Source organism: Scomber scombrus, chromosome 20, assembly GCF_963691925.1.
Source record: "Scomber scombrus chromosome 20, fScoSco1.1, whole genome shotgun sequence".
Classification (NCBI taxonomy): domain Eukaryota; kingdom Metazoa; phylum Chordata; class Actinopteri; order Scombriformes; family Scombridae; genus Scomber; species Scomber scombrus.
Genome location: NC_084989.1, coordinates 9,368,724 through 9,501,223, shown reverse-complemented (window position 1 = coordinate 9,501,223; position 132,500 = coordinate 9,368,724). Strand labels below are relative to the sequence as shown.

The 132,500-nt window shown below is 40.5% G+C and overlaps 1 protein-coding gene and 1 long non-coding RNA gene across 2 annotated transcripts; one reads left to right on the top strand and one right to left on the bottom strand.

Annotated features, from left to right (window-relative positions):
* Positions 1–36,727: 36,727 nt before the first annotated feature.
* On the bottom strand, positions 36,728–80,706 carry LOC134002223 (uncharacterized). Its single transcript, XR_009927581.1, has 3 exons — positions 80,624–80,706; positions 70,003–70,106; positions 36,728–36,759 (listed from the first exon to the last, which is right to left on the bottom strand). It is a non-coding gene; the product is annotated as an uncharacterized LOC134002223 (long non-coding RNA).
* A 171-nt stretch (positions 80,707–80,877) lies between these two features.
* On the top strand, positions 80,878–88,796 carry slc35b3 (solute carrier family 35 member B3). Its single transcript, XM_062441703.1, has 10 exons — positions 80,878–81,083; positions 82,101–82,337; positions 82,525–82,646; positions 82,883–83,037; positions 84,889–84,996; positions 85,480–85,577; positions 85,691–85,783; positions 86,207–86,318; positions 86,597–86,666; positions 87,745–88,796. Exons 2-10 carry the CDS (start codon positions 82,122–82,124, stop codon positions 87,893–87,895), a joined length of 1,125 nt encoding a protein of 374 aa, XP_062297687.1. The 5' UTR covers positions 80,878–81,083; positions 82,101–82,121; the 3' UTR covers positions 87,896–88,796.
* The last annotated feature ends 43,704 nt before the right edge of the window (positions 88,797–132,500 follow it).

Below are 132,500 nucleotides of genomic sequence, written 5' to 3'. Positions count from 1 at the left end.
AATGATTTTGAGATATGTTTGGCAAGGAAAGAAAGCAAGGACCAGATTAAGGGGTAAATTAAGGGAGGGTTAGCTCTACGTTGTTTAAAGAGCTATTATCAAGCTGCACAAATAAAAACACTGTTGAATCTGTGCTATCCCTCCTACTCAGCAAGATAGAAAGAAATCAAAGGTAGTACAACAGATGGCGTTCCTACAGTATACAGGCTATAATAGGTGATAATTAAATAACAAAAGACCTTAGAGAGGAGATGAATCTATGGTTGGGCATATATCTTAAGATCTGGTTCAAAATCATCACAAAGAATAGCTTGGAAGCTCACAGAATATTATGATGGATTATATTTCAGAGTTTATACAAAATAGTAAAGATAAGAGGTTTAAAGCTTGAGAAAGGGGAACCTTTGATGTAGCAGAAGCTCTTAAAGAATGAACGCTATGGCATGAATTTTGTAGATACTTTCAACTGAGACCTTATTTAGAACAAACAAGAAGGGAGAACCTGGATTTCGAGATTATTAAAATGTTTACCTCAGGATATGAATCAGATTTTGGTAGGAAGTTAATCTTGAAATTATATATAGGAGAGGAAAATACAAAAGGAATTATACATTATATATAACAGAAGTGAGAGATAGAGGCTGATATTTTGCTATTAGTGGACAAATGGGAAGAGATTAATGGGCAACAGTAAAAAAACAAAAACAACTTCCTCCTTATCTTGGAGAGAATATGGATGGGTGGAGTACGGGTGGACAAATATTACAAGATCTTTTATGACAATGGCAGAGAAAAAATATCAAGATACAAGATCCATGTCTTCTGGGATTGCCCCTCTATTAGCCTTCATTGGCAGAAGCTAAATAAAAAGTGCTGGGTTGATTTAATGCATAATACATATATGATAGAGATGTTGATGTTCTCTTTCAGATTGGAACTGGACAAATTTAATAGAATTTGGAAAATTTGGATTGAATATATATATATATATTGCCAATTAGGTCAGACTTCATATGAGAAAGTGTGCAAATTGGAGAGCCCGTTCACTCATCACTAAAGATTTTGAAAGGTTGGAGATATCGTAATGTTTAGTGGATATGTGAATATATAAGTAAATAAAAAGAGAGTTTTAAAAACATGTAGGTTTTTTCCTACAATTCAGGTTTAAGGCAGAATTAAGGCAATGAAGACTTATTAGAACTTGAAAGAACCTGGAATTAATTAGTTATACGTTTTACGTTTCACTGTAATACAAATGAATCCAGTTGCTTCAGTGAACTGTGACATATGCTTATTACACACTAATGTTTGTAGCTTCTAAATATTATTAATTGTTTTTGTTATTTAGGGTATTAATTTATAGATCACACACAAGATTGGCTACAAGATTGTCTTCAGTTTTTATAGAGGCTTTACGATGGTCTGACTGATACAGTTTTGAAGCCTTTGCATAGAATACAACAAATACATTACTAGTTCGTCTGGCTGGGTGGATAGAGCTGAGACAGATGCTCAATGTTCAATGCTTTGCCTGACTGCACACACACACACACACACACACACACACACACACACACACACACACACACACACACACACGTACACAACAACTTTACTGGTCCCACACTTAGATGTGCGTGAGCTCATATGTGTGCTCTATCTCTCATTCCACTTTACACATACACATACACACTTACACACACCAGTGAAAGCATTTTCCAGTGTGACTGACAGCAGTGATGGAGGTGAAGATAAGCCTGATTAATTGGGAGGATGGGTGGGAGTGGGAGTCTACACAGAGGCTACGCTGCAGTGCTTCGGCAATGCCTTTGTGGCATCGCATGCCACTACTCAAACAATTTGTCAACACCGCTGAACGACATTTATTTGACTGCACTCATGGTCTCCATTTTACAAAGTGGTATTTTGTCATAGCTGAAAAATGGCCTTCCCGAATCAACTTTGACACTCAGCTCTGACGTTTTTTTTTTTTTTTCCTTTTCTTTTTGTTATCCCCAGTGTAATGGTTGGAGATGAGTATGGTGGTTAAAATCCTCAGAGAGCCAAAGGTCTACTCAACAGACTGTCCTTCTAATGAAAAACATATGTGCCTTTTGCTCATAATACATGGAAACAATTTCTCTTTCTACAGGAACCGGTGATAGCCCTTGACATTAATGCCACAACCCATCGGGACCTCACACAACCTGGTGAATCTCAATAAGACCAGTTATGCTTGAGTAAGGCACTGAGGATACAATGAATTTCAGTTTTTTTTTAAAATGTATAAAAAATGCTCTGGATTATTTGTAAAATCTTAGCATTTGTGGTCACATTTTCTCAAAAAGCAAAAATATAGAGTTCTAAACTATAGTATACTTCTATATTATACGTATAGCTAAATCTGTGCATTACGGTGTATTTATTACCTTTAGTAATCCATTTGATACTGGATTTTATTCTGCAGCTGTAGTCCTACAATTGGAAATCAGAATTACAATATATATAATTAATGAAGTCCATTACAAATTATGCAGATAATGTATATTCTTAATTTATTCCACTTCTTAAAACCCCAAAACTCATCACAGTTTATTTCATGTGAATAGTTTTGTTTCATGTGGAATAAGGGGACCAATTACACAAATTCCAAAAAAGTCAGAATATTAAGTCTATGCAAGTCGGGATGACTACAAAGACATATGTTGATTGACAAACACAACCAAGAAGATGCCATGGCAACCTCAACACATCTCCATAATAATCAGAAAGAAGCAAAGGATTTTGCAGTATAACTTGTAACTTGATATGATTACCTCAAACTGTGATTTCTGAAACTGATTTCTCCTTTGATATGATTGCTGTCTCTTCGCCATCAATCCTGTCAATTTAGGATTTTGTAAATACAATCAGCATCGTAGAAAACTTATCCCCCCAAACATATGTTCAAAAAACACAATCCAGTTCTGTGGTTGCACTTGGGATTCGAGAATCCCTGAGAGCACTCACTCAAAACTACAAGAGCGAAAGACTGATATGGCAGAGCAGTGAGGATCCATTCAAATATGATTATAACTGAATTAATAGACATTGACGTTTGTGTTTGTTCCAATGTGGTGAACAGCCCAGCCTTTCCTGCCAATGGGCCCATGGATGACACTAATACCTCGTAATCAAAGGAAATGTGTATAGCTCCATAACCATTACATTCAGATTTTGTCTCTCTCGTTTTCTTACTTCACTCTTGTTTGTTTCGGTGTAATGCAGATCAGTTCTGGGTTTATTTTCTACCCTCAAAGCTGAATCTTTTATTTGATTTGCGGTAAAAAAAAAAAAATCTTCCTGGTGAAATTACATCCACATGGCAGAGACTCTGAGCTCGTAATGTAACTAGGTTGGCATTGACAACAGCCATGCCATGCCATGATGACAAGACAAGGTTAGGAACAACTGAGGAGTTATTTTTCCAAAACACTTCTATTTTAGGTAATAAATTAATAAATGAGGGGCATTACTCATTATGTTTAAAATATAGAAACATCAAGAACAGGAGTGTTTGATTCACTAATTCAGACATTTCTTAACTCCAACCGTTTTGTTCACGCTTGTTTGAGAAGCAGTTAGGATTGTAATAGCGTAACTGACTGTTGCAAAAAGAAAAATCTTAGAAAGTAATAAAATTAATTCACCCTTTGTAAAGCTTTGCATGCATACCCTCTAAATTGCTTTTTGGCTAACTAAATATTTACTCATTTTTATAGAGAAGATAGCACTGCCATTAAAAAGTTGCAAGGCACTCCCACTTAATCATTCATTGTGTCCTCTTCACCTCAGGATGTGGTTGACATAGCATGAAGGGATCTAGATGCGCTCTCATATCTATCACTGAGTGACTTTTCTTCCTTTTTCTTCTCTAATGCCTGTGAAGACAGTTCACCCTCAGGAAAGAGGCGGCTACGTTTTCACCTCTTCCGAAAACGGAGGGGGGAATTAACCAGTTGAAAGGTTATGTGGTAAGTCAATATTTGCTTTTCAGCTTACCTCAATGATTGAGCCCTGTAATTATACAACACGGTTCTGAACCCTTATTGGTGGAATCCTTGTCTTTCCTTATTCTTTAACTTCGACAAAATACACCTCTGAAGCTTTTAATAAATACATGACACTTTTGTTTGAGTTTGTAACTGTGCATTTTTTATGGGGTCCATTAAATAATATAAAAATGAATTTGTATTTAGGGGTGTGCTGGTATAGACTGGGGCTACACTGTGGCTTTTTGACTTAAGCTTTTGTATTCCCTATTACTGTCACTGTTTAGTATTTAATCACATAGAAATACCCTTAGGGTAATCTTTCAAAACATATATATAAATGTATATGGGATGACAGGTAAGCCATAGTAAAAGCTTAAACTTATAATGTTAATGGGGCCATCTCTGAGGTAAAGCCCCAATAATATACATTTTAGTGGATTTACCTTATGACAATGCAGCGTAACTATACAGCCTGTAGAGAGCTCTTAATCCTTGAGGAAACAATCTCGGTACAAACTGAGTCTGTACTATTGCTAATATTCACTATTTACCTTACAACAGGGACATGATGTCCCCCACTAACACTAATCCACAATAAATTAAGGTCTTTACTGTTAATATTTACAAAGTCACGAAATGAGTAGGTTGGTATCCATCTGGATTTCATTGAGACTGAATTTCCTTGCTAAGGACACACAGTAGGATGACAGAAACCAGCCCTGCACAACATACCATAAAAAAAAAAGAGTTTGCTACACGATTTCACATGATGAAGGGACATGGGATATTCTTTCAGCTCAGTGTTTACAGAAAAGTCAGAGATGGTATGCTCTCTGTTTGTGTTTTTGTGTTTAGTTTTTAGCATTTTGACTCTGAAATGCCCAAACAAGTGGGTATGTACTACTTTCTTGTTTATATCTGTTTATCCAGATGAACCTATGTTGCCTTGACATCCTCTAGTCAATGATAAGCTTTTTTTCTGTAGTGGAAATCAAGATTCACTCACAATCCAAGTGGGAACCTTTCCCAGCATGCAATGAGTGAGAGGCAGGGTACACTCTGTACAAGTTGCTAATGTATTACTCGTTCCAGTATAATGATTTTACGCAGAACACTGTCAAATAGAACGCACAGCTTTATCTTGTATGTTATTGTAATATTAATATAAATATAATAATACATGTGTCAATACAAACTTCAGCAAACTTTTGTGAGTGTTTATTTTCATATATTCTTGTGTTAAGGCTCACTCCAGTCCAGATTTGCCACAGCAGACACTACACAGTCAATCAGCTACCACATCATTGTCTATTAAACACTTCTGCTTGTACTCTATTACCTTCTTGCTGTTGAACATAGCTCATTAAATCTCACTTTTCCATACCACTTGTCCCAGTAAATAAAGTTGTTGTTGTTGGCGCATGCTGCTTTCACAGTCATGCTCTCTCTCTCTTTCTCTCTCCCTCTCTCTCTCACCGCGCGGTGTTCGGAGGTAATTGAAAATGTGATCCATGAAGTCACAAGTGCAATTTAACTCAAAGCCTACCCATGTTAGCGCTTCCACTCGTAACAGGTCAGAGAATGAAATTAATTTTTAAAAAGGCGACCCATGAAATTGCACTCATGATAGATGGGGGGTAAAAGCAATATTTTAATATATTTATGGCTATATATTTTCCAGCCCCCTTGACGTGGAAATAGTGCTTCTCTGTGTTAAAAGATACAGTGTTATTTGAGTTCAGAATGAATGAAAACTTTAAGTAAATTAATGCGTTCTTGTGAAAAAAGAAACTCTTCAGGAGCATTTTAACTCTGTCAGTCTTCACTTATTCAAGTTCATTATAATACAAAATGTGCACTTTAAATTGGCAATGTAAAGTGCAAATTTATATTGCAGCCTTGGACATAGTTTAAAATGAAATAATGAAATAATTTAGTACCCATACAATACAAGTCTTGATACTATTTTCACAGGTTTTCAAGTTTGGTACCTGTCATCATATTCTTCATCTTATTCCAAATGTTTACTGACTAGCTGGATGTTATTCTATGCTTACATTTTTGCTAAATTCAAAACATGTGCACAACCCTCTGCATGGGAGTAAGTCAAATGTCAGACAGTCCAGGGCAGAGGGAAAAGCAGCAATTGGTCAGTCACGTCTGTTGGGAATAAAAAGGCCCAAGTACGTCAATAAGTAAGCATGACATATGAATCTTAGAATAGTCGTCCACGTCTGAGACCATTTCAGCCTCTGAAGTTTGTTTGACCTGCCCAAAGAGAGCGCTCCGAAGCAGTGCTCCTATTCTTAGAAACATTTTTACATGCAGGACCTGGCTAGAGCCAATCTGCAAGCCTCTCAAAGGTCCCTCACCAACTGTCACCTCCACACTCCACAGAGGCAACAGGGGCGATGTGGACGATTCTGGAGGAAGACCGAAGTGCTGAAGGGGCAGCTGCTTTCGCTTCGGTCTGAGTCCTCTGACCCACTTTCCCACCTCTTCCACCTCACACGAAATCCCTTTCGCCATCTCCTCTCCCGCTCTCTTGCTCAAGATTAATGGTGTGAACCCAAACCTGCTGGCAAACTGGATGTAAGGAAGATGTCTGAGGTGAGGCCTGACAGGAGTTTGGAGTGCAGGATAAGGGTACCGTGTGGTTGTGTATGACCACTTTGTGCCCAAATAAATATGGCAGGTCCATGGGGACGGTCCTTATGCTGAAGACATCTTGTAGCAGGAGCGAACGAGGAGCTGTAGCTCATATTTCACTCTCTCTGAGCTGCCCGAGTTCACCGTCTTTCACTCTTTCTGTCTCTCTGCCTCGGTGCCTTGAGGGTGAAAAGGCAAATTCTCAAGGCCTGAAAGTATGTGAGAAGACTTGGTTGGACAGAAGTTCAAGATGTCATAGGAGAGAAGTTGTGTTTCGACACGAAGCCTTGTTTGTGCTCATCAGCAAACCTGTCAGGAGGGCCGTTTGATGTTGTATTTGGGTGATGTCCTCGGGCGCTGTGTTTGTGTTAGCTTCCATATGGATTAGCTTCATATAACTCGGCCTTGCCTGAGATTAACCATCAATAGAAGACACAGTGATGCCCGTGTCAAACTCATCCACACTCTCTTATATTCAATCTTATTTTCAAATATAGTCCCTTCCACAGGAAAAAGGTGCCCTCACTGGGATTTGAATTAATGACAAGGTCCAAGAGGAATTCTTCAATATAATTACTCCAGGGGGGAAAAGTTTTCTGCAGAGCTGAAATTTTCTCAAATCACCTCCATACCTCCACCTGCATAATTGATAGAGTCCTCATGATTAAGCTAATGAGGCTCAGAGCTTAAGCCCTATCCAACGGCCCCTAATTACAAATATGTAATATCCCCCCTCTGCTTCAATTAGCATTAGAACAGAAGGTTAAGAATCATTCAATATTCATGCGGACGGTGAACTTCAAGGTTAAGGAGACTGGTCATTTAACCTCAGCTTTAAAATAAAAGTCATTTTCTTTAATTGTCTTTGATGAGAGTCACTAACTATATAGCTGTGGGAGATGCTTCATCAAGTTTTACCAAGGTGCAAGCGAAATGTTATTGTGTTAACTCTGTCTACTTTCTGGATGCTTTTGATACATTTTGGTGTTTTAGATGTTTAAACAACTAACAGATCTGATGCTGTTCCTCGCATTTCTTTGTTCTCAATCAGTTCGCATATTTTCTTTTAGAGTACCTGAGCCAAACAGGTGTGTGACGTAAGGTAGCCGAGCTGTCAAACCTGTGGGGAGATGGTTTCTGATTGACACCCCTGGAGGCGATAGGCCTAATCATGGGAAAGCTCTCTTCAGACTTGTAAGGACCTCTCTCTTATGTGATGAAGGCTCAATGAAAAAGGGATCAAATAGCAAGGTGTGCATGTGTAAGGATTCCTGCTTTTTGCAAAATATATTGTACTTCCTTTTACACAGCAGGCACACTTTGTCCTACGTGTGCTTTGTCTGTTACTTTTCAAGGGTCAGTGCACATTAAAATAGGTAAAAAGAGTATAACATGTCAGTATACGGTCGTGTGAATTTCCTCTCTCTCTCTCTCTCTCTCTCTCTCTCTCTCTCTCTCTCACATGCACACACACACACACATATTATTGCACTATAGTGAGGAGAGACATGAGGTACATGGTACAAGAGTTTTAACTTTGGTCTTGCTTGAGTCCACCTCCTCCAGAATGTGTCTGACCATTGACTGGGAGTTAGACAGGGGACTGCTTTGGCGTTGTGTCAGCAGTGGAGACCACAGAACAGGGCCTGGGACTCAGAGACTGGGCTTGGAGCCTTTAGCCTGGAGGCTGTAGGCCCAGCACTGCACACACTGGCCTAGGCCAACCCAGCCCAGCACAGCCTAGACAGGCCCAGCCTATCCCAGCTCTGCTCAGCCCCCCCCCTCCCTGTGGCCTCCCTGCACCTTCACCAGCTGCGCTTTTCTGGCTCCAGCTGCTAGGTGTATATGTGTGTACGCTGTCCGCCCCCTCTACACCCCCCCACCCTTTCCCCTCCATCTTTTGTTTTTCCCTTTTTCTGGTTTTCCCTCGTTCTCTCGTTCTCTTATTTTCTCATTTCTGATTTGTCCTCTCACTGTGTGCCTGCCTCATCGTCTCTTTTTTTATCCTCTCTGCCTCGCATCCTACCCTCCCTTGCCAGACACAGGGGTTGTAATAGTGCCCAGCAATTACTGAGTTGGCATGTGCTGCATTGTTTACTCACAGTCCTATTCCTACTGGACTTTATTAAAACACCATCTGCCGTCAGCTCTGGAATGGTAGAAGAGGTAGTGGAGGAGGAGATGGAACAGGAAGGCAACGGGAGAAAAGCAATAGATTTGGCTGCAGAGTGGAAGGAGAATGGCTGGACTCACGTGGAGAGCACGGGCTGCCACAGTGGTCTCTTGTCAGAGGGACATCGATGGAACATGAGATAGAGGAAGCTAAATGAGATTTTTGGTGCAAGTGAAAGGGTCTGGTAATGGGAACAAATTAAGTGAGGGTTAGTTCCAGGAAACATTGATCCAAGTTTTTGGACATATTATCAGTACTTCAAAATTCTATATAAATATGTGATATCTAGTATGAAAAAAGTCATCTTAATAAAGTCTTGATTAGCGCTTTTTACAGATTTGACCGAAATAACATGAAGGCAGAGATGATAGAGATCCTTCATCTGGTCTGTTGGTCACACAGAGCGACTCAGGTGCTAAATAGCATGAGGGGTAATAACAGCATGGTCACGGCTGTTTATCAACACTCACATAACCTCTTATTCTCTTACACACACACATACACACACACACACACACGCTATAGAGCCATGCTGGGTAATAATGCTGTGGCCCGCCCATGTAATGACATTCTGATGGTTATTTCATTAGCTGTAATTTGTTACGGGACGTGTCATTTCGGACGAGAGTCTGGATTGATTGGAGAAGTCATTGAGAGGAAGCTGGACTCACTACAAGCTGGATCAATTAGTCAATTATTGCAGAGGCTTGGCTTTAACATGTCTGGCATATCGTGTGTGTGTGTGTGTGTGTGTGCGCATTATGGGGTGTTTCTGTTCTACATTATCTACATACTAAACATGAGAACATTTTCCCACTTCATTCCTCTGGCTTAGCCACAAATTAAGTTTTCCAACTGCAATTTAATGTTTGTTTGTTTTTTTTCTTTCTAGACTATTAACAAAATCAGTGCAAAGTATATGAGTTCATGGGCTTGAAGTGATCAATTTAGAACAAAAAAAAAAAAAAACGATATTACAGTACTGTTTATAAGAAAGCAGTAATATTACTACAATCAATAAATTGTATATTCTAATTGCATAATAATAAATAATTTGCAAGATGTAGTCCTTAGGAATGTTTTCATGTTGTAATGCCAGACAATTTTTTGCACATGTTGACAACAAACATGAATTTATAAAATAATTTCTCTCTGATAATCTCCCTGTGAAATGTCTGGCATCAACTTCCAATGGCTACATCTGTAGCTTTTACTAAATGAGGCCCATCATAATACAAAGTAATGTCTCGTTATGTTGTGTAATTTATACCAGGCACTGGAGCAATCGTTGTCAGGCTATTAAAATAATAACATGCTGATCGTTTAACAGCCAAGGCTTATCCTTCATGCTGTCCAGACTGGGCCGAGTCTAGTGGCTTACAGTGGTTGTTTATTTGTACTCCGGAAATGTCTGTGAGGATCAATGAGGTGGAAGACACAAGCACACTCACACAGATACATGTGCAAACACAACGCACAATTATAAGTTCTTTCTGGATGCTCTGTGGTCAGTCTGTTCCACTTAATGCTGTCATCATAATTGGATGCATATTCTGTAGGAGGTAAGTAAAGGCTGGCTGGGGGAAGATACAGTGACGTAAAAGAAGGACACTTGTTTATGAAGCTTTAACCCAGCTGGGTTGGACAGTGAACACGGAGGCCTCATTTGAACATTGTCTACCTAAATCAACCTTTGCTGATGTTTGCAACAGAGAGAATTCTCCGGCATGATGAGAAACACTGAGGAATAATGAGAATAAAGAGGTGCATCCCGGTCACTGTAGGTTCAATCAAACCAGTGCTGATTCCATACAGATACATGGTGAGGTTGTATTGACGCAAGTTACAGTTAGCTGGCTCATATGACTTAATGCCTGTCAGACATGTTGCTGAAAATGTCCCACATGCATTTCCTTTATTTCTACTTTGCTATATGTCGGTATATTAAGACAGTATCTGATTTCTGTGAGAAATAAAATATAAAAAATGATCATTAATGTTAATTTGTAACTTATTATTCAAATAAGTAAAGACAACATTGCTAAATTAATGCCTGCCAATGTTCTCTTCTATGTGTAAACAATGTATACATTAATGCAATTTTAATACATTGACCATATAGTGCTGAAACTATCAGTAAACAACAATGTACAAATATCTTCTTGAGCTAAATATATCTATCAGGATTTGATAGTGTTTAGTATTTTTCATGTGGTTATATTAGAACATGTTCAGTACTGTACAGATTGTACACATTTGCCATTTTATACAGTAGAGGGGATTATCATATTCTGTTTTGATTGGTATGGATATATTCAGTTGCAAATGAGGTAAAATAGATTGAAAAGAGACATAATATGGAAACAAAAATCTCATTTGAGGCATAGACGGCCAACATCACACTTGCAGTCATGAGTTATTCATGCATTAGATATATTGTAGATTGACAGCACAATTATGTCAGATGGTATTATGCATCAGCAACCGTGTCATGCCCCCTAGATGGGCACATACACCACACTACAGATTGCAAATAGAGGGCGTCTGAGGGGAATTCTCTCTAGCTAGAAATAACTGCAGTGAACTGAACACTCAAATCAGCTAACAGATAAAACCAAGAGTTTAAGAATAGGAGAGGGAAACTTGGATGTGTTTATGTGTGTGTGTGTGTGTGTGTGTGTGTGTGTGTGTGTGTGTGTGTGTGTGTGTGTGTGTGTGTGTGTGTGTGTGTGTGTGTGTGTGTGTGTGTGTGTGTGTGTGTGAGCATGTGTGTGTGTGTGTGCGCGTCATGCCACACAAGCAGATCCTCTGTGGCAGCCCTCAGCTGCTGATGTTGTCGGGGGTCGAAGTCCAAAGGTCAGACCCTGGTTCATTAAGGCCTGCCATTTTTCAGCAGACACCCCACTGTCAGCAGCACTGACACAAAAAGATCAAATGAAGGATTATTGTCATTCAGAAACAATACATGAAGACTTATATGATGAATGAGAAAAAAATATGGATTTTTTAAATTATAATATGTGTTTTGTGGGATCTTTTACATATTTAATATTCCTTTGTTTCAATATTATAACAATGTCATCATTGTTTCATTTTGACCATACTGTGCAATTAAAGCTTAGTTTAAAGCACTTTTAAGGTAACATGAAATCATTCTGCAAAGTTCTAATAAATTCAATGAATGAGATCCACCTGTTCTTCAAATACATACGTTTATTTATTTTTTATTTTTTTTGAATGAGCACACACATGCCAGGAGAGGATACAGTAACTGCGCTATTAAAAGCAGAGGTGTCGTGCACTTGTGTACAGTAGAGTGTACTTATCTTTAACGAGAGTGAAATCACTGTCTCTTAAAACAACGCACACTGTTTTATAGGTCACATCAGAGCTGCGTTCAAAGCAAGCATCCTTCGCCACAACAGGATGGACCGCTCGCCACTTCCTCCTCCGCTTTATTTCACTTCCTCTATTAATGCCTTTATTCACTATTAGGTCGTCATGGATATTGTGTATGACACTAGAAAATAAACAAAGACATCTGTGCCAACACTGTGACACTTTAATATGTGGCGTCAACACAAACATGGACAATTTTCAAGTGTTGGAAAAAGTCAGGAAAAACCTTATGTATTTATTTTGTTATTATTTTTGACTGTATATGTGTTATCAATAATAAAAAATTTTAATTCTTCATTTTTGAATTCCAAATACAATTTAAATACTGCACCCACAGTGGTTATTGTAAAAAAACAACGCCTGAAAATAAACCTTATAATAAACATGGATTCTTAATTGCATGACACAGTAGACTACCAGTGATTAGCAACACACAAGCAACAGTAATCAATAATAAAAAAAGACTAATAAATCAGCATCATCACATGCATACTACCAGTCTGCGTCTTCTTCTCTTATCAATCCATCAAACTATTTGCTGTGAATGTAGAATTTTATCACCGTTCAAGTCCATCCAGGGCTTCCGAGCACCAAGTCAGCGTTTCTCCGACCTTAAGGAAATGGAGACGGGCCAGCTGAGGCTCTTTTTGTTACATTTTTATTTAACATTGTAAAAGTGTTAGATGCAATTTTAGGTGAGAAACTCTGCTTTAAGCCCTGGCATTAAAAACAAATACAAGAATTCAATTATCACTCAGCACTGTTCATCAACCGGTGCGACAGGGAGTTATAAGTAACAAGGCTGGGGTGTCTAGCGCCGTGTCAGCATGTCTCTATCACCTCAGTGATGGAGAGGCCAGCTGAGGATGGACTCTAGTGGCCTGCGACATGTTCCTCCACCCCGTAGCTCCCTCCCCTCCTCCTCCGTCCGTCCCACATGCCCTGCCTCCTACAAGCACCTTTTGTGTGGGCTAAATGGAGCTGGATGCACCCCTTTAACTTTGATTTCCATTTTCCATTGTCCGCCCATTGACGGGGAGGGTGACTCCATCTGTGCCTGCCTTGCGTGGTGCCACCCTTTCAATAGGCATATGCTCCACATGTAAGAGCCCTAAACTTGCAAAAGAATGGGTGGAAGGAATAATGATATACAAGACGGGCCCCTCACTTTCATAGAGGGAGAGAGAGATTGAGGGATTGAGGAAGAGAGAGAGAGAGAGAGAGAGAGAGAGAGAGAGAAAATACTCCATTCATCAATTTATTGTATGGCCCTTAAAACTCCACAGCCTTTTTATGTATATTCAAGAGCGCAGAAGAGATTACACAAAAGCCCCTGCTGAACTGATGGCGTTTTAAATTGCGGTCAAGCTGCTCCGCTCGCCTCCTGAACTGTGCTCAAAATGTGCACGTGTGTTTTACATGGAGGGAGACGCAGCTTGCCCGCCACTGGCCACAATGGTAGCCCCACGGAACAATTGATAACTGTTAACTGAGGTGGCGCGCCGGGTCAGTTTTGACTTGGAAATGTGCAATATGCTGTGAAAACAGCCCCTTGTGTTCGCTCTCCCCCTTCAGATCTTATCTCCACATGTGATAACACCACTTAAGATCTCATACAGTAACACACATTAAGTCATTTCCCTCTCCAAACAAACTGAAGAGGAAAGTCGGTGAAAAAAATAAAAAAAAGTGAAATTTGGTACTAGATCATTATTAGCCAGTGTTTTTTCTTTCAGATTCTTATCTGCAAGCCCAATTTTGATTTCAACTTTTTTTTTTTCTCATGTTAGGATTATTTTTGTCTTGAAACCCAATTTAGCCGAAGAAAGAACCTCATACAGGGTGGGAAGAGGAGAGGCTCATGGCTTAATTTGCCTTCCATTCCACTTCATTCATTTACTTATTCATTCATTGCCTCTTTCTCCCTGTCCATCAACCTTATCCTAATCTCTCTCTTTATCCCTCTCCTCCTACTCTTTCCTTGACACCCATGAAGCCCAGTGCCCCCACACTCACCCCAACGCCGTCTAGCCCCAACCCTCTCCGTTCCTCCTGTTCTGTCTAAGGCTCTATCGATTACAAGCCTGTCGTACAAAACGACCTAATGGAGGGTCAGCTTTAATGTGAGAGGTGGTGGGGGGGGCTGTCTTAGGTAGGAGCTTGGGCCTGGCTTTAAAAACCCCTTCTCCTTCCTTCTCCTCCTCCTGTGTCCCCTGCTCCATCCCGCTGGGCTCCACCTTGTCCCTCTTAGCCCCTTTCCATTGGAGAGTGGGGGCCATGAAAAATCAACAGCGGAGCCATCAATCCCGCCCCCCTCCCTCCTCTCCCTTTACAAGGCCTACTGCCGGCTGCAGCGGCTGCCCATGTGCGAGGGTATTTAGTGGGGGCCTGAAAGCTGAAAGGAGAAGCGCCTGGATCAAATGTGTGGGGGTGGGGGGGTTGAGGGAACAGAAGGAGCCCCCTCAGGAGGGGTGCTGAGGCCCCGGCTCGTTTTATAGACTCCCCTGAAAGAACGTGATTACAGATCATTATCCAATTGAAGCAGATTGATGGGCCGGGGTCAAAGTAATATAGCTCATAGTAGCTCAGCGAAAGGGGAGGGGTGATAGGAAAGGACGGAGGGCAGCGCAGAAGTGTGGGGTGAGGTAGGGGGGTTTGCAGACAGGGTGAAGATGGTATAATGACCGGATTGTCACCACAGAATGGAGTATGGGAAGGGGGAGAGGGGCAGAGGAGGAGAGGGAGGAGGAGGAAGACTCAAACTTGTCTAATGAAAGACTGGGGCTTTTCTTTTTCAGGAATGGGTTGAAGTAGCACAACAAGTCCTGATGGAGAGGAGAGATGCTGGATTGGCCTTGTCACTCCAGAGGGCAGATAAAGAGATCTTTATGTGGAGGGGAGGCAGGAGAATTTGTCCAGAGTGACTTGGCTGTGTGTCTCCTTGTAAATAATGTGGTTCATTCTCTTCTTTTTTTCTTCTTTTTTTGCTGAAAGAATCATGATTGAATCAAGAGTTGTTACAAAATTAGACAGCTGTTGGATTTAAAAATGGTATTTTTCTTTTTTTTTTAATTTTAAGAAAAGGCTCTTTACTCAGAACGTATGTTATTTTGTCTGAATGCAATGAATATTTTTTAACCCTTAACCCTTTTTTAGTTTTCAAAAGTTATTTAAACATAGGCAAAGACAGTGGCAACATAATATGTTTTTTTGCATTCATTAAGTCAATCGCTGCAATAACCTAATGCCCTGACCTCTTTTTTATGATCTTTCTATAGCTTATTAGCCTGTGTATCCTTTGCCTCAAACTGTTGTTACATAATACTATGCAATACAATGCATAATGTTCCTGACCTTTCCAATCCACTGCAAAGGTAGATCTCTGATGAAAATCACTTTTAAACTGCCAAGAGCACAGATCCGGTTCTCCTGCTGTATGAATGTATCAGTGATGGGAAGATCAACTGACTCACATATAAACGTTCACAGTGTAATTGCCCTGATTATGAAAGTGTGCGCAGGAGGCAATTTGGGAAGAACTTGCAGTGCATCGTTTCTAACATCTAACATCTTCTTGCATTGGTAAAATTTGATGTAATAATGATTGGTAGAGGCACTACGCCTTTATGATTTAGAAATGTGATCAATCATTTGTGACCAATAATTTGATATTCAGATTGACTCCTCCTCTCTAAACTGTTTCTCAAGAGTGCTACATGCTACAGCTAAGTGGTGCACTTCCAAATTGTTCAAGGCGGAACTCTCACTCTAGAATTATTGTTCCAGACGTCAGAGTAAATGGATTACTGAATTATTTTGACAGTAATTGTTTGGGTCACAGTGCATGTGCACATAAACTGGAGGCATATTACACTACACTACAAGAAACTGTGAAAAGGCCTGTTTGTGAAAGGTCCATGTGTGTTTTTAGAGGTCAAAAAGAAACATTTAAATGAGGTGCAGTATGAGAGAATCAAATATGTAAAGTATTTTTTAGTTAATTTATGATTTGCTGCATGCTTAAGAAATAAAATCAAACTTTCTGTTCCATGCTGATTTGTGTAGCATCATTCTTTTGCATTGCATCAAATCACATTGTGTTGAATCAAATTGTGTCAAATCACATTGCATCGGAATAGGGGTGAAAGAGGTGTATTATACTGCATTGGTAGTTGCTTTAAATGCTTTTTTAATGTATCTGATCGTTAGCAATGCATTGAGACGCGTATTGCATCGGCCTCAGCAATGGAGGTGCACATCCCTAGAATGTACATGATAATAGCGAGCCTGCATGGCTGTTCATAAAAAAATTACCAGACCTTATGTGTAATCTTAAAAGAATGATTTGTAAACAATAACAATGGCAATAATAGAATATGTTGAATATGTTTTGCACTTTTTGGATGCCACAGTGTTAGTCACAGGTCAGACATTTACACTTATATTGCTGAAGGCAGATGCATTTTGATAGTCAGTATGACTGAATCTGGGATCATATCAATTGTTTGGTCAATCCACAACAAGGCTTCTGCACAACAACAATTCAAATCACTTCCTGTACTCAAACACAACTCATACACACATTCGTGCACATGAGAATCACGCCAACATGCCATGAGTTGGTATGTCATGGCGTTTTATGTACTTCTATGAATCTGATGCATTCATTAATGGTTTGTTTGCAGGATGGTGGTTCTGTGTGACAGGGAGTGTCTTCTTCTACAATAGAGTGCTTATGGGTAATGGCTATGGCACTGAATAGCCTTTTGATATTGGCTGAGACGAAGTGTCTCTAAATGTTCCTTGCTTCCAAGATTTACAGATGTAAAAAAGAAAAGGACAGCGTGAGCATGTTTTAGCTCAAGCTTGACATTTCATCTTTTCGCATGGGATATTTTAAACAAAATATATTCTAAATGATGCAGAGCTTTGGGACTTTAATCAGACTTGACAGATGCACATGCTGTCCATGTTCGCTCAGCATGCAGGAACAGGCACACAGCAATTACGGTGAGTGAGCGAAAGCATTAAAAAAAAACATTTTAGAGGTTCACAACTTTGCTCTGTGCAGCCTTTGTGTAATTATAAGATTAATGAAGAATACATTAATCATCATTGACTGTGATGCATAAAAATGGGGACATACTGTACATTTAGGAAGTGCTTCATGGATCTCTTGCTCATTTTCCGAGGAAGGGAATTTGTGAGCTGACACATGAGTTCAGGAATAGCACACATACCAGCTTCATTACACACATATTGCTCATATTTGCACATGCTTAGACAGCATACAAATAGAATTCACATTGTACTATTGTTCCATCTGTATTCAGGTAAGGGCTATCATGCTATGTGAAAAAGTCATTAACTTTAATCCATAGATTTATGTACATGGACACAAATTTTTTTTAAATGTTGTGTCGCTCAGCACAACTTTTAAACTAATGTATTTCAACACTTTATTACATGATGTGGCCCAATACTAATTGAGGAAGCAAATGTTTTAAGAAAAATGGCTTCATATTAAATATACTCTGCTACATATTCTTGGAAATATAATATTAAATGAGAAGCTTCCTATTTTACAGTCATGGCTATGAAAGACCTTTTTTTAACAGAAATAATGATGCATGGATTTGGGTTGCCGCCGACCAGTGGCAATTTAAAATGGAACAAAACCGACAGCAGATAACCAAAGAGAGTAGTCGAACCCGTCAAGTCCTCTTAGCCTACCACTATCAAAAACTGACAAAAACAACTTTATTTCTCAGAATCCAAGGAGAAATAATTAAAACATATGGCATTAACATTAAATTATTTTATTGTTGAGTTATCAAGGACAACGATATCATTAAAATAAAATCTTTTAATGATGTGTGTGGGTGAAGAAAATACTTCTGAGAGGATCCTCCAGTCTGCCCACCGGACTGATGTGGGCTATTGACTGTAGGCTACTCATAAATTAAAATAAAGAAATAAAAGCAAGGGTAATAACCCTTGATTCAATGTTGAGAAATGTAGCGGTTACAGCTAAAAAAGAATAACAAATGAGAAAAAACAGTACAGCTTCTGTGCTCCTCACGACTGAATCATGAAAATGGAAAAGCCATGTCCATGTACATTAATGTATAGAGTAAATTTCATGATTATTTGGCGAACTGCCATGAGACTGGGTTGGTTTCTCCACAGTTGTAAGCTGTGATTTGCGAGAAATTGCAACAAATGAGAACATGAGTCAGACAGACAGGCTTCTAAAAGCTATGGTTCCTCTGTTTTCTAGTCTGGTGACTGACCCTGAGCAGACTGACGCATGTGATCACATCCTCAGAGAGGGCTTGGTGTGCGTTTGCACGTGCAGATCTACTGTGTGTGTGTGTGTGTGTGTGCGTGTGTGTGTGTGTGTGTGTGTGTGTGTGTGTGTGTGTGTGTGTGTGTGTGTGTGTGTGTGTGTGTGTGTGTGTGTGTGTGTGTGTGATTAAGACCAGTTTTGGGGAATTGACGCACCAGGTAGGCAGTTTTCTCTGGAACTTGACTTGTAAATGTCAAAGATGTTTTGATACATGAACATTACATAACTAATTGTCAATGAAAAAATTTACCTCATATTGATTACTCAATACTAAACGTTCCTTGTGTTATTCTTCAGTGAGCAAACCTTTCTAGGAAATGAAGAACTTCAAAAATCTGCAATAGTTTTCTTGGAAGTATTCGTAATTCTCTTCAGTTGGTGCCTATCTCACTCCGGCATGAGACAATTGATATGTGTTTGTGCTGGACATTCATACAGGCAGGGGAGAAAAACAGATCAAGCAGCAGGCATCGCTATAGGTCAGACTGTAATTGCAAATTCTTGTGGATTAAAGCAGTTGATCTTTGATTAAACCACACTGTTACATCTCACAAAAGTCTTTGATAATGACCTCTTTTTCCAACATTCAAACAGAATCACCAAACACCCAATAGTCTTGTTAATTACAAGCTTTGCAGCTGCTGTTGCTGTTCATTTACCTAAAACAAAGTGAGGAATATGATCTTGGAGGCCAGGGATTTTCAAATACACTTAGCTTTCTAGAGCTGTTTCTGTTTGAGACATAAAGGCCTGAAGCATCATCAAACAGCATACTGCATTCTGAAGTGCCAGAAACTGGATCAGAGCAGCAACTATGCTCTATATACTCTATTAAAAATAAAAATTTGATCTTCATTCTTTAATCGCACCTCATTCATGACAGGTTAGATAAAGTTACGATTTAAAAAAATGTCAGAATGCAAAGTAAATCAGTCTGGTAAGTCAATTAAACCATTGCATAAACAAGTTGTCTTTGAAGACACCACACACTGTAGCTACAGCTCTGCGACCTGCATGCTAAACCCAGTTACAGGCAAGAGAAGAAGCTCTGACTCCCTCTGCGTTACACTTAGTCAGATAATTGGAAATGCGAGGGCATTAACTCCAACGGGATTAAGAAGGGGAATTAAATATGTTAATCCCCAAAATAGGTAAATAGCCTCAGTGATACAATAACCAATTTCTAGGGTTTTCCTCCCCCGAGGACACGTCTGCCTTTGAACGCAACACGCTCACACACATTCTCACACACACACACACACACACACACACACACACACACACACACACACACACACACACACACACACACACACACACACACACACACACACACACTCAGGAGCAGACACACAAGCTTCACTTGCACCCCCTCGCACATAAACACAAACACACGTTGCACATGGAGAATCGCAGAGAGACAGAATCGTGAGTGTTCCAGAAAGTTCTCCAAGGTCATGCCTGTGGTGTCGCGTGTGGCCCTGTGGCTGACTCTTGAACCTGTTCTCCCAGGTCTGCCTCTTTGTTCCAGAGATCATTACCTCTGCCGCTCCGCTCTGCTCCGCTCCCCTCCCGAGACCGCTTTGTCGCCATGTGTTCATCTGCCTTGTAATTATAGCACGGTCCTGGATGTCACGGTTTAGGGACTCTGCCTGGATGTGAGTGAATGTGTGTGTGTGTCAGGGGACTGAGCAAGCGCGTAAGATGTGCAGCATTATATTGCGCTTTTTTATGCGTGAGTGTGCAGGAAGTATGTGTACGGGCCTGCGATGGTGAGAATGGACACTGGTGTTTGAGAGAGTGGCGTCGGCGTTCGTGTATGCATATATAATTCCAATCACCAAAGACAGGGGCATTGTGGCTGGATATAGTGCACTTTCTCTTTAAACTATTCAAGCTGAGGCATCGCCTTTGGAGATGGTAACGGAGCTGGATTTTGATGAGCTACTGTACTTGTGTGTCGGGGACATGAAACAACTGAATAAAAAGTGTATATTCAAAACACTGACACATAAATCATGAACCCAGAGTGCCACGGCATCAGTTGTGGGCACAAATCAAGTTAAAGTTCCCCGCTGAGTTCAAAGTACATTTTTATACACAATTAGTGGAGTACAATTTCTGTTGGAACTGAAGCATAGCGAAAAAACCCCAAGGTCAATTGCTGATCGCCTCTGAGAAACATTATTTTTATGTCTCTGTGTGTCCAAAGATGAATGTCTCAGAGGGGAAGAGAAAATAAGAAGGAGAAAAGAAAACATTAAAAAAGAGAAGTCAATCATTCAAGAATGCAAGACCGTAATGCACCACAGTCAAATTCAATAAAGTCATTATTCCTGGCTTAGCCATAGCAATAGTATTTTTCCTGGATATTCCTTTCTCTCTGTCTCCCTTTCTCTTTCTCTCACCATTCCTCTTTTCTCAGTTTTGGCTACAGGGCATGTAGGATGGCATCAATACTCTCATTTTGCAACATGAAACCCTCTATTTACTCCAAAGATTCATCTGCGATGGATGTCATTCTGCAAAGGCTACCTTTACAAAAGGAAGAAAGCAGCTTCATCACGCCAAACCTTTGCATATTACCCCTAACATATTCTATTAGGCCGATTACACATAATGATGCCAAATAAACAGCGAATGAAGAGCCGGGGAGTTATCGTTGCCCCACAACGGGAAAGGGAACGGGGAAAAAAAAAAAAAAAAGCCTCAGCAAAGTTTCTTATCTCAATCCAGCTGAAGGAGGAACCACACACACACAGTCCAAGCTGCACTTATCAGTCATTAGGCATTTAAATGCTTGCCCAGAGAGAAATTAGATTTCTGAAGAGTTAAGAAGATAACCAGTGGCACACTCTTTAAAAGGATGTAGCACTCTCAACACATTTGAGTGGATTCTGAGACAAGGCAGTTAGAGAGTTGCTATTAATCTGTGCATGTAATATTACTGAATCACGCGGTGCAGTTAACACAAATTGAATTGATCACTACACAAGATACACATGAAAATGGCATGTGATCACCACGCTGTAGAGGAAGTAAGGGGGCGCTAACAAATCATACTTACTCAAGTCCCTTTATTACCCCAAGGAGGTTGGTCCAATGTGTAACTTTGTGTATCGTGTTGATTAGCAGGATGTCTGAAAAATTACTTAACAGATTTTAATGAAATTTGGTGGATCAACAGGCCGTCGGCCAAGAAACAAGTAATTCAATTCTGTTGCAGATCAAAATCCAGGATTTTTATACATTTCAAAACACTGTACAACACTTCTTTGTGTCATTATCACTATTTCTCATATATGACTGATCTTAAAAAAAGAACAAATAATTACCTACCAATATATGTAATTTGATTAAGATCAGGACCCAGACACAGAATAAAATGTTCTAAACATGTTCTTTTATTAAAAATAACACACTGAAATGATTGTAGTCTTTGCAGAGGTACGCACGTCTATAACTGTGATTTTAGAGCTTTTCAAAGTGGAGTACAGGGACATCGAGGGGGCTATGAGGGAGATCTGGAGATCACCAGAGAGCACAATTTCACTATAACCTCATTCTCTAGAATTATTTGAAGTATAAAAGTACAACAATATGAACTGCAATCTTTTGCCCTCACCACTAAATATACATCAACCAAGAACAGAAATAATCTATAATGTCATCTGAGACAGATATATCATCAAGAGAGTTTGTTGTCTGATGTGTCTCACTGGGGGTCATTGCTGTAATAATAAAAAACACTAAGTTTATGAAAGTTTTTTTTTTTTTTTAACACTGTTGAAGGGGTTTTTAGGGAGTTTTAGGGGTCTAAAGACAGAGGATGTTGTATTGCTTTACAGACTGTAAAGCTGCCTGAGGCAAATGTGTGATTTATGATATTGGGCTATTTAAATGAATTGACTTCATTTTTAAGTTTTCACTAAGTCCACGTAGCATGCTGCTGCAGAGTTGGTATTTTGGGAACTTGACCAATCCATGAAGTGTGTCAGTAATCTTGGAACAAGCGTGTATTTCTTGTACATCTTCCCTGCTGATGACTACCACGCTTAAAAACAAGGCCCTGCTACAGTAACACCACCTCGCCCAACACTCCAGGCTTTGTTGTTGCCAGTGGAACAAATTGCAGAGCATTTACCAAACTTTTATTAGGTTCACAAAACAAGATCCCATGCCATAGATGTGGGTGAGGGGTATTCATTTAGGGAAATGAGCACAGGGTAAATAAAGGCTGTCTGGTTGTCGTCCTAACAGGAAATACTATGCAGGGGACCGGTGAAGGAGCTGGGAGGGTGAAGATGGGGGTTGGAGGGAGGGAGGAAACAATTATGACCTCATTTAATAGTCTCTCTCTCTCTCTTTCTCTCTCTCTCTCTGCTCTCAGGCAGCGATCAGAAAGGAATGCCCAGTTTCAAAACCGCAAGTCACCTCCGAACATGGGAGCATTTGGCCTAAGTGTTTCCTGTTGCAATAAAAATGTATGTCAAGTATGTGAACCGAGGTTCCTCTGTGCTTAAAGCCTGTTGAGCACACACACATTCACACATACACTGAGACCACAGTATTTTGATTTGGAATCCTATGCAGCAAAAATTAGTCCATTATGAACTCCACTGCCAGTGCCCGAGCATAACAGTGTGATTAAACCAAGCATGTAGTGTATGGGTAAATGTGTGTGTATGTGTGTGTTTTGGAGTGGTATTGTGAAATGGGCGGAGGTTACTGTGTGATACAAAGCCCATGCCGGGCTTATGATAAGAGTTTGGGAAGTCGTCGCATGGTGATAGCCACAGGCACAAATGTGCAAGGGGGCTCCAAGTGCTAATTTTATTCATTTACCTCCCTCTCTGGATAATTGTTTCTGTCAACCAGCGACGGCTTGATAAAGGATTTCACGCCGCTGAAAACAGTTACACGGCTACTTTGGAAGGTGATCGCCAGAGACGATTATATTTATCACCTGCTTTAATATCCATAGTGTGGTGTAAATTGATTCATTCTCTGAGGATCGCTGTCACGGGGAGCAAGGTGTGAAGAGTTCTGCACCCAAATGAGACATCTGACATCTGACACATACTACTGCAAAAATCAGCACTGGCAAAGATTAAACTTACAAAAATGTTGGATTGTCACCGATACTATTATATTCTCTTGAAATTACTGTAAAAATGCTTATGAAACAATTTTGCCCAAATTTTATCTAACAAGTGTTTGAATCGATTAATTTCAGTGTGTTAATGTTTGTATTGGCACATTAACAAAAACACTCTAACATGCATCTTTTCATACTTTATCATAATTGTCCCACACAATACAATGAGTAATCAAAATAATTATAAGAAAAGACAATTTGTTGAAATAAAAGCCGAGTAATATTTCAACCATGTGACACTAACAATCTCTTAAGAATTGAAAATAAATTTATCTTTATGCCGCCTTTTAAGAATTAACACTCTGAATAAAAGGTCAAGCTGTCAGATTTTACTGGATATCCGTCAACAGCAGCTGATAAGAGTCTTAACGTTCTCAACAGCTTTAACTTGTAAAAAAAGAAAAAAGCAGGGAAAAAAAGTTTACGGTTGTTAGAAGTGGCCCCCAAAATGTCAATCACAAAGCTTTAAATTCCATAGCACACCTTTACCTCAGTAACTGACAGATTCCCACCCATTCAAAAGAGTGGCCTGGGAGCCTTCTTCGCCTGCAGTTCAAAAACACGTCGCTCTGCCTCCATGCAGGGAAGCCTGCTTTTATTGGACTCTTTGTGTAACATCTTTTCTTCCCCCTCATCAAAAGAAGGAAAATAAGTCAAGGCATAGTCACATTTCCCCCCTCTCTTTTATTATTATTCTAATAATACTCTATATTTGTTCATGCCTTCATCTTTTCAGTGCGCTCATTGAATGTGTGTGAGAGAGAGAGAGAGGCAGCGCCACTTTACCCACTGCATCTGTACTCTAAGCTTCAATGGGCAAATGCACTGGATGGATAGAGGGGACTCAGCCTTCTCATTCTTTTCCATACCTTTGCTTATACAGCGTGTCTGCGTGACTTCAACTGCACTTACAAATAAGGTCACAAAAAAGGAAAGAATACAGTCAAATTGTTCATTTAAAATATAGAAAATCTGTAAAAATCTAAAGAAAAATCTGTCAATGAGCTTTAAAAGTGAATACAAGAGAAAAGGGCATTAAAGATGTGAGTACAATTGCTGTGGGTGCACATGTGTGCATGAAGTGTGTGTGCATGCAGTAACGTCCTGTTAAAACCGCTCTATACTGAAGCAGCTCAGGCCCCTTTGCTCCACAGAGGCCTGTAGAGGAGGTGGTGGTGGTGGTGGTGGCTGTGGAGGAAAAGGAGGAGGGGAGGTGGAGCATTGGAGGGCAGCTCCCTTCGCTGACTGGAATGAATGGTATGGAGCACTAGTGACCATTCATGCATGCTCCTTTACCTCTGTCTCCCCCCTCACCCTTTCTCTCTCTCTCTCTCTCTCTCTCTCTCTCTCTCTCTCTCTCTCTCTCTCTCTCTCTCTCTCTCTTACTAGCTGCTACCCATTTGAGATTTTAAGGTGCAACAACACAGAGAGAGAGAAATGAGAACGACGGAGAAAGGGAAAGAGATAGAAGGTTAAGAGATAGAAATGGGAGATAAAAGGAAGAAAGAGGGAGAAAGCGAAGTATGGAAAATAAAAGAGAATGAAAGACCAAGGAGGAGAGAGAAAGAGAGAGAGCAAGAGAGAGAGAGAGAGAGAGAAGCAGGACTCTAGTCACTGAGCCACTGGAGTTGGAGAGCAGCGCAGCGTGAAATAAGGGAGAGGAGCAGCTGAACCAGAAAGAACCCAGGCTGCTCATTACAAAGGCCTAGGCCTGACTTCTACCCTCCATATACTGTAGTACACACACACACACACACACACACACACACACACACACACACACACACACACACACACACACACACACACACACACACACACGTGAGGATACAGAGATACGCACAGGACACAAGGAAACAAAAAGAGGAACTCACGTACATCATAACATATGCACTTTCATGTGGGCGTGCAAAAAATGTCACTCATTTGCAAAGTGGCACACACACATTCACACACAAACACAGAGGAGCCAGAGACACACAAAACAAAATAAAATTGTCTTTTAGGATCGTGTGTGTGTGTGTACTGTAAATTTATTCCATCAATAGTGAAACAAAATACTGAGAATTTATGCAAAGATGTAAAGAATGAATTGCAAGGGCAGTCAATACTAGCTAAACTAGCCAGGAGCTGATTATCTGGATCCTTTTTTTTCTCCTTTTCTTTTTTTTTTTTTCCCCAGATATCGACTCTGTGAAAATGTTACACTTGCCAAAACTTTGGCAGGCTTTCCAAAACGGCGCGGGGAGACGGAGAGGAGGAAGTCTCTCTTCTCATTGTGTGACCCTCCCTTCGCATCGTGACAGCTGATGAAACACTTGGTGCAACTTGTTTATTTAGATTTGATTTCCTTCCCCTAACATTTGAGCAGCTGCCTCGCATACATGGTTCACAAACATCTCATTCAAGGGCACAAATAAGTGTGTTGCCAGATATTGACTTATAAGCAGACACCGTAAATCCTATATATCAACTTGGATCACTGTAAACGGGATGATGCTTCACATCAAGAAAAATGCCTTTTTTAAATGAACATTTACATTTGAACACAAACTAAATTATGAAAGGATATCATTCTGTATTGTAAAAAATATATTTTAAAAATATAGTAGAATCTCTTTTTAAATAAACTGCATGTTGTCTTTTGTTCCCAAATAAAATATTTAAACTAAATGGTCGATCACACTCTGATTAAAGCAAGACTGACATTTATCCTTGTAGCAATCTGACAGTAAACTCAGCACACAGGATGACTCCATCCGTTTTAACAAATAAACTGACTCAGATACAGTATATTACTTCATCAACATTTACAACTCACTCTTTTATCTTTTAAACACACACTGGAACTGAGGGCCAGTAGCGGTATTCAATCCAGCTGGGAGATGTAAATATTAAAAAGAGACATATAGAGATGTAACAAGGAACGGGATGACAATATTCTCCTTAGATATTCCTTTACAAGTTCTCATAAGACCTTTTTTTCAATTCAAACAGAAGAAGCTGTAAACCAGTGCTGCAGCGGCTGCTGATAATCCCCCACCTCCCTGCTCGCTGACACATATTCTGTGAAATACTGCCATCTCTTGGTACTTCAAATGAGGACTGTTGCAGTTGAGGAGATTTGGTGGCTCAGACAAAAGTGACTTCTATCATATGTCAAAGAGCAGTGGAGGTTAGGTCAGAGCAGATATTTAAAAAAAAAAAAAAAAAAAAGGATCCAAAATGCTGATCATGAGAGTCATGCATGAGGATCAGAGTGTCATAGTGGGCTATTGTCACATACCTACTTTTTGTTGTTGTTATTGTTGTTATAGACACTTGATGATCTTTCCCAATCCTTTCCCAACTCAAAAAAATATGATTTTATACAGAAATGTGGTGGTAAATAATAAAGAAACTTAAATCATTTATCATAATGTAGCACAAAAAGTCATCAATACTTTTTAAACATATAACCTATGCCCATATGAATTGCATTAGCTATGAACCATGAAGCATTCATTTTTATGAGCCACAAACAGGACATTTTTTACATTTTAGGGTCTCTAAAGTATAATCCAATTTTGAGAAATGTTCACATTTTTGTCAAAGAATTGCACAGCTTATAATGAAGAAATTTGTTAGAAAGAATCCTACGATTTAGTTGACCCTTTCAAACTGCACCAAACTAAAAAACGAAGCTGTCATTCTTAGGTCCTGAAAAGCAGACATGTTTAAATGTTTCCACCCTGAAATACTGCTTTCATTTTATGCGGCTAAAAAATTGAACGTGGCACTTGTTGTCCTCTGAGCGTCACCAGCAATAACTGCCTAAATCTCACGACTCAAGTGAAATGGCTTTTAAGAAAACAGAGGATGTGCATCTCGTTAATATGGTAGCGCAAATCATCTCTTAAGTGCCGGCTGTCGAAAGTGGCGAACAGTTGCTGCACACACAGCAAACTGTGGTAACCGTGCAGTCATGATGTGGGGGTGCGGTTCAGCAAGTTGCACGACTGATTCAGCAGGTTTCTGAGCTGTTTCTTTGAGAGATAAAAAAAGGCTCGATTTGTGTCTGTGTGTCGAGGTTGAGACATGCAGATGAAAGTGACATCTTTTTTGAAAAAGGGGGAGTGAAAGTGTTTCTCTGCTGCTTCAACAGTGTAGTAGTGTTGTAATTCAATACTCCCCAGTCAGTGCTTTGCAGGGTTTCTACAGAGGACTGTTGTGTTTCACAGAATGTATTTCCAGCATGGAACAGGTTGTTCATCACAAGGTCTGTTGATCTTAAACACACACACACACTGAGCTGGGAACTTTGAAGTGTGAAAATAAACATTTTCACCTAACCACTAATCTTCTCTCTCTCTCTCCTCTCTTGTAGCTCTCTCTCTCTCTCTGCCTCCCTCTCCCTCTCCCTCGCTCTGATCTGAGGCGTTTTAACGTGAGCTTCATTTACAACTTTCATTTCAATTTGTCCCGTTAGTCCATTTGTTATTGTAGCGGAACCAGCGCCAGGGCCTCTGGTTAGTGAAAATGTCAGATTCTTTGATTTGATTTTATAGGATTTCAGCAGGGACTGAGGGCTGTGTGGTTCTGGGCCCTCTCCTGTGAGTGGACTGACTACTGTTTGCATTTAAACATCCATTTGAGCCAGATTCCCTAGAGGATTCATTTGTTTCACGGAGGGTCAATTACCTCTCACCCACTCCCCCCACACCGAAACACCCCCCATGCAAAAAAGAAAAAAAAAAAGATCTACTCTTTTTTCCCAGCTGCAATTAAACAGATTTTTCCTGTTTAGTTAAGGTGTAGGAAGAGGGTGCCTGGCCGAGGTCACCCTTTTAATTAGGCACTATTTAAGACCAATAACAAACTGATTATTTGCCAAATGGCTCTTGAGAACTGAGAGGCTTGATGGCTGGCATGTTGAGTGCCCTCAACTGCTTTGCAAATAGTGTCAAAGACTAGAAGTTGAGGTCACAAATCCACTTTGATTTAGGTTTCTATGGATACAGTACAGTACAGTATGGATAAATACATCCCTGCTGCCTTTTTTTCTTTCTCTTAACCCCTCTCCATCTCTCTCTATCTCTCTCTCTACCCCGTGCAGTGTCATCGCCGTGCGCTAAGTAAATACATGCTCTTTATGTTCTTCGTTGCCTTTCAATATTTGGCAGCGTGGCAGCGGGAGATCAAAATGTGTGTGTCTGCTAAATGTCAGTGGGTAAAAGGGGGTTGAGTTTAGAGCGGCACACACCGTGAAGCACCTGCTGCAGAGGCAAGCAGCGGGGGGAAGTTTCATCTCGGTTTGATCCGAAATTGAAAAGGCTATGAGCACCACGTCGACATCTACATCAGCCCCCACGTCGAACCCTACTTCCTCCAGTCTATTTTCAGTTTAGCCGCATTCAACAGATGGTGGTAGAATACCTCACCTTGGCATTTTAATCAGACTTCAATACCATTTTAGAGTTATTATGGAGCTCGTATGCCATAATCTAATGCTGCAATTGATTATCGGTTTCCTAAATATTGTTGTTTATCCTGACATTAAGGTGGCTATTTGAAGCAAAAGCGATGAGTCACAATTATTATTATTTCTTACCTACCTTAACCTATCTCTAATGAGATTAAATTTTATGGCAGGCCGCCCATGGAGACATCTGTGTCTTTTTAAAAGAATATCATGGCTTTATGTATTAAAAATGCAGTAATTGATAACAAATGCTGAAATATGAAATTAGAACTTTTCATGACTGCAGAATGGGGGGTTCACTATGTAATCTAGATCACTTCGGGGAAGTGAGTCTGGTTGGTTTGGGGTTGCGTATGACATCAAATAAGCTTTGGATTCTATGTGAAATGGTCTGGATGAGCGTGACCAGCCATGGGAAGTATCTTTGGCCTCTAGGGACTGAAAAAAAAGACAGGAAGCCCTGAAGAGCCACTGCAGGCCATCTCCTCCTCCTTCACCCTCTCCTCCTCCTCCTCCTCCTCCACGCCACTTGGCCTTTGTCTTTGCGTGGCATGTGTTTGCGCGTGCATGTGTCTGTGTGTCTCTGTGCGTACGTCCCTTTGAGTCAGTACGAGTGTGTGTTTGTGCGAGTGTGTTTGTGTGTACATCTGCATCCTGTCCTTGTTGCTTGTCCCTGGCTGCACCATTGGAGGCAGCTGATGCTATCTCATGGCAGTATTGTGGCAGCCCCTGCTGCGAATAATCAAAGGCAGCTGTTTGGAAAATACCAGAGATGCCTAATAGGAAGCACTGATGGCCTGGATTCACTCTTTACCCAACAAGCCCCCCATGCCTCTAAAAACAAAAGCACCAGATCAATTATTATTAGCAGCATGCAGACTATATGCCTCCACTTCATGATTGTTGTATTGTCCTTGAGTGATTTATAATACTGTGACTTAATTTATAGAGTAAAACCTGAACATTTATTTTTACTTTAATGTTATTCTGATTCACTGTTTATTTTCTGATATGTATTTAATATAATTACTGCAAATAATTCGCTCAGTATGAGCCATATTTTGGGGTCTTTGTGCGGTAAAATGAGGAGGAAAAGACCTATTATTTCTATTATTTGGACTGCACACCAAGGCGGCTTTTGGGGTTTGATTGTGTTTTGTTTGAACAAGTCAGTTAATGAACACCAATCGCGGGACGCTGGTAGTTCTCGATGCATATCTGCTGATCTGAGAGTCCCAGCAGATCTTGGCCAAACACTGGGCAAGGCAAAAACAAATCTGTCTGTCAGTACGGGGTTAGGAGTCCTAATTAGGGGTCTTGACTCTCTGTCCGCGGCTCCAAGTCAAGCGTCAGCTTTCCCTGATTGGTACAAATCTCGTTTTTCTAAGCCTCAAAGGTTCGCGGAGAGGGTCAGCAGCTCGCCCTGATGGTGATTTGCTTGTACCTTTAAAAGGCCATTGATTACGTAATTAGAAAGGGAAAATGTTGGACCACTTTGGACTAGAAGGAGTGGTTGGGTTCTTTGATAAGTGGTGGGAACTTTTTTGGAGTGAATGTAGAAACACAATGAGGAGGGTGCCAAGAAGTAAGAAAGTTAGCAAGAACTCAGCAAGCACCTACAGAATATAGTTTACAGCAAATCTCACATGACACACCTTCCCTCAGAAGTCCTGTTAATGTTGCTTCACTTTTAATTTATATTACAGACTTTTGCAAGAAAACAAACTTCATCTCCTGTATGGCTAGCATAAAGAAATTAAACCACAGACTTTTCTACTGAAATGCAGGTTCACACTCTGTTTTTGGTGTAGCCGAGTGCGTGTTGAGATCAGTTTCTTCAGGTCAACCCAAACAACAACACCATTCTGGGCAGTTGTTCACACAAGCTTCTCATCTCACAGATCATCTCTCCTTGCCAACTGACTCACAATGGAAAGAGATGATCATGGCAAGGTACTTCTGGGAAAGGCAGCCTGGTCATATTTACATGATAACATCATCACCTTTACTGTAACAAAGATAAACAGAGTGTTGAAAAGCTTTATGGGAAGTCAGATTGTGGTCAAGTGCAGCAGCGGAAACAAAAACACGAACATCTTGTTTGGTAAAAGTTAAGTGTATTGTGTCATTACATAAGGGCAATCTGAAGAGAGTGAACTGTGGCGTGCCCTCCTTCAACTCGTGTTTTTTTTTTTAAGGAGAAAGGTAGAACCAGAATAGACACAATTGCCCTTAAATCAAATGCATCACTTTTGTTTGCTGTTAAAAATCTACAATGCTTTCAGAAAAGCCAGCTGCTCTGTGTGTCTCTCCCCCTCTGCCCGTCTGCCTGTCTGTCTGTCTGTGCAGGTTATGGATGGTCTGGTCCACGAACGCTCGCTGAGAGCAGAGGCCACATGCACAAAAGCAAAATAAACTGCAGGGGAAGGAAGTGGTTAACATTAACAAGGATCCAATAAGAAGATTAAATGTAAAACGCTGGCCCTGGTAATTGATGTGTTCCTAACTCTGTATGTACGTGTATGAAAAAGCATGTTCGCGTCTGTATAGGTGTGTGTGAGTGTATGTGTGTGTTGTAAATATGTGCTCTGTGTGTGGACATAATTGCTCCCAGATCTGCAGCATAACTCTATGGGTTGATTAGCAAACGTCTCTACTGTAAATAGTTACCACTAATCATGCAACACCATGGCAATTAGCATAAATGGGGAGGGCAGAAATGAGCACAAGAAAGAAAGAATGTTTTTTTTTCTCTGCTGTTTACATTGACAGTGATATAGTTGTAGTTTTCAAAACATGTAATATGTCTTCTATGCTTATCAGTTTTAACCTGGAAATAGCGAGGCTATCAGAAAACAGTCTGGTCTCCATGTTTTTATTTTTATTTTGGACTTGACATGATGGAAAGGAAAGATTATCACACTTCTTGATGGTTCATTTCCTTATCCACCCACTGCAACTGAAAACAGGGGTTTTCTCCTGCTGCTATTCTGTATCTTATAATGAATTTAATCATTCAAATAATAGGGTGATCTAAATTTAATATAGATTTATCTGAATTATTATTGATACAGAGCGGTCTGTTTTTATGTTGCCGGTGTTTAAACTTGGCCGCAAGTAGAATAAAACAGCTGCAGCAGTACTTTAACTTTTGATTGAGTATGTACACTTTGCTCTGTATGAGACAACAATTTCCCACTAAGATTAATGGAGATTACAGTATTTACCAAAATTGTAGGTAAGTGTTTCTCATTCTTGGTTAAGTGAAGAAGTAGTTATACTTCTACTGCACTGCTGTTACAACCATTAACATAAATTCCTTAGAAAATCACTGGAAGACCACTGCAGCATAAGCTTAAGTCACATTCTCATTATTTTATTAATGTTTTATTTTGTTTTAGTGATTGAAAAATGTAATTGAATTCAATGTGCATTCTTGATTTTTTTTTCTCTATTTTTGACAAGTTTAATCAAAAATACAAATGTCATTTTAAACAAGTTGAAATTATGAACAATTATGTTTTGTTATAGCCGAGAGTGAAACAGACATTTGTGATGGCCAACAAATGTTAGATATAGTGTAATATTTTAACAAAACAATGTATCATATACAGTACCAGTCAAAAGTTTGGACACACTTTCTCATTGATGTGAATGGGAAAGTGTGTCCATACTTTTGACTGGTACTGTATCTCAAGCCTAATCTTTTGTGAAAGGTGGTGGTAGGTGTGGATGTGAAGAGATAGGAACTGCGTTTAGTTGTATGTCGCATGATTCCTCTCCACTGCATCCTTGGAAATCCATGAAATCCTTAAGTGTTGAGTGAACTACGTGCAGACTGCAGCTTTTCATTTCAGTCTGTGATACCAGCTGCTTTTCTTAATGTTCATTGCAGAAATACTTGCATTCAAACTACTGCTGTCAACCACTTCCATTAGGGTTTATCAGTTTGTCTCGAAAAACGCCTACATTCACAAGACTGTAAGCTTTAATGCTTCTATCTCTGCGAATTACAAATAAATTGTCTCTCCTCCAATGTAAACAAAATGCTTTTCAGTTCTCATAAACAACCACATAGCATGCTATTCCGTTGCTTTTAACATGCTGCCACTTTCAATGCTGTGTTAGGGTGACAGAAGCCCAAGGCAAAGTTAGAAAGCACTAAATATATGCCATTATGGTTAATAGATTGAACGAAATCCAAGACACTCAGAGATTATCTATTGAGACGCTGTCAAACAGGGACAATGCATGCCATCGTCGTTCCCATACACTCTGCATTACTGTAAACCCATACACCTTGGTGTGAAGAAAAAAGAAACATAAGGAATCAGGGAAAATGTGGATAAAAATAAATATAGGATAAAGATAACCTAAGGGCAAGGCGAGTGGATTTAAGCAAGTGTTTATTCTGTTCAGCATACGTTCCCTGTATACTGTATCCTAAATCCCATGTCCAAAGTACGATGCAGACTGTGTGTAAGGGTATGGATAGTGTCGGAATGTTAATGGTTTTCCGATAATTACCGCTATCTGTATGCTGTAATCCATCATTCAGAGCAGTTATAAACAAAAAATGTACATCTGTTTATTTTCCCGCTGACAGGCGCAGCAGGCTCTGTGCAAAGGTTGATACTGTACAAAGGTTTACCCACTTTTTGAAAAGAAAACTGTGGTAATCTCCGCTTTGAACCGTGACTGGCGTCGCATGATACCGCATCAGTGGGTGGAGAATGGCGGAGACAACGAATTGGAAGGGGAATACCATTTGAAAAAGACCACGTATCGGAAATAGTGGTGAAATTGCGGAAACGCGAATAAACATGACCACCGCCCAGCCAACAGAGGGCTGACTTTTCATTTGAGAAATAGCAAAGTTGCATCGTAGTGCTTTGAAATATTCGATTAAACTGAAACGTATAATGTTAAAAACATGTATGAGTACGGTTAAAACATTTTTAATTAATGACACACAAAAAAGCGATCGTCGCCCTTCTTTCGTTTGGCTCATAGTGCATTTAATTAATTACAGCGATGCAACATTACATCAATGTAATTTATACAGTTCACAACTGTATACGCAGCGCTTAAATAGATTATACTACTTCTATTGATTTTCGTTATTTCGACTCAGTGAAGCCAGTGAGCCTTGGTCTTTACACCACATTTTTAGCTGTATGTAATAATCTCCCACTGATAGAAAGGGAAAAACTGGACATGACATATTCATTTTTAACCTGTCTCAAACAATGGCTTGTCTGCTGCTAGTTGCCAAACTTAACATGTTTAACCTTTTGCACAGGATTGGCCATTTTTGCTTTCAACGCAGCAACACAATGTCAGCCTAGTAGTAATGAAGACAGGGAAATCAATCGATTGATGAATGAAAGATTAGTTTATAGACAGAAAGCTAATTAGAGCCGTTAGGCCACAATGAAGAGTGAGCCCAGGTGCATGGATCCAAGCTCCATAATCAGGATATACTTCATTTGACACCTCGAGGAGCATAATTGAAATAATGATTTTATTGATGTTTTTGGATGTGTGTTGTGAGAAGATGTGTGGCGATGTTGGTCTGTGTGTGATGTATCTGTGCATCATGCATTCACAAACTGCCTTTTTATTTTTTTGTAATTAACACAACTTTTCAAAGTGTTTGGATTGCTTTATCGACACTACTGTCCTTTGATGCTCATGCCAACAGAGACATTCAAATTCAAAGCCTCTTATGCTAATGTGAACATTCCCAACTGCAGCACACAGTCGGGGGCTACATACTGTAAACAGCGTGTGCTGGGGAGGATGATGTAGACTACATGCATTTGTCTCCTTCATTTATTGTGTGATATCCAAGAGGAGCGACGTGTAATGTACATAATGCAATTACATGGACGCGATCAACAAAAACCTGTATGTTCTGCAGAGCACGTATGTACTGTATGCATTGTACCATGCGCATTAACACCTCCCCTCACATGCATGCTGTAAACACTTAATACATTAGACTTGATTATCACTCCCACACACTGAATGACTGACTTCATGCATCCTATTGAAAGTGTACGATTAACTATATTACGGCTGATCTGCAAAACAGGCCTCTTTACCATGAGTAATTGATTTGTGAGAATTACGGTTGTACACTGTCTTTTGCCTATTCATTAATCATACAAGCGTTGTTTGAGTAAAACAATGTAGTGAGTAATGATATTGATGAAGTCTCGCCTGCACACAGTTGTCTGGGGAAATGGAAACATTAAGCTAAACATAGCAGATGTCTCATAATACCGGAATTAAGTGATTAAAATAATCGCCTTTGTGCAAATAATCTCAAACGGCAACATCCGCTCCGCCACAGCTGATTGTACGCTCTTGTGATGCTGAGAAAAGGCAGGAGTGTGCCTGTTCTGTTGCTGCTTCAGCTAATTTCCCATAATCCACTCTGATAAGGCCCCATGGTCCTCATCTACCTATGCTGCATAGCGATGTGATGCACATTAGTCAATTAATAGTGTGTTAAATGACAGAGGTTCCAGTCAATTGAGTATCTCTTGGGAACAGGGTTGCCATTGTCCTACAATTCAAGACAGGAAGAAACAAAGACAAAGACACTGAAGCTACATATGATGAATGTTACGTCAAAGATAATTTGTGTTTCCTTCTTTTAACTGATGTTGTATTATTCTGATTTATGATACTCTTCCCTCTTTTGTTATAATTAAACTCTATATTGCAACTTTGGCCAACATTATTAATACCAATCTATTCAATTCCATGTAAGTAATCTTTAAGTTAGCAGTTATGACTATGAACTATAACTATGAATAACACTTCTTATATTCATCTTATATTCCCATCCCCCAGCCTCATCCACCCCTACTGCCTCAGTCAAGAGGGTTGTGGCCCACATATCAAAAGGAGATCTTTAGAGCCAAGCATTCCCACTAGAGAAAGAGGGGAAAATGGCCCCCTATTATGCGACCCTCAGTCGAGGCCTTACCTCCTGACAAGGGTATTAAAATGAAATAAATCAGCCATTAAGAAGCGGGCGCTGGCAATTGAAACCCTATTAATGCGGCAGGCAGAGAGAGGTAGCCCCGGCGTGATGTGACAATGGAGCACCACAGTGCCCCTTTAATTGCATTTCGGCCAGGTTTTTATTCCCCAGACTGGGTGAGGATGACAGGTGTACGCCAGAGATGAGTGTGGGTGAACACAGTCATACGCTTGCTCCTCGATGCACACGTGGACACACACATGAACACACTAATTATTACAGTGTTTTTAATGCGATAAACCAACAAAATGTGTACCTGCTTTTTCTTTCTGACATTTCATAACCGCAAACAGCCTTTCCTAGCAGTGGTCACTCCTTCAGTCAGCCATCAATACCATTGTCCATGCGTTTGTGGCAGCCAGGCCCCATCAATGTTGCATAGGTTCCTTTCTCATTACCTTCGCTGTTAGACTAGACACTGGGTGATGGATCATAGGCCCGACTGGACCTCATTTGGGTGATGTATCGCTAGTGTTCCCCTGTGAAGTGTGTAGGTGATTATACACAGACACAAAGACAAACACAAACACAAGGCGAAAGACGACAAATTGGTCCCCAGCAATTTGAGTTTCCCACTTATGGTGTCCTTGTTATGAGAAAATGTTGAAGCGAACTATTCTGTCTGAGACACACAAGTTCATTGGCATCACACTGTATATTGTGTATAGTATCCAAGAAGAGTTATGAGTGTGTTCAGATATGAAGAGGTAAGACACAGCTAACATTAAATAGACAAACAGGCCCAGCGAACACTGATGACAGGCGGGGAGAATAAAATGTATGGTCCCCACTTTTTTTTGTAAGCGTGAAATTGAGAAATTCAAATCAAAGTTATTCCTTAAACATAAATGTTGAAAATTAAAACGTTTTCATTGAAATTGTTATAGATTCAAAGCTGTTAATTGTTTTATTTCCTCACTCGCCTTGGCAGAATGTGCCGTAGCAAAAACAAATGAAGGCAACCAGGAGAGGTGTTAGTGCTTATTTGAAATTTCGTCAGGAGCACTCCTTCACCTGTCACTGGTTATTGATATATTCATTAGAGAGCCCTATTCTCTTTCTCTGGTATCAGTTTCTCTTGACAGTAGCACTGTTGACAACATCAGTCAATGAATCACTTTACAATTATGATTGTTGATGGCCCATGACACAAACTTGGAGGGGATGTCATTATATGAACATTAAAGTGATACACAGGGATGCTGGGATGGAGGACCAGGATGCTGAAACCCTCCCCCCACTCCTCCTCTGACGCCTTCATTTAAAGCAAGGCCCGCTCTTGTATGGCTTTATCCCTCAAAATAATGTTATTACTTCAGCACTTTATCAGATAGAGGTTCATACACAGTGGTTTGGGTAATTGCAGATTTGTGTCACGATAAAGATAATAAACCGTGCACGACCATCTGCATGATCGTCTGCATGTTTGTCACTTACTTATTTAGCATGAATGATCTCTCTGTATTAATACCATATTTATGTAGTGTGGAATATTCACACAGCTGTCCAGCAACAGCCTCCACAACATTTTACCTCTCTAGTTAGTTGTTACAGTCTTTCTGTTCCAGTCGTCATTGTCTAGGTTTACATGCATTGAGTAATCCACTTAGGTCCCTTTTAAAGGTTAGATGAAGCTTTGCTTTAAAGACAAAATACATAACTATACAAAGTTCTACTTTAAAATTTGTTTACCAGAAGATCTGGTTTTCCAATAATGCAGCTCATAAAAAGTTAAACATAAATAAAAATGTTAAAAATGTTACACCAAAAAGCTAAAGAGATACCTCAACCTGTGTTATTGAAATCAATTACATTTGCCATAATGCAAAACCTGTCTTGACTTGTTGCATCACTATGTGTAAGTCCAGAGAGTAAGACAGAGTAAGAAGATTGTTTCCACTGGTGTTGTCGTGCTCCTCATGAAAAACACAGGACGGTTTGTACATTCTGCTGCATGTTAAAGCTACTAGAAGTAAGGAAATTGGTTTCTATTCCTCTTCTGTGATCTTCCCAACCACAAAAACGATGAGTGAGTCCAGAAAGAAGTTTTTTTTATTTTTTTTTATTTTGAAGGACCAACATTTGCGTCAACATTTAGCCAGTCGTCACCACAAATGGTTTCTGGTTTCCAGTTTCCCATAATAAGGGAATGAGCGCACCAACCAAGTGTTAATATTTCCAATGTGTTCACTTAAAACCAGGATGAAAAAAGGGGAAGTTTCTATGTGTGTAAACATGATCTGTGTTGTTGAAATATTCACAGGATGAAATTTTTTTGTGGTTTACACTTGATCTCTACATGGGGTCTGTATATTTAGGCCCTGCTATTACTGCTAGTAAAGTTTACCTCTTTGAGAGATAGACTCTCTCTCTCATTGTTCTCCTTCTCCCAATACTCTGCAGCAGTGCACCAACACACAAACAAACGCGCACGCACACACACACACACACACACAGAGAAACACATGTGGCTGGCCTTGTTGCCATAGCAGGCTAACGGGTTGCGGTAGCGGCAGATTTGATTGCCTGCCTGGCGCTGAAGTGAAGAAGAGGAGACAGGACTAAATGAAACTCCATCCATCTTAATGAAACACAATTATTTTCCACTTATTAATCATTGAAAAATCAATATGTCTCTTCTCGGCCCAGTGTCGGCTGGATTTGTCATTTGAGGCTGAGCTGTTATGTATCATCCTCTGACGCCAGGACAGTCATGGGTTCAGTCACCTGTGTCCTTTAGGAGGGAAGGGGGGAGAGGAGAGTTAGAGAAAAAGAGAGAGAGAGGAGCGTAGCAGGAGATAGTGAGACGTGGTCAGATACAGTGATGGGTATTGAATGAGATGCGGAGGACGAAAAGAATCTGAGAAAGGAAAAGTAAGCAGGGGAGAAAGGGAGCGGAAAGAAGAAAGTAATGAATGAAACAGAGAGAAGAGAGAGGGATGAAGGGCTGCTCACTCTGTCTCTTCCCCGCTCTGAAACAAATGGGAACTCATTAGTGGCTGTTGGTGATTGCGTGTTTCTTCACAGATCAATTTACTAAACACATTGTTTAATGGCTCATTATTAAAGTCTAAGGCCTCGTATTGACTGGGAGAAAGAATGCAAGGGTGAAAAATGAAAGGTTTTTTTTATTAAATATGATATTTTTTAATTAAAATGCAATTGATTTCAAAGAAAATATATTTTTTTGTATTTATTACCAACCTGTTGTTTGTTGTGTTTATTTAACAGGACATTGCATGACTTCATCACTTTTTTCAATCATATATTAAATAAATGTACTTCAACCCTGTCTCCTAGATATTACATTTATGTGTGTTGGAGGAAACATAATGCTGACCGGTTTCTGTTTTTATTGATTTAATGAGGAAATAGAATTATTTATATTATATTAAAGAAACATCTATCGAGTCAGATACGTTGATACTGAACATCTCAGTAAAGTGATCAACAATAGCGCATTTTAATTTATTTTTCCTACAATATTTGCTCTTACAATGCAATTTCCACTCATAGTGACTAACAAACGATTTAGCTTTTTTATGGTTATACTAGTAACCAGTATTTTTTAAAGGACTTTTAAGGTTATGGATAGGGAAATATCATGGTCTTTATCGAGTACTAAATAAGTGGACAGTGGCTGGAAGCAAAACGCACTATACCTTTATGGAAACGATAATGTCTGTATTTACTTTATTATTTAATTCATAACCAACTAGCAAACAGCAGAGAAGCAGCAGTTAACTGTGATCCAGACAAAAAAAAACCTGTTTCAAATCGCATGAGTCGCAACATTTGTAAAAGATGAAATGTGTGTGAAAATGCCATTTTATGTAATAATAAATATTGTTGTGCTGCAGTGATGTGCAGTGCTACACATCATATTCTACAGACTTATTAAAACATCTTTGTTTGGTACACATCGCCACAAAGATCACAACGTTATCATTTTGATATGTATTTCAATGAGAATGAGAATAATTATGTAAATTGTATTATTCGCTCTAATATCGTAAATCATATCGCAATTGCAACATCAGTCAAAATAATTGCAATTACATATTTTTCCAAAACTATGAAGCTCCAGTAAAAAGTGTCCCAATCTTATCAATACATTGCAACCGATCAGCTTGGTTATTTTTAAAATAAAGTTAAAATAAAGATATAGAGACCATTCTTCCTACTACACACTGGATAATGTATTATGTTTATAATATTTGTTTTGTGTAGTTTGTCAGTCATTTTCTTAGGATTTTGCTCAATCGCTCAACAGCATGAGAGGAATTATTTATAAATTACAAAATCACAACAACTCACCACTTACTCCAGGTGTTTTTCACTGTTGACAACACTATCCTGCATTTCTGAGATCTCTACACATATAAAGATGGATGTAAATATTTAGACTTCAGAGATGATTTCCAAAATATACAACTTACCTAAGCGCCTATACCTGATATTTAGCCCAATGTCTCAATAGCACAACCTCTACTATTACTAAAACAACTCCTGTGATCATTTGTGTATAGACGTGTGCAAGCAAGCACTGTCGTCAGTCATAAGTAACTTTCTCAAACTCTCGAAACATAAAAAAACCTTGTGTGCATCTCTCTCGTTTTTCTCCTCTGCGGAGGAATGAAATCCATCAATCTGCCATTCATCAATTTTATCGCCAGTTCTCTCCTCCTTGGCCACCCCAAAACCCCAAAAGGAAAGCTTTTGGTGCTGTTTTGAAAAATCGTCCCGAGAAAAAATGATTCCGACCGGCTCAACCCTTTGTTTTCCCTCTCAATAAAGCAAGCGACAAGGCCGGGGCTTGATGTACGAGCGTCGTGGGCGCCTGGGCGTGCAGCAGAGTGCATAAGCAAAGCCATGTTTCACAGCAAACAGAGTGTTCTTTACAGTCACCACGCCACCCAGATGAGAATATAATGTTCTACAGCACATAACTGCTTCAGGTCAATACTTGATTTGCTCCAGCATGTTGTAGAGTCTCTGCTCTGGTCGGGGTCTGGGGATGCATTAGGAGCCCAGAAACAGCACACGGAGCAGTGGGTTTGGGGAGGGACATGAGGTTGGAGGGGGGTTGGAGGGGTGCCTTTTAGTGTTCGGAACTGGGGTGTCGGCTGGGCCACGTTCCCCTGAGTCCTTGAAATCATTTCCAGGTATGTGATTCTGCATGTGTGTGAGATGCATGGCTGTTCTCCATGTTGTATATGAGGACATCATTTCAAACCGATGATGATTAGATTGAAGAAAAAGGAAAAAATGTTCCCCTGTGGTGATCCTCGTGCAGGAAAAAATATTATCTGATCATTATACAAGCCAGGTAGCGGGACAATTAACTCAACTGACTGAGCAACATGCATTTTATATCACTTGGTTCATATGTAGCCTCATACGCATGCATCCCAAACTATGTGCTTACATGTGCAGGTTCCCACCAGGCCAAATGCTCATCAAACAAGGAATCATCACTGACTCCTGTGGGAATGGATACAATCCTGTGGGTTACCCTTGAGCATCTTTGCTATTTCACCAGTATGGGGTAAGATTTGGATGCTGCCTGTGTGTCATCCAGGGACAACAATCTGTGAGTGTCAGAAAGCACCCAAATAATGGATGAGGGTGAGGCCAGTTGCTGAGGTTCCTTAAATATTAATGTTGTTGAACTGCAGTCCATCTCAACCCTGACACAGCGGTGAAAGAAAATCACTTGCCCTTTCAATGAGATAAAACGCTGTAGACATATCTGTGTTCATATGACTCTATATATAGATAGATGAATGACATCATCTATTGTGATGATACTAGTGCTGACCGACACCTTGACTCTGAAGATTTACTGCGAAGTTAAAAAAAAAAAAAAAAAGAAAAAGAAAAGGCCTAGGGGAAGTAGTGGCTCTGCAGGACAGGGTACATGCCATGGGCTTGCAATGTTTTGAATCTAACTCATGAGTTCTGTTTCTTGTCATCCCTTTCGTCTTCCATCTTTATCTGTCTTAGACTATCTGATAAAGCAGGGGCGCCATAGAAATAATGAAAACTGTACATGATGAATTATTACAATAACTCTTGACTTTAGTTTTGCGTTAAAATTTAGCCTCAGGAATATATTTTTTTACATACAAATATCCTGAATAACCACTAATCAATAGAAAAACATGTTTTGCCTAATGTATAACACAGTGTAACATTTCTTACAGTATAGTCACAGAAAAATACATGGAATCATGAAAAAAGCACTAAAATAACAACATAATATCAGATGGTTCCTGCCATTTTAATGCTAAATTAATGAGCCTACTCTGGAACAAGTTTGCCTTCTGGAGGAAACTATTAATTTGTGGTGTTGGCCTGTAAAGCTTTTTTTTTTCCTTTGGCTTTTTTTAACACAGCTTGTCACAGTGGCAGGCTTGAAGCTCGCTAAAACCAAGTGCGGGAGCCTGTTTTTATCGTGGCGCTAATCCAGAGCCCCTGGGTCCCCTTGCCACATTGACCAGATGAAAGGCCTTGCCCAGATGTTTACAGCCTGTGAAAGTGGCAGGGAGCTGGTGTCGGATGCTGGCACAGCGCGCCGACAGACAGAAAACAAGCCAGTAAAGCCCCACGCTGTTTATGTAGAGTTTAGGAAACAGGAGGAAAGAAACCGTGTCAAAGGGAAATGATGGAGTCGTAAGATTTGAAGAGCAGGCAGGTATGTGTTCTGTGTAGGTGCACATACAATACTGGAGGGCGTATTTGTGTGTAGCCGACTTGATACAAAGCAATCTGAAAAATATTAATCCAAATGACTACAAACACAATATAACAAAATGAGTTCTGCTAAATCTACAAAACCCTGAAGAAGGATTGTATTCTGTTTGATCTACACAAAAGTGCACAACGGTTCAGTGAAGGAGCTCAGTTAGTACAGGTCAAAGCTCCCGGAGGTGTAACCTTGACCCCAGTTTGCCAGATGGCACTCACAGTGGCATTGCCATACTTAGCACATTGACCTCTGTGACACTGATGAGAATGGGTTTGTGTGTGTGTGTATATGCCTGCTTGAATGGGTGTGTGTTTGTGTACATGTCTATGTGAATGTGACACCGAGAAGTCTATGCAGCCATGCCAGTCTGTCTAAAGCCATCTGGTGCCCTCTGTCAGAGTGATTTTTATTTAGCTTTCCTATATAAAAACCCAAAAAATACTGTATATGATAGGCCAAAGTATCACTGCCAAGGTCATTTCACAGCAGTGCAGATTCCAGCATGAGGTGATACTTTATTTAAATGTGCTATGTAGCATTTAAGCATCAATAAATTACGTATCATTGCTGTTTGTATAAAAACCAACAAGAATGGCCAACTACATACCACTTTAATACTCTACAGGAAATCTGTTGTAAAACTGTAACTCAAAAGATTATTTTATGGCACAAAACAGGAAGTTGGCCACAGTTGGGCAACAAGAACTTTAACTTTCTGGCTGATGACGTCAAACATAATTAAAGCTACTTATTGATTTACCAATAAATGCCCTAATTTGTCTTTTCATTATAACCAAAAATATGAGCCCTTGTGTACAGCAAAAAAGAAAACAAGTACACAAAGAAACAAATACATAGTAAAATAAGTAAGCAGAGACCAATTATTTTACCTTTTTTTTTTGCTATAGAGAGCAACTGGGTTTATGTATCAGATCAGGTGTCCTTAAAATCTTTCTTTATTTAGAAAAGTATATTGTGAAGTGGTAGAGTCATTGTAGAAATCACATTAACTGCTATCCATTGTGTATTCATGTTCCAAACAACTGTCAGCGCAACAGTGCAATATATTATACAGTTCATGAAGCCAAAATCTCTTGACCTACAGATCAGGGGTTTCAATTAAGTTTTAATATTCTGTTTCTAGCCAAATATTCCAAACAAGATGAGGAGTCTAAAACCTTATTAACCTCAAAGCTATTGACCTGATCTTGTGTTTGAATATTTGTGCAAAGTTTGGCCTTGGGGCACTTTTCTTAAGCAGGGAATTATGTAGATGTTGCCTCATTATTGCAATAATGTCTTGTGTACACCAGGATGCTAATAAACAAATGAATAAGTGGTCTTCTATGACTCGAAACAAAGCAACATTCGCACCTCTTGCCTCCCTTCCACCAACCCCAATTAGAAAGCCTTTCTAAATGAATGTGTTGTGTGGTGCTCGAGCCACGTTGTCTCGTGACTTAATCTGGATTGAGCAGAGCACGCTTTTATTAGGTTACGCACGGCCGCAATGTGTCTTGTCACTTTGCAGAGACAGCGGCCGATAAAATCCGTTGAACGGAATTAGATTGTCATTGATGTGTCAGTGAGATCGTGAGAACAACAGATCGATGACCGAATCACTGCGCGATATGTGGAGATGCAGACAATAGATAAATGAACAAAAGGAATTCAGCAGGGAAAGTTTGAGAAGTTGCGCGCCGCATCAGTATGCGTCTCTCGCACACACACATACATGCACACACACAAACAGCTCTTCTCACACTTTAGCTTGAAGCAATCTCACAACGCTGAACAACAGAGAGCCAGTGAGAAAGGGGGAGAGAAAGAAGCCAAACCAATTCCAATACAGCACTAATGGGCCACATCATGCCAATACAATAAATAATGGCCCTTTCAGCTCAGTCAATAGTGAGTAAATGAAAATTTAACCTTTCATTAAATGTGGTCGTATTATTTCCACCACTTGCTTCCCAGCTCTATTTCCTTCTGACACTTTTTTTTTCACAGTGTACAAGAACCATGTGCAAATGTTATGATGTAGGCTGCACGCTGGTGTTAAGTGGTGTATTGTAACGTAACACACTAGTTTACTGCTGTCAAAAGTTACAGTGTGTATAGTGAGGTCTGTGGATCGTAGAGGTGGGTATCTTTCTTACTATTAAATTACAGACAGTGGAAATGTGCTGGTTATCCATAAAAATCAATCAACAAGCCACAGTGGAGAGAGGTATTATGGCGGGCACACAAGGGATTAAAAAAGCAGTCTTATTACAAAAGCTTTAGCTAATTCCCCTTACAGTAGACTTTTCATATGAAGCAGACCTGTTACTAAATCTCCACTGACTTCTGCAGGCTGTGCTAAGGTATTATTGGGAGAGGAGGCGATAAGTCTCTAGGCATCCTGTCTGGTAGTAGATGAAAAGGCTCTGGGCCCGCTCTCCACTGTGGCCAACCTGCCCTCTTAATTAATTAGCGCTAGCAGGAAGTGCTGGCCCATAGGGGAGATGAGGGCCCTCCAGAGGACTGGACAAGGTGATAATGTCCTAAAGGGGAGACCGAGTCCTGTATGCTCGCCTAGCTAGTGGATGCTCTCCAACTCTCTACAGTCACAATTATGGTCGATGTTTTTGATCATGCATATATCCAGCATCTGCTGGGTAGGCCTCAAATGATTTGGAAACTTTCTATCACATTATGTGTGTCCGCATTAGTGCAGATCACACTCATTTGGTGATAACAATGCATTTAAAAGAATAGTTAGACTTTTTTGGATTAATGTTTCCTGAGTTAGATTAGAAGGTTGCTAACAAATTATGAAGCTACATCCAGCAGTGGTTATCTTAGCTTAGCATAAGGACTGAAAACAGTGGGAAACAGCTAGCCTGATTCTGTCTAAAGGCAAGGAAAATCACCTACTAGCACCTCTAAAGCTCTGTAAATAACATATATCTTGTTTAATAAAAATAATAAATAAAACAACAAAAATGTATGGTTTTAAGGTGACTTATGTGCTGTAATATTTTTGTGACAGGGTACAGTTACTTCCTGGAGTTTTCGTTATCATTATGGAGGCAAGAAGTAAATGGGCTAGGCTAAGAAACGGTCTAAAAAAACCCACACACACACAAATTGTCAACTTTACTTTTTGGACAGATTAATGTGTTTATTAGTGAACTTTAGAGTTGTTGGTAAGGAGATTGTGTTGTCTTTTTACAAAGCCAGGTAAGCTGCTTCCCCTTGCTACCAGTTCATATGCTAAGCTAAGGTAATTGCCTGCTGTCCCTCACTTTATAATTGGTGTACATTTATGAAAGTGATATTCATCTTCTTAATTAACACTCGGCAAGGCAGCAAATGAACATGCATCTAACAATGTCTGTTTAAGTTAAGTTTCCATGGCACTAGCTGAGAATGACAGTAATGAAACTCAAAAAAGGTGTGATATCACTCATTTCATCACATAGATAAACCTGTAATTTAGGGGATCTTAATGGAAGATTTGCTTGCACAGATATGAAGTTGAAGGGTTAAATTGGCTCAGATCAGTGACACTAACATCCACTTTAGTGCAAAAACACTGTGATGCAAACCAAAACATGAACTCTGCTGCATTGCATGTAAGAAGCATTCACACAATTCAAGTTGAACTATTTACACTGATCCTCGTGACCCATGCATTCTTAACATAGTATGTGTGATGTTGCGATTTATTCTTTTTTTTTTTTTGTGTGTGTCTATGTGTGCGTGTAAGAAAACTTCACTCTCTTTCTCTCTGTGTCTCCAATAATGAGCATGTGCACCTTTTCTGCCCGGGGCCTTCATACACAATTTAGCCAGAAAGCCATAGCTGATCATGATTTAGCTTTTGACACAGCTCGCCCCGAGGCAGGGGGGGACTAATACAGATATCTGACTCCCAGACTGCGATGGAGGGAAGGAGAGAGAGAAAGTGAGAGGCCTTTTATTGACTAAATGATGAAGAGGTTGGTAATGATAAATAACAGTCATTTTATTGTGGAATTCCCAGAAAAGACACATTCTACACAATATATAAAAAGAGAAATAATAGACGAGGAAGTTGCTCGCCGGGGTCTCAACGTGCTCGCTCCCTACAGAGCCGCCCATTGTTAAACTCAAATATTCCTCGGCTGGGGTGGAGGTCGCAAATTGTGTTAGAAGGACCTGCTACTATGAATACTACATAAGGCTGATGCAGAGTGGCAGCGTCATCCCTGTCTCTGGCACTGGGAGGAGGGCCCAGGCAAGACAGCGCCAGTCTTGCCCATGGGCATCTCTCTCTCAGTATCTCTATTCTGTGATTCTCTCTCTCTCTCTTCCTTATTGCACAGTCTTTTTCTCTCTTTCCCTGTCCTCCCTTCTTTTTCATTCGCTCTCTTTCTGTCTCTCAGCATGGTCCTTGCACTGTTTTCCCAGCACATCAGGGTGGCAGGGGAGCCTGTCTCTGCTGCTTTTGCTCTCTGCCGCCTCCGAGTCTCCAGGCCTCAGCTATCACTAAGACAAGATGGCTGACCCTCTAAGGACAGATAAAGTCCTCTGTGGTGCTCCGTGAATGACATTACGCGCAGAATACAAGCTCAATTGGTTGGAGGAGCAATGAAAGGAGATGGCATTGTCTGCGTTAATGCAATTTATGAAGAGCAATCCCTCTGTTTTAGAGTAAAATAGAGAAAAAATACACCTTGTGTAAACATATTAAGTTCTTATTACCTCAGACCTTTGATGGATAATAGTGTGTATCTGACCATCATCTAGAATTAAAGATCTTCTTATCCTTGCTTTTTTTTCTCCACTTGATCTTTTAATATCACCTGCGTTAAGGGCATGATATCTCAAAAAGAGTGTTCCAGTTGTCCACTGTCTGATCCAGCTGTGCTATCTAGTGGGAAGTTCCTAGCTCTGTTGGTGTGAGAGACTGGTAGCAGCTAGTGTGTGTGTTTGCCTCAGGATACCACTGCAGCTCTGCAGTTCTTGAATACTGAGTGGAGAGTGGCCCAGAAATGAGCAGTCAAATCCAATTAAATTACTCAAATTAAATTGTACAATGGTTATGGAATACCTGATCGAATTACTCACATTCAGGGGATTTCAACAGCAACCAATTAGTTCAAAGTATAAAGTTCACACGCTCAAATTAACACCAAGAGAGGACAGGGCCTTTATTTGAGGGAAATGATACATCATAATTACATCACGTTGGAAAAAAATCACAAATTATACAGCATGCATTTAATAAGAAAATGGAAATGGTTAATAGGTCTTGATAAGACAAATCTAGCCCTGTCAATAGTGCAAACGTGGCTAGGTTGGCTAAATTAAAGAGGAGAAGTTATTATTGTTTCAAAGGAGCTTTAGGGTACATTGTTCTTCAGTCAGAACACTGGCACTCAGAGTACACACCCCCTTGTCAAAAACAACAGTGAAAACCAACATAAAGGGAAAAAAGAGGGGGAGAAGGGGGGGGGGGGGGGGGGGCCGGGGACTGTCATACCAGACTGTATTTAACTCTCCTGTGGTAATTGAGATATGCTGAAGAGGCTGGTCCAACAATTAACAAGATTTCATTTTGAAGTAGGTCTTTCTTGTTAGATTGGCCAGAATAGACACTTTGTCATTTCCTCAATAATGATGGAATTCTTTAGAAACTCCTGGCTTAATTGTACAAGGGACTTCCTGACCTTTTTTACATTTTAAATTTAGCTTCTCAAGGTGCCTTTCCAAGGTGAAACACATGAGTAATGAGATACAAAATCAGCCCGTTAATTGACTTTCAGCAAATTTAGATCTGCAAGACCAACGTATACATTTCCCTCTTTTAAAAGTGAACCATTTTAGCTAATAAAGTTATTAATCTTGCCCATACAGTAATTATCTCTGTAATTATGCTGTAATTGCACATACATCAAGGCCACCTCATATAGCGGGCAGGATTGAGCTCGCTCCTGATGATTTTCTTCACATCATGTAAAGACATTACTCTTACTCACACAGACTGAACAGATAAAATTGGCACTCCCACTGAAATCAATGGGAATCAAGGGTAAAATGCAGAATTCTTTATGTTTTGTGCGTTGTTTGTGAAGATTTAACGATGAAACTGCATCTGTATTCCTTAAGAGATTCTATGGCAGTCATATAATTTGCGTCAAAATAGACTTAAGCACATAGATACACTGAACCCTTTTACTGATTCAAGTTAATTGATGGCAAGCGTACATAGGCAAATGACACCACACTTGAATTTACTTGACCCTGACACTTCAGCCAGTGCTCCCTCTATCATCTCAGCCTGTTTTTATTCCTCTACTGTCTTACTTGTTGCTAGTCGCCACTTGCATCCGTGCTCGCATGGACGGCATAAAGCCACAGACGTGCCATAAACTGCGTAACATGATAATGCTGCTTTAATTACCCCTTGGTCAGCCCACTTACAAACCTATTGCTGCAGCAGTCAATATCCCCAAAGATCCATTCATGCCTCGGCTGATGGTTAACTTGGGAGCCTTTGCTGAGTGCTTTAGCCTAATTGATATCCTTATTTAGCAATGAGCCAGTGGGAGTCGAAGGGGAGTTAAATGGAGCAGTTTACCAGGCAGCAAGCACGCTAAACCAGCTCCCTGACACCACCACCAGGGCTTAATGCTGCCTGGAAGATGATTTATACCAGCTAATTTACTGGTTTCAAATTGATTAAGGCCACTTTTGTTTTGTTTTCACTAATGATTGCTTTCACCATTTGTCCTTCTTTTTATTTATTTTTTTTCAATGATCAGAGAAAGTTTAGCCACGGATATTGTTTTAGAGCAAATTATACCTATTTACGACAGTTGACTGCTCCCAGACATCTAACTAACACCGGGGCAGGTCACAGGAGAGACTTCAGTAGCTTCCAAGGGGAAGTTAGACCAACCCGCTATACAAACGTAAACACACACACACACGCTCATGCCTCTCTATACATATTTTCACACATTTATTTACACATGATGAAATATTTGGGACAATGAGTGCAAACACCTTCCGCAGAGCTGCAGAATTTCACATCGTTCACTTCCCAGGGAGCAAAACAACAGGTATAACCCAACCTAGAATCGTCCGTGAGAGAACAATGCAGATCCAACAGGTCAAACAAAGCCATCGGGAGCAATGGGAAAATCAGATTCTTCTTTTAAACTGGGTTTGTAGGTCTTTCCCTCCTGCCTGTCTCCCCAGATATGTCTCCCTTAACAGCTCAAAGTAATTAGCAACGACCACATGCCAAAGGTAGGGTAGCTACCGTACACAGAGTAGGCAGACCTTATCTTTAATTTGAGACAATGAGATGCTCTGTGGGGGCTTGTGTGGAGCTGGGAGCTATAAGGTAGGCAGGCAGGCTCCCCCTCCCAAGGTCGCTTCACTGAGACGAGCTAGTCTGGGGACAAAGGATACCCACAGTATGCGAGCGCAAATTATGACAGTTTAATTATCAATTTAAGCAGCATCTTGTTTTCCCTCGAACCAAAGTTTCAGTCTCGTTCGCTATGGAAATAAACGTTTTGAAATGAAAAGATATTTGTCATTAAAGTGAGCTCTTACTCACTTTTTCAAACTTTGTTTTTTGAGTGATACCTCCGAAAGTCCTCCAGGGCGTCCCATTAGTCACATTGGTGAGCACAGAGCTCAGCCACAAAATGGCCACCAATCATGGAAGAGCGCCGTCAGCCCATTCTTTATACTGTCAGGATGAAGAAGAGCATAAAAACTCTGAGTCAATAAAGTCATATGAAATGCTTGATATCGAAACATGCGGCGCCCCGGTGACTGATTAAGCGTCGAGGTCCAGTTGTGATGCATCTTGGAGGAGGAAGGAGGGGGAGAATGGGAGGAGAGAGAGTGAGAGCATAATACAGAAGCTTTCTAAAGCAGGATTTTGCACTGGTTGTTTACAGCATAATTTTGTACATGTATATGTTATGTTTTGCTGTTCTAATTGAAAAAAAGAGTCAATAGTGTTTTTATAGATTGTGTTTAAGCGTCACATTTTTTGGTATAATACTATATATTTGACTGCAATGTTATTATTTAGCTTTTACTTGATTACAGTAATCGGTGTTGTCAATTATGGATGGTATCTTTATAATGACATCCAAAGAGAAAGATGTTCAAGTGAGAAATGCATTTGGGCAAGTCCATACGTTCTCGCTATGGTTAAAGCATACCAATTACTGCAACTTTACTTCCTTTGTCTGAAAAATGTCTGGGAATGGAGGTTGTAGCGCCTTTTCTTTTTTTTTCTTTTTTTTCATGACAGTGAAGTCAATACCGACTCAGACAAAGACGGTGAGATGAGAAAAGGGAATGACAGAGATTAAAAATGAAAGAGAGTGCCACTTTTTGTCCAGATAGTGGTTTTAGCCCGCAGCACCTGACTGCTCTGTTCTAACTGAAATATTCTCGCAGCGTTTGATCAAACTGAAACTTAAACATACTTTATGCTTCAGACAGATCACCATAAGTTAAAGGGTCTTCCAAATTAACATCTGGACTTAAGTAAAAGTTGGCAATTGCACTTTAAATTTGCCAGGGAATATACCAGATTGTTAGAAATGGACATGTCTGCTGGGTCTAAACATGACATGAATGTTACTGTTCTAATGAGCCTGAGTCAAATTCAATTTCCACCTCAAACAGTTAGAAACCACATCTATAATCTATTTCAACACTCCAATCTGATGATATTAACCGATAACCGAGAACTTGGTAACACCTTTGCTATTCCCCCCACACAATATTTGGACGACATTAAACCTCTGAGTGTGTTGTGTACAAACACTCTCTGTCAGGCTGCAACTCCAATTTGACATTAACACACAGAAACATTCCTGTCTTGAATGAACCACCAACTTGACATGAATGTTTTTGCACAGGAGTCGAAGGAGAAAGAGGAATGAGAGAGAGAGAGAGGGGGGGGGGGGGGGGGGGTTTGGACAGACCGTGTTAAGATCAGTGCTCGGGGCTAGGCAGGTTGCTATGCGCTGAAATGCTAATAAGCTTCCTGGCTCTCGGTGCAGGTCGGCTAGCCTGTGCCGACTCGTCTTGACACTTCACACACATGCTGTCTTCCTCCCTTTTTAATCATTTTTGATAGGCCTCCCTGGGATGCCATCCATTTAATTTGAAAGGGTTGAGCCACCCAAACATTTTCACCATCTTTAAATAGAGGTCTGCCTCAACATGCCTGCTGCATTGTGACCCGACAAGGTGAAAAGCAGCGAGGTATAAAATGCTGTTTGGCTGTTTAAGAGGATAATATTAGGCCAACACTGGTAGCAACTCGTAGGAAAGATGGGTGAGCGATGCTGAAGCAGGTAAATAAAAAAAGGATGGGTTGATTTTAACAATACTTAAGCAGTCAGCACACAAACACAGGTGTGGCTGCTTGGCTTGCTTGTTAGAGAAATATAGAATTGCTCTGGTTAGATGTATATTGATTTTATTAAACGCACCACATGTACATGGAAAGAGAGCAAGAAGAAGAAAGAAAGGCAGAAATAGAGTTTAAATGAGAATAAATTGTTCAAATAAAACCTATGATCACCTTTGCTTCACCAGATCTAGCCTAAATTGAAGGAATAAATACAATACGGTTCAAACATAATAAAGACAGCATTATATACCATTCTATTATTAAGAAAATGTTTGAGAATTTGTATTCCCTGACAGAGTTCAACAACCACTGCCCTACTCTATATCTTCTAATTCTGTCTGGAAAAAACCACACAGCCTGCAGCCAACACAGTATGGTCAGAAATGAAGCCTGGCCATGTTGTATGATTCATAGGGAAGAAATAACATATTTTATTGGAGTCTGAGAGATTTATTTACTAGTGTTGTGGGTGATGTGTAAGGGAGACAATCACCAGGGATTTTCACCATCCAATTTGCCAGTGTGCTCTTCTATAAACATCAGTCAGTAGAAATGGGACAAATTCTACAGAAAATAATCATAAACAAACCATTACATCGCATTTTGGAAATTGTCAAGAGAAGCTCTTGACGATAACTATCCGCTCAGAGTCAAAGGCAGAAAAGCCCAAAAGGCAAGTGGGGATGTCTGTGTGCTATATGATATTACCGTGACTCTCAAGATAAAGATATCATACATTATTGGTTTAGACTGGCAAAGAAAGAGAGAGGGAGAGACCAGTTCGAACAGATAGCGGGGGCGAGACACAGACACATATAGACAGAGCAGGAGAATGTTCAAATATATTGCCTCTTAGCAAAGGCACAGATAGCTTTGAGCCTCTTGATGTCCTTCTATGTGAAACAGCTGGAGCTCTCCATGAAAACCACACTGAACTCCACAACAAGCCTGCTTGTTAGCTTCTAACAGTGACCAGTGATCCAGCTTTATACCCTCTGTGCTCCACTTGCACTCTGTGCAACATGTACCGTAAACCATCATTTACTCCAGTCCAATTTAGTTGTATGTAAAAAAAACATATTTGCGAAAATGGCCGCCAACCAGCATGTAACCAAAAGCTGGAAAGGAGGAATTGACATAATTATTAATTAGTCGATATTACTGAATGGAAAAAGTCTGTCTTTGGTTTCCTCCCTAGAGCTTAATCGAACGCAGCCAAGATGAAGCTAAGCTAAACAACACCAGGCAGTTAATCTCCACTACCATACAGTTCAGATGCTGATAATGTCCACAGGTCTTAAGTGAGCGAGCGAGCCCATGTTTTTTAGATTTACTTGTTTGCTGTTGTTTGCCATCTTTAAGTGGTCTTTTATTAAAGCCAGCCATCTTCCATAGAGCCCTAATGCATTTCACTATTCCGATGCTAATGACAGCCTAAGAATGCATTATTCAGCATTAGTTTCATTTCCCTTTGAGCCTCAAATGGCGACAAACTGTCTTGTAACCATTAGAGTTTTAACTTGCGTAAGGCACGCCAACCGCAACCTGTCTAACAATGCGTTGCAAACGACAGTGGAAGCATTTTTTTTACTAACTTATCAGGAGCAAACAGCTGAAGAAAACAAATCAACTTTCTGTGTAAAAATACAAGACATTTAACACTTTATTATTTGCAGACAGTACGACAAGGACTGACATGACTGCCAAAAAACAAATAAAAAGTGTGAAATTTGAGGCAAAAGTTTGAAACTGCATTGTCTTCTTTTACTATGAATGTGTGCTTGCACGTGTGTGTTAATATGTTTAAACGTGTACGTGTCTAACAGGCATGTGAGCATAAGTATGTCGTGAGTGTTGGAACATGATGTGCTCGTATGTGTTTTTTGCTTCAGTGTGTTTGGATGAATTTGTTGAAAAAGTTCATGTCTGTACATGCATGTTTTTTATATGCCTATATGTGTTGCTTCCGCTTTAAGCATGCTTGCCTTTGTGTGTGTGTGTGTGTGTGTGTGTGTAGGCTGAGGACTCCCCACTGACCTGCTGTTTGGCTACACACAGACAGAGTAGAACTGGCCATATTACTGTTCTTACCCTGCCATCTGCTGGTTCACATCATTCTAGGCCCTGCATCCATCCCGCCGTCATAACCACCCCCTCCCACACATCTCTCCTGTGCTGTTTTGCTCTACAGTGTTTCCCTGTCTCTCTCTGTTTCCCTTCCTCTGCTTTACTAAGTTTATCTTTGTCTCTTCCTTTCTCCTTCATTTTACTTCTCTTTACACAAGAGCATCGTCTGCCCTCCGTGTCCCTTTACATCACCCCTCCTCAGAGAGAGAGAGAGAGCGAGAGAGAGCGAGAGAGAGAGAGAGAGAGAGAGAGAGAGAGAGAGAGAGAGAGAGAGAGAGAGAGAGAGAGAGAGAGAGAGCAGGGGTAGAGTGAACTAAAGGGGAGCGGTGGACGATTGTTATCGAAAAATAAGCATGGTGTTTGAAAGGGATTTTAATTGAGGCATTCGTTATATTTGAAAAGGTGAAGTCCTGAGGGGACGGAGAGAGAGGAGCGGCGACCCTATTCATATCCTCAGACATTCATAAAGAATGGCATCTTTTGACTTTCCCTTTTAAAACCATGCAACCTTAAATGACCTAAATATAGAGGAGGGGAGGCAGACACAGTAATTCCCTGCACCTTGGGGGGCGCCACCAGAGTACGGGACTGTGGGATACAGCCGAGGACTCCAATTAACAATGAGGGAGGGTCCAGCCACCCAAAATAGAGAGAAAATGTCCTCTTGATAAACCCCTAAAGGGAATGTCAATCTATCTATTTTCTTTTTTTAAAAACCCTCCTCTTTCTGTTTACCTTATCTTTAGCTTTTTTCCACCTTTGTTTCCATGATTCACTAACTTCTTTCTGTCTTTGCTTCATTCCCTCTTTCTCTCCCTCACTTTTTCCCCTTTTTTTCTCTCCTCATTCTGTATTTGTGCAGTAATTATGTCATTAATAATGTGAAGGCCTGATGATTGTGCTGCTAATACCAGTTGTCCGGTCTGTATTTCTACAGCTTAACTTAGGAGGAAGTGGACAGAGTGCTCATTTGTTGTTGTTTGGTAAGGTCAGCTCTTTATGAGCCCTACTTCCAGTAAAGCAGACTGATGTTTTCTTTTACTATATTTTGACTGTCTGACCACTGGGTTAAACTTAGATTGTTAGTTTATTGTAAAGTTGTTGTACATGGACAACGGCTCGAGGCAACATACAGTATGTTTGTAGATTTTTATCGTTTCACTCTCTCTACAATTTCATCCTTTTTGCAGACCTCTCTGAAGGTAATATTACCCACATGTACAGTACTGTAATGACAACAATAGTCACCTTTTCACATAACACCATTTCATCCTGTCATTTGATGTCTTGTGCAGTTTTTCTGTGACTAAGTGATGAAGTATTCCAGTATTATTAGTAAAAAGCTTTATCCTGACGCTTTGGGAAATACCCGCAGGCACTGCTCTGTGTAAGCATCCCTGATGATTTATGCAATGTTACTGTAACCAAAGCGGCATCCTTGATTATAAAGTTATAAAACTTTGTTGAAAGTGCCATAGCCACAGAAGGTATTTATCATCAGCCTTCGTTTTTCATTGTCAGAATATCATTTTTCATTGTCAGAATATCATTTATCTTGCAGCATCTGTGAAAACTCATTAAATAGGACACTGAAATGGTATAAAAGGCAGCGACAGCCACTTGTTGATGAAGTGAACGTTCTTTTTTGCGGTCTTGTCCGTTCTTGATGGGTAAATTAATGCAGTATTCCAGCGGGAAAGACAGTGTGTTGCCAGCTACATGAAAGAACTTGACTGCTCAATAAGTGCAAAGATCCAAGACTTTAGTTTTTGCTCACAACCTCCTGATTGGGTGAACAAACTGGTTCAATTAAATATGTGTGCTGCTGTCAGTAAAATGCTACCTGACATTTCATGTTGGATGGGATAAGGCATGTTTTCGCTTCATGACTGAAGTTTGACTAGTTAAGTGGTGCGATGTCAAATAGAGGGTGAATGAAATAATGACAGCCAGATAATAAGGCCTGCAGAGCATAAGCACTCTGGGAAAAAAATGTGCATGTGTAAATATGACAGAGCAACTTGCAATCCGTGCACATAAGCATAAAGACAAGCCGGTTTTTGTGCAATTGAACAAACACACACACACAAATACTTCTGATCCTATAAAATCCCTGATAACAATACTGATAATAATCACAGCTTAGTCGTAATAACTCATAAAAAAACAGCCTTAGTAATTCATTGAGCTCCTTTCTTTGTTGCATTTAATTTTGACTTTTACAGTAAGTCATAAAAATATCCCGTCAGAGGCACACTGGCCAAATCTGACATTGCCTGGTAATGAGTGGAGTGTTTGTCTTGAGCCTGGTGGGATGTGGTTTAAAACTGCATGCCTAAATAAGGTGCTGATTATTGGTTAAGATTAAAATGAATGTGATTAAAGTTTTATTTAACCAATATTTACTTTTCTGCAGTCCTGACTGACAGCCAAAGGCCTACATGAGCAGCATTGTAAATGCAAACGCAGACGTACTGCATTTAGTCTGGGTCTATTATTGTGGTGCACGCATAAGCACAGATGCATGCAACAAAGCACACACAAACTTATTTACAATGCACACACACACACACACACACACTCACTTACTTGTATGCATGCAGATACAAGGGTGCACCCACACAAATACACAACAGCTCTCCAACAGTTCATTTGTCCCATAATTATGCAAATGGTGTACTCTGGGAAAACCTCAACCATTTCAAAGCTGCAGCTAAAGTATTATAGAGTAATGTAGGGCATTCCCCTTTCTTATTGTTATACTCTGGAGGTATTTTTTAACAAATTATTATCATTTATTTTCTGAAATTTAAATCTGCCAAAAGTCTAATCTAATCCCCTGTGTGTAATAGCTTTAATACTATTGTACAACTGTGTAACAAAAACAAGCTGCTCTACTGGATTGCACAGCGGCACTCATTTGCAATAAAGGCACATTTCTAATATCAGAGAGCACACTCTGAGCAAGTGACCAAGTTGAGGTGTGATCTGTTATTTAGACAGGTTGGATGCACTTCCTCACAGCCTGAAATTTCCCCCGGGGCTCTCTTCCATTTTTCACTGTCATGGATTTGAATCTTTTCACCACTGAACTCTTACAATTACCGAACATTCATCACCTGCCTACCTTCTTAGCTACCTAGATACTGTATGGAGTCCAGAGATATGGGACAGACTGGTGCAGTCGGGAATACCAAGTAACACCGCTGCTAACGCAGTAATGAATTCTCATATCCTAGGATGGCAGGAACCCTTTTTTTGTTCTTTTTTTGTTGTGTGTGCGTTTCTGCTGTAATGTAAAGGTTTTGAGAGGTTCAGTTTCTTATATTTATAGATGCGTTCAATTATTGAATTTCTTCATGCACAGTACTGTCAGTAGTAACACAATCAATTTCTTTTTATGAATCAATCCGTGTTTTCTTAGAATCTTCATGTGCATCACACATGACTTATAACCAAATGCCACTGTATATCTCTGCCGCTTTTCCCTCATGAATAAAAGGCCCTCTTCTCAGTGAGGTGAGAGGATTTGCCCCCCATAACACTCCCAGTTGCGCCCTCCAGCCCCTTGTGTTACTCACGCTCACTTGTAGAAGTCCCTTAACACTAACCCAGAAAGCATAAATATATTATAATCTCATCACCTGTCCATTTATACAGGTGTCACCCTGCCTCGCAACTTGATTTCCAGGAGGGTAGCAGTTTTTCCTGTGGCAGCGAATGGAGTCACAGCATTATTATCAGACAAAATGTATTCATGATAGCAGAGGTCCGAGTGCCCTCTAGGCTTTGTAATATAATACCAGACCTCTTTATCAAATTTAACAGTTTATTGGAAACAGCTTGTACACATGATTTAGGCAGGGGGGCGGTAAGGCAAGGCTCCGGGTATCCTCCTAACACACCTCCCATACACACCTCCACACATATACACACACATTATGAAAACTCACAAACACATGCCGTACACCCGCTCACACAGTGACACTCAAACACGCACGCATTTAATCACACATCTCCCTTCTCATCCTCCTCCTTCTCCTTCTCTCCCCCATCATATCTAATGCCAACCTCTCATTGGATGAGGCAGCGGTTTTCTGTGGAGGTCTTTTGTGCTCTTTGTTGTTTGTTTTCTCTGAAGAGCAGCGCGATAACAAAAGCGTGACGTGACAAATGGACTTTGTGCCCCGCAGCCAGATTTAAGTGATAGGTTACTGAATGGGAGCTACCCTCCTATCTCATTTATACAACACAAGCCAAAAGTTTGGACACACTTTCTCATTCAAGTGAATAGGAAGGTGTGTCCAAACTTTTCCCTCGTACTGTGTGCATGCAAACATACACACAAATGGACACACATGTGGATGAACGCACTGACACTTATGTGTATGCAAGCAGGTGTGTGCAGACTATAAAGATAAAACTTTTGGTCATCATTTCACTTAATTTCTCATTTTTCTGATCATACCAGCTTATTCATTTTCTTCTGGATCGTCAATCCATGAAAAAAAAATGCATGTATTTAATTGTTTTTATATGTGTGTGAGACCAAAATGCTATCTAGTATTTGCTATATTTCTTTATCACTATATTAATTACAAAGAGAAGTCACCAAAAACAGTGTTTTTTTAGACAAATAAATAAATACAATTTTTATATTCAATTTGATTAAAATTTAAATTAAAGGTCCAATTATTAACTAAATATGATCAACTCTAGTGTCACAATATCCTCATAATAACAAGTCTTTCTATCCGTGTAAAGATCTCCTATGGGGACGGTAAATAGAAACCATCAGTTGGCCAGCTAATGATTTAAAGGGATGGTCAGAGGTCGTACGCAGGCTATTAATGATGCCTTTTAACAGAAAGCACGCACAGGATCTGTCCAATCAGAGAGAGTCAAAAAGTCACCTGGGGCCTCCAGAAGAAGCTCTGTCTGGTTAAGGTCAGACTGAGGAAGAGCAGAGACTGAGCGATCCGCTCTGATGTCTGTGTATGCATACGTGTGTATGTATGTGTGTGTGTGTGTGTGTGTGTGTGTGTGTGTGTGTGTGTGTGTGTGTGTGTGTGTGTGTGTGTGTGTGTGTGTGTGTGTGTGTGTGTGTGTGTGTGTGTGTGTGTAAGAATCCATGTGCAAACAAGGAACAGGTCAATGAACTGCCAATCATAATGTGACTCTGACAGAATTGGTCAATTCAGCAAATTCCCCCAAAAAACATATGTTTACTTTCAAGTGACAAAGTGTCATTTTCCCGTTTCCTGCCGACAGAGAATGTTGGTTTCTTTAAACCACGGCCGCAGTCGTTCCATAACCATGACAACAAAAGTACTAAACAAAAAGAAGTAGTCATTTTAGCCCAAACCACAATGTTTTCCTAACTTTAACAAAGTCATGTTAGCTCTTAACCAAAGCGTGGGCACATCATAAAACTGATTTATTTTCAAAAGTGATTTGTAACAGCTCAGTAAGGCACAGACAAATTATGTTATGAGAAAACACAATTCTAAAGGCCAGTTACTGTCCAAACAAGTTACTTTGTCATTTCATTTCAACAACTTGTGTATTTATGTTCAAGTGTTAGGCTCTACACACACACATATATACATGTACTGTATGTATATATACATACACACACACACACATAAATATAATACTTTTATTACAATTCAATACATATACAATACTTTTATTCCATTGTGTTTTAAGCCAATAGAAAATGTATAGCCATTAAGATGATCTATTGTATGTTATGTTTTTTGTAAAAAAAAAAAAAAAAAAAAAGGCAACATTTGGGTCTGTATCTGTCACTGCATTGAGTTCACATGAACTGTAATAATACTGTGCATCGCTGTTGTGCTTTAATGCTATAACAGAAACCTTTAATATAACATAAAATACACTATATTATGGTGGTATTTGGAGCTGTGTCTCATCTGACACATTATCAAATTTGGAGGCTCTTTTTTTTTTTTTTTTTTTTTTTAAATCAGTTGGTTAAAAAAAAAAAAAAAAAAAAAAGTATCACTGGAGCTCCAGATTTACCAGCCACTGTAGCCTCTGGATAAACAGTTAACATTCCACCCTGCTCATATTTGTTGGCAAAATTGCCATATTCAAAATACTGGCTTAAAATGTTGCCTGTGTGCCACGGCTTAATGGTTTTTCACAGTGTTTAGCAACTGCAGAGCTTTAAGTATAAACCTTCATTAATCCTTTCAGCCATTTCTGCCCTCAACAGGAGCTTGCTGTATGACGGAGGTTATCTGCACAACAAGGAATGAGCTTCAAGCATGACTGACCCAAGACCTCTGTCTGTCAAATGTAATCTTTGTCTATGTACTGAAAGTCTGTACTCTCTTTGTTTTTAATGTCTCGTCTTCTTCTGCTGCTTTTGCACCTTTTCTACAAATCCAATTGTATTTGATTTTATTCTATTCCTGTTGCCTGACTAAGTCTCCCATCAGTCCTGTGGAAGTTAATTATGGGAGCCAAGCTGTTGAGGGGTTGAGGAGAAGCTTTTTTGCCTGAGTACTCGATATACACCGAGTCTGGCAACGCCACCGAGCATTGTCTGCCGTGATAAAATATGGACGGAAGTGCTGCTAGGCAAATCGTTTATCAGCCAGGTTTAGCATGCACATGTTAAAATGAAAGACTGTGCTATCTGCATAGGTTGTGTGAGCTTAGTTTAGTGTAGCCAACACCGTTTGTTGTGTCTAAATGGCATGCTGGCTGTCGCCCCTTTGGGACGTGATCAATCACAAATTGCCTGCTTTGCTCTCGAACAGCTATGGGCAAATCTATTCAAAATATTCAAACTATGATTTCAGTCCCACCTTAACTGCATGCTTTGTTGCTTTGTACTTTCTATGCTTTGTTTGGCGCATGTGTAAGAATTTTAAAAACCTGATTTTCTTGGTGTTAGTTATTTCAAATTTTAAAAAACAATTGACTTTCCTTATCTCCAGACTCCTCCAGCTGAGTGAGTGAAGCAAAATCTTGAGGCACATTCTGCTAAGACTTTGCCCATTTAGTCCCTTAGCAGTAATGGTCTATTATGATAATTAAATCTAACATATTTCTTCAACCCTGGACAAGCCATTATATGGAGCATGAGCTGGCATGTTTGCTCTTTCACAAAGCGGCCTCTAAAATAACTCTGCATGCTCAGTTTAGTCTCCCGTTCCCAATTTGCCTTAATGAGCCAGTTCAAGCTGTCAGCCACTGAGAGAAAAGAGCTCTGATGACTGTCAGTCTGTGGTGAGTAAAAGGGGAAGACAGGGATGAATGGATAGATGGAAGGAGGGAGGGAGGAATAGAGAGGTTTAAGGAGGTGGAGAAAAGTCAGGCACAGATTACACTGGCAGTCACCAGAGCTTCAGGCAGAAAAAAGAGGAGAAAGAAGAAGCAAACCTACTGTTGACGGCTGGTGTTCACAAAAAAATCAAACTTTGTAGATATTAAGTATTTTTAATAACATGAAAACAATCTACAGACAGAAGAATATTATATATCAGGGATTTTTTTTATAAATATGAAACATTTTACAGATATAAAATGACAGACAATGCCAAGAAAGGTGTAATAAATCTTCATATCACTTTAAATTCACTTTAACATATCTTAATGACTTAATCACTGACCGAAACAATGTCATTCTCATAAAAAGCTAAATTCCCAGTGTTTTTGTCAATTTAGTGGGGGGAGACCTTTAGTACATGGCTATTAACAAGTAATCACAAGAGGTGTAATAATGAAAAATGCCCTTCATTTTTGCAGAGGGCAAGGTAGACACCGGTGTCCAGCCCTCGTCTTCAGAGGAAAATATGGAGGGAACTTAGGTGTTTGATGATGCGTTTAATTCACACAGGAATACATTAATATGATAGTCAGTGGAGCGGCAAAGCCCTCAAGTAAGGTTCTCTCATTAGTATGTTTCTCTATTTCTTTTTTTAATTATTCAACAAAAAAATGAGGAGCTGTGTGACAGATGTATTGGCTGTGTCAAGAAGGAATGATTTGAATTTGAATTGTGCATAAAATCGTTCAATTACGAGGGCTCATTTGTGTATGTGAACTAAATATTTGTCTCTAATGGGTATTGGCTCTGAAGCACAGGTCGAATCATGGAGTATATTTTAATGCAATATTTATTCTCTTTTCAAGGATTCAGTCACATTTTTGGTTCTTTGAGTGTCATGGCTATAAAACGTCTGCACAATATAAGAAACGGCATTATTTTGAGCATAAACACAGAGCCAATTACACAAGACAGTGAGGTGGACCAGACAAAGTCTACCACGCCCCTCGCTCTCTCTGACTTCAAAAGCATACCATTTGCAGTGTGCAATGCCTCATACAAGTACGATGCTTGTACAAGTCATTCTCAATTCATCTCGGTGGGCTATTATCTCACTTTGCCATTGTCACAACTGGTTGGTGAGGCTTTCATCATACTTAGAAGGTGAACACCTGATCTACACACACTGGGGTATTGTCTTCTGGGCTGTGCTTAGACAGAACACAGGAGCCAACTGCATGAAGACAGAGAATTATTAATGACACCGCTGCACTTTAATCATTCAAGTGAGGAAGTTTGTATATCTAAAATATCAACATTGCAGCAAGAGAAGTTTTTTTTCAGGCTAACGGCCATGAATTTTATAGTTTAGCTGGTTTTGAAACAGTTTTCTAAATCAAGGGGTTGTAGAATTTACTCAACACAAAGAGGCTCACAATTTATGGAAACAGCATGAGAAACAAAGCCATGGTTATATTTAATACATTAAAACACATTTGATGTTTGTAACTAGCACTAGGGTGTATGTAATATATTTTTCACTACCACTGATTATCTGTCTCTTTTATCAGTTCACACTTTGAGGGGTGGGGGTGGGTGGACATAATAATATGTACTTTTCACTAAGGCCTCAGAATACATCTGCTGATTACCATAGGTGTCTTTTTCTTTTATGCAAGGGTCTATAACTGATGCTTATTATTGTCTCCTCTTAATTTTCCTTGACACAGTTAACCACACTGGGTTCCACTGCTTTAACTTGACACCAACCTCCTGCAAAAGGTTAGGCAGGTAATTCATTGCTTGATTAGGCCCGCTCTGCAATTAATCACGCTTAAATGAATACCCTCACAGAGTCATCATTTAGGAATGATGATTAATGAAAGTGTCAAATATTTCTTACGTTCCAGTCCTTATTGGGTGGCTGCGTTAATGTGGGTCACGACATGTGACTGCTGTAAGCCCACAGCCGCTACTGCGATCCTGCTTACACACCCTACAACTACGTCTTCTAAGTTGACTCTGTCTCTCTGTATTTTTTTTTTCTTCTCTTTCTTCTGTCTTCATTCCTCTTTTGAAAAGCCAGCTGCAGTGCGGCGGAAGTGATTTCTGGGAAACGGCACACATCAAAATACAGGTGCAAGGTCGAGAGGACGAGCCACGCACCTTGTGGGCACGCGGGGCGCCGTGCGAGATAGCTGTGTGTCAGTGGTTGTTGCCTCAATTAATTATTGAACTTGGCAACAGATCAATCGTTCCAGTAAGGTGATCCCATTTCCAACTGGCAGCATATTGAGACAGTAACCTATGACAATATTAATCACTAGCACAACAGCAGGCTAATTCCCACATGTAATTAGTCTACATTTTAATTCATTGAAAACTAGCACTTTTCTAAACTCGCTTAATTATGTACTTACACTTAATTATAGTCCCCCCCACCCCCCTCGCTGGTTTGTTTTCAGTGCCACAGATGGAAAAACATTTATTTTGGGGAGGAAGAGATAAAATAAAAACTCCACCTGGGAAAGGAGCGGCAGGTCTCTGCTGAGTTGTGCTGCGTCTGGTAGGAATTTACTGGATTAGCTCAGTCACAAAATGTGAGATGAACCACATTGTCAATCACCCTCAGGGCAGAGCAAGAGAGGAAGAGCTGTCAATCAAAGCGGGTCTTCAATCGTCCCATTCACATCGCCTCCTGGAATCAGTCTCTCCCGCTGACTGCTCTTTGACATTTAACGCACTGGGGCCATGAGGATGAAGAAGAAAAAAACATCCTCAGATCCTCCCTTTCTCCCTCTCTGTCTGTCCTCAATCTCTATGCTTTAGCAGAGTTAGATAAGTGTGTGTTTAAAGTAATGACACTGTTCATTTAGCGTGAGACAGCGCAATAGCTGTGAGAGATAACTGTGGAGCAGAGGAAAAGTTGTGGTAACTCTTAAAGTGCAGTGACTATAGGCAGGACTGTGGAGCATGCGATAAAAACTAAACGGATTGGACTTTTTCTGAGCACACGATTCACTCTGCAGAATTATGTATTGTTTTCCATTCTGATAAATCGGTTATAATATTCTGTTGCAAGGTGGGAGACATATGACTTCCCTGAACGGTATCTCATTTGGCCTTCTACTTTTCTTGAGATGCATTATGAAATTCACACGGAGCTCATCAATAAAACGCAGTGCATTTGCTAAAGCTCAAACGATAAATGCACTCCATTTACCAATAGAGTCGATAAAAAGAAGAGAGAGAGAGAGGGAGAGAAAAAAAAACATCTGAAAAACTGCTAATCTGCTGAACAGATAATACCTTCTGCCTCTGAAAGATGCTGGGGGATGAAAAATCCTACTGCAGTTTGTTGTCGTTTTTATGTGTTTTTCTCTCCTCTTGTTTGTATTCCGGGGCAGCCGCCTGGCTCCGAGTGAGGTATACAGAGTCATTGCTCTTTTGGCTCCAGCCCTGACACCTTGTGCCCTCAAGTGTGGACTCCTTAGCCGCGATCTGATCAGCATCTTTATAGTTTATCAGCCTTGGGGTTCAATTTTGGCTTGGATGCTTTTACAAATGAACGCAATCACTGGTGAGCCTTCGCATCCTGATTGCATTGAGAGAAGCGGGTGGAGGAAAGTTTAGTGGATTACCGTGCCACTTGAGGATGGAGCACAAACACACAGAGGCAGCCACAGAGGGGGCTGCCTCTGCCTCTCCTTCTCCCCCCCTCCTGCCTAAGCTATTGGCACTCACCGCTTGTACTCTGTCTTATTTCACTAAAATAATATAATTGTCTCCCATCTTATTGCTTGTAAAGCCATCTTCTGTCCACAGGCGATGTGTGTGATCAATGTACTATCTAACAGAATCAATTCTTCCAGGAATACCTTGTGTTTGTGAAATGATCCCAGGCAGCTGCAGCAAAAGACGGGGCTAGAAGTAGGATCCTGTGGTACTAGGATTAGTTTAGCGACTTGGACCCTCCAGTTCACACTGAATAGTATGGCACTTAGCCCATTTCTCATGTTTTGTGTGTGTGTGTGTGTGTGTGTGTGTGTGTGTGTGTGTGTGTGTGTGTGTGTGTGTGTGTGTGTGTGTGTGTGTGTGTGTGTGTGTGTGTGTGTGTGTGTGTGTGTGTGTGTGTGTGTGTGTGTGTGTCTTCCCAGGGAATTCACATTCATATTGCCAGTTATGTGCATCATCCTTCGAACATCTTCTAAGCTGTTTATTCCACTTGTAACTGCTACAGTATTGGTCCCCCCTTGAGATGTTTTCAACTGTGCAGGAAAATGGTAATAAATGTCATGTCTCTTTGGTAATATAAAACAGATTTCTTGAATTTTAGTAAAATGCGGAATTTGTTTTTATCCCCTCCAGTATTTATATGCTCTTATCACTCCGAGTATCTTGATCATTTTTCAACAGCTGCATTTCTAGCAGTGCCGGATATTGTGGTATCAAAAATGTGCTACACTTTACAATTAGGTAATAAGTCGGAAATCAGAGCTTCAGCTGTAGTGAAATATTCCAGGGAATCAATACATTTCCAAGATATTAAATCATGTCCCGCTATTGCAGCTAAGCAACGCTGAACACTGAACAAGCCCTCGATCCAAAACACCATGCTTCATGCCTGCAATGAAAGGTCTATCACATCAAGCCACGATGAATGAATTAATGTCCCACTGCCAATCCTGATTGCCTGTTCCCAGTGTACACCCACCACCACTCCCCACCTCCCTCTAATTCTACAGCTAAACAATGATATCAAAAGTGAATTATGGGAGACCTCTGGGGTGGATCGCGGAGAGTAATATGCCAAAAAACTATTACAGAGGGGAAACTATGGGAATAGACCCCTCTGGAGAAGCGAAAGAGAGCGAGTGCGGAGAACTGAGGAGCGGGATCAAACCAAAGGGAGCCATTTTGGCAGGTCAGGTTGTCAGCCGTCGTCACCGGTAATCTCTGTGGCAGAGTTTGTCTTTTTAATGTCTCTGGCGTTCCACCAAAATCTTGTGTCTTTGCACATTTAATGAAATAAGCAAACAGTCACACGACAACTGAGCAACTGAGCAAAAGGCCTGAAAAAAAGAGCGTGATTGGCGTTTTGAGAATGTTGTATGGTGTACACTGGTGTTCTTGCAAGCCTTTAGCAAAAGCAGTATATTTCCCAGGAAGTACCAAAGCATATTGAGTTACTTCTATGCACTGAAAAATAAGGACTCTTTATGCAAATTCAGGTATGCCTTAGCAATTGTCATTCAGTTGTTCAGTCCAGTGGTTTAATTCGATTTAGAAGAAAACAGCAATGCCAAATTGTGTCTTTCGATAGCATCGCTGCAATGATTGAGTTATGCGTTATTGCATTTGTGACTTGAGTTTGGTCTGTTGCTCTGCAGTTTCAGCCTTTACCTGAGAACAGCTCAAGCAGCGAGAGAAGTCAGATCCAAAATCCTTTCATTTCCTTTGTAAACCACATGTCATGTTCTATATTAGGTGGATAAAGGACGTATGTGCCTTCATGTCTGCGCACCTTAGATCTGGCTGGAGATTTCTCCCTCCCGTTTTTTTCTCCTTCTCCTTCCCTTCCTTTGCTCTGTTTACTTTCCTACAGTCTCATCTTCAAGTGTCTCGTTTTGTCTTTCTCTCCCTCCCCTCTCCCCTGCTCTCCCCCCCTCCTCTTCCTCCCTGCCAGGCTCTGCAGCGCCGTACTCAGTCCATTCTTTGGGTAGCACAGGAAGTGAAACTGTAACACAGAGTTCACTGGTAATTGGCCACGGTCACGCTAACCAAACAGGAAGGAATCTGCAACTGATTAGAATTCTTCCTCCTGCAATAATAGTCCCCCCCCACACACACACACACCACCCACACCCCCCACCCCCACGAAATTAATTACATTCGGGGTCTATTCCCACTATTGGTTTTCCTGTTTTGAAGCTGCATTATAAAAGGGACAAATCCCAAGATAACACAGCCTAGCTAGTTTTTCAATTACAGAGAGACGGGCTAAGTCATAAAGGGCTGTAGAGACACAGGCAGGCATCCATCTATCCATCTCCTCATCCGGACAGGGAGCTACTGGCTGGTCAGATCAGTCAGCATGTCGCAGACTGCTGAAAAATCTCTTTGCGACTCACACATACACACACAGACAGATGCGGTTCCCTCCATCTTTGTAAACCACTGTGAAAAATAAACTTTTTTTAAGCAAGTCTTCCCACCTTTTTAACACTCACTGTGGTATTTTAATGCCTATTTTTAGCAAGTTGACTTTTTGTACATTTGAATAACATCTATTTGTGTAATCTTTCTAACTATGCTGTTCAAAAAGAGTTACAGGAAATAGAACATGCACAGTACTTCATATTCACGTAATAATGATGTCATTTTCTTTAAAACTCCAACATTAAGTCTCAAGTGTTTTAGATATGTGGAATTTATTCAAACTAATCCCAAAAGATCACGGAAGGGTTTAAGTATATAAGAAAATCACAGATGGAGGTTTTATTCCCAGATGAAAAGGTAAATCTGTGTTACACCACCACAAATATATTTATTATCCATTAATAAACTAAACTCCAACATATGTGAATTTGAAATATATCGATTTTTGAATACATTATGAACTGAATCTTTAACCATAACTGTGTGGCGTCGGCTGGCAGCAATACCAGAGGAGCCAGGAGCAACCTACCCTTACACCGTGTGTTTCTGAACAAATGTTCAAAAACAATCAGCTCTGTGTGAACGCTGCCCACCTGAAATGGTTTTTGATTTTGCATTTTGAACAAGTGTATTGCCTGATGCGACATATTCATTTCGCAAACGAGGTTAAGCACACAGGAACAGCGGGACGCCGGGTGCACATTGAGTGTGTTAAAACACTGTGGTGTTCAGCACCTTTCAAACTACAATGGAAATAAAATTGAAGAGATGCATTTTCATCTCATCTTCACAGAGAGACACAGAGAGCCTGGGCTGCTTAAAAAAATAAATGGATGCCTAACAATGTTTTTGATGTCCTATATTTAAATTTGTACGGTTACTTACATTACTCCTACTTCCCTGGTCTTGGAACTAATCCGATTGATATGGAAATGGGGTGCTCTGTTTCATGACAGAGTTGGGAAGAGAGAGGGAGAGAGAGAGAATTCCCAGGTTCGCTCCTACTCAAAATGTGGTGAAAACAGACTTTCAGAATCCTTTGGCTTCATGGTATTGGTTATAGGGGATTACACAAACCACTTAAAGCTCTACAATGAGCTGCTCTTTTCAACCAACAAAAAAACCCTTCATGCTGGACACATTCTCCACACTCGAGAGGTTAATCAGGAACAAATTAAGTCAATATTGTGATTGTGCAGGGCGCCATCAGCAAACATAGCATTGTATGTAATAAAGCTCAAATGTTTTATTTTTTTATTTTCTAGACTTTATGCTGGACTGTTTTTATTTTAAAGTCCTGATAGAGAATTTTTTTTTTTTTTTTAAACCTAACAACATTACACACGGACAGATTACAAAACTGTTGATGAAATAAATATTTACAAAAATGGGGCAATGTGTGGACATCAAAATTAAATATGGACAACATTAATGTAATATGAGGAAATGTTGCAAGATGAGATGAAAAGTTGTGTTATTCCTGCATTTATTTACAACCCAATCCTTAAATCGGACACAATTTCTCCATTTCAAACTACTTTGCTTTCTTGATATATTATTTAATATAGAATATAATGTATAAACCTCAGAGATCACATCAGATCATATTGTTGCAAAATTGTTATGTAGAATTATTTTGAATCACAGTTACTTTTTAAGAATATGTGTGTATGAAAGACAAACATACACCCTCAATTATACTTATTCAAACTGAATAAATCAATTACTAAAATGACTTGTTTTTATTACTAAAATTGTCATGTCTGTCAAACTGGCAGTAGGCTTAAGTAGTGTTTTCTCAAGCTCAATAACATAAATCACATATGTGGCATGCAGCCACTGAAACAGCACATTCATACCAGTATCTCCAAGCTTCCTGCTCTCTACCCAGGCAAATTCTTATCTGCTCCAAACTCTCCTTTTTATCTTAAACAGCATTTAAAATCATCACTTACCAATTCCCTTCCTTAGCTAAACAGCCATTCCAGCGTGTGTTGTCTGTCATTGGGGTTGAAAATTGGGGAATGGGCTGGAAATTGGAACCATCGAGGATGCCGTCCTGGAAAAAGAGGAAATCAAAGTTAAATGAGATCATGCATGCCAAGAGAATGTTTAACCAAAGGGCAAAAAGGAAGCTGGAGATAACAGAAGAGAAAACCGCTTAATGTTGTGTTACTGCAGTCTGTTTGGAGTCATGTATGCTTGTGTGAGTGTGTATTTGGAGGGGAGAGGGGGTGTTACTTGTCAATACACATTACAGTGTAATTTTATACATCTGTAAGTGTATGTGTGAATCTGTAAATTTGTATGTATTTCCAAGTAAATACATAACTGTATTTGATGATTGATGGGATCAAAATGCATGTGTGTGTGCATCTGAGCATGCTTTTATAGCCACGCTGGAATGTCAGCGCTTCCCTTTTTTTTTCTTTTTCTTTTTTTAAACGGTTGTGCGTGTGCAGGTGTGTATATTGGTGATGACGGGTATTGCAAAAGTTCATGCCATAATGCAGTCTAAAAATGTTTGAAGTGGTGCACCACAAACAATCAATCTTGAGACTGTGATTGTACTGAGCCACGGTGATGCAGATCTCCCATGACAAGTTCACTTCAAAAGAGTGGAATCCTGCCCCACCCAGAGCCCATACGGTTAGATGATAGACAGGCAGATGCTTCGTTATAACATGAGAGGACATCAGAGCGTAGGGAGCAACAAGAGGGATGGGCAACAGGAGTTAATGACTCTTAACTCTCTGTTTGTGCAATTTTCAGGCATTCATAAGACATTTTTGCAAACTATAACACTGCCTAACAAGCCAGAAGTCAGGTGATATATGTACAGTATTTTCATTTACACCGCAGAGATGGATAAACACATCACTTCTAATGTGCATACGTGTAATATCTCTTCATCAATACAAGCAAATAACAGGAATGTGTGAAAAATACAGGAAACCCTTGTGTGAATGTATGTGATATATGTTGCTATCTATAATCAAGAGATAACAAAGGAAGTAATGAAACCGGTTCAGTAAAATCACTGATTATCTGATGATGGATTAAATGTTTATCAAGAGAGCTGCGAATCCTCTTTTATCTAACGCAGGCCTTTCAGCTGACATCTAATCTTTGCACATTTGTGTCCATGACAGACAGGCTGGAATGGAGCATGTCTGGATTATGTTTATTCAATTTAAGTGAGCATTTATCCTCCCAGGTATTGGTTGCCAGTGTGCGTGTGTGTGCGTGTGTGTGTGTGTGTGTGTGTGTGTGTGTGTGTGTGTGTGTGTGTGTGTGTGTGTGTGTGTGTGTGTGTGTGTGTGTGTGTGTGTGTGTGTGTGTGTGTGTGTGTGTGTGTGTGTGTGTGTGTGTGTGTTAAGGAGGCAGAGTGATCATGAGAGAGTGGGCTGACAGGAGCGAAGTTTTCAGTTCATGAGCTGAGGTGAGAGTGCACTGAAAGGGGAACATGCAGCCAGCCTGCACATGTCAAGGTCAGAAGACATGTTCTTCCAAGGAATGAAGGGTGAGGTAGAGAAAGATAGAGATCTCACTCACATGTGCCTTGATGTGGTTCTGCTTTTGAACAAAAGGCTTAAAATATCTACCTTTGACTGGGTAAAATAAAAAAAGACTGGGTAAAAGTCAATAAAAATATTCTTTAATCTCACGTGTAAACTAAAAACTGAGATAGATTGATTTCTTTTTTTTGTTCTGTGATGCTGTTCCCTTGAACAGTGATTTTTTTTAAGGGAGAAATCCCACCTAGTTAAAGGGGGGGAAAAGTTTTTAAAAAACATGAAGTTGTCAATTTTACACAGGGTGATGTCATGTGAACAGAATACCTGTGGGTGTGTGCCATTCTTCCACTGAATCATTTGGCGCTGCGCTTTATTTCTTAATGCTCATTGCCATGAAACACTTCTGAAAGAATATCAACCCAGAAGCAATCTTTTCTGCAAGCAAAAACTAGTTCAAAGACATTTTTTCTTACTCCCCCCAATCCTCAACTTACTGTCCTGGCATCTAGTCAATTTCCAATTTGCAATGACTTTTACAAGATTTTTTCTTTTTTTACTGACTTTGTTGCAGCACTGAAGCCCCAGGGCCACTGGGTCATATAATTATTATGTGCAGAAAATGATAAGCATGTTTTAAAAGTGAAAATTAGGTTTAATTGTGGTGTATGGTTGCAATGTGAGCCTGACAAAACAAAAGTCAAACAACTGAGACTTTTGCATTATTTAAACAATTTGGGCGGGCTGATTTATGTTTAGTATAATTTTCAGGGACATGTGTTGTTTCAGTATTACCGTATGTCTGAGGTAATATACCGGATATATTTTAGAATTTTACTGGTTTAACTCCTGAGCCTTATGTAATTTTTATATTTCTTAGGTTCATCCATAATGTCTTTTGGATTATTACATGTGTCAGAGTGAGGGAAAATGACTGTTATTTGAGGGTTAATTCAGATGTTATTGCTAGTGACACACTGAAATCTTTTTTTAAAATACAAGAAGACACTTAACATGTCAAAAGGTATATAAACCTAGAGTAAATATGTTCAAAGGTGCAAAATAAGATAAATATGTACATAAAGTTTTGATCCTTCACCAAGCTGGCACCTCCATGTGCTTCGTGCATATTGCTGCACAGTTCCCATAACACTGAAAGATAACCTCAGACCCGACAGACGCTGACACAGCTCCAGGTTTAACCTCAAGTTAAACCTAGTCCCTCACTCGCACATCAGCGTCTATCAGAAAACCAAGCATAAGACAGTAAATAGAAACAAATGTGCGAGGTGTCCTTGGAGTAACCAAAACAACTGCGAGTCCAATTTCCTCCTTTGTCACTTTTTATAGCTTTACAGTCAACTGGAGAACGAGCTGAGAAAAGAACGTGTTGTCAGCCTGACTAAAACATTGGCAGCTCTCCTGCCCGTGTGTAAAGCTGACATCCAGTTTCCTGAGTGAAGTCATTTCCTCAGTAGACGTTTTGCACAAACACAGGACTAATATCCAGGGGGTGACTGGGTGTGTGTGTGTGTGTATGTGTGTGTGTGTGCGTGTGCTTGTGTGAGTGTTGGGGGGGGGTTCAGGGGCACTTGTCTTGAAGAAAAGGGCTGATGGCTAAAATTCACCTTTATATTTAATTTTACCCTTTCATCGTCAAGCACAGATAAGAGATTCAGTAGCCACAGTTAACTGTGAAAGTATTATGACAAATGAACTTTTACTATAATAAAAGTCCATTTATCAGAATCATGACTAATGGGGGGAAATACTTGAGTATTTTTCTCCATTATTCATGACAATAACAATACAATGTTTCCTGATTGTAAGGATGCATGTGCCTGGCTGCATCACTGACAAAAGAGAGGGTACTTATTATGGAAACAGTGCTGTGATGAATGTGTTGGAGCAACTCAAACTTAATCTAAACTGCATTACATGTTGTTTTGAATATACCTCCCTGATATGCCCATCTTTAATGTACTATCAAGTGCAAGGAGCAGTATTGCTTCGGTCTCAAAATTCCAAGCGGTGGAGAGAGCGAGAGAGGCTTTAAAATACTGTCTGTGAGTAATGCAAAATTTATGAATACCCCCCTCACATCTCAGCTTGATTTATGTGAAATAATAATACACTATTTAATGCTTAAACATAGCTAGGAGCGATCCCTGGCTATCAAGATGTACAATGGAGTAATGGGGCTGGAAGACAAATCACCTTGTGGACTTGTGATGCTTATTTAAAGGTGCTCAGGCAGATATATTAAACTATATGTAATTGTACACTAACTCTGTGCTGTAGGCAGAGGCGGCAAACACAGGAGGAGGCCAGTCATGATGCAGATGGAGTGGTGTAATCAATTTGACTCAAGCATCAGCATCCACAGCATAGAGGAGGGAGAGGAGAGGAGGAGGAGAGGGAAGACTCTTCAATCCACTACGTTTCCATCTTATTCACTCAAACTTCCTATACTGCCATCTATACTTCTAAAGAAAGTGTTGAGAAACTTCAAAATAAGTTAAACATGGCATTTACAGGATAAAGAAATGTTTTGGGTTTTTTTGTTTTTTTTCCCTGCTTAACAATTACAAGAAGAAGAAAAAATCACTTGCATCTGGAACTGGAGACAATAAATAAAAAACCCTGGTTGAAAGGTTAATTCTCAGGTTCAGGAGCTACGGTAGCTTTTCTGTGTATGTGAGTGTGTGTGTGTGTGTGTGTGTAGGTTATAGCACGAGGCGTGTTGGCTTTAAAGAAGAGGACCAGGTTTAAACACAGCCAGTGGTCACACAGATCGTGATTTATGTTTCACTGATTGCCTCATTTAATTAAAGTAAATGGCACAGCCAAAGCCAGGCCAAATTGTCCTGATCTGATGAATTGGCCCCGTTTTACCACCAAAAGCAGGTAGGGTAAATAAACAGGGTAATTACAATGGTAAATGAAGCCTCTGTGAGCAAACCGTGTGGGCTGTGGGCGGCTCTCCCAGGATGTACTGAAGAAGTGAACAACAGGCGTTCCCGTAACTTTCTTTTATCATCTTATCCTAGTGTCTCTAAAACCCTACCATGCCAAGAAAAACAGCCTTGCATACACACAGACATGTACAAGGTGCACACACTCACACATTCAGTGACACACACACACACACACACACACAAACCACAGCTCTCCTCCCACCCCCATCCTGGTGCGTTCATGTACAATTATAGCTACGGTGATCCACAGGTGTTGAATTCTTCTGGCAAGCCATAAAACATGATATGCATGATTTGTGCAGTCAGCCAGGTCTGTAATTTCATTCTCCTTTTCTTTCATTTTCCCTTCCTGGGCCACACGATCCATTTTCCTGCTTTATGAGAGTGCAGACACCCAGAGAGACTTTCAGGATGATTACATGCCCCGTGCCATGGGGGGTCTGAGAAGGAAACACGCCAGGCTAAGAGCCGTGTCAAACCTGGGTGAAAACATCTATTTGAATAAGGTTTTAAATATTTGAACTGCTTGAGGTGCGCTTCATTTATCCTCCCAGACATTTGCACACACACTCAAATGCCGAAGCGTCAACTTCCAGACAAGCTATATCAGATACTAATATATTTGTGTTTCATCTAGTTAAGAATTCAAAATATATATTAAATATTTTGGCCAGGTATGGAGCCTGCTGTCATATGAGCAGCACTGAGCAGCATTCAAGCCCTCATGGTCTTGTGAGTCTCAGGCAAAATAAATCAAGCGTACCTCACATGCATCGTGTATTTAAGGCTATACGCATATACAGTTGGGCCTGATGTCACAGCACGTGGGTTGGACTGTTGGCAGAGAACTGCGATGTCCTCCAGGGTAAACTAAACAAACTCTGTCTGCCACTTTCACAGCGTTGCCTAAACGTGATCAGGGTGAGAGGTAGTTCCTCTGCTGTGGAGTTATCCAAGTACACACACACACACACACACACACACACACACACACACACACACACACACACACACACACACACACACACACACACACACACACACACACACACACACACACACACACACACACACACACACACACACACACACCCTGGGTTATATTTTTACACATACACACCTACAGTAGAAACGCCAAAGGAGGAAAACTATAAATTGAGTTTGTACATATTAAAACTGAGTCATTATTATAATCTGATCCAAGATTCACACAAGCTTATTTCTAATATTACTCTGAGATTTACCATGGCATGCGGTTATCATAAATATAATGTTAATATCTATGTAAATAACTGCTTCTCGTGGATTTAAGATGAGGCTATGTTAGTAAATGGGAGTGTATAAGGATAAAGGAATGTGAAAAGCTAAATAGGCCACAGAGCAGAATTTTGCATATTGCACAATTTTGTTGGCTTTGAAAACCTGTCGACTGACAGAACTCCTACAGCTTCAATACATAAGTAAATAATATTCAGACGATAGCATTAATCCTGTGTGATTGACATTTCATATCTGTGACAATACTCAAAATAATTAAAAACAGAAATCTTGAAAGGTAATAGCTTCTCAAACCCATTAAGTAGTTAAAGGTTATGAGAAAAAAAAACTGGATTATTGCTCACAGCAAAACTCCTAATTAAATGACACTACGTAATTTGTTTCTCAATCCCTTTCTGTTCATAAGCACAGCGCAGGTTAAATGAATGGGCAACGAAACATGTGTGTCATTTACCGTCACTCTGAGGAGACAACAAACAATCTTCAACCCCCCTCACCCCTTTTTTTCTGTCTATATATATTAGAGTAAAAGCGAGTATGGAAGATTGGATAAGCAGACACACATTTCCTGGCAAATTGTTTGTTTAATTACTTTTTCTTTCCTTTTCTTTGGAACACACTTGCAAAGAGGGATGCTTCCCCCTCCTGGCTGCTCCTAAGAAAGCCAAAAGACTCCCTGGTCTCCTGTGCCTGCCCTCAGTGCCACATATTCATTCTGTTATCACTGCTTGTGACCTGTGTTGGACGAAATAGCTTGGTTATATGTCTGTGTGAGTGTTGAATGCAAATCTGAACAATGTCTGCATTACGTGGGCAGCTAACTTCTTTTTTTAGTTCACTAAAGTTTGACCAACATATCATCCACTTCTAGATTAAGAGACACCCCTATATGTATTCAGATATGTTAGTGTACAAGAGATTCTCAATATGGTTTTATTCATCTCATTTAGAGGATATATCCAAAAGAACACGTGAGGAATGACTTCAAATGAATATGGAAATGCATGAAAAGAATTGCAGTGATTTTCTCGATCAATACTATAGCTGAACACACTTTAAAACGGAATTTCTGTTCCCTTGAACTTTATTGTTTATGTAGGCGTGGGGGCTATTATTTGGTGACCCGTGATATTACCAGGACAAACCCCAATAGGTGAACCATTATTAGTTTTAAAATTCCATGCAAAGAGCTGAAATGCCTCAACTTGGTGAACTCAAAGCTGGACTATGATACACTGGATAAACTGGATTCTCACAAACTCAAAAATACTAAAATAATCTTACGTAACAAACTAGGGCGACAACTGATTCTAATTTTCTTGATCAATTCATGTGAAAATTATTGATTTATTGACCAATTTATCATTTGGCCTATGAAATGTCTGAAATTAGAAACATTAATACATATTCAAACAGCAACAAGCAATTATTCACATTTGTGGAACTGGAACCAAATAATTTTTGGTATTTTTCTTTTAATTATGTCTGCCAAAAATGACCTCAAAAAAGCATTATTATTGTTGTTTAATTAAAAATAAAAATTATGTCAATTGACTAATCAGAAAATGGACTTTCAGCTTGATAAAAACATGCAAAGCGCGTTAATTCACTGTCAACTCATAGAGTAATGTCAGATAAGGTAAAAAATCTTTGCCCAAAAGGTCCTTATGAAGCTGCTAGTGTTGTAACTACACTGTCAGGTCCTGTTTTGAATTAAGTGGACTATTTACTGGATGTAAATTGACCTTCAACCCTGATATGAAGCCCTCCTCTGACGGCAAAAGCATATTAAATGGAGAATCTAAGAGGTCCAACCCACCATGCACCTCTTGCCCTCTGATGACAGAGAACAGATGAGCTGAATTTCAAACGTCCACAGCCACCAAACAGTCTGGCCAGTCGGCCTGTCTCTGCACTGTGGTCACTGGCAGAGGATAGAGGATGGAGGGGAAAATGAGGAAAGGGGAGGAGGGGAGCGAGGGCGTGAGACGGGTGGTGGCGGTGGGGTGGGAGGAAGAAAAATGTAAGAGCAGCAAGCCTAGCAGATCAAAGAAAATAACATGGGAGAGGATATGAGTGCTTTGAGAAGTAATATCGGCGAGATAGCATCTGTTTTCCGTAGCATGCAGGAGGCTTGAGACAAGCCCAGGAAAAAGACAACGGAGAGCGAGTGCACTTTAGCCGAGGATAAGACCAAACACAAATGGGTTATTAGGAAACCCTCGATGTAATATCTGGCTGACATTAAAGTGTCTCTTTTGAAATGATTCACTGCCGAGGATGGGGACGTTCATGATACTGATGGTGAATAAATAATATGAGAGATCATTATATATACGGTGGAGGGTGTCTATACACGTGTGGATCTGAGGAAAAAGAAATTAAAGAACAATAATGTCATCTCTAGTACACTGCAGGACAGTTTACCAAAACCAAAGCAGCAATTGAAAAGCCAGTTAATGATTAAAATAGGTGGTGTTAGAATCTCACCTCTACACTCACCAGAATTTAAATGGGTTTTAATGAAGAAGGAATGAAGATAGTAGCTAAAACCTTGCCTTGTACTGCTTTGTCCAGTGTGCAGTGTGTCCTGCTCAAATGTACTACCTCTACCATGCAGAACCCTATCTGCTCACCCAATCTGAAACAAAACATAATAATCTAACTAATGTTTCATGTTATTTTTATTTCTAAAATGAGTTTGTGGTTCAAGGTTGACCACTGTCAAAAAAACATCTGAAATACTAGCTGTATGTGCAGGACACTGACCCAGTATTTTAATTTCTATGGTCCATACAGTATATCAAAACCATTCACAGGTCGCGCTCCCATATGAGCCTCCTGAAGATTGAATAATGTCCTTCCTGATCCACGCTGCAAGAGGCCATATTGGATCCAGATTTCACTGGTTCAAAAGTCATTTCATTCTCCTTCACTTCTCTCTCTCTCTCTCCCTCTCTCTCTCTCCTTCTCTCTCTCTCTCTCTCTCTCTCAAGCCTCCCCTCTGCCTGCTTTATTTATTGCAGGTCCAGTGGTGTGGTACAAAGCCATTACCCGCGCATATGTACCTTTTTGAATAATCAATAAATAATTATTTTATTATTTAATAGGATCGTATGGGAAAAGGAAATGGGTTTTATTACATAAATCCATCACGCATGATGAATGGACACACTTGTAAAGTTGGAGAGGGGAAAGTTGTCGGAAAGGCCTGCGCCTGCGCTCAACTGCTGAGCATTGCTGAACACTTTCTCAATGCAAGGTTGTAAATATGACATTTTTGTCTCTTTGGGACTGTCAATTGGAGTGTAAGGAGAATGGGGGAAGGGGATTGTAAATTCAGAGAGATTAATTAACCTTTTACATTTGCGATTCAGCCCTGCATCTTTTTCTGTAGCCTATATTGTGACCCCTATGCACAGAGGGGTGAGAGACCTGGCCGCAGACGGCCCAGGGAGTGTAGACGTCTCATTCCAAATGAGTTATTAACAGAATTTTTTGAATAGATGGAAAAATTGTAGCCTGGCCATTTAGTGTCATAAAGGCCGGGTTGGCGAGGCGGCAGGGGCCTCCCAGGGACAGGAGGCAATACCATTACAATCAAATCTGAGATGGAAGAGGGATTGAGCTGTCCATTCTGAATTTTTATATTGTCGGAGGGCCAGGGAGGAAATAATGCCATCCTGGAGTGTATTAACCTCTGGCTGGGGAAAGAGGACAGAGGGAGAGAGAGAGAAAGAAAGCAGGCAGAAGGAGGGATTTAAGATTGGACAGAAGGGAGAGAGGAAGGCTGAAAGAGGGAGGAGGGGGGGTATGACGAGATGGTCGAGAGACAGAGCAAGAACAGAAGAAGGGAGAGTGGGGAAAAATGCCATAATGCAATAATGCAGGATTTAGTGAGAAAGAAATGTAAGCGGAGGAAATTGGGGGAGAAGAGCATATATGGACATGAAGGCAGGGTGGAGGAGGAGGAGGGTGGAAAGACAGAGAGGGATGATGAGGAAAATCTGGAAGGAATGTGGGAATGACAGCGAGGGAGGAGATGAAAGAGCCAAGGTTGGGGAAGGAGAAGTTGTCGAGAGTGATGGAATATGGACATTCGACAACTGGACAATTTTATGAGCTGTAGAGCTGCCCTGCAGTGTATACCTGCCCACAACACAAAGATACTTGATAATTAGGATATTGTTTTATTGCTGAATTTTCACCTTATTAGCATTCAATATTGTTCTTAAAAGTAAACGCATTAGTAGCAGTAGTAGTAAAAGACGACGCATTTTCAGCAAAATGCATTTAAAACATTGTGTCAACATCACTTTAATGTTGTGAATGTTAATATCTTACACAACCTTACATTTATAAACTAATCATGTTTTGTTTGTGAATCTTAGAATACCATTAAACTAACTACCATGGCTGTCAAACAGTGGAGTAAAAGGTCATATAAATGGAGTTTGTAAGTATAAAGTTGCATAAAACTGAAAATACAGTAAGGTAAAGTTAAGTACAATATATTGAGCAAATATACTCAGTTAAATGCCACCTGTGGATATATTATCCTCAGGCTCCTGTTTTAGGGTGAAGTCTGAGTTCACATTATGGGTTTGAATGTTCATTAAATGGTCCTTTTAAAATATTAACTAGGCCAGTGGAATAGCATAACTCCACAAATGAATTGACATGATTTATCCAATAAGTTTCTTGCATTGGAAAAAAAAATCACAGCATGTTGCTACACTGGACAAGCCGGGAGGAGTCGCATATAGAAGTGTGCAGTGCTGGTGGACAAGAGACAGTAAACTCACCGTAACACAGGTAATGCAGCATGTGTCGTCTTTTTAGAAGCATGTAGCAAATCACTGAATGCCTTCATCTTCTGTTGTTGTTGTCTCATAACGAGCGCGGACTAACACCGTGTTTACCGGTTGAAACACGACTAAAGGTGTCCAAATGTTTTTACCGCGCTCGTGACGTTAGCTTACCTGCTACGGTACGTGAGTCGGTCGACCAATAGCGTCACAGTTCAGAGGTCGCAGCAGAGCGGAAGTTGTTGGCCGCTTCAGCTACAGGTAACTGTTAGCATCCGACGAGCTAACAGGTTTCCCTAACGTGTTTTGGCTGCTTGTCATTGGAGAAGGGAAATATGAGAGGTTTGGAAATGCACGGGAGATGAAGCCGGCATGTCCAGGGAAATGGATTTCAAACGGAACAGCCTCTGAAGAAGAGGATAAGCTAACGTAAAGAAACCAGGAAGTGTTGTCGAAGGTAACAAGCTTGAGAAAAGCAGCGACAGGGATTTAAAACCAAATACTGTCTGTTATTAGTTGTACTTCTCTCATAGATGTAGGCTAACGACTGGTCTTAAGACTGTGCTAGAGGATCAATGACAGCTTCTGTTTGTGATTAAGTTGTTAGCAGTCATGTAGCTTCATGTAGCATAGGTAGCTTCACTGGCTATCATACTTTTTCTTACAAGGCATGTATTGTTTTCTCACATGACAATCTAAGGTTTGGGCTCTTCGGATTAAGGATTAAGGAGCACAGGTCATTGTTTTCTTCCCACATTTCCATAAATATTCACAGCTAATAACATGCGGTGCTTTGTTGAATACACCTCAGTAAGTCTGAATATAACACATTAAGGGCTATCATGAGTGATAGAAGAATAACACAACCTCTTTTCATGTCATGGAATAAACAATCGACACTATCTCTAAGTAGTTATACATAATATAACAGTTAATGTCAACTGTTATGATGCAGTTTTAACTCATTTAACTGGAGATTTGGAAACATGCAAATGTAGGATTGTGCAAGTGTTCACTTTACTGATAATCTTCCACTTTAATAAAAACTGAATTACAAGATGACTAACTTCATTGCGGAAGTGTAGCTCTCTGCACAGCATTGTCAACAATAATCATTTGCATATTCAAATGATACAGAAATCGTCAGATCATCCTGTCGTTGCCATGTTGGTGCAACAAGTTTAACAGGTCTTGAAGTGAGTGGGCACTACTTTAGGAAAAGCTGTTAGATGAGATGTTTCAATAGTTTCACTGTTGTTTCAGATTAGTTAGGTCATGCTAGTTACTGCACTGCATATAGTTTGAATGCTGTCATAGTCTGCATTGCTAATACAAATTAATGACGAGAGGAATGGCGTCTCCCACCCTCTTTACTCCTACCAGAGCCTCTGACTGTGTTCAGCACTTCAGCAGGAGAAAAACAGACCTATACTGAATGTGATCATTGTTCAACTCTGTCTTTGTGTTCACGCAGCTCCCAGCAGCTGCACACACAATGAGTGCCAAGTATGGCCTGGTGGGCTACAACAGTTCACGGAAGCACATTTCAATCTCCATACCGTCGTCCACGGAGGTGATGTCACCACACATAAAGTCCGTGGAGGAACTGAGGGTCCTGGGAATCAACCTGAGCAGCTTCAGTGCCCCAACACAGTTCTTCATTTGTGTGGCTGGAGTCTTCCTCTTTTACCTCATATATGGATATCTGCAGGTATAGTTGGCAACCAGAAAGTAAACACATAATATAAGTGATGCACTGGCACACACACACGTGTATATCTTAAATAGGAGTTGAAGTGAGTTACAATGAAGGAAGTGCTGCTGTTGTGAAGGTGTGCATGCATCATGAAGCTATCATTACCTGATTATGTCCTTATTTGTGATTCTCCTCAACTCAGGAGCTGATATTTTCCGTAGAGGGATTCAAGCCTTTTGGTTGGTACCTCACTTTGGTCCAGTTTGGCTTCTACTCCATGTTTGGACTGGTAGAACTTCAGCTCACACAGGACAAACGCAGAAGGTACAACTAACCCTATAATCTCTATAAATCTCAATAAATTTATGTAGTCAGCTTTTTGTAACACTGACCCATGTAAAGATTTTTTTGATGCTGTTAAGCAAAACAGGAGTTTATACTGTATGATGCTATTCTTAAGAATGGATATACCTGTGAGCATCCACCTGTTGCTGATGTTTTTTTATTAGTTTGTTTTCTTGAAGCACTTTTCTCATTCATTTATTCTTCCTGTCTTCCAGGATACCAGGGAAGACCTATATGATCATAGCATTCCTAACGGTGGGCACCATGGGCCTGTCTAATACCTCTCTGGGCTACTTGAACTACCCAACACAGGTCATCTTCAAGTGCTGTAAACTCATCCCTGTCATGATCGGAGGAGTGTTTATACAAGGTCAGCTGATGTTATCTATATATGTATTTACAGACCAAACATTAAAGCTGCAGTGCAGGATTTTTGTCTCCCCCATCTGGTAGTGAGAGTAATTACAAAAACACTGTTGACGTGGTTATGTCACAGGCTGTGTCACAAAACCCCCACAAATTGACTAATTTCGCTATCAGAATTTGGTCCGATAACAGTTGAAAAGTCTAGAAGAGCCGCACAATTAAATTATTTTATCCCTTAATGTTAGTTTGACTGGTGCACGTCCCTAGGGGCACACTTAAAAACTCTTTTATGTAGAAAGATTTATCTGGCAGTGATAAGCTTAACCAGCATTGTGTGAACTCATTTAACAAAGGTTTGAATGTAAGGGATGTTCATTTATATATAAAAGTTCCACACTGCAGGTTTAACTAAATATTTACTTTGGTGTGGTTTGTGTTGGTGCTTTTTGCTTCTGTCTTTATGAAATTATCCAATTTGGAAAAAGTGGAAAGCTTAAACCTCAATGAACCGTTAAGGTTAACCGAAGTCAAGATTTTCAACTTAAGCTTTTCTTAGTCTGTTTTCTGGAATTCCACACAGACTTAGATATTTCATTGTGTTGGATTTGAAGTTTTCATAATTAACACAACTCTTTCACCGTAAAAGGGAATTTAGCTTAAATGTGTACGGTCAAAAAGGTTAAGTATTTGACATTGAACAATTCACAAAATTCAGGAATTAGATTTTTGTTCCTAGGATTCAAAAACTAGTAAAGTATTTTTATTCAGTAGATAAAGGAATCACTGAAAGTAATCATCATTACTTAAATAACTGCAGTTTAAATTTCCATGTTTTTCTTGAGTGAACTTAAAAGTAGTTAATAATCAGTCAGGAGAGGTAATTTTGGAGAAGACACATCTTTTTACTTGTTGCTGCCATTGCACGTTTCCTTTGAAGCGATGACCACCTTTCAACTCTAGGTGCCTCCTTTTTATCCACGTCTGTTGTTTTCGGTTGTCAGAGCCCGGTCGGCAGTACTGACTGTTTCTCCCTGCTTTCGGTTCTGTCTGTCCTTTCATCCTCACACCGGCCCTCTCAAGGTTCTGCGTCCTTAACGTCAGACAGGTTTTTGTGCATCTCTCCCCCCACTCCCTTTCCTCCATCTCTCTGGATGGGTAGATGTAAGGACCACGGTCCCTGAAGGGGTCGAGTGGAAAACAGAATTTGTTCACTTAGAATGCAAAATGGAAAAGAAAGTGAGAGAGAGGGGTGGGTGGATGGAGGGAGGGGAGGGTGTTAGGGTTGCATCTGATGTGAGACCCTTCAAAGGCAAGTCAGGGAATCAAAGCAGAGCACGGCCAACCTGATGCTGCGTCCCCTTGTCATCCTCAAGGCATCCATCAGTCAGCCTGTTTTTGGCAGACTCCTTCATCCTGTTGTTTTTTCACACAGCTTTTCTTTTCTTTTTTTGCCGTGGATTGTTACGTGCACAACTTCAGAAACTTTGAATTGTGAAAAGTGCCCGTTGCAAAAACTTTTAGTTCCATTTTAACCTGAGTCCAATGTCAACTTCTTTTATTTAAAAGAGGAAGATCATCTTCTGAAGATTTCTTTGCAGGCTGTGCTTGAGGAGAATTACTCTCCCTGTGTAATGTCTGAATTTGACTTCTCTGTGTTTGTGATGTTGTTAAAGGTTTTGGAAATCTTACCAGTGCCTTTATATTTAAATTTAGATGTCTCGCTTTTATGACTTCTTAAATGTTTCCTTTGTGAAGTTTCCCAAATTTGATTCAGATGATTTTAAGAGTGTCTGGTTTCAGAATTACAGATAAAAGAACATTTGAAAGGAATCAGTGCATTGTTCCTGTCTTCCAGGTAAACGCTATAATGTGGCTGATGTGTCAGCTGCTCTCTGCATGAGTCTGGGACTTATCTGGTTTACGCTCGCTGACAGCAAAGTGGCCCCCTCCTTCAATGTTACAGGTAATATCTCCTAACAATCCATCCTGCATACTCAAGGTTAGGTTTTTAAAAGTTAGGTGTGGCATTGCAATAAAGCTGAGATGTGTGGCGATAATAGTGTTTGTGATTAGCCCCAAAAATTTTAATAATTAAAGCAACTCTCCTATTTGTAAAATTATTGGTTGTGAATACATTTAAAGGCTTTTAATTCAGTGGACTTTACCTATTAAAAGTCTGATACTGGAATTTAGGTTTAATTTGTGTCTCTGATTGCTAAAAGATTTGTATCAAAATTTAAGTCACTGTTTGTTCTGCTGTACAGATCATTTTATACAAGCTGAAAATAATGAACTTATGACAGGTTTAATATAGTTTTAATACAAAACTCTTCATGGCTCCCCAGTGTTCTTAAAACCTAACTTTACAGCTTGAGCTAAAATGGTTTGTCTGTTTATGTGCCTTCCTAAAAAAAAATTGATGTTCTCATATGTTTGTGGCGTGCAGGTGTTCTTCTGATTTCCCTGGCGCTGTGTGCAGACGCTGCCATCGGAAACGTGCAGGAGAAAGCCATGAAACTCCATAATGGCTCCAACTCTGAAATGGTACTCTGTTTATCTAACTTAAGAGCAGATGATAAAGTATGTAGCTCTGTTTGACTGCTGGATGGTCCATGTTTTGGCTGTTAGATATGTGATAACTGGTGTTGTGTTTACAGGTGCTGTACTCGTACTCCATTGGTTTTATCTACATACTGACAGGTCTGCTCTGTTTGGGTGGGCTGGGACCAGCCGTAGCGTTCTGCTCAGAGGTAAGTAAACCTTTAGACAATTATATGAGATACCACTGGCATTCAATATAGCTGAACACAGACTTTATTATCACAGGGGTTATTTACACAATTTATCCACTTTCACGTGCTAACAGATTGCAAAACTTCTATCTTATCTTTCCGATGAACTGATTCATTTGCTTAAATAAACAGCATATGATGATATGTGCTTCCACTCTTCCATAACCTTTTGAAATGTGACAGGCTGCTATTTTTTCATTCATGCGTCACATCCTCATACATCTATGATTTAATCATATACAGTAAGCACTTTGCGGTTCACCAATTCGTTTTCCTTCCATTCTGAAGTGTCCTGACGTTACTGCAGAATCAGGAAGATGCAACGTGTCAGTGATGAGTAGATATTAAATTTGTTCAATCTTCTTCTCTCCTTCCTGCCAGCATCCTGTGAAGACATACGGTTACGCATTCTTCTTCTCTCTTACGGGTTATTTCGGCATCTCCTTCGTGCTGGCCTTGATCAAGCTCTTTGGCGCCCTGGTTGCAGTGACAGGTCAGAACAACAGTTTGTCAAATCTCTTCTAATCTGATTTATCTTAGATTGGTATTGTTTGTGTAAATTTAAAATATTGTCATTATTTTAAATCCCGCACCATAATTATGTTTGTAAGCAGTTAACCATATTTTCCCATCTAAAGAGAAGATATATGTCTTTGAATATAGCCCAGGTTAGAAAGTTACATCCACTTTTGTTTCTTTTTCCAAATTTAAAAAAGAGGTCATGTAACAGGCATTAGTGTAACTCATGACTGCATTTTACTTCTTTTGCAGTAACCACCGGGCGAAAGGCCATGACTATCGTACTTTCCTTCATGTTCTTCGCAAAACCTTTCACTTTCCAGTAAGTACTGTCACCTTTTGACTTTGATCAGTTTTCTTCTCATTTAAAGTAAGTTGAAGTGTGACCACTGACCTCTCCTTTGACTAATAAAACTGGATTTGGCTTTGCTGCCCCCGGTTTTCATGTCCTCAGTCTATTTCCATTTCCTTGACTACTCCTCTGCTCCGTCTGCCTGTCTCTGACTCTCTCGCTCACCCTTCAACTCCTCTCTGCTGTCAAAAGGGTCTCGTTTACTACTGTACCTCTCTCGCTCTGTTTCTCCATCATGACTTTCCACACTCACATGCACACAACACAAAAAAAACTTCAGTGCATCTTCTTGGCCAACTTTGTTCTCCCTCCAGCTGGTGTGTGCCCTCCACCGTGACCAGGCTCATAGTCCCTTGCATTATTGTAGTTTACACTTTGTAAACTAAGAGATTTTTCTTTATTATTGGAAAAGTATATATCCTATCAGTAAATTGTTGCTTTGACCGCATTCCAGCTTTGGTTCTTCTACCTTTTTATAGAACAACCACAATGCCTGGTGAAATACAGAGGGCTGACAAATTAAATGTTTTTAATATTTAAAACATTTCTAAGGAGTCGGCAACCACAAGCCTCCAGAACAATTTCTGTGCTTCTCGGAGCAGAACTGTAACTCTACTCAAGGGATGATCCACCATTCCTATAAAATATATTCCCTTATTAGAGGTGTTGATAATGATGGTGAGTGCTGTCAACTACGTCTATTCAAAATCAAAAACGTTAAATTTGGTTGAGATCTGGTGACAGTCAATGCCATATCAACGATTCTGTGACTCATGTATTTGATGGGTCTGTCAGTGCTAGTCTTAAAGATATAATGCCACACCCTGGGTTGGCAAATATTTGTCTCCTCAGCTCTACAAACAGTTTTAGTGTTGGCCACAGCAGGCAGATTAAGTCTTTACATAAGCACACTGTTAAACTCTGCTCTTATTCATATTGCATATCCAGTTCTAACGATCGTATTCATTAGCATCCTCGTTTGCAGTTAATTCCATTTCTTCTTCTTTCCCTTTTAAAATATCTAACCTCTGTGTCTCTCCCTCTTCAGGTACATTTGGGGCGGCCTTCTGGTGCTCTTTGGCATCTTCTTGAATGTTTACAGTAAAAACAGAGACAAAATGAAGCTGCCTTCCTTCAACGACCTCAGGAGCTGGCTGCTGACAGGAAAGAAAGTCCGATTTCTCTCACAAAACGTATAGGAGGCACCCATGGGCGTAGTTGGAAGTCCTGTGCAGGCACACTGTATGTCTCTTCAGATGTGTAGAGTTCAGAGGCCCTCCTGTCTCAGGAGATATGCTGAAGCATGTGCCCCGGCTATGGGCCTCATCACCATCGACTTTGAGCCAAGGATGGGTATACAGGGTCTGACTGCCAATCAGCCTCACAAACGGCTGAAACACACTACAATGGATGATGAAGTCACTGTTTCCTGTCTCCCACGCAACCAGTACACCAAAGGTGTAATTCTGATGGAAAACTGAAATAATCCAAACTATCTGCAGCAAACTGAAGGAACTTTATCTATTTTTTAAAAAGATGATCAAGGCTAGTGGGTCATTTTAAAGCATTGTTACCAAGCCCCACAGAAACATTCCCAACCTGGAGGGCCACCACCAAGGACTTAAAAAACTCTCTAAAGGGAAGCCAGCGCCTTAGCTAACCAAATCGCACAGTTTTGCACTGGAAAAGACTTGTACACTTAAACCCTTCAGTGGTTTGAAAAGCTGAAATGTTGGAAGGAAAGAGTACAGAACAACGTGTCATGTCTGAGATGAATGTTTGTCCCCTACATTAATAAAAAAAAAAATATTGATAAAAAGGCATATTTGCCACTGCATGTGCCAGAAAGACAGAAGATAAAAACGGATTTACATAATTATTGTCTTGATGAAAGTGACTCTTTTTTCATCGTTTATTGGTAATTATTAACTGACTGTGCCCTAAATCATGAAAATGTGTGATCATATGGGGATATTTTGGAGAAGAAGGAGTTATTTGCTCCACTGTACATCAACAATTCAACATCAACTGCCATAATTTGCAAACCATGTGTTTGGGTGAAAGGGTACCGCTCTTTTTACAATAAAACAAAACATGTTGTTTCTCTTAAGGCTCATCCAGTGTTTTGTGTTTGTGTGTATGTGCTTGTTTGCGTGTGTGCCTGAGTATGTGTGAGTGAGAGTTTGTGTGTGTGTGTGTGTGTGTGTGTGTGTGTGTGTGAGACTTGTCAGCCAACCCTTATTCTCTCCCTTTGCACCACTTGAGAGAAGAGTTGAAATGTTGCCAAACTGTGTGTGTGTTTATCCATCCAGTGGCCTTAGGCATGTTTGATTAGGAGTCCTGAAAAAAGATAGCACTGCTACACAGAAAATAAACAGCAGTCTTCACTGTGCCTGTGTTGTCCTGTTCATTTGGATCTACCCTGCGCATCTGTCATGTGCCAGTCTGCGTTCTCTCCAAATGATAACAGTTATACAGCCCACACCTGGTTCATCAGCAACACTACAGATTCCTCTGCTGGGACACGCAAGCATTTTATGTGTGATTTGGCTTTTCATTTGTTTTACTTGTGTTACAGGGTGTCTTTCACACGCACACACACACACACCCCTATTTCATTGAGTCTCTGCTTTTAGTATAAATATTACTGTACATCTGGTTTTAATGGGAAAAAATGCAATCCAGTGCGTAGATGGTCATTACCCGAGAGATCTGGGCTTGTCCAGTCCTATTCACTGTTTATCGTACACTTATGCCTGTTCAACAGCAACGCTCTTTTGATGTGCATTGCCTCTCTGACAGGAACTGGTGTGTTAATGTTTCTCATTTCATCTGCAAAGCTTGACTATAGTTGTAAATGTAGATACAGAACAGTGCAAAAACAAGTTTCTATTTTTGGTCTGATAATCAAGGATGAACGTATATAGCAAAACATAGTTTAACACAGTGTTACTCTGCATGTGAAGATAGAGGGGCACAAAATATAAATAAATTACTGCCTGAGTTTACTGTGCCAAGTGATCAGAAACATGCCGAAGTGCCCTGGAGCAGAAATCCGGCGCTAATGTTCTGCAGTTTTACAACTAAGTAGATACCTAGGTAAGCAGAAAGTTTCCCTACAAATGTCAATAAAGTGTTACATTAATTCCCTTGTGCGGTACTGAAAATCTGGCACAATATATTTTTTTAAATGTTTGCAAACCCAATAGGTCAAACCAAGGAAATGCTGTGTATGAAAAGTCTTTTGTCCGTGATGATCATTTTTATATATGTGTGTGTGTATGTGTATCATTGTCATGGCTTGGTGTGAAATGACAAAGACTTGCCAACTCAGCAGGAGGCAGCTGAGTGTGTGTCTCTCTTTCTCTCTCTGATCCTGATAGAGGCCCAGATATTACAGTCTCACTTCCAGCCGGGAAACCTAACGCTGGGCCAATTAGTAATTTGGTATTTCATACAATTTGGCAGCTTGTGTGTGATGACAAACTGACAAAGATCCCCTCTTCTCCAGGGAACCTTTGGCAGTACAACCGTACACACACACACACACACACACTGAGAGCTGCTAAGTTTTTCTTCCAAAGCAAAGTGGCAAGTGTTGCACAGATTGGGAGCACATAACTCAATTGAAAACAGAAAATGACTTTGGATGCTTTCTTGTTTGGCAGCAGATTCTGGTTTCACACAAGCACAAAAAAAGGGAAAATATTTTCTCAACAGGCAATTTTATGACACGCACCGCCTTGCTAAACTACTGTTTTCATATGATTGATGAGCAGTGAAACAGTCCATTAGAGGTTGAGAGGTCATGTTCCAGTGTTAAAACATTACTTTGCCATTATATACACCTTTGATGTGCAGCGTACAGCACTGCTTCATCGCTGTGGGAACGGCTGTTCTCCTGCAGCTCCCTGAAAGGTCATTATGGGATGGGAAAGCCCAGTTGACCTAAGGCAAAGTACATCATTTGTCTTTTAGCACCAGGAGAACACACCTAACAAAGCAGGCTGACCCCTGTTAGAACGCTGAGGATTTTGGCCATTTTTCAAAGCCACAGAAGAATTTACCATCTACTGACGTCAGCCGTTTTTTTTTTTTTTGTTGTTTTGGACAAACATTTTTCTTTTTTCATGAATTACATCAGTGGTGCATCTTTTGCAGAGCTATAAGATGACAAAATATGAATGTGGGGGAATCTTTTCATGTATGGTTGACTGATATTTTAACTTGTTTTACAGGTTTAAGGAACATGAAAGAAATTAGTGAAATCATAATTTATATACATTAAAGTCTTAGCTAGCACTCCTTCTCACCATTTCTTTCGTTATTCCTGCGTTTACCCTTTTATCTCTCTCCCTCCTTTTCCTTCTCCTACTTCCTCCTCATTATCCATCCCCCACCTCCCATCACACACACACACCACCTGGCAACCTAGGCCATCCAACCTCTGCTCTCAAATGGCTGCAGCCCTTCCTAATAAATAATGGGAGGTGTCCGGAGCTCATCATCCCAGCAAATAGGCTGCTATATAATATGCGGCCCACTTCAGATAGGTTGCTATATAATATGTGGTCCGACCTCAGATAGCCACAGCGGGGAGGGCTGGCAGCCCATTCATTATGGGTGCAATCAGTTCAGTGGGGGCAGCAAGGTGGCCAGGTGAGGGATATGCCGTTGTTCTCACACAGTCATGTACACACACACACACACACACACACACACACACACACACACACACACACACACACACACACACTACACTTACATAAGCAAAGAACATTTTGACATTTTGGGGATATTTGTTTTCTTGCCGAGGGTTAGATGAGAAGATACTACCAACCAGGATTCATTTTGCATTTTTCTTTTAGTAACATCACTGTAAGTTTGTCTTCATGTTCTAAAGGGGAAGTGTGGCACATTTCCAGGTCCATATTATATTCTAGGGCTCTACTGGAATATCTTTGCATGATTTACTGTTCTGGAAGAATTTCTCCTGCATCCAAGAGGGCCATGTTCAGGACCTCAGTTGTGGAGGACACCAGCTGTGAAGAAGGCCATCAAGCTGAAGAAGGAAGCCTTTTAAGTCTGGCTGGCCCAGGGGTCTCCTAAAGCAGCAGATGGGTACCAAAGGGCCCGAAATTCGGCAGTTTTAGTGGTAGGTGATAGGTGGAGAAGGACTTTCGGTTGGCCTAAAAGAAGTTTTGGCAAACCATCAGGTCTACCAGGGAAAACTTATGGATGATTGTCGAGCCTTTGTAGACCAGTCTATGGTCTACAACTGCATGTTCTGAAATGAACTGGTGGACACCTTCACAGGCATATGTTATACTGAGTAGTTCTTTTTCGATTTGTCCGTATTACATCCCCACATCATTTAGCGTGAATGCAATGGGTTGCCAGTCATGTTACTTCTGGGGGAAAAAAACAGCTCTGAAGCCCACTATATGATGCATCTGATGAATTCTTATTCGGTGTCACCGGGTCATAAAACCTCAGAACAGGTTCATCTGAGAGCAGCATCTTCAGGTTATGTTTCCACTCCCGTTCCATTTTCAGTTAGCTTTTCTCTCTACATTTTTCTTGCATTGTGGCCGTGGCGTGTTTTCAATTGCTGACACTCTTCCTGGATCTGATCTGATGCCCTCACTGTTCCCACAAATGTCAGTTCTTTCACTCCGAATTACCATTCATCTTTATTCAGCTTTAAATCGGCTTTTCTTGTTGCTTCAAGAACATTTTTCAATCTCTCATGTTCAGCTTTCGCATTTCCCCATACTAAGATGTCATCCATTGATGTGTCCGCTCCTTCTAGGTGCTCGTAGATCATGCGGGTTGTCTTGCAGTACACCTGAGAGGCAAAAGTGATGCCAAATGACAATCTAAGGAACCAGTAAGAGTCACACTTCTCAATTTGTTTTTTGTCCTGCTTGTCCAGCATAACCCACAATATGCAAAAATACTGCATCTTGATTTTTTTCACTCTTCTTGTAAATAATTGTAGATAGGTTCACCTCAAAACTGCCTAAATTTCCAATTTTCAGCCACATTACCTGTCAACGTAAGGTTGGGCGGTCTGTCTTCTGGCACTATGTTTTTTTATTCTGTGGGTTCTTAATTAACTACATCGTAGTCTAACTTGAAAGAGATTGTTTGTCATATAAGTTACTCTAATTAGTCACACAGTTACAGGAGAAAGTGCCTCTACATGTACAGTTCACCTAACTCAGGCAGAAGAACCCCCTCTCTGCACATGCTCCATCTGATAGGCATACAAATGAGAATAGGCAAATGACTGTTTGGTCTTATCATTACAATGTCCCCTTTAAAATTACTGCAACAGGTTCAGGAGTAGCTTCTTTCTTTCTTCCCCACCTAATTTGCATTTTCCATCCTTCCTTTCTTTCTTTTCTCCATGCATTTATTCCTTTCTTCCCTATTGACTTTCAATTTCCTTCCTTCCTTCCTTTCTATATCCTCCTTTCCTTCCTTCCGTCCCTATCCATAGCACCCCCCTCCTCCCCACCTCTTCCTCCTCCTCCTCCTCCTACCTCAGACTCATTACACCCCACCCACCCATACCCCCAGCCTCTGTGAGAAACTCTCCCCATATAATATGATGGCCATCTGCTAGGCTGAGCCACGCTTCCCAAAAAGCCCTGGGGCTAGATGTTTATCTGTCGTCCCCCTCTCAAACTCCTTTAAGGATGCAAAACATATCAGCGATCATCGCCGCTACAATTAGCACAGGTGCTGCTGAGCTGTAAAGTGATCAGGAGAAATGGGAGAAAACATAATTGAAGTGGATTAGAGCGGAGAGGTGGGAGGGGGGGAAAAATGAAATAAAAATTCTGGAGGCTTGGACAGCAGCCCTTCTCCATACTTGTGTTTGAAATTCACTGTGCTGTGATTAAAATTGGTGCAGAGTGGTGGCGGGTGTCCTGGCAAGGAGTTTTGGTTTTTAACAGCTGTTCAATGTTTTTTTTACCCTGCTGTTTCTGTGAATGTGGTCCTGTCAGGATGACATATGGATTTGGACAGTGGAATTGTGCATTGTATAACCAAGATCAGGGGTTTTTATACATGGACTGCATGTATTTTTCAGTTTCACCTGAGGAGTTTGTACAGCAGTGCGTGTGTGTTCACTGTGAGTACTGTGCATGTGTGCTGCGATAAAGAGTCTAACACATGACAAACCAAACCTCTTTGCATTTGATTTGACAGCATCTACTGACAATATTACAGCAAACGTTTGTGAGCCCACATGCAAACAGATACAGTGTCTATACTGTACAGACATGCACACACACCATTTTTGTGAAGACTTTGGTAGCTCGAGCAGGGCCAAAATATTCCGCAGCAGTCACTCATGAAGAGAAATTCTTAATAATAAATATCCAGCCAATAATGAATGTGCTGCTGGCTGCAGTTGTCTTCAGGGCATAATATCTAATTTCCTCCCAATGTTTCATATCCCTACTCCTGCATGTCGACACAGTCCATCATTACACTCCAATGCAGGTTCCTATCACTTTTATTTATTTTTCAAATCAATATATAAATCAAAGCCTGGACAGATGAGATCCAATAAATTACAGAGTGCCAGACAAATGTAGAATGTTAACTGAGCACAAGGAGAGAAGATTCCCATGGGTGCTGCTTGGTCTGCACTGTGTGCTGGAGGAAAATCTAGTAAATGTCATATTAAATCACGGCTAACTTGAATATTACTCAGCGCTGTTTTTAATACTGTTTTAAAACTCATCTTAATTACATTCAAGACCCTATTTGAATAAGTTTCATAAGACTTTGGATGGTCTACTATATCTCATCTCATATCTTATTTTGTTCATTTTTAAAAAACCTAAACAAACACATGGATTAGACAAGCAGGTTGGTTATGTTGATTAGGTTGCAATTTAATTGGAAAATGATTCCCCAAACACAGCTTTTATACTGTTATGTTTCTCTCTGCTACATCCTGGTAGGGAAGGATCTTATTATGCATCCCTTCCCACCAGGCTGTCATTTAAAATGAACTGGGGGATGCAAAATAGAGCAACAGAGAGCTGATCCTCACCAGCCACAGTGTCTGAGTCACCTCCCTTCTATTCCAAGCTCAGCCACATGGAAAAAGAGGAGGGTAAAGTCAGAGAAGGGGAAGAAACAGGGGCAAGAGGATAGAGAACCAGATGAAATAGAGCATAGAGAACAGGGGAGTCAGCCTCATAAACCTGCAGCTGCCATGTTGAATCCTCACTGCGGACTCACATAGGTGCAGGGGGCTAACCAGTCAGCTCGGGCACAGACCATAACGTGAAGGGCGGGCTCAGAGGGCACACACACACACTCAGAGCTATACCTGAGCATGGCAATCATCGCTATCAGCAGGGAATATGCTACCATCAGGCCCAATAACATCAGAGCGCACCTTAGCGCTGACACCACATGACATGCATATGTGCAGAGGCAGCGTGAGGCGATGCCAGCCCAGGCAGCAGCAGGGGTTTGAAGGAGATTCCCACTGACAGTGGTCCGATGGGGGGAGAGGAGACCTCCACCGCAAAGTGAAACAACAGGCCTTCTTCACTACATGGAAGGAACACAAAGAGCTAAGCGGAGCTGCGTGGGTACAAAGAATAAGAGGAAAGACAAGAAGAGAAAAGAAAGAAAGAAATTATGTCAGCTGGTGTGTAAGTAGCAGGTGTGTTGCCTACTTTATTAGCATGATAACTTGAAATGAGTGTGTGTTGATTTTTAAGTTCAAACATATGGTATAAAATCCATTTATCAACATAATGAGAAGGAATAAAGTCTTCCATATTCATATTCAGATGTATACACATACATGTTTACACAATGCTCAATATCAGAATATTAAAGAAGTAAATTTGGTTTAAATTGTCACTATAGGAAATACAGTTGGGTATATAGGATGCATTTTTAACAAAAACAAAAATGTTCTAACTTTGGTCAATGCATCAAATCTTATGAGCAACCCAAATAGAACAAAAAAGCTCAGCTCTATGCAGAAAAATGTTTCATGACTTTTTCTCTTCTCTAAAGTTTTTGTTCTCTTGTTCGGCCAAGATTTTGGTAACATCATAAGAAAAGATTTAGAATCATAGTCAAGTTTTCTCTATAAGAGAGTTGATCCTCTTCAGGAAGTCAGTATTAATGTGAAAGTGTGTTGGTCAAAATAGCACTGTCCCCTTTGCCAGGATGGTTGTTTGTTGAAATGGGCCTTTAAAGCAGTCCTTTAAATATTACAGTACGCTATCGCTGCTCCTTGTCTTTAGATCATATTGATCACTGATCATGTGGAGCATTAATATTTGTACACAGAGGGGCTGTTGAGCATTAAGAACAGATAGGTAGGCTGGTAGGAGTAGAACTATGCCTCACTTTGTCTTAAGTCCACAAGTTATTGAGCATGAGTGCAACTTGCCTCAAAGAAACAAATGCCCCATCTGACTGTGCTGCCTTTGCTACAGATGGACAACATAGCAACCAAAAGTATATTTATCAGCAAGAACATAAAGGTAGAGCTAGTGAACTGACACTCAAAGGAGTCTAACTGAACTTTGCACTATTAAGGGGGGAAAATGTGATTGTTCATTTAGATATGATGCTTTTAAGTCGTATTCCTCCACTAACGTGACATCTTTTAAGCGTTTGATATTGAACTGGAAGCAAAACCGCAGACTGTATTCTTTTTTTACATGATATAGTGGCAAGGATTTTATTCAAAGGGTTTATTTATAAAATAAGGCAAAAGAAAATTGCCATCTTGTGATGTTTTTGATCAAACATCACACGATAGGATACCAATCCTCCAACTATGTGACGCTTTGGAACAATTACATACAGCATCTTTTAATGCTACGCTGGGAAACAAGATCTCATTTAAAAACAATAGCAAAGCAGAAGGCAGTTGTTCTAATATGGAGAATGTAGAGAATAAATAATCCAGTTGTCTGCGTTGCCCAACGCAAAGCAATTTAACGCATCAGTGGTAGCCGCCTATTAATTTCCTGTAGAAGGAGAGAGGGGGGAGCCTGGGAGCACTGATTGGAGGGACAACACAGCCGCATCATGTATCACTTCACAGCCAAACAAGACACACACTCACAAATAAATGCACGCGTGCACACACACACACACACATACGCATCCACACAAGCAAATGCATGCATGTCATAATTGTAATCGTGCTGTTTGTTTCCCACAATGTCAGTGGTTGCGTGGGATCGAGGTGGCACTATATGCTTAATGACAGTGAATTAATAAGGTAAGCCTACAGATACAGAGGCCCATGTGTGACTCTTGTCCTTAGGGTGTTGCATCAATAATACGTCCCCCAGGCAGGCCCTCCCAGCTTCTCCTATGCATGCGCTGGAAATCCCAGTCCGCTTTAATTAGGTACCCGGCTTTTGACCCCTCCCCTGCTTACCAAATAACTGAAGAGGGCGTGGCAGCACCAATATCTCTGGCACTGATCCATAACAACAACACCTCTTTCGCCATGGGGGAGGAAGAAGGGGGGAGACCGTAGCACTATAAATCCAGAAGTATTTGGACATGTGCCACCATCGGTCCCAAACGACCACTGTGGTGGCATCAAGCATGCAGCGGCCAAAGCCAAGAAACCACAGTATATATGATCTTAAATACACAATAAATGCTGAACTTCTTTCTCACTGTAACGTGTTCCTTTAAATACGATAAGGAACAGGGTGTCTAACATAACACACATCCCCAAACATGACTTCCTTCTCAGAGGCAGAGTTCTATGAATATGAATTTTGTTTTCTAAAAGTTTTAAATGTTTGCCAAAAATGTCCATTTACCAGCGATGTGGCAATTTCCCATCCATGGTAGAAAACAGAAACAATGGACTGTCTCCCCGCCACTCTGCTAGCTATTAATTTGACCTGTCTCATAGAATCAGTGTGTTTTGTTTGATGCATGGTTTTTCATTATCACTATGGCCCATCATTACTTTCCTCTTATTATAGTCTGGGGGACATTCGAGACAGTTCAGAAGAGCTGTGGATGAGGGACAACACACACACACACACACACACACATACACGCACAGTCATTTCTTTCTTTTGGGGGAGAGAAAAAATGTGCCCCACAGACATAATGTCTGTATTTTCCTGCAATTAATTAATGGGTCCCCAGCTAGTTAGCAGTAGGCAGCACTTGTTTCACCGTGGCGACTGAGAGAGGGCGAAAGGGGTTGGAGCCAGGCTCGCCTCGGTAGCTGCAGGCTTTTAGTTGTGAGCCACTGGATTTGGACTATTTTTAACGAAATCCTTTTATGGATAGATAAATCTGATTTTATGCAAGAAGAGTCTCCTGGGTTTCAATTAACTGGGGGTCACGCTGCAGATCTATCACAAAAAGAAAGAGGGAAGAGGAGAAAAAAAGAAAGGGGGAGAGGAAAAGATATAAGAGAAAGAGAAAGGGAAGAGGAAAGCCTTTAATTAATACGGTCTAATTAAACATTTGTGAAATGCGTTATCTGCACTGTTGTTTTTTTGAGTGTGTTTTTTTCACATTGAGCCACGGTTGCCTAATTGTTTGCTTGTCCCCCACCACTCTTAAAAGTTGTTTTCTGGTTACATCATGGTTGTTAATAATGCAAAAGACGCTTTGGAGTTCCTTTTAACTGCAGTTTGTCTTTCCACAATTGAGAATTCAAAGAAAATTTGTAATTGGGAATGCTATGTTTCACGCCTTTCAACAAGAATCCTCTGGCTGCCTCTTGAAAACATTTGACTAAGTGCAAAGATTTGGTGGCATCGGGGTCGGAAGGGGGGCACACTTCTTCAGGAGACTCGGGAAACTAATTTGATTCCTAAAACATGCAAGATGACAGCTTCCCACTGTTCAGCGGAGGTAGATTTGACTTTGAATCACGACACATTGTTTAATCACGGGGCCACGAGGCATGGCAAGTCGCTAGACCTGAGGAAAGTCATATAAAGAGTGTCAAGCATGCAGGGCTAGAGATAGAGAGAGAGAGAGATGGAGAGAGGGCGAGAAAATCCATAACAGATTAAACAATGTTTGGTCAAAACGCACAGTATGATACAGTATGTGCGTCTATCACCTCAGCGCTCTCTCTGTCTCACTGCGATGCATATTTCTTCCCAGCCAGCCCGCGCTCTCATTGTTAAACTACCCACAGGGCACTTCTTAATGTGAAGTTGATCTCAGGTTATAGTCGCTTACATGTGCACACACACACACACGCTTACCGGTTCCACCCGGCGCACTTCACCCCCGTTGCTGCAATGACATTTCTCTCTCCATTCAATTCCCAGCGTGTGCAGCAGTAGCAAAGCGTATTATGTCCATCTTTTTTCTCTCTCTTTCTCTGCATAGTGGGGGAATGATTCAGTTCATCAGAGCATGGTAATATGCTCGTATACGTCCACACACATGGTGGACCAGTACTGGTTTATATGATGATACAAACCAACTACGTGAGACATCATAGGCCAAAATATACAACAAGGGTATATTCACACACACAAGTTAACACGCTAAAGATATGACAAATATTTCCATGAAAAGTTGGTGGAGACCAAAAGCAGAACTAAAAGGAAAGTGGAATATTGGACTTATCATAAGGAGGCCAGAAACACAACAACCAACTGTTTGCTAACAAGCTCGTTATATCAACTTGAATTGTTTCTGCCCCAAATTTGGCAAAAAAATCTCTGTTAGTATAAGTTACTAACAGAAGATAGTAAAAATAAATTGTTAATATGTGGCGATGGTGGTGATGGTGAAAATGTATTCACAATGCTCACAAAATAAAAACCTCATAAACTCATTCCTCTTCCCTAAATTTACCACATTTAATAATAAAAAAAAAATGGTATTACTATCAGTTTTGATGATTCTGGCCCCGGTATTATTTGGTATCAGATAGAAACCAGCTATGATATTGTCCATCCTCACTTGTCAGGTGGGATCAGGCACAAGCAGGGCAGCCAGATGGTTGAGGTGTACGTGGAGGAGGAGGCAACTTTAAAACAAAAAACACCAAAGTCACATTCTGTGTGTCCACTTACTGAAGCAGAGAACTGTCGCTATAATGTGTTTGGATGCTCCCTAATCCCCCAGTCTACTGATTTTGCTTCCTCTATTTTTGCTTTCCTCTACCTAGTTCTTGCTCTCTCTCTGCTCCTCCCACCCTCTATCTCTCTGTAGGGTCCTTTCCTCTCCCCCCCTTTCCCCCACCCTCTCCTATATTAAGCTTGTCATTTCTGTTTTCAAGGTGCTCTAAGTGGTGGCAGTGCTAAGGTGCTAGCAGGGTGCTAGCAGGTTCTCCACTGAGCATGCCCAGCGAGCCAACCTTACTAATTAGAGATCCAACCTTGATGAGTGCTCTCTCTCTCTCTCTCTCTCTCTCTCTCTCTCTCTCTCTCTCTCTCTCTCTCTCTCTCTCTCTCTCTCTCTCTCTCTCTCTCTCTCTCTCTCTCTCTCTCACACACACACACACACACACACTTTCTCTCTCTCTCTCTCCCTCTCTCTCCATAAGAATGTGTATCTGAGCCCAGAAATTACTTAATATGATATATTAACATATTTCTGGCAGGAACGGCAGCAGGAGGGTGCTCGTTGGAGACAAATTATCCAAATTAATTTCTAATTTAAAATCCTATGCCTTTTATTATAAGCTGTGGGCACCCTTGGTACCAGAGACACAGGGAGGAAGAGGGATGAAGGCAGATACAGAGAGTGAAGTCAAGGATGGAAGGATGGAAGGAGGAGTTAGAGGATGCTTTAATAACCTAGGCTGTTTTTTGCCCACAAACCAAATGAATAAAAGGGGGTAAGAGGGGGGGGGGGGGGGGGGTATGAAGACACAGGAAGGATTTAACTGCACATGGCCGGCTGAACTCGACCCCGCTTAATTCAGCCATGAGAGAACATCCCCAGAGAGGAAGAAGAGGAAAATGAAAATGGGTCCAAAAGTTTGAGGCATACTTGGATCTCCCCTTCGCTCTAATTAGCGGCCTCACAAATTCACTAAGCCTGAGAGGGAGGAGAAGCCAACGGCCACGACCATGGGTCAATCTTTGAGAAATTGTTTTTGAATCAGCACACAATAGCCTTGGGTGCTCATGGGAAATGTAGGCCCAAAAGCATGTCCGTATGGAATGGCACCAGAGGTCTTGAAAAGCTCAAAATGACCAATTAGGCCGTCTTATTTTGGCCGGAGATAATGCTGCTATCGGACAAAATCCTCTGTTCACAATTAATGTCTATTTCTGAGGATTAGCTGCAACTCATTCTTTCAAGGGCTTAACAGCTACAAACAGTTAAATGATTTATTGAATCACGAGGCATGAATTGTAATTACCGCACTGATTTGAAAAGGAATTCTCAGGCAGTGAAAATAAAGTGTAAAACTAGCAAATGTTCATGTAACATATAGGTCAAGAGGCCTGTCTTATACTTTGGTTTTAATTAAATGAAGCTTATTTCTGAAACTCACATTAGACTGACAGAGCTATCGTGGCCCCATGAAGATATTATTAACCACTGTGGTATATTGTTCTGAGTCTACCACCTTGATGGTCATAGAAGTGCCGGTGCAGTTTTGTTATACAGTGTGTTCATCCTCAAATTAAACATTAAGAAGGAGCTCTGGACGATCACCAATTATCACAACATGTTTTGCACTTTCTCAAGGCCATTTGTGAACCGAATTTCAACCGCAAATGTTTCCCCTTTAAAGAAGAAATTACAGGACAACAGGCGCCTCTATAGCAGTTACATCAGTATGTAAATAAAGAGTGTATCAGTCATTATATTCCTTATTAAGCCATTATCCACTGACGCAACGTGCGTCACACATGGATTTGTAACTGCATGTTTAATCACCAATCTACCCAGGAGCCTACAGCTTGTTTCAACTAATATCAAATAATAGCACAGCTCACCGTGTAATGAACAAACACCCACTTCCCTACACAAAGACACGCACTCACAGCCTCTCTGCTACACCCTCCAAACATGGCGCGGCAGCAGAGCGGACACGGACATGTGTCTTCTGTTTCTCTATGTTCAGGGACGAGAAGGTTTGCGGCATTTGTGTTTCAGCTGTTTTTTTTGCTGCAACTCTGGGTGCTGTGTTGGCTCGGGGAGAGGCACAGCGCTGTAATTAAGGACAGAGTGAGGAGGATGTTCGTTAGATGTAGTGTCCTCATTAGTGTAAGTTCCAGCCGGAGGTGCTGCTGAGCAATGGACACCTAATGAGACGCATATTGTAATGAAAACAGGGGAACCAACAACCACCCAAGTGAAAGCATGAACTCTAAAATTGGGGTGTGTGGAATAGCTTGGACTCGTATAAAGTAACTTCACAATGTATGAATCTCTTCTCATGTAGGCTCTATAATTTGCAAGAAAGCATTCACGGAGCGGGTGTAAAATGGCACAGAAAATATAACTTTTATGACCACCACTGTTGTTACAACAATGCACAAAAGAATGACCATGTTTTAATGTGCATTAGTGCTTTAAGACTATGTAATGTGATGAGCACCAAGAATTTGGTGTCACTTTTTGTTTTCGCTTTCACTCCAACATATTCATTTAGATGATAAGATGATAAGTTCTGCATTTGCATGCCATGGCCACAAATCACTGTTACATACTGTAAGCAGCCAGCCATACAGACACTGTAGAGGCTCACCTGCCCTGTGGCTAAAGACGACTGTAGCTACTGTATCCTTCGCGCACACACACACATACACACACACACACACACATAGACAAACTGTCTCACAGCATGCTTCTCGCCACAAGTACTGTACAGGTAATCTCACTTAATCATCTCAGAGGTCACCGCAAAGCGAGGTGGGGCGATAATTGCTGTGCTGAGCAGCAAAAAGTGAAGGATTGCAACGAGAGAAAGAGGGAGAGGCAGAGGGAAGCAGAGATGAATAGAGGAGAGAAAGAGACAGAGGACGGGAGAACAAAATAGAGATGGAGAGAAAGGGGTGAAGTGTGTGTTCATGTGTGTGTGTTTGTGTCAATGCTAGAGGGCAGATTCAGAGACAAAGCATACTGGTGCTGCAAGGACAATTGTCAGCCCTGATGCTTAGACAGCCACATGAAGAAAAGTCTTTAAATTAATTATATTTAGAGTTATACAGACTATAATTTGTGTTTATTATCTTCATTTTTTGTGTTTTGTCCTAATTTGTGAAGGCATATTTTGCATAAAATTTTATTTTATGTCCAACCTGTGCTCCACTATCTTTTTACAAGCTTAAAAAGCTCCAATTACTAAGGCATAATGAGAAGAAAGAAAGAAAGAAAGAAAGAAAGAAAGAAAGAAAGAAAGAAAGAAAGAAAGAAAGAAAGAAAGAAAGAAAGAAAGAAAGAAAGAAAGAAAGAAAGAAAGAAAGAAAGAAAGAAAGAAAGAAAGAAAGGGAAAAAAGAGGAGAGAGTAGAGTACGAACGCAGAAGAAAAAGAATTGAAGAGGGAGCGAAACAGAGAGAGGGAGAGTGGAAAGTGACAGCCTCTCTCCCCTGGGGGCTAACAGGGGCTGGCCTCCCTCGGCCTGTGACAGCCAACCAAACAGGTACACAGTGAGATGATTTAAGGCGATAATAACCTCCACTTTGGCGGATGGATGATGTCTCTCCCGTGGCTGCTGATGCTTAATGAATGAAACATTAGTAAACACTACTAAAAACATGATTAGAGAGCCCCCCTGCCAACAGCAGGCGGAGAGGAGAGAAAAAAAGATGAGTACGCAAATGTGTCTTCAGCACCACTAGAACCACCACCCACAGATACACACACACAAACACACACACCACCCTCCCCTCCCTCTCGTCACTCACACTGGATTGTCCAATTTTTTTTTTCCTGCTCAGCACTTTTGAATAAAAGATGAAAGAGAGGAGAGGGGACCTCAGGAGGCAAATATGTATCAGTGTATGTGTGTGTACGTTCCTGTGTGTGTGATTTCTTCTGTCTTCTGGGGCTGTTGCCACTAGACCAAATGATATGTGTACAGCAAGGTGTGTCGCCTGTAGATATGCACAATCCATACAAAGTGGCTTTATATAGGCAAGGAGACAAAGCTCTCCAGATGTGAGGTGAAGAGAGGCAAGGACCCACTAAAATAGATATGCGCTGTCACTGCCCTACCTACTGTAACAGTCAGCCTCAGCTAAAGAGTAATGGATTATGCCCACGATTACAATGTGCAAAATAAAGGTTGTAATCTGTTTATGGTTCTTAAAAAACACACATTATTTTAACCTGTTGCATTTATTAAAAGATCAGTTCAGCAAAATTAGAAAACAAAACTCTTCTACTTGTTTGTAATGATAAACTGACACAGTAAAGTTTGTGGCTTATCCTATGTAACTGGGACACTGTTTATAAAAATTGCACAGCATGTTGTTTAGTGAACTAGCTCTTAACATTCAGCTGATGTCATATGAGGTCTTTTTTTTTTAGAGTTTAACTTTAACTGATGCATTTATTTGATGGAAGCAACCTTTGTCACATTATAAGATAATTTCACTGTACAATGAAGTTAATCTAATGACTTTACAAATAATCTGACACTCCACATTTCACTTTAAATATGTTTCTTATATTTAGTGCTCTTTAAAAGCTTTAATTATTAACCTATCACCAGACTAGAAACTCAATATTGGACAATTTTGAAAAATCCTGGAAAATGTTCAAGGACGACTTTCAAGTTTTTCAAGTTGTGGATTTCTACAATAGCTGCAACTAAGAAATGGTTAAGGTGAGGGAAAGATAATAGTTTTGGCAAATTAACTACATGGTTGGGGTTGCGCAATAATCACTAACCCAATTTGCTTTTCCATGTTTTGGGTCATCTTTACTGTGTCATGGCTTTGTATACTCACATGCATAAACATACAGTAACCTCAACGCCTTCTGTACACACACACACACACACACACACACACACACACACACACACACACACACACACACACACACACACACACACACACAAAGGGGCACATCCACAGAAGACCAAACTATAAACTGCAACCTGGCTCAGTGTGCAACAAGGTTGGCCGAAACACCAGTTTACTGTTACCAAGGGGAAACGCCAGAGTAATATCGTTGGCTAACAACACTAAATAGGACAACAGCAAGTCAGAGGGGACACAACTAGAGGAAGTGCTCACTCACCTATTTCTAATCATGGACATGTCTTTGGCAGAGACGGAGGGACACACAAGGACACACAAACAGGCCAGACCTATCTTTGACTCTGGAAGGGATGATAAAAACAAACAAGGGCAGAGAGAAGAGAGTGTGTAAAGAGTTTGGTGTACATAGATTGGAAGGGGTGAAAGCAAGAAATGACATTTATTCCCATTACTGTAATTCTCTCTCTCTCTCTCTCTCTCTCTCTCTCTCTCTCTCTCTCTCTCTCTCTCTCTCTCCCTCTCTCCCTCTCTCCCTCTCTCTCTCTCTCTCTCTCTCTCTCTCTCTCTCTCTCTCTCTCTCTCTCTCTCTCTCTCTCTCTCTCTCTCTCTCTCTCTCTCTCTCTCACTGCTTGTTCATTATTGATTTGTTTCAATCAGTTAAGCATGCTTTGCCTAAGGCAGGCCTCATTTACAGCATTTCAACCCAGCAGAAATAATGTAGAGGTAATTCATGTAAATTTGTTGAAACTGATTAGTAACTGATGACACAACTGATAGATTGGTTACTGGTTACTTTTGTGGATAAAGCCGTTTGGTTGGAACAGAAAAAAAGCAATAAAACAAAGATGATAAGTTGTGTAGAACATTAGAGTCAATAATTAATGTGGTTTACAGAATCCTTCACAGATTTTTAAAGGTCCCAGCATGCACCTAACACGGGATTATTTATGAGTTAATAGCTCACTCCTCACAGATTCTACCTAAAAATGTCAGGAGGGACTTTTTTGTTGAAGTGAAAGTACAGTGGAATTAGCATCAAATCCATTAATAACATCAAAGATGAAAGATACATTTCCAGTGAACATTGATGGTTACTATAATGTTCATATGTGTAACACAGTGTGACTTCAGAGTCAAATTAAGTTCACTGGGCTAAATTATACCAGGCTGAATTTACCCATTTATATGACTCTTTTTATGGCTGATTCAAAGCCGCTTAGATAATCAACGCTCTATTACAAAGCTTCTCCATGGCGGCAGTTTGATTGGCTTCAATTTACATAATGGTGGAACGCTGAGAAAGTGAGGCCTCAACTGCTTTCCATTTCTCCGCCGAGCCGATTAGATAGGTTTATGGATTTGAAACATGTGCGAGGCATTGATTTTATTTATTTCATTATTCGTTCATTGGTCTATTGCACCCAGGAACAAGCAAGTTGTTGGTCTGCGACAATCATGAAGGGAACATTTTCTTTCGTCCTGGACTACGCTCAGTGCCGGAATCCAATTTGTGTTTGGAATGAGAAAACAGTTTCATCTGCAGGTATAGACCTCTGAAAGTGACACTGATACACACATGCACGCACACACACACACACACACACCCATGCAAGGACACACACAACACCTATGTTATTAATGCATTTAAATGAGAAAACGTATAACCATTGAATAACAAATGATAAGGACTACAACAAACTGCTTCTTACATTTTGGTACCACATTTTCTGACTTCTTATCTAGCTCTTATCCACTATTCATATTCTTTCTATTTATCTATATTAACTGGAGCTGAAACAAAAATCTACAGGTCTGCTGGCAGCTCATTTTGTAGACTTACACTTGATCCTAAAGGAGACATTAATGTCTCAATCAAATCAGTGTGTTATGTGTATTAAGTTATTTCACAGGCTATATGACAACATTGACCTGATGGGGGCACAAGATAAAAGACAGGGGTTCATCAAAATCAATAGGCTTCATACCCCAACAACATATTACAATGGTAAGTTTTTATATTGTGAGTATCTACCATTTGCTGCCATATTTAAGTAAAAATCAATGCTGCTCAACCCTTGGAGTGGTCTACTAACAAGTTGGACTCTACGCTACTTATGTGTTGAAATATTGTAATATGCCTTTTTAGTTACACAGCAATTGAGGGGGAAAGAATGACCCTCGTCCCTTGCATTGCAGTAGACCTTTTAAGCAAGATTCAGAGTTTCCACACCAGTTGCTACGACAGTATTGTGAACTAGTAAAGAAAACTGGGTTAGAGAGATTATATTTCAATAACACAGTGGTGTGAACATGAAATACTGTGTGTGTGTGTGTGTGTGTGTGTGTGTGTGTGTGTGTGTGTGTGTGTGTGTGTGTGTGTGTGTGTGTGTGTGTGTGTGTGTGTGTGTGTGTCCAGCTGCCAGAGGCACGCCAGCAGGAATCTCTGCAGTCAAATGATTTCATTCCCTTTTCTCCTTGGCTGCCTGTGCTGCCATTTACAAAGAGCACCAACAGAGGACGGTCATACGTGTCTACAACACATGCACATGCACACACACACACACACACACACACACACACACACACACACACACACACTGTAACTCGACTTGAGATTACACACAAGCAAGCACACACATACCGGCACAGTTGTCTTTGATTGTATTGTTAGAGGCCTTGTGGCGATCAGTCCACAGTCTCATGAATAAACAGATGAAATTAAAGCCATGTCCAGGAACATCATGACAACACAATAATAGTAGTAATGATAATTTTGTTATGATTACAAATCAATTGTCAAAAAGTCATGGTTGTTGGTTTTCCTAATCAATATCCATTGTGAGGCTACAGGGCTTTATCTCTTTGTAACACCTTTAGCTGTTTGTTTTAAATCATTTAATCTCTTCATTTATTTGCATTAAAGACTCTCATTTCACTACAGCACACACACACACACATACACACACACGAACTTGCAGACACACATGCACACACAGCATCAAAGAAGGACGCCCCTAAAGCAGCACCTCTGCTTTGGTCTCTGTCTCATGAGTGTGCCTGAAAGCCAAGCGGTGGAGGATATTAAACAGGAGAAGAAGAGCAAGAAGATCAAAATTACCAGAGCAGCAAAGCTTAGGGCGCAAAGCCCCGATATGTTTCCCCCTTTCTCCCTCTCACTCTTGCTCTCTCATCTGACGCCACATGAAGCCTGGCCCAGGTAACTGCACTTTTTAATGATGCCATTTGCCTAATGCCTTCATGTGCTTGTCAATCTATCTCACATTATCCCTCATTTCTTGCCTGTCTCACTGTATCACCCGCACCCCTTGACTCCAGCACACCAAAGAGCCTCGCCTGAAACATCGCTGCAGCGGCCCATTAGGAGCATCCCTTAGACTAATTGGTGGGAGACACCATGTAAAAGATGGGGAGGAAACAACAACAAGCAACAACAAAAACAGGGGAGAAGAGGACGGTGATGGGCATATCTTTTATCCTGCGTCTTCCCCAACTGAGCACTTCCTCTTTCTGCTGATCAGGGAGGTTCCACCAGGGCACAAATTGGGATGAGGGAGGAAGTCAAAGGGGAAAAATCTGTTACGCCTTGAGTTGACAGCTCATGTTCAAGCTCTCTCTCGCTCTCTCTCTCTGTTGTTTTCTCTTAGTCTCTCATTCAGCCAGTGTACTGTTTCTGTCCTTGTCAATCTCTTCTGTACCCTCACGCTTCTTTCACCCCCCCCTCTCTCTCTCTATACGTCACATCCTTCTAAGGTGTCTACCCTCAAACATGTCGTTTGTTGCCTCATGTCTACCTTTTACTTGATGCAACACTAAAACCACATCAGTTGACAGCAGGGTAGCTCTCCCTAAAACAGGGTGATAATTGGCGATCGTGTGCCATGTTTTATGGATTTTTTTTTTCTCAAAGACTGTCTGACAACACAGGCAGTTATAAGACATGTATACAAATATTGCAACGCAAGCATGTTCAGGTTTTCTTCACGTTAGCATTGTTTGCGTGTGTCAAAATGGACGAACACAAAAGGCCACCTGCTGTAAAGTCAAAGAGGAAGCGTACTTATCAAGCCCGATTTTGCACTTGAGCAGGCACTACTCAGTATCTATGCAAAGTTATATGAAAGCATTGCATACATACACACACGCACACTAACTTTATAACACCACAAATATACACACACATCAAGCCTTTGTTTCTACCATACACAAACACAAAACCTTTCATCTCCACCACAAGCGTGCGCACACACACACACACACACACACACACACACACACACACACACACACATCTCTAGCACACATATCCCAACAGGGGCTTTTATGACAGGGCTGGGTGACATGAAGTCCGCTGGATGAATAGTTTGATAGCCCCGGGCGGGCGAGGGGAAAGGATAGGCCGTAAATAGGATTGAAGTTTAAATGGAATAATGCAGCCTGGAAAAGAGCTAGGGCCTGGAGTGGGGGCAAACCCAGAGGTAACATAGAGGTGACGAGTTTGCCTGGAGAGCGACTGAAGCAATAATAAGACTTTTTTTTTCTTCGGATGGATGGATGGATGGGAGAAGAAAGAGGTGTTTGAGAAAGTTAAAGTATGATACAGTGTCGCAGTCAGAAAAGCAGATGAGGAATGTTGGTTTTAGTTGTAGCAAACAACAGAAGGTGGTGCGTTTGACAGTTTCTAGTGGCTGTCACACCATCACTCACACCTCAGACTGTATGTTTTTCAGTGTTACACTATAGAGATCCCTACATGGAACCACAGGAGAATGAGACAAAGAAAAATATCTATACTATGACAAATGGTTTGAAAGAGGAAAGAAAGGTTGTCCTTTGGAACTGATGAGTGGACAGCCTGGTGTGAGAGTATGGGGGTGATCCCAGTAGGCCCACATTAAGAACAGAGCACTGCCTTCGTTACGAGTCATTAGACAGCCTTAAAGCTGATGGCATGGGCAGAGAAAAGATTAATAAGTATCCAACAAGAAGGCCATTCGCAGGATGTTTGTGCAACGTTTGCATACATTATGCTGTATACTCGAGTAACCATGAGGCCAAGTATCATCAATAAATTAACTAAGTGTAGCATGTACTTCTTCATTCGGTGCTTCTTCATTTACTACATGGAGAATATTTGAAAAGAAAAGGTAATTATTTGTGAATTATAGCCAATTATCATGATTAAACATGGGCAACCCACCATGGTCATGACTGAATGAATGTTGGTTAGAAGCTTTTATCTCCATTCTTTAAAATTATACAAAAAATCATCTATATTACCTCACTCAAATTTAACATGTTATATTTTTTGCTATGATGACAGTATTTTAATTTTCCAAAAATTACAAACATGGGTTTTTAATGTAATCTCAGTAATCTAGATGTTCCTCTTCTTTCCTCTGCTCTCTCTCTCCTACATCGATAAAAGCGTAAGTATAAAAACCATTATGCGTGCTCCCCCAACAACTGCAGCCTGGGATAAGCTTCACAGTAAATTAGCTACAATTAGCGCTGCAGCAGACATCGACAAGACCATCCCCCGAACGCTATTAAATGCCCACCCAATCATATCTGAGTTAGCACAGTCCACTGGATCATTTCTCAAATCAATGATCTCAGTAAGTGCTTGGTAAAAAGCCTCCTATGCCTGATCAGCTGGATGTGGACAATTAGATTGGAGTTAGGGGACAGCCTTGATTAGCACTTCGCTCCGAGGCAATGCAAGTCATTTATTATGCAGCGCTGCACTACGCCACCTTGGTATACAGTGACAGCAACAGTTTACGCTTCATGGCTTGCAGGTTCATTTTTTAAGTGATTACTTTGAGAACCTTTAAATAATTTTTTTACCTTTAAAACAGTAAATTAGGATTTTGGGGGGATTCATTTTGTTATCTTGTAGTGTAACTGTTCCTTTCTTCCTCCTGTGTATGTTTGTTTTTTAACTGTAGTGTGTTTATGCTGCAGCTGTCAAACTGATGCTAGAAAAACAAGCAAGCTCAGAATTTATCCTGAAATGTCTAGGTCATGCAACAGTTTAAGGCAATTGCAAGGCAACTTTGGCATCAATTATGACAAACTTAACTATCCATTTAACCTTTTTTTCTGTGTCACCAACATTTCTTTCTCCTCACATCCCCAGCTTTGTTAAAATGGATGTTTATCATGATCACTGCGTGCAATCTTTTTGCAAAGTAGACTTAAACAAGAAACTCAACTACGCATCACTACAGTGCATTATTTGCCTATATTTTATAGATTTAATTATTGTACTGTATCTTAAACAACATTCATACACAGTCAAAAACTGTAAAAGTTGTATCAAATCACTCATGTATTTCAGGGTGATGTCTCTGCAGAATCACACTGCGTGTTCAGGTTCAAACCTGCACTACGCTCACTCAGCCATGCCACCCAGTGCCACCCACTGCCACCAGGTAATAGTTCTGGTGCCCACGCAGCATCAGCCAGTCCTCACCTCCATGAAATTAAGCATAAAACATTAATAGAGGCAGATTAGGTCTTAAAACCCAACTAATGTAGCATGAAATGCTGCAGCCATGCTCTAGTGATCAGAAGCTCGGAGAACTGACCTATTTTATACCGGCTGCATCCAAAGTCTCTCGGTTCTTGATGCAACACACATACATGGTACACACATAGGAACAGTGTGCATTATCTTATATTTGGACATGCTCATTTTTTCTATGCAAATACTCTTCCATTATTTCAGGAGGATATACACACACACAACAGACATCAACATAATTTTAGATTTTTACAGTTTTTTAGTGGAATAAGAGAGGGAAAGTTCACTTTATTCGAACGTAAAGTAAGACTTGTGAAAAGATGATAGGGATCAGGTTGCAACATTGTTACACTTTTTCATGCACAATATGTCACTTGAATGTACAGTTACCCCACTCCTACATTTAATGGAAAATACAAGTCAAATGGGCACATGACTTGATTGCAGAGAATGAAATAATTGACTGCACAGAGGAGGCCTGAGTCATATGTTTTACCCTGTTTTGGAACATTTGCCGCACAGACGTCAACAACATGAGCGTACAGAAAGTTCATACTAGCACAGGAAATATGCAGAAAATCAATTATTATACAAGATATCTTTGCAGCATTACTACACTATTGGAACAGACCCTGTCTACGTTAGGTAAATCGACTCAGGGGGTAAACTGTCGGCTTCATATCTTACAACTCATGGAGAAATGAATTGGAAAAGACTTCAAATGCTCTAAAGGGGAACAGTTAGACTGAAAAAGGTCAAGGGTTATTGATTTGGATGTTTTTATTTGTCAAGTGGATGTTTACTGTGCTTTACTTTAGAGAGCGAAGTCTGCCCCATGAAGGGAAACTGAACAAAGACAGATTGGCAGTGAAGCAGGCAACGGCACTGTCGGATGCTGCTGTTTATGCTCCCCGTCACGCACACACAAAACACACATTCAACGCACATAAAGTGAATATACGTAGCACACACACACACACACACACACACGTGCAGTGACATAGGCACACACACACACATCCTCAGCAGTAGACAGCAGGGCCCTGTCTCCAATCACGGTGGAGCATGGATCTGCAGCGTGGTGAGAGCAAACGATTTGAGGCATATGTCAAGTCCTTGTGGATTCAAAACAAAGCACTGTCAAGAACGCTCTGCCTTGGCCGGGCAGCCTGCTCCATGCTCTGCTGTGCTCTGCATGCGGCGGGCGATACAATCCTCCAAGTCCAAGACGAAACCCATCATCATCCTTTCACATCGTTCTGTTCTTTGCCCCTACAGACTGCTGTAGACTCCGCGTGTGCTGCTCCCATCTGAGCGGCTGCCGCAGATTTGCCTGCGAGGCTAGAGAGGGGGCCGCGACACATTCACACGAGTCCATTCACATTACCCACAGTGGGAGAAGCTGTGTGGCGGGCCAGGGATGGGAGAGAGAGAGGGGAAAGGAGTGAGGAAGAGGGGGAGGACAAGGACGAACAAAATAAAAACAGAAAGCGTGTGTGTTTGTGGTGAGAGAGAGAGGTAGGAACTTTGAAGTGAAGCTAGAGTGCAGAGGCTGTGAAAGCTTTGAAAGTTCTAGTTTTCTGATACACACACGCTTAACATGTTGCTGCACACTTAAATATATCAGTTACAATCAAGGTGAACGCTAGATTAGACACAAGATTGAAAACAGGGGAAACAGCTATCCTAGCTCTGTCAAAAGGTAACAAATCCTTCTACCAGCAACTCTAAAGCTCACTATTTCACATAATAAATCACTATTTATAATATATCAAAAACCAAAGTGTAAAAATAACACATGGTCATTTTTCTGACTATTATTTCCCAATTAAGCTAAGCTAACTGGCAGGTAACAGAAATAGAGTGGTATTAATCCTTTCAGGTTTACAGTCCTTGGAGAAATAATCAATTTACTTATATTATTTAATGTATATCAGAATAATAAAAGTGACTCTGTTTCTGTTTTATGCTCCATGTAATAATATTCAGTTCTCAAATAAGATGAAGAGACGCATTAATTATTATAATCAAATAATGTGGGGAACATCACATAGAAAGGGGATAAAAATGCAATTTATGGCACAATTAGTGGTTTCCAAAAATATTATGGATTAAGAGATGCAGGCCCCACTAATGGCATTCTCCCTCTGTTTGAATCATAATGACAGCGAGCTGCTTGAATTAAAGCCCTCTAATAAAAGGGAATTAAATAATCTCTAATTGCAGTATCATAATAGTCTTAAACGTCTAATTCAATTATCAACACAAGTGGTGTAAAAAAGTAGTGTAGAGGGGGAAAGATCTTATTGAACGTGCAGTGCCATGTCAAATGAGTCTCCCCATTATCCAGAGTCGGAAAGTATTTCCAGCTTGCCACTGTGAAATAACAAAATGGTAAAAAAAGAAAAGAGCCTTTTTTGTCTTGTTTGCCCCAGGGCAGTGTTAGACTCTAGCGTTTGCCTTGTATGTAGCTTGCTAACCTCAATAATCATAATCCAAAATAAGCAAATAAGCAGTTTCTCTATACCAAACTGAAGATATCACTCGACATTATTTCCCTTATGAATACATATCCATCCATGTGCATTTGTACGTGTCTATGACTCCGTGTGCGCTAGTATGAACAGATAATAAAAAATTGTATCTATCAAAAGGACTGTGACAGATTTGATGCATTGGTAGGGAGGAAGAACGGATTTAGAGCATGTAAATATAAAGGAATTATGAAAAACGGGTGTTTAGTAAGTTATTCTACTCTTCTTTAACATTATAATAAACTAAAAACATATATAAGTCTAATTTTAAGGCTGAAATAAAACCTCCACATATGAAATAAAAGCTGAAAACAGGAAAAATATTCAAGAATACTGTTATGGCCATTTCTCATCTCCCTCTTCCCCCAAAACATGATTGATGGTTTTTCTTTGCACCCCACAGGGAGATGTATAATGGAGTTAAAACAGGGATTTTGAGTTCCATATAGACCTCTTCTCAAGACCCTGGAAAATGACTCTCATAATCCTTCACAGCAGGCAGGAATGATCCACTCAGTGTGGACTTCTCGCTCCCTGAACCAACATGGCCGTCCAGACTTTCTTTGTTTATTTATCAGTCTACCAGTTTCCAACAGACATATAAATGAGCTTAAAGTATTCATGGTTATCAGGCAGATGCATATATATACACACACACACACACACACACACACACACACACACACACAGACATCATGCGAGACACAACATGCATTCATACATTTTGTCCAGCACCCAAACAGACATCCCCCTCTCTAAAAATGTTGCTAATGGTATTCTCCTTCCTTGGTCTTTAGTATGTAAAACTGATATGATAGATGATCATAGAAGAGAAGGAGCAGGGTGAAACACAGTGGTGGCAGTAATACACTACGCCCGGTTCACAACAGAGTCGACCCAAGGCCCCAGCTAACGACTCCTTGCCATGTAAATGATGATAAACACGAGTGTTCCCTCCACCAGTGAGTGTGCATTACCTAATGATGTTCAATGGCAGTGGTGAGCGGTAAAGACAACAAATATATTATACCAATGCATCTTAAATGGGCATCCCTAAGGAAACCCATCTGAATTGTAAATTCATGCACGGTCCTCATTTTTCATATGCGGCAAGGGTAAAATTCCAAACAACTGTGTACTTAATGTGCAATGGGGTTTTTTTTGTTGCATTTTTACATCTTTATGGGCACTTACTGGGGTTTGTATGTGCTTATTTATATGAAATGTGCAGCACTTACCCATTGTCAGAAATGGACAAGGTGTAGATTTATGTTTTTATGTGGTAGCATGCCACAGGTCAAGCTTCTAACAGTTTGTTACCATGAAGTCTGACAAATGCAGAGAAATTGAAATGCTTATTACTTAAGAATAAATCTTAAAATATTCAAGCTCAATGACTGCCACCTTCTAAATCCTCTCTATGCAACTTTATCCATTTCAGCCAATGTTATATATTTGGAAACAAAATATATGTTGTCATTATTAACAACTAACGTTGCTTTTGCCATGCCTTTCCAACTCAGCAGCATGTGGTTTTACTAAACATATGCTTTCTCAGAATCAAAAGTTCAGGCAGGATCCATTACAGTATATTTTGGAGATTTTAAAGTCAACTTGTACACTGAGATCGCCACAAAGACCCTTTATATTCAGAGGCTGGTGATTAGCCGGAACCAGAGACGTCCTTTAGCCTTAATACGAAAGAATAGCTGGCATCAGGTCCTTCACTCTGAAATCAAGCTGCCTTTGAGAGACACAAATTGCAAGAGACAGCAAGCCAGGTAGTGAATGAATGCTGGCTGGACTTAAAATGATTGTGAGATGGATACCTGGCAGCTGCTTTGGTGCTGAGACAGGTAGAGCCTGTTGGATGGGAAGGAGTGGGAAGGAGTGGGAAGGTAGCGAGACGAAGAACAAGCGTCCCAAAAGTGGAACATGATCTGATAAGCCTGGAAAACACTCGGGCTTGGTGACATCTGTGCCAAGGGCCTTTCAACAGCTCCAATTTAAACTGCCCGTACCAGCAGTCCTCCTGGGAGAGTTGGAATGGAGCACATGCAAACACACAAACAGACCACACACACATAACACACATGACAAGTGCACAACTGCCCACATTTAGGCTATGGATGTTAAAGAACAAGTGTGTATAGATTTTATATGTAAGTGTGAGAGGTCACTTTTAGCCATGCTAGTGACAGAGCTCTGGGGATGGCAATGTTGGCCTGTCAGTCAGTCACTACTTTAGTCCAGACTGAAATATCTTGCCAACTCTCACATAGATTGCCTTGGAATTTTGTACAGATTATCATGGTCCCCAGAGGATGAAGTCTACTGATTTTGTTGATTCACTTATTCAGTAAAATATAATTTACTTGATGTACCAGATTTCGTACAGATATTTTTATTTTCTGGATGATGTATCCTGGTGATCCCTTTAATTTAAGTGCCTCCATGACATTGCCATTTGTTTAAATCAAAATATTTCAGCAACTATTGAAGGGATTGCAACGGAATTTGATTTGATTGAGATGGTTGTGTTTTATGCTAACCAAAAGCAAGTGGTAAACATTTTACATGCTAAACATCAACATGCTAACCATTGTCATTATCATGCTTATTGAGAGCATGTTATCATGCTGGTGTTAGCATTTAGCCAAAGTACAGCTGTGTTTAAATACAGACTCTCTATTTAAAATGAGGCATTCAGTAGTTGATACATATCACAACATTGCTTTATAAGTACAACACACTTAACAAAGTACAGCACCTGAAATAATTTCCCAAGAGCATCTCCCTTCTGTTGTAAGTATGTTGAGACAGACTGCTGAGTTGGTGAACTTTGATCATTCACAAGCCGATGAAGATCTTCAGTCGCTTCCCTCAGAAGGAGAAAAAAGAGAGAAAAGGAGACAGAGAGAAAAGGAGAGATGGTTTGATTCCCTCTGGGCCCACCCATACTCGCAGTGTTGTAGGGACTGTGGATAAAAGCGTCCAACAAAGGGCATGTACATCTGCTCTGTGAGTCAAATTTAAGAGAGATTGAGCCCATTCTATTTCTGAAAACGTGAACTGTAGGTTGTCTGGGTGGGTGTAGCACTGAGAACCTCTAATGGGGAGGTTTAAGTGCATCTCAGAAACACATATTGCCTCATGGCTTAGCAGTCAAACACTGAAAAATAGCTCAAATAAAGAGTTACCAGAGCTGCATGCTACACAATAAATCTGAAATTCTTAACTTTCTGCTGCACAATTACCTCTGTATTATTTTAAGAATATTTGTAGATTTTTATCTTGGACAAAAAATGAATGGAAATCATTCAAAAAATATGAAATTACACACATCGACAACAGCCACTGGTGCCAGGACATAGTTACTGCACATAAATTCTTGTCATTTTTACCGCATTTTTACTTTTACTTGAGCTAATTGTCTCCTGGCTCTAGTGTCGTATTTAACAGACAGACATGTGACAGACATGAGTTGCATTTATCTCTCAAAATATCGAACTATTCATTGATACATTTTTTTCCCAGATACCAATCTCGTTGCATTTACCATTGTTTGAACTGTTACAACCATGATACATGCACACACACACACATATATTCACCTCCTCATTTCAGCTCCAGTCACTGTGTGTCTTAGTGCTACCAAGGGCACGTCGTCAGGGTGGACCTGGCTTGTCTTCTAAAAGTCGAGGGCTACCACAAAGCTGTTGAGACTTCCAGCCACCTTGAAAGTGCTGAACATCATCCTTCTGACACAAGAAATATCACAGAAGGACTTACACATGCACACACCTCTGTGCTTTTCATGATTACCAAGCTGAAGGTATGTCAAAGCAGGACCAAGGGGCTAGCTGCTGGCGTGTCACCAGGGTGGACGTGAGCTGTCACACACATACACACACACATACACACTCATACAGACTGATGCTTAGGCTAATGCCCTTTCTGCTTCTGTCTGCAGGGTCTATGACAAACAAAGAGCTCTACACTGAGGAACAGGTTTGAATCTTTTTGTCATTGAGATCTCCACGGCTTGCAGAGGATCTGCTGATACACAAGAAAAATCCTGTCCTCTTTTCTTGGACAAAGACACACATATTCGACACAAAAATCCAGACTGAGACTGAGACACACATGAAGACAAAGATACAGGCAGTCCGTGACACTTCAACAGGAGATCAGTGTATTCTACAGCATAGAAAATATCTAAACATGATGCATCCAGTGTTTCCTGTTTAACATTCTGTATTTTCTGTGTGTTAGATATTACACATTTATGGTCTCCTCTGAAAGCAAGCGCTATGCATTATTAGATGATGACAATGTACTGTAATCCTCCAGTGAATAATTGTAATTACCCATGTCAAGATGTAACATGAAATAAAATGCCTCTAAAGTCAGAGTTCTCTGCACTCTAAGAAGCCTCAGGTAAAACTAGTAAACAACATCGTGTGAAGGGTAAACAACGGGTTAATGAGAAGACCCCATGACCACCAGTTTCCATGCCAACATTTACTCCCTGAAACATCCCACGATGATGTCATGTTGCTCCATCTCTATCTCAATCCATCTTTCTATAACTTCTTCCTTATTTGCATCTCAATCTCACCCATTCTTCTTATTTGGATGGCACCAGACCTCAGTTGCCTCGACCCCTTTTACCCAGTCCTTGTGGCCCCTGGGTCTCCTTTACAGCCCTGCACGGCCCCTTCCCACCAGTCAGCCAGCAGCCATCTGTCTGTTCATCCGTCTCCGTGCCCGGCTCATTTGGCCGCTCAGTAGGACTGTGTCGATTCTACATCGCTGGTGAGCTCTTCTTATCAGACCCATGCGGAGGGCCTAATTAGTCGGTGGGCTTTTGGAAGCGCCTGGCGGGACCTGGAGCAGCCTGACATACGCCGGAGCTGAGGTTAAGAGGTGGCCAGCAGGGCCTAAGAGGTGGTCCGTTCGATCCCCTCTAGCAAAGCAAAATGGGGGTAGAGCAGATTGATGTGGGGAGCGTGAATATTCCAATGTTTGATAATGAAAGACAGCAGTGTCAAAAGAATTTTTTCTATAATTTTCAACTTGGTTGTTGGTCAAACATTGTTGTTGTTGTTAAATATTTGCTTCTTTTTTCTTTTCTTTTTTTTTTTTTTGTTGCTGTGCTGTAATTGGCAGCTGACATTGTCCACAGCACAAAAACACATTTCATTGCCCTAGGGCAACACAGCATATTGGAAATGTGTTGTCAAATGCTAAAAATGTTTTTCTCACTCACTGGAAAGTTGCTTTTTGAGGCGCACATAGCAACACAGGAAGAATGTTAAAATGTGTGCAGATTTTATGAGATGCATCTGCGTCTCACTGTGTGTTGCAGCCTCCTGTTTATGATACTTTTCAAGAATTTTTACAATGATGTGTTTGAGTCATAAAGTTTAATAAAGGTTATAATCAGCTACCATCTGGAAAATCTGTCAACATGGAAGGAGAGGTGCCTAAGTCCATGGGTCACTACTCTGAGGTCAAAGGTCACAAGCTTGGTTTTGTCACACACACACACACACACACACACACACACACACACACACACACACACACACACACACACACACTTGTCCTGCTGTTACTTTCTGTTGCTGCAGCAGCCCGTAGGAAATGAACTCCGCAAAGTCGACAAGGTGACGACAGAAGAGAGGTAGGAAGCTAGTGAGAGAATGGAAAAGAGGGGGAAAGGAGGGGTTAGGCTGGGAATAGAGCAAAGGAGCAATTGTAGAAGAACGAGAGGAAGAGGGGAGGAGGAATTAGGAGTAATATAAGAAGAAAAGAGATGGGGTTCTAAAGGAGGAAACGAAGGGAGGAGGAGACAGGGAATGAAGAACTCACTCAAACAATTAGGTCATTTGAGTGAAGTGTTTTTGGGAAAGGGGTTTTGGGGTCACGTTATGTGCAACGGCATGTATGTTCATACATGTGTGTATGCTGTATGAATTATTGGCATTAGAAGGAGCGGGAGTATATTACAAGGCTGTCCCCCCATTCCTTCCATTCCCCTCTCATCAGGTCACATTACAAACTCTGAATGAGACAACCCACGCATCCAAACGACCAACCACACCTCTTATACGATGTAGACGCAGCCAATCACACACCGTAGCTCTCCATTACATTTCACTTTACTTACACTATGAAAGGAAAATCAGTGGACACACTTCTTTTTTTTTTTTTGGACAAAGTAGGTGGAGCCTTGTATCCATTTCTATCAACCCTTTTGGATAATTTTTGTAGGTTTTGACACAAATCCAGCTGGATAACCATCAGCCTTACACAGTGATGCCTTGTTTAGACAAGAATTTGACAGGCCATGTTAGCGGACTTAATGGAAAATGATTACAGTGATAAAACTATAAGGAAATTGCGTTATTGTATTTACAGTAGATAGATACAGTAGATCAAAGGCATTTGTTCTTTTTCAAAAGGAAAACATCTCAAATGCATGAAATCCTTTACCATAGATGAAAATCATATGTGCTAATATGAGTCACATGTAAACATGTAAAATATCCACCACAGATTTTTTTTTCTTTTTTTTTCGCTGTTTAAAAATTCCACTATAAGCAGATAAATGTTTTCTCTGGGACACTGACATGTACAACCATTAGGAATTTACACTGATCTGAAAAATGTCCAAGGTATCAAAAACATATAAAGACCCATTAATTTTACTTCATACAATACATGTATAGCTACCATATGTAGAGGAAAACAAATATGGCATGTGTTAAGTTCAAAACACAATATGATTTATTGTATATATATATATGTGAAGATCACTGTCATACACTCACAGCTCATTTTGAGCTCTAAATCATTCAGCTCTGTATTATGTTGCAGACAAAGCAGATCCACTGTAGTATCCTTAGGCGAGTTATGCCTCCCTGGGTAGGAGCGTCTAAGTGGCACTGTGTGTATTTGTCATACATTAGAAGGCCTCTGAGCCCTGACAAATTATTAGACACACACATACACACACAGGTAAACAGACTTCCTCCTTCGCCTCAGCCGGTCAAAACTGTGTTTGGCCTCCCTGTGACAGGGCCCAGGGTGAAATACAACACTGGTGAGGTAAATTAAAGAGATGAATGCACGCGCTTTGGCTCACTTAGTGACTTCTCCGTCTCGTCACCACCATTCATGTGGCTCAAGGTGTGTTTGTTCATGCAACGAGGACCTCCAATTAGCCCCCCTCCCTCTCTATCCCTTTTCATCTCTATATCTGCTTCCATCTCTCTCACACTTCTTCTGCCTCTGTTATCCCGAAGCCCGTGGGCAGGTGATTATCAGAGACCAGTTCTTCCTCCAATTCCACAGATTTGAAATGAAAGATGATTGTGGCTATCGTGTTATAAGTGATTCCTTCATCTTGGGAACAAGCGGTGGCTGTTTTGTAGGAACTTTAAGTTTTTGGTGACAGAATGATGTCATGAAACATGCTGTAGGGTGAAAGTGGCCATTATTCTTTCCAGGACTTTTTGGTGTTATAGCATGGTAGACTGAATAATTACAGTAAATTGCTGTAGTTTATTTTGGGGGGTGAGGCTTTGTTATTGTGTTGCCAAATCAGCAAATACTACACCCATGCTCAGGGCATTTTTCCTAGACTTTACTCATCCTCAACAACCTCTTTTCTCAAATCTTTTCCTTTGCACTGTGTAAAAGTTTGGTTCTTTAGATGTGTAAAGATAAAAGAGTTATGGCAATAGTGAGCTTTAAAGAGACTTGGTAGATTTTACCTGAGGAATGAAAAGAATTCTCACACCTCAGCTTTGAAAGCTGCAGCTATAAGAAGGACACGCCGACACCATGCAAGCGAAGTGGGGATTGATTTGAAGGGAACGTCTCTCTTTCAAGCTTTCTTCCACAAACACACGCACGCACACAGAAACACACACACACTCACACACCGGTGCACACACACTTACAGTAATCATTCAGCAGAGACGTGTGCAGGTGGCTCAGGAGAGGAGGCAGAGTAGAGAGTCAAAAGCCTGACTTAAATGAGAGGGAATGACCGCTGGCGCTGCTGTATGGTGTCAGGGTTTGACAGCAGCCTGAACAGAGGCCACTCTGACTAATTGGGCTAATTTGGCAGCAAGGGAAGAAAAAGAGTCTCAAAGGACCAAGTGGCTACTCTTTTCATCATCTCCCTCGCCTCATCTGAACCCACTCTCACTCTCTCCAGCTCGCTAACTCTCTCTCTCTCTCCTTTTCCCGCTCACTGGCTTGTTCGCTCACTCTCCATTTCTCTTTATCTTGCTTTAATAGCCGCCCCTCATCTTCCAATCAAGGGATAGACGAGCCATCTGAAGTTACCTGGCTGTCAAAGCTCTACCCTATCCATTTCACAGATGCATATGGAAACACTACTCACAAGAGCATTAGAGTTGGCCTGAAGTGAGGATATGCTGCTTGCGGTATAGTACTTCTAGATCTTAGCTTATTTATCTTGTGTTGGTTTTTTTGTGGTTGTTGTTGTTGATGTTTGTTTGGGGTTTTTTTTTTTGGGGAGGGGGTTTCAGAACAAAGCTGCAAGCATGCCCTGCAAGCTCAGTGTTGAGTGAAAGATTAGCATGGCCAAGCCATCTAGTGAAACATGATACAATATTTAAAAAAACACAGAGATACAAACACACACACCCTCCTGGAAAGCAGCACCAAGTCAGAGTACATGCCAAGGAAAAGATAATCTGCTTTGTGAAGGTTCCTCAAGGCAGCGCAAAGACTATTCTCCTCCAATATCAATAAAACATACAGGCAATACATTACAGAGCCATGTTTGGTGGTGGCGGTACTCTGAATTTAATGCATTGTGGCTCCTCTTCTGGCTTTTGATAGGGAGGATTCATATTATTTTGCTCCTCACTGTGGAGATGAATGATAGTCTATGTGACATGTTTCCAGAACACTCTCTTCTTCCTCCTGCCTTCCCTCTTCGTCCTCAGCCTTTGGCACTGGCAGACTCACTGGTCATCTGCACCAGTGGGATAAGGGGAAGAAGGGTGAGTTTGAGACACAACATATGTTATTCGCTTTTCCAATAGTGTGATGCCTCGCAGGGAAATTTGTGCTATCGCATTATGACACAGAAAATGAAAGAGGCTCCATTGTGCCCCTAGATGGAGTAGGGACAGCCAGAAATAATATCTAGAATGTAGACATTGGGGGCTGGTGACAGCTGGACTGCATGGAGACATCACAAACAATATATCTGACTTCAACTTCAAAAACAATCATACCAAAGATAGAGAACAATAAAAACAAAAACAACACTTTCAGAAATATGTGTGTCTGTTTTGTGTAAAGGAGGGATGGAGAGAAAATTACAAATTGACTTCTTTTGTTCTTCTTTGCTCTTCTGCGTCTGTCGTTTTGAATTTGTACATGGATAAAAGAAAAAAAAATTACATATCAATATGAGCAGGAGAATAATAGATGATGTAAGGTTTTCAGATGGGGCTGGAAAATGCCTGGAGCACATATTCCCAGCCCCAGCCAGTCACAGTTTCTGGCAGATTGTCACTGTTTGCTATTCTTAGTGGTCGCTTCTCTAAAAGGCTAAGGGAGATTAGCCCACTTAACAAACAGACATGGATCTGCGGAAGAACAAATTACTACGTTTAAAGCATTAATTAAAATCACAGTCCATATAAAACAACATACAAAAATAAATATGGAACTAAATACATCCAGCAAATATTGACATGTTTCTATTCTCTCTCTTCTGTCTTGTCTTGATCATCAAAACAAGAGAAAGTTCAGAGTTGATCAAAATGGCATCATGCCCATACACTTAAAATTGCAAAGGCCTACTCCAGCACACATGTAATCCTTGTATTTATGCACATATGTAATCACACAGATATGACATACATGTACTGCATACAGAGCTTTTTGAGGATAATCACTCATAATCACCCCTATTTGCAAAAACACGGGGCGAGACATATATATATATAACCTGAAATTATTCATGCTCATGTATCGGAAAGCTCGACACCCGCATTGTGCATGTAAGCTCATAGTCAGATTGTAACACCCATGAATTTACAATCACTTAAAACGTGCCACAGTGTGAGAATGAATGAGAATGGCACGATGAGTTGTTGTGTGATCGGTGCTGGAGTACTCACAGCATAAAGGAGGAGGTCAGGAAGTGATTTGTAATATCTGATTGTGTAGTATCTCCTTCTGAATTAACAAGAGGTGTAAAATCATTACAGAACCTGCCACACACATAATTTGGCATCATTTCAAGCAGTATTCTTGTTTTCTTCTGTAACTTGAATGCTTTTAGGTATCTAGATAGATGTAAAAAGAAATAAATAGCTAGAAAAGTGGAAACGGGTGGACCTGAGAGACACTTTCTAACCCAACACTGAAATAACATGTTTGTACACTTGTAACACTCTCAGCAGAGAAGGTCAGGCAGGACTGAGAGGCACAGAGAGGCACAACAACACACAAGCACAGGAGGCTCAGCAACAACGCAGGTCATCCGCACTGAACTCTGAGCTGTGTAGCCACGGTTCTCACAGCAGGGAATCTACAGGGCCAGTCAGTCCTCCATAACAGCACTGTGCTGCCAAAAACCTTCGTTTGGTGTCACAGCTCTGAATTTAGCAGAGTCAAACAGACAAGAGAGGAAGGAAGGATAGAGTGAAGGAGAAAGAGAGATAAACAGAGAAAGGGAGAAAAGGCAAAAGAGCAAAAGAAAAGATTGGGTATAGTCTGATAGTGAATTTGTGACCAAACATAATGATTACTAGATTACTTCAGCGTGATATCACGATCTCCACTCTGATCTTATATCATGACATTTTCTTAGCCGGTAGTTATTGTTGACAGCTAGCGGTTTGAACTTGAAAGCAATGTGGTTGTTTCATGTTCCTGAAAAATGTGATTTTATCACCTGTATCACTAAGCACAAGGTAACAAGTTGTTTTGTTGATACAAGTTAAGTTTTATTGCATCAGAAGAGATTAAAATCACCAATAAAATTCTGAAATATTGTTTATTGTGTAAACAGTGAGGAGATACTGTGGAGTCACCAGCAGACTTGTGTAAAAAATGGAGGAAGCTTTCTTGACAAAAAAGGCATATAAGAGTGAAGTGTCTCTTTTCCAATTGCCCCGGCTGAATTTGGCACCCTGGAAAACAAGAGTATCAGTGTGACTGCACTGTGCTGAAAAGATAAAAATGGGAAGATCAGGAGACAAAATTTGGCTGCAGCTCAAGCGAAGGAGGAGAGAAGTCAGGAGAGGGAAAGGGGTGATGACACAGAGAGCAGAGAGAGTGGCAACAGAAGTAATTTGAGGAATAATACTGCAAAAGAGTGTGCACACTGGTACTGTAATGCACACACACATACATACACACACACACACATTAATACACACACACACACACACATACACACACACACACATTAATACTACATTTGTAATTGTGATACATTATGGTATATTTGTAGGAGCTCAGTCGCTTTTAAACATACAATAATAGAAACAACTGCCTTGTGGACACACATATACACATGCTGACACCTGGCCTCCCCCCTAGCTAACCACCCACCCAATCACTAACTATCCATAGCAACACCACTCCCCCTCTGAAATCATTAACAAGGGATAATAGCCCTGAGAGTGTCAAGGCATGCAGGCCTGCATAACCTAATATCACAAGCAACACTTACACTCACTCACACACAGTGAGGGCTGCAGTCGGTCCAGTGCAGGCAGGTCTGGGTCACCCCTTCGCCTGTCTCTGCACGACAGATGTGATTGGCTATGACAGATCCTTGACGAGTAATTGCTCTAATCACTTGACGGCTCACGACTGAAAGCCCCCCCCCCTCTCTCTCTCTACTCCCACTCCCCCGTTCGCTTGCTCGTCAGCGCGGTAACAACGTCAGGGCGGACCGAGCAGTGCAGGAAAATCTCTTCAGAGATGTCCTGCGATTATCAAGCCATCACTGTTGACACACATACTCAAATGTCTACACTAAATGTGACCTCTTGGGGTACGGCGCTAAGAGACGGGGGTGTGATTTAGCCACGCTCCCCTCTGTATTCATCCTCCTTCCCCTATCACTTTCTTCTTCTCTCCGTCCATCTTCTTTTTCCTTTCTTTCTCCCTGAGTTGAGTTTTCAATGGTTGATTTTTTTTCCTTTCTGCTGAATGTTGTCTTGCATTGCCTGTGAAGGATAAGCGACTCTAGAGTCCATGATAAAGCACATTATGCAACACTTTTCAGCCTTTTTTTTTTTAAAGCTTTATATTGAGATACAACACATTTATACTGTTATTGTCACTGAAGCAGCAACATGAGGTCTCTGACTCTCTTTCTTAAAGCCCTCTATGAAAAAAGAAGGGACATAGAAAGAGAAAAAGACCATAGTTTATGCTAACTGTGCCAAACCCTGAATAGAAGCAAGCCACGATAAGAGTGCAGGAGGTGCAGTATGAGGGGGTGGGGTGATGGTGACGGGAAAAGGGGGGCGTCTAGATAGCCAACCACCCCCCAAGTCCATGAGCAGCCACCCCCACGCCTCCTTACGCCCACCCAGACCCACCCTCCTTGGAATACGAGACCATCAATTAGGGCCAGTGGGTCCGCGACCGTCCCTCAGCCTCCCCACCGCTCCACTGAGCTGCTGCTCAACCGGTGCAGAGGAGATGGAAGGCAAGTAGGAGGAGGAGGAGAGGAAGGAGAGGAGAGGAGCTATAGGTAGGCCTCTCGCTGTCAGTTCCACTCATAGGTAGCGCTGCATTCATGGCCCTTAATTATATGTGGGTTGTCAGCACTGGTAGAAAACCCAGCCAGTGAGTGAGAGAGAGAGAGAGAGATAGCCCGGGCCGTGGGAGAGTATAGTTAGTGAGATTGGCGAGCGTGGACGAGACAGAGATGACAGGCAGGCTACCCGTTCTGCTACTGTGACGACTCCTCTATTCAAACCCCCCCCCAGCCCCCCTATTGCAGTGCCATTGTCCCTGGTTTGACGGGGCCAGCTGACTGGGAAGGTGAGGTGCTCCGTCTCGCTGGGTAATGATGAGGTCATCCGTCTCGGTCAGTTACCATTCGCCTTCAAAACAAAAAAGCCCCAAAAAAGAAATCGATATAATGCATCCCCATTTCATTTTTTTTCCTCAGATGATTTGTGTGTACTTAGTTACGGCCACTGCACACATAGTCTGGTCATCTTCAGACAGGTTGCATCGGGTAATACGTTGGATTTTTCCGGTCTGTTGTTGCTTTATTGCCTCTAAAGCACATCGAGGTTATCATTATTACTGTTTGTTACTCTCTGCCTCATTACATGCACTACAACACTGCATACTATTTGATACACACAGTGCACATGCACAGTTGTCACTTACAAATAAGGCCGTATTAGCATGACACCAAACATGGTGGCCAATCCAATGTACAAGTAACAGCTGGGTTGTTTAGAAGAATATAAGCCTGAATCACTGAGTAGAGACAAAAAGCTATAATCATTTTAACAATAATCTTATTTTATTCTTTTTAAAACTGTATTTGTTTTCATTTTTCTGTATTTGTATACCTCTCAAATGCTGAACAAGTTGAAATGCGTTAAAAATGCGCTATATCTCTAACGTGACAGTGAAATGCTGAATATTCAAAGTGTTTCCTGTATAAATGGCAGTGAACAACTGTACTACCTGTAAAGAATTAGTGTAATGTAAGAACAAGCATTTGATGAGTGGCACGACTAATAAACAGGACATCCTGGTTAAATGTTTCCAGGAAGTCAATTTATATCCGGAGTGATACACATCTCAGCCACTGCTCTGTCTATAAGTGAATAATGCAGATAGGAAATTAACAGAGGGACAAAACTTAAATGCATATGTTTGTGTTTTAAAGCCATGTTTCTCTGTCTAAAGCCCTCATGGCTCCATCAAAGTTAAAGTTATTCAACATTTTTGGTGTAACACAGCACTGTACACAGCTATTTTTTTCTATAGCTACATCAGAATGAATTTAGAGTGAAAGAATGAAAGAAAAGAAAGAACAGCAGTAGCATTTTTAACACATGTTCCCATTTTGATCCTTAGTGAAAGAATAGGTGTACATATTACACAAAAGTCAAACAAAAGGATTCAAGTAATTTTTTTTTTTTAAAGATAAAAAATGACAAAATGCTTAGCTAGTACTAAGTTTAGTTTGACATGTACAATAATAATAGGATAATACTGTCATATCAATAGTATGAAGCTACTGCCAGGAGATCGTTAGCTTAGCGTAAAAGGGAACGTGGATGTACAGGAAATGCATACTGGACTTCGAGATGGTTCCCATGCATTTGTTTGAAAATTGCTAGCTCAGCCAATACACCCAAACAGTTTTCCTGCTCCATAGTTTGCGCCCAAATTGTGCACCCATCTTCACAGTCTTAAATTTCATGATACAAAGAGTAATTATTTTTAAACTACCTGTTTTTACATTTGTACAAACACAGAAGTGTAAAAACAGCTTTCAGTCTTTATTGCTAACCAAAGCTAACCAGCTGCTAGCTGTAGCATCATATTAAGCATACAGACAAGAGAGCTACCAGTCTTCAAATCAAGCTCTTCACAAAATCAAATGGCATGATCAAATATTGCCTGAATTATGCAGTTGGTTTTAGACCTGTTAGAGACTCACAGTATGTAGGATAAAAACAACAGACCAGCCGGCTAAACCACAGTAATACTTTCTTGACAATAGTGTGCTAAAATGTCAGGAAAAAAAGTAGCAAAACAAAAAGTTAGAAAACCATGAATGCACACAACAATTTGCGTTTGGATTTGGTTCAGCAAACAGTTTGCCATGTTTCGCTCCAGGTATGTCCGGTAAAAACCGCGAGATCCTATTGAGAGTGACGAGTGTAGTGATTCCACCTCAGCCTCCCAGCCTAAACAACAGGGCCCCATCACGGCCCTCAGGGGTTTGGTCCCACAACAATGAGGGAGAGCACCTGGGACCGCACTCTGTATCCTAACAGCTTATAGCATTTACACACACCACATAGACACACACACACAACAAGACTATGTTTTCAGAGTAGGTCAGTTTATTTGTCAAAGTGGTTGTTTATCATCTTTTTCTAACGAGTGAGGGTGGTTGCACTGGGGAAAGTATCCATCAGTAGTGATCCATCAGAAGTCAACTCATTTAATCCAGCAGTTAGGCCAACTTTTAAATTGTGTTATTTTGAACAACTTATATCTTTTGACATTTTCTTGATCTGCTTCAAAACCTTATTGGAATAGGATAAACTAAACTAGAAACAAGTTGCACTCTTTACTGCCTGTGTATTTGAACATTTTGATACTGTGTGTGAAGAAAATAGCACTTTGAACTCTAATAGAAATACAAAGCATTGGGTGAGGTAAACATACATAATATAATTTAAACAGAATAGACTCGTAAAGGAATAAGCCAAAATAATTAACAAAATGTATAATGAACATGTTCAAGAATGAACAAATTAAATCTGTATTCATTAACTATTAATATCTGTACACCTTTCTGTGTGTCCATTTGTGGCCAGTGGTTCAGAATACAGTCGCTGACATTGACCCCGATAGAGTCAAATGAAAGACGTTAGTGCCGGGTCATTACACTGTTAAACTGGGGTGTCAAACAGAGGACTATGGGGGAGATGACATGGGTGGACGTCTTTCTTTCACTCTCATTCTATCCGCACATATACTGTGTATCTATTTAACATTTTTCCTGTAAAAGACCTCAGTTATTGACTCTTCATACTTTGAATATCATTATATTTCAGTTATAAATTGCAGGTATATAGAGACTTCTGTATATATGAGTCAAATGCCAAATCAATAAGGCATACTAACTTTACCTTATTGCAAAGTCAGTGATATAACATCACTTTACTTTTGGCTATTATATAACAAATAACTCCCTGTACGTGTGAAAAGCCTTTGAGTACTATCTTTTAAATAAAATCTGTGAAAAAAGAGCAGGAAACTTTCTAAGGAGAATAGATTCCCCTCATTCCCCTCTCGCTGTGTCTCTCACTCTTTCAGCTCCCGTTATTGCTGTTGTTATTCTCCTTAGTTTGGTAGCTGTCCCTGTAAAAGCCCTCAGCATGTTGGCGCTTCAAAGGCATCCCAGAATAAATCAAGACCGCTCAAGATTAACGGTGGCAAATTATTCATGAACCCAAGGTCTCCTGGCCAGGAATAGCACAGAGTGGCCTGGGCAACATGTCACAAAGCATCGGGGTTAAAGAAACACACTTACACAACACACACACACACACACACTCCAACACAAACCTGTCTCTCTGATACTACTGCTGCCACCAACACTGCTACAACTTTCTGCTTATTCAGTGTGTGCACACACATATTTAATTCCCAGCAGCCAGAGACGGAAGCAGGAAGGAAGAACAGGTGAGTGACCCCAAAGGTCAACAACACTGAATGCAGTTATACTCACATTTTTACAAGCATTACATCTGCTCACTGATAACCAATCTCTGTTTATGTAATCAATAAACCAGTCCAGTTTTGAATGTTGAGGGACTTCAGCAACACGATTACCGGCTGCCTGACTGGAGCGGATGTGGGAACAGCAGCCCCAATAATGTAGTCGGGGCAGGGGGAGCTCAGAGGGAGTATCCGTTTAGCAGTGACCAGCCTCGGCCTGCGCTGATTCCCCCGTAATAGGCTTTGGGCTTGATTCCCACTGGAGAGTTTGGTTGACAATCTGACAAAGTTATCTCAAGATAAATGGGTTACGGGTCGGAGGCGGCGGGAGGGGAGAGAGTGAGTGACTTGACTTCTCTGTCGGTGATGTTTTGATGGAGGATGTGTATAGCCGCGAGCGCCAGTGCTAGCAGGTCCCCCCAGGTAGATGGTAAGATTGTCTTTGGCTGTATCTGCAAACAGAGCACTGCTGCATGTGTGTGTGTGTGTGTGTCTCTCTGTTTCTCTGTCTATTGGTAAATCTGATATCTTTATTAAGAGGGAGATTTGCAAAGACAGAACACAGTGTATGTGAAGCGCCACCAGCAAGCATAGAAAAACCTGAGGCAAAGGTCACCAATTCAACATTTTAGATGGACAATGTTGATAGGCCTAAACAAGCGGACGCTCCATATCAGCCATTTAAGTAATAACTGGGCCTGTCTCTCACTTACTCTCAGTTGGACATAAACAAAGACACACACAAATGCACAAACCCAAACTAACACACATGCAAACACAAAAGTTATCTCTTCACCTACACACGCACACACACACACACACACACACACCATACAAGAGAGTACCTATCACCCGAGCCAGGCCTCTTTTTACCCTTTAATTCTCCAGATAAACAGACTTTTCTCTGATCCTGTCAGTCCGTGTTATCTGCAACGCCGGTCAGCCGGTCCGTTACTGTGGAGCAAATTAGGCCCCTAAATGTCAAAATTGCTACACTTTATTAAGTTAATTAGAGGCACAGTGTACATGGGGGCCGGGACAGGACGACAAACACAGACAGACAGAAGGACAAACAATGAGGAGCGCTGACAGTTACAGCAAAGCACAACACAACACACAGAGGGCACAGAAGTATATATAGACGTATATATACTACGTAAATGCATTGACGTCTACTGTGCACTTAAACACACACATACAGTTATATTTATATATGTACTATCTGTGCAATGAAGCAGACCATCATACATAGCCACTAACACACATACAATGACGTGTAATATTGAAAATGGAATTTAAATTGAAATTAAATACTATAAGCCTGTGCACCTGCATTTCTGTCATTGCTGCAAATTTGGAAGCGAAATCATAATAAATTGCATGTTGGGATAGATCCGACCAATAGCAATACAGAGAATATCATTTGGGCAAAACATTTGCAATGTGTCAAAAATGCATGTGAATGTCACCCAATCAAATATGAAAAAATATAAATTTCCTCATCACCATTGCCATGAGTCTCATACTTTTATCCTCTAGCCTAAATGATTGTGTTTAAACACCCGAAGCACATTTGTTTTAATTTCAAATGATGAATAGGTCTAATGAGAAGATGAAAATCCATGACCATGAACACCTCCAAGAGACATTTTTTAACCGTTCTGTTTTGTGGATATTGGCTTTACTTCCTCGTTGTTTGGCGTTCCACATAACCTCTCTGCTGTATGTATAAAATTAACTCTTTTTTTCCATTTAAATATATATTTCTCAGATTTTCCTCAAACTCATTATATAGACACAACCTGAGCTTCATGTTTGATGAATGTGACAAAATACAGAAATAAATGTTATATATCTTATATGTATACAGTAGGTACTGTATGTGTGTTGTATATACTCTATACATAATTTACCATATATTTCTATTGTCTGCCAAAAATCATTCACTGACAAATACATTTACAGTATGTTATCCTATCAAGTGATATTACCTGTTATAATTTGGAGCCAGTTAGACCCTAGAGATGTCTAACTCCCTCTTACAGTTGACAAATTGCTCCAATAAGAGAAATCCTGACAGACTTATTTGGGATTTGGGAGGTGTGGTGCTGTGTACAAGTAACACAATTCACATTTACAGGGCATTAGAAAATACATTGTATTAAACCATGTCTTACTTGTCTTAGATACTCCATTCATAAGAAAAATATTTTTTTAAAGTGATAAAACAATGTTAAGTGC

What these genes read in the sequence shown, in the direction of transcription:
- slc35b3 (XM_062441703.1), top strand. Translation starts at nt 82,122, where the DNA reads ATGAGTGCCAAGTATGGCCTGGTGGGCTACAACAGTTCACGGAAGCAC. An exon ending in ACACAGGACAAACGCAGAAG is followed by an intron (nt 82,647 to 82,882) that starts GTACAACTAACC and finishes CCTGTCTTCCAG; the next exon opens with GATACCAGGGAAGACCTATA. An exon ending in CGGAGGAGTGTTTATACAAG is followed by an intron (nt 83,038 to 84,888) that starts GTCAGCTGATGT and finishes CCTGTCTTCCAG; the next exon opens with GTAAACGCTATAATGTGGCT.